The 142,223-nt window shown below is 50.7% G+C and overlaps 1 protein-coding gene across 2 annotated transcripts; it reads left to right on the forward strand.

Moving 5' to 3' along the window:
- Positions 1 to 7,522: 7,522 nt before the first annotated feature.
- EPHX2 (epoxide hydrolase 2) lies at positions 7,523 to 107,115 on the forward strand. 2 transcript variants are annotated; one of them, XM_075923324.2, is made up of 19 exons: positions 7,523 to 7,689; positions 27,212 to 27,296; positions 27,846 to 28,005; positions 33,648 to 33,838; positions 34,647 to 34,769; positions 39,650 to 39,724; positions 40,246 to 40,341; positions 42,558 to 42,636; positions 47,270 to 47,304; positions 48,243 to 48,269; positions 73,869 to 73,954; positions 74,689 to 74,800; positions 88,592 to 88,666; positions 92,536 to 92,581; positions 94,723 to 94,825; positions 97,670 to 97,739; positions 98,765 to 98,845; positions 99,304 to 99,362; positions 106,661 to 107,115. In XM_075923324.2, exons 1-19 carry the CDS (start codon positions 7,589 to 7,591, stop codon positions 106,743 to 106,745), a joined length of 1,689 nt encoding a protein of 562 aa, XP_075779439.2. In that variant the 5' UTR covers positions 7,523 to 7,588; the 3' UTR covers positions 106,746 to 107,115. The 2 variants fall into 2 exon arrangements, with proteins under 2 accessions (XP_075779439.2, XP_075779440.2); XM_075923325.2 differs by lacking the exons at positions 73,869 to 73,954; positions 74,689 to 74,800.
- The last annotated feature ends 35,108 nt before the right edge of the window (positions 107,116 to 142,223 follow it).

Here is a 142,223-nt window from a genome sequence, read left to right on the forward strand (position 1 = left end):
GTATCCTCTCTCTCCTGCAGGATGTGTTCCAGACAGGGCAGCTGCTTTGGGCTACTGGATTTATGTCTGTGTGGCAGCAAAAGGCACCAGGGCCTCGTCGCTGTCTTTCCGCTAGAGGCCACAGAATAGAATGAGGCTCTGGGACTGCACAAGGAGCTGTCACTGTGCATGACGTGGCAGAGAGGCAGCCCTTGTTTTGGTTTGCAGAGAAAGTGGCTTGGACAGGACCCCGGAGGGAAGCGCCGGATGGGGAGGTATGGCCCCTGTCAAGGACCGCTCTCAGGCGGAGCCGTCGTCATTATAAGCTGCCTGCCTACTGCCCTCCAGCTCAGCTGAATCGATCTCAAAGGAACGGTTCCACCTTTCAAAGCAATGTGCCGGACTCTGGTCTGAATGACACCTGTGTAAATCTGGATTAACCCCACTGATTTCCACGGGCTTTGTCTGAATTTGCACCAGCATAGCTAAGCTCAAACAACAGCTTCTGGAGAGCATCTGGGAGGGGAGTCAGCATGATCGGTGTGTGACTCCCCCATTTGGGGAAACTGGGTGTGCCCAGATCTTGGTCCTGCCCCGAGGCCTGTCCCTATTTGGTCTGCGGCTCCTGAAGCCCCACCCATGTTCCATTAGGGTTGCCAGATGGTTTAACCAAAAATACCAAACACCCCCCACTTCCCCAAAAAACCACTGGGGAAAAAATTCTGTTGAGGTAAAACAGGAGGAGACCAAAGTTGTTGAGCAGCAGACCAGGGGCACCGGGCGGGTTCCCGCGCTTCTGAGGCTTTGCCAGAGCAAAGCCTCAGAAGCGCGGGAACCGCCGCTGCTGCCGCTTGAGACCCGGTGCCTGTGGTCTGCTGGGGACGGTCCCCAGCAGACCACAGGCACCGGGACTGAAGCCGCAGCCGCGGGGGAGAGAGGGGGTCCCGCGCCTCTGAGACTTTGCCAGAGCAAAGCCTCAGAGGCGCGGCACCCCGCTGCCGCTGCTGCTCTGCTCCCCGTGTCCCTGGTCTGCTGGGGGGGGGTGCGGATAGTGTGCCCCCCCCCAGCAGACCAGGCTTTTGTTTTGGACCCTGGAGCAGAGCAGCTGGGGCGCTGCGGATTGGTCCTGCAGCACCCGCTATGGGCACTACTGGACCAACCCGGCAGCACCCCAGCTGCTCTGCCCCAGGTCCTGATTCAGCCGCTGCTGGTCAGTTTTAGCAGTGGCTGAATCAGGACGCCTGGGGCAGAGCAGCTGGGGTGCTGCTGGGTTGGTCCAGTAGCGCCCAGGAGCGGTGCTACTGGAGCAACCCAGCAGCACCCCAGCTGCTCTGCCCCAGGCGTCCCCAAGTCAGCCGCTGCTGAAACTGACCAGCGCTGACTACAGGAAGCCCGAGGCAGAGTTGCTCTGCCCCAGGCTTCCTGGAATCAGCGCTCATCAGTTTCAGCAGCAGCTGACTTGGGGAAGCTTGGGGTTCTTAAGTTGAATCTGTATGTAAGTCAGAACTGGCGGTCAGTTTCAGCAGCGGCTGAATCTGGACGCCAGTTCCGACTTACATACAGATTCAACTTAAGAACAAACCTACAGTCCCTATCTTGTACGTAACCCGGGGACTGCCTGTACCCGACATTTAAGTGTCCGGTATTTTCTGAAATTGTTTACCGGACAGGAGGCAAAAGTACTGGACTGTCTGGTTCAATACTGGACTCCTGGCAACCCTATGCTTTACCCCTGGCCCTACTTGGCCGTCTCCTTTCAGCTCCCCGCTCACTGCTTATCCTTTTTGCCCCTTTCCCCACTCGCTTGCCTACTGTTTGCCCCTCCTCAGCCAATCCCCTAAGCCCCATCATGGTTTCTGTGTGCCTTTTCACACCTCCCATGAGGTCCCCACGGGCATGTTCCATTTTTATTGCCCTTCTCTGAACATAAGGTTTTAATATGTAATAAGACAAATTGTCTAAATCGCCAGTATATGAGAATAGAGCCCGGAGCAGGGCCAAATAAAGTGCGAGGCTATGTGCAGAGGAACCAACTGCTCATGCTTCCTGCCGGCTTTGGTCCTAGAGAGTTTTGCCTGAGGGAAGGGCTGACAATGCCTGCAAGATCCGGTCCTTTAAACCGGTGACGTTGCTGGCACCGTGTTGAATATCTGATGTTTTCCAGGCCAGATCCTGTGCCTATCGCCTTGATTTGCTTCTCCATTAGTTGGGGTCACGTGTACAGGCTAGAATTTACCCAAGCAGGTCAGTTTCCTGTATTAGTCCACATTCTCTGTGTTGGCAGAGCTCCATCCACCTCGACAGAGCTGAGCTAATTTACACCCGCGAGGAATTTGTCTTATCACCTGCTATTTAGGGGTAGATGCTAATCTCAGTGGTGCTATGTCTAGACCAGTGTTTCTTAAACTTTTTGAGACCATGCAACACCAAACAATGATATTTTTTTATGCGGAATACCTATGAAAATTGTATTTTTTTTTTAAAATGTTGTCAGACAAAGAAAAAAAAAGACAAAAACAAAGAAGTAACAAAACCAAAGAAGAGGTTGCGGAACACCTGTGAGTTGTTGATGGAACACAGAGCCAGCCCAAGGTACAGGCTGACCGGGCTACCGTCCGGCGCGCCCCGTTGTAGGGGGCGCCATGCGGGGCTGCCGGGCTGGGCAAGGGTGTCACCGCGCATGCTCCGCGTGCCTCGGGCAGTGCCACGCATGTGCCAGGCACCTGGGGGCGGGGCCGCACATATGCTGGCACCCAGGGGCGCTGCACACCTGAGGGCAGGGCCACGCATGCGTCACACTTCTGGGGGCGACACCGCACTCCCGGGGCCCGGGGTGCACAAATGGCTCGGGCCGGCCCTGATGGAACACCAGTTTTGCGGAACATAGTTTAAGAAACACTGATCTAGACTGCAGGCTTCTTTCAGAAGAACCTTTTTTCGAAAGAGAGCGTCCACACACAAAAGCGCATTGAAACAGCGATCTGCTTTTCCGAAAGAGAGCATCCACACTGAACGGACGCTCTCTCGCATTTAAGCTGTGATTACTAAGGACGGAATGGCCATTAGGGCACCTGTGCTTTTTCTGCTTCTTTCAAAAGAACTCCCTCTTCCCCATCCACATGTGCCTTTTTTGGAAAGAGCTCTTTTGGAAAAATTCCTCTTTCTCATAGAAAGAGGATTACCAACGCCGGAAAAACGGAAAAGTAATTCGATTTACTTTTGGAAGAATGCGATTGCAGTGTGGACTCAGGTTTTGTTGGGAAAATGCCTGTTTTGCTGACAAAACTCTGTAGTGTAGACATACACTGGGTGTCAATCCAGATGATCTCCTCTGTCTTCCTCTGTATTGATACCAGTGCAACTAATCCAAATGGGGCCCCTCCCTCTTTGCCAGACTGGCCCAATTTTCCTGAAAACGGGAAGGTTCCAGGGTTTACTGTGAGTCACTCAAATGGAAGCAGAGATGGGAAATAACCAGGGTTTTCTGGAGGGAATTCTTTGTTTAATGGAAGGGGATAAATCTGTTCCAGGTGACCTTGCCACTACTTTGGTTGATGTTAGGTGAGGAAGTACAATGTTTAGGATGGCAGAACAGAATTTTCCAGGTTTTGAATCATGAAAGCAAAATGAACAGCCAGGAAGGGATGGCTGCCAGCATGTAAGGTCACTGATCCCACTGTGGTGTCGCCACGCTGGCAAGTTTTTGTGGGAAAAACTTGCCAGCTGTCTACACTGGCCGCTTCAATTTCTGCAAGAACACTGACGATCTCATGTAAGATTGTCAGTGTTCTTGCGGAAATGCTATGCTGCTCCCGTTCGGGCAAAAGCCCTCTTGCACAAATGCTTTTGCGCAAGAGGGCCAGTGTAGACAACGCGGTATTGTTTTGCACAAAAAAGCACCGATGGCTAAAATGGCGATCGGGGCTTTCTTGCGCAAAACCGCGTCTAGATTGGCACGGACGCTTTTCCACAAAAAGTGCTTTTGCGGAAAAGCATCCGTGCCAATCTAGACGCTCTTTTCCGCAAATGCTTTTAACGAAAAACTTTTCCGTTAAAAGCATTTGCGGAAAATCATGCCAGTCCAGACGTAGCCAAATAGGTTTTTATAGCACACTCATCCCCATAGCGTCCGCACACCTTCCACTAGTGCCTTAAACAACAGAGTGATACAGCATTCCCCTCCCCACACTGTTTCTGCGAGGGAGAAGGTGTCTCCAACCGGCAGGGTAGCTTACACCGTGTGCCGGGACGAGCGCGTCTGGAGCTCCTAGAGCTGCCAGCGTCGTTCCCGGCTTGACAGCAATGACAGTGTGATCCAGCCAGCACCAGTCCTCGCTTTGTATCTGACAGTGACCGACAGTCTGGGCGCCGGAGGTGAGGGCCTCAGACTGTTCGTAGCACCGCAGCTGTGGAAAGCGTGAGGCGCAGACAATCGGTAACCCAGACAATGGACCCTTTCAAGCCCAGATTAAAAATAACTTGGTGCAGACATGAGTGGGGAAAGAACAGCACAGCTTGTGCCACGGGCAAAGGACAGGACAAGCCCACTTAAAGGGGGCACGGTCCTGTGAAATTTGGCCCCTCATTTCCATTAATAAAAAACTGATACAAAACCTGGACCCCCAGCTGGACCCTTGGACCTCCGGCCAGCATTGCCTCATGGCATCCCTATATCCACATTATTGCTCACATTATTCTGCGAGTGCAAACACTTAGAGGCTGCTTGTTCAGGTTGGACCTCTCTAATCCGGAATTTTCTGGTCCAGAAACATCCGTGGTCCGGTAGGATTTTAGTTAGCTGGTTGTCCACTTATCCTGGGTGTGGCCAAGTTTCCCATGGGACAGAGAGTTTGTTTACAGCCCCCAGTCCTGGCTGTCAGTGTTCTGTGCTGTTATTTAGCTCTAGTTTACCCCTAAATGACGTCTAAGAGCCCAATAAGCAGTGGACGTGTTGGCGATGTTGCTAGACAATATTGACCGCCTGTGGTTCAGCAATTCTCCGGTTCGGCCCCAGTCAGGTCCAGAGGGTGCCAGACGAGAGAGGTTCAACCTGTACAGCCCATAGGTGGTGATGCAATAAAATACAAGTCCTGGCCTAATACCCTCAGGACCTGACTGGTCCACGAAGCTTGTTGGACCATGGTAGGGCAATGCCGGCCTCTCAGCTGCGGGTCTCCCAGCTAGCCGCCTCTGGACCCCTGACCTGGCCTCCAGGCCCCAGCCTCCCACCCCAGCCAATGAGCTCAGATGCCCACCTAGGCCACTGGCCGCCGGCTCCCTGCTGAGCTCTGCCCCCAGCCTCCAGTTCTGGCCACCAGTTACCAACTCCTTGTTGTACATGGAGTGCCCCAGGGGTGGGTCCTGGAGCCAGTTTGGTTCAACATTTTTATGAATGATCTGAATGAGGGGATGGATGGCACCCTCAGCAAGTTGGCAGATGACACTAAGCTGGGGAGAGAGGTAGATACGCTGGAGGGCAGGGATAAGGTCCAGGGTGATCTCAGCAAATTAGAGGATTGGGCCAAAAATAAATTGCATGAGGTTCAACAAGGACAAGTGCAGAGTCTCACACTTAGGACGCAAGAGTCCGAAGCATTGCTCCAGGCTGGGGATCGACTGGCTAAGCAGCAGGTGTGCAGGAAAGGACGTGGGGATTACACTGGATGAGAAGCTGGATATGAGTCAACAGTGTGCCCTTATAGCCAAGAAGGCTGATGGCATATTTGGCTGGATTTGGAGGCGCGTTGCCAGCAGATTGAGGGAAGTGATGATTTCCTGTCTATTCTGCATGGGTGAGGCCACATCTGGGCTACGTCTACACTGGCATGATTTTCCGGAAATGCTTTTAACGGAAAAGTTTTCCATTAAAAGCATTTTCGGAAAAGCGCGTCTAGATGGGCAGGACACTTTTCTGCAAAAGCACTTTTTGCGGAAAAGCGTCTGTGGCCAATCTAGACGCGCTTTTCCACGCGCCATTTTCGCAATTGGGGCATTTTTGCAGAAAAGAAATCTCTGCTGTCTACACTGGCCCTTGTGCGCAAAAGTCTTTCGGAAAAAGACTTTTGCCCAAATGGGAGCAGCATAGTATTTCTGCAAAAAGCACTGATTTCTTACAGAAGGAAGTCAGTGATTTTGTGGAAATTCAAGCGGACAGCTGGCAAGTTTTTCCGGAAAAGCGGCTGATTTTCCAGAAAAACTGGCCAGTCTAGACACAGCCCTGGAGTATTGCAGCCAGTTCTGGGCCCCGCATTACAGAATGAATATGGACACAATGGAGAAAGTCCAGCGGAGGGCAACAAAAATGATGAGGCAGCTGGAACACATGACCTATGAGAAGAGGCTGAGGGATTTGAGCTTTAATCCACAGAAGAGAAAAGTGAGGGGGGATTTGATAGCAGCCTTCAACTCCCTGAAGGGGGTTCTAAAGAAGATGAAGCCAGGGTATTTTCAGTGGTGGCAGATGATAGAACCAGGAGCCATGGTCTCAAGTTGCAGGGGGGAAATCTAGGTGGGATATTAGGAAAAACTAATTCACTAAGGCTATGTCTAAACTGCAAGCCTCTTTCGAAAGATCGCGTCTAGACTGCACGTTGAACTTTCGAAAAAGCGGCTTGCTTTTTCGAAAGAAAGCATCCAGTGAGTCTGGATGCTCTCTTTCGAAGAAGCCCTAGTTACATTGAAGAACGCCTTCTTTCGAAAGAGGAACTTTCGAAAGAAGGCATTCTTCCTCGTGAAATGAGGTTTACCGCCATCGAAAGAAAAGCCGCGTTCTTTCGATTTAATTTTGAAAGAACGCGGCTTGAGTCTGGATGCAGGTGAGGTTTTTTCGAAAAAAGGCTACTTTTTTCGAAAAAAACCCTGAGTCTGGACACAGCCTAAGGCTGCGTCTAGACTGGCAAGTTTTTCCGCAAAAGCAGCTGCTTTTGAAGAAAAACTTGCCAGCTGTCTACACTGGCCACTTGAATTTCTGCAAGAACACTGACGATCTCATATAAGATTGTTAGTGTTCTTGAGGAAATACTATGCTGCTCCTGTTCGGGCAAAAGCCCTCTTGCGCAAGAGGGCCAGTGTAGACAGCACAGTACTGTTTTGTGCAAAAAAGCCCCGATCGCAACAATGGCGATCGGGGCTTTCTTGCGCAAAACCACGTCTAGATTGACACGGACGCTTTTTTGCAAAAAGTGCTTTTGCGGAAAAGCATCCGTGCCAATCTAGACGCGCTTTTCCGCAAATAACGGAAAAACGTTTCCGTTAAAAGCATTTGCGGAAAATCATGCCAGTGTAGACGCAGCCTAGGAGGGTGGTGAAGCACTGGCGTGGTTTAACGAGGGAGGGGGTGGAATCTCCATCCTTCATGGTCTGGAGTGTGTGTGTGTGTGTGTGTGTGTGTGTGGGGGGGGGGGTTGTTCTTGGCCTTAACACCCCCCAGGTCCCAATGACAGGGGCACAGCGATCCTCACTCGCTCTAGGACCCAGCGGAGCCCGGCTCTCGGGGCAGGACCGGAGGGGCGTGGCCCGGCGGACCGGGGGGCGTGGCCCGGCGAGGGGGCGGGGCGGCGGCGCTCTAAATGAGGGGCTGCGAGGCTCGCGGCTCCCCAGAGCGGCGGCCATGGCGCGGCGGGTGGTGCTGTTCGATGTGGGCGGGGTGCTCTTCACCCCCGGCCTGCAGAGCTGGTGCGGCCGCTACGAGGCCTCGCTGGCCCTGCCCAGGTAGGCGCCGACCCCGCCCGCCCGAGCGGAATTCTCCCGCTGCCGGCGGGGCGAGAACCGTAGAAATGAACGATTTAATTTTGTGTGTGACGGGGCCACCCGCACCGCGGCTCCGCGGGGGAGGGGGATGTCTGTGTGTTCTGGAGGGGGGGAAGGGAGGGTTGCAGGGTATTGGGGCGAAGTTCAGCCCCCCCATACCCTAAGATGCAGGGTAACGTGGGGTGCAGGGGGTGCAAGCCAGGTGTGTGTGGGGAGGTTCAGCCTCACCCCCCCTGTACCCTAAGGTGCAGGGCACGTGGGGGAGGGAAGGTCAGTCCCTGCCACCCTAAGGTGCAGAGGTTGCAAGGTATATGGGGGGGGGAGTTACAGCTACAGCCCTTGGTACCTCATGGTCTAGGGGTTGCAGGGGGTGTGTGTGTGTGTGGGGGGGGGTTCAGGCCCCTCTGTACCCAGAGTTGTGGGGATTGCAGGGTGTTGGTGGGGGAAGGTCAGGCTCCCTATGTACTGTGGGGTGGAAGTTGGGGGCATGTAGCCGAAGGGTCAGGCTCCTAGTGCATCCTAAGGTGTGGGCTAAGGTGTGGGTGTTGGGGACGTTTGAGGGGGGACATTCAGGGCCCCATACACAGAGACAGAGTGGGGAAGAACTGGCTTGGCAGCAGCATTGCTGAGGAGGGTCTGGGGGTTGGGTTGGGTTGGGCCACAACCTCAGCCCTCAGCCCGGGACAGCAATGGGATGCTGCTACAATGTAAAAGGAGTGCAATTTTAGTGCAATCTTAGGTGGCATTAGCCAAGGCCTAGTGTGCAAGTCCCGGGAGGTGATTGTGCGGCTCTACTCGCCTACTTGCCACTGCCTAGGCCTCAGCAGGAGCAGCATGTCCAGTTGTGGTCAATGCTGTATGGAAAGGATGCAGAGCAGGGATGGACAATACTTTTTGATGGGGGCCACGCCAAGATTTTGGTAAAGGGTCAAGTGCCGCACTTCTCTATGGAGAGAGTGTGGGATCTGGGATGGAGGTTGGGTGCAGAGGGGAGCTCGGGGTGGGGGACTGGGGTGAAGGTGAGGGTGTGGGGTCTGAGAGGGAGTTTGGGTGAAGAAGGGGGATGTGATCATGGGCAAGGAATTGGGGTGAAGGCTCGCGATCTACCGGTTGGTGAGCTCCCGGTCGATAGCAGGGGCTCTGAGTTGATCTTTAGCGCCATCTGCTCTGAGCATGGTGCAGCTGGGATGGGGCAAAGAGGAGCGGCTGCCCGGCTAGCTAGCCATGGTATTCAGCCCAGGTGCACCACGCTCTACCTGGGCTGGAGCACAGGGGAAGCTGCCTGGTCAGCTGGCCGCGGTGTTCAGCAGAAGCAGAGGCTGTGCCGCTCTCCTGCTGGCTGGGAAGCCTTTCCTCTTTGCTTCAGCCCAGCTGGAGCAAGGCGCAGCCTCCCCGGGGCTGAGCACGGTGCAGCTGGGGTGGAGCAAAGAGGAGCGACTGCCCAGTCAGCTGGCCATGGTTTCCAGCCCAGGTGCACCACGCTCCACATGGAGCAGAGGGGAAGCCGCCTGGTCAGCTGGCCGTGGTGTTCAGCGGACTGTGTGCAGGGGACTCCCTGCTCCCACTGGCACCCTGTCCCCTCCTGCAGAACTCTGGCACCATGCCCCCACCCCAGAACCCTGTCCCTTGTCCCCACTGCCACCCTGTCCCCAGCACCCACTAATACCCTTTCCCAGTACCACGTCCCCTGCTCCAACAAGCAGAGTTGGGACCACATTAGTGAGGGTTGGGGGTTTGTGCTAATTCCTGCTCAGCTTGACCCTTCTTCGTGGAGAACTTGCTGCGGAAGGTAGAGACGCTGCTGGTCGGGCTGGAAGGATTCCTCCCAGTAATGATGGCTTTGGTTCTTAATTAGAAAACTGCTGCTTAGCTGCCATTGAGGCTCCAGGTTGTGTACGAGCAGCTGACCACAGGGTTCACCCCAAGCCCTGTGGTTTATTGGGATGCCGGCTGCACTCCCTTAGCAGTTAAGTTCCTCACTGACATTGAACAGGATTACACTGGGTGGCGAGTAGATTACAAGCCCGCACAGCGCGGTCAGCGCATGCACAGCGCGCCAAACCACGCGGCTGGCGAGCGGGGCTCCCCGCCGCTTGCCAAGCCCTGCAGATCTGTATAGAATGAGCAGCATCTGCACGTGCTTCCAGCTCTATTTGTCATGAGACAAATGGCCTGGTGTCTCTCTTGATCTACTGTGATGCTAGGAATTGTCCAAGGGATATTCAAGAGACTCATTCCTTCAAGAAGAGACCTGTTGCTCTCCTGGCTGAAAGCCCTGTTTGCCACACGGTTGTATGTGCCTTCTGGTGTAAGCAGAGCGGTGCATGATGGTTCTCTTGCAGGGTGTTAGACACAATAAGTAAACTGTGTTAATAAGTGAAGCTAGGTGTTGATTTTAATAGTATGCTAATCTAACGCTGCCACGGGACATGGTCTTCCACCAGCTGCCTTAGAGACCACTAGCATTGTTCCCGGGAAAAGGGTGATATTTTGCTATTCGGGTATTTAAATGTTCCTTGCCCCACAGTGGTGCTGACTGTATTTACTTTGTGTCCATTGCATCTACTCCCAAAGGCACTTTATTTGCCAAGCTCTAGAACTCCTTCTGCATTCTCAAAGTCAGGACCTTGACTGCTCTCGTTCCACCTGCCTGCTGCAGTGGGGTTAGCTCTGTTATAACTTTCACTGCAGGGCTCTGGTCTTCTAGAGGGGAGTCATTTGTTTCCTTGCTCCATGGTGAAATTGAGTGCATCATGCCCACCCCGAAGGCAGGGGTGGGAAAAAGGGCCTTTGTGGGCTGGATCCAGGCCAATTGGGGCGGGGGAGCGTGTGAAGCCTCTTCCTGCCCCGCCAGGAGCACGTAATGCTTTGAAGAGCCGTGTGCTGCTCGCAGGGTGGAGGGGGGAGAGGAGAGCAGAGGAGGCTCCTTGCATAAATTGCTAGTTTCGTCCCCTGGAGGCTAGTTCAATTGGCCTCAAGAAGAGTCACACTTTCAGGCTGGGTCCAACTCTATTTAATTGTTTGCAAACAAGTTCGGCCGAGGAGCTCAGTGCTCAAAGCAAGGTCGACCTTGAGCATCTCCTGAGCTGAAACGTTTATGGATTCTACATTCCTTCTGGCCAGCGTGTCACAACGTGATTGGTCGCTGCAAGTTTACTCAGTTCCCTGGCAGAAAGTTTAGCAGCTTCTAAGTGATATGTGCTGTTTCGAGCTTAAGCAATGGAGGGGAAGAAGCACAATTAGTTTTTACTACACTCCCCCACCCCCAGGCCTTGATTGCTTGGGGGTGGGGGAGTGTGCCAAGACTCTTCCAAGGCATGGGTGCTTAGTGGGAAGGGGGGCAAAGGGGCTCCTCCACTCCAAGACCAGTCATGGTCTGGGGGTGGGGTAGCCCTGCCCCTTCCCATTTAGGCCCCACCCTTCCCGTTTAGGCCCTGCCCCTCTCGGGGTGGCCTGGGACTACCCTCTAACAGTTTCTAGCCTTGGGCAGGTGGAATTTTCTTTTGGGCAGGTGGAATTTTCTTATGTGCAACACCGACATTGAGGTAGCGTGTGGATGTGCACCGCTAATACACACACACACACTTTATATCTATACAGGGCTCGACAATTAATGTAATCTCCTTGCCCGTGGTGAGTAGATTACAAGCCCGCACAGTCAGCTCATGTACAGTGTGCGCTTCCGCACGGCCGCTGAGCGGGGCTCGCCGCGGTGGCAACCTCCGCTTACCAGCTGTGCGGAAGCACACGCTGCGCATGCGCAGACTGCGCTGCATGGCCCCACCGGCCTAAAATCTACTCGCCATGGGCGAGTAGATTGGCTAATTTGTTGAGCCCTGTGTGTGTGTGTGTGTGTGTATCTATATATATCTATATACAGGGCTTGACAAACTGCGGTGAGAGCTATTCACCAGCCCCGCACCGAGCATGTGCCAGACTGGCACTGAGCATGCATGCAGCACCAGTGAATGGGGCGCAGGGAGCGACCGGATGAAATCGCATGGGCGAGTAGAAACAGCGGTTTATCAAGCCCTGTCTATATATCTATATCTGTATAACACACACACATATACATAGGTGCTATGTCTAGACTGGCATGATTTTCCAGTAATGCTTTTAGCGGAAAAGTTTTCCGTTAAAAGCATTCTCAGAAAAGAGCGTCTAGATTGGCACGGATGTTTTTCCGCAAAAGCACTTTTTGCGGAAAAGTGTCTCTGGCTGATCTAGACGCGCTTTTGCACAAAAAAGCCCCGATCGCCATTTTCGCGATTGGGGCTTTTTTGCGGAAAACAAATCTCAGCTGTCTACACTGGCCCTTTTGCGCAAAAGGGACTTTTGCCCGAACGGGAGCAGCATAGTATTTCCGCAAAAAGCACTGATTTCTTACAGTAGGAAGTCAGTGCTTTTGCGGAAATTCAAGCGGCCAGTGTAGACAGCTGGCAAGATTTTCCGGAAAAGCGGCTGATTTTCCAGAAAAACTGGCCAGTCTAGACACAGCCATATATTTTAAGCAGTCCATACTTGTGGAAGAAAATATATTAAAACAAGACACCTGTGTCTAGTTGTTGTGAGTAGGGTTGCCAGATGGTTTAACCAAAAATATCGACCCCTCCTCCCCCCAAAAAAAACCAGGAAAAAAAATTCTGTTGGGGGGAGTGGAGGGAGGGGTGAGACCAAAATTGTTGAGCAAAAAAAAAAAAAAATAAAACAGGGTGGTGGCCATCTTGTTTTTCTGCTCCAGCCACAGGATAGCTCCCTTGCAGAACCAGATAAGCAGCGGGGGAGGGCTCGGGGGCTGGGCCCGGTTGCTGAATGTGTGGTAGGGTTGCCTGGTGTCCAGTATTTTTGCCTCATGGCAGGGAAGAAAATCAGAAAATACCGGACATTTTAGGTGTCTGTATTTTCTGAATTTTTTTTACTGGACAGGAGGTGAAAATACTGGACTGTCCGTGTCAATACGGGACACCTGGCAACCCTAGCTGTGAGGTACCTTTACTGACTATAAAGGTGCTGTACAAAGGTGGGGAATTTGCCTTCTTCCACGTGAGGAAGAGTAGAAGCCCTAGAACAAATTTACACGTGGCTACAGGGTTTGTAGACAGATGGGCTGGGTCTAGATTGGCATGATTTTCCAGAAATGCTTTTAACGGAAAAGTTTTCCCTTTAAATCATTTTCGGAATAGAGCATCTAGATTGGCACGGACACTTTTCCGCAAAAGCCATTTTTGCGATCGGGGCTTTTTTGCGGAAAACAAATCTGAGCTGTCTACACTGGCCCTTTTGCGCAAAAGCTTTGCGCAAAAGAGACTTTTGCCTGAACGGGAGCAGCATAGTATTTCCGCAAGAAGCACAGATTTCTTACAGCAGGAAGTCAGTGCTTTTGCGGAAATTCAAGCGGCCAGTGTAGACAGCTGGCAAGTTTTTCCGTAAAAGCGGCTGATTTTCCAGAAAAACTGGCCAGTCTAGACACACATGCATGCTTCAAAGAGCTTGCAAAGAAGATTTCATCCTACACAAGTAGCATCGCACCTAGTGCTTACTACTTTTGACTCATAAGAGCCAGAACTCTACCACATAGAAAAGATCTGGCCTTAATGCAATACAGGTCAGAGTTTATAGATATCTGCAACACTCCAAAAAATAATCTTTTTCTTTAAGTCATTAATACCTATGTAAACTTTGTTTGAAATGCAATCATGCAAATGTTCTCCTACAGCCCCCGCTCACATGCAGCCTCCCTCCGACTCAACCTAACAGCGAGTCAGGTCACCCCAAAAAAACTGCCCCTTGCCTCCGCCTCATTGCACAGATGCCAGCACCTACCTACCTCCCTTCCCCTCCACCTACCTCATGCAATTAGCCTCTTACCTCCCCCTTCCCAGCCCAGGCGGATGAAGAGACTGCTGGGTTTCTGCCTTGGTCCGTGTCTCTCTCTCCTTCAGCAGATGGGACTCCAAATTCCCCACCCCATCTGACTTCCCCCACGCCAATTCATTAATTACTCCCTCCTCACAGCCACCTATTGCCTCCTTACCTCATCTGCTTTTCTGCTCTGGGAGCTCTTCAATTCAGCAGGCATCAGCCTGTAGCTGCTGTTTACAGATGCCTGGGCCCCTGCTTGTCAGCTTACTTCCCTGCCTGAGCCTCTGAGCTGGGCTCAGAAAATAGCTGCGCGGTCACAGCTTAGATGAAACTTCGACCTCAACCCTTTTCTAGAAGTTTAATTCTGTCTTCGCAGCCTCATCTGGCCAGGGGGTTAATTGCCTCTGGCTGGTTCTGCAGCAGAACTGGGATGCTGTTTTGTCCCATGAAAACCGGGATGCCATCTCCGTCCCATGCTCCTTGCTGTTGACTTGCAAACGTGTGCGTGTGAGTTCCTCTCATGGCTTGTCTAGGGGAGCATTGGGAGCAAGTGTTGATCTGCTGTACCCCATCCCCTAAAATTCCTGTTCTAGTTGGATGGATCCTATAAAATCTCTTAGTCCATCCACCATTACTCCCGGTGTCTGAGGTGAACGTTGGCTTCTTTGGGGTAGCTAATAGTAAGGTCAACACATACGGCTTACCCATGAATGGCGCATAGCTCCAGTGGGGGAGAGAGCTCAGAGCACTGTGCCTAGTGCAAGACTCAAGGCCTGAACCATAGCAACATCTCAGGCCATGTATTTGTGGATAAATCTCTCTAACATTTTCATATCACCAGGGCTTGACGAACGGTGGCGAAAGCCGCTCGCCAGCCCCGCACTGTGCATGTGCAAGACCCGTATTGTGCATGCGTGTGTCGCAAATGAACGGGGTGCCCGGCTGAAATTCAATGCTTTGTCGAGTTCTGCATATAACCATGTATCATTCTAATATAACTTTGTATTAAGAGAAATTTTGTAAGTCCTTTTATATCTATATCTAAATCTATAATCTTGTCCTTTTAGATGTATCTTTGTTACGCTTTCTTATAGAATCCCTTGTATTAAGAGAAACCTTTTATGTTATAGGTCTTAGGAACAGTTAAGGTTAAAAAAAAAGTCTTTTTAGGATAGAATAGATCTCCCCTTTCGTGGACTGTCCTGTTGGAATGAATGAGTTGTGAATGGAGAAGGCTTGAAAGGTGAGCACCTCCAGTAGCAGTTGCAAGGGTGGAGAAGGGGCTCTGTGCCAGATCGAAAGACAATAAGACTTGTGAAGCAAGCTCATTGAAAAGAGGATTGGACATATAGATGGCCTTGGGAGTCACAGCAAGTGCCTGAAGGACCCTCTTTGAAGCAACATTAAAAAAGGTGTCACAGGTATCTCCGTGCATATGTAAATGATGACTAATTGGCTGCATGAGAGGGATAAATAGGAGGCATCTTGCATAGGGAGCCCGGATTTTTGTCTTGTCAACATCGGAGCATCGATCCAGATGGGCAGAAGCCCGGCTCCATCCCTCCCCCATCTAACTCACCTGGCCAGTGTAGTTAGGGGGAGCAACTATTGGTAACAACAAGATGGAGTGTGCTTATGATATCATATGCATATGATAAAGTATTGATTGACCTATGTGGCGTGTTGCCTTATCCCCCTGAAAAAGATTCCAGGTGCTTCTTTTAAGCACAGCATACTAAAGCAGACGCTTACAAGTTTTCTGTCCGATACATGGCCTTGGCAAGAGTCCTGCCAGCATTGCTAAAACACAGGCACTCCTAAAAAGCAACAGATACTAGAATGCATGTGAACACAGTTCAAAAAATTGTCTCCTGGCCTAACCCAAGAAAACAGTTGACAGATGAATTGAGATGTTTGCTCAAGGCTACTGAAGCAGGTAACAAGCAGATGCCAAGGAACAAGGAAGGTTGTGTCTCAATCTGTAGATGTCAGTATTTTGCTGTAACCCTTTGTGTAGCGGTGGGGACAGCAGCATTGCTTGTTGCTGACTGAGCCCCTCTTTGCCCTAAAGCACTCATGTGAGTGTACCTGTAGCTCCTGAGGGAAGCTAGGATTGTGCCTTGAAGACCGTAATCCCAGCCGAGCACCTTTGTCACCAAAGGTCTTCCTGGGTAGTGCTACTGAGGTTTGTCGGGTCAGCTTATCAGTGCAGGGCTGGGACACACACCACCAGCTGACAGCAAAAGGCATGAAATGTGAGATTTGAACATCTCCCTTCCGACTGAAGTTCCTCTGGGAGAACTGGTGAGCAAGCAGCAATCTGTCTGTTCTCCTGTCACCTCCCCAACTTTATATCCTTTCTGTTGCTGACAGCTCACTGGTGATAGGCAGCGTATTACAAGTAAGGTTGAGCTGTCTACAGCCGGGGAGTTATCACGTTCTCCGTGTGACTTTCCTCCAGAGAAGGGTGCTTTGGCTATTGCAGCATCAGCCTAAAATGTTGACGATCCAGGTTCAATCCCCTTTATAAATGCTGTAGTTTGTAGCCTAGCGACTATATCCTATTAGGGTGAACAGATGTGGCTCATTTTCAAAAGATTGTTTCCTGTCACACAGACTGGAACCCTATAACCCCCCCCTTGAAAATGGAGCCGGTTGTCGGTTGGCATGCGTGCTCTGGTCATATGTTGTCCCAGCACGCATGCCTGGCGAGCAAACCTTCAGAACACTATCTCGGGAGGTGACCGGTGTGGATTGGTAACATTTGGCCTGGTTTTTGCCTGCCAGATGCTCATCTTGCACCCTTGCTCTGTGGCTACAAGTATGCTAGCACATGAGAACCCAGTGGTGAGGAGCGACTCGCTCAGGAACAGAGTCTCTGCCATTCCCTCGGCGGCACAAAGGGTTAAGAGGAGGTACTCTGATTTGTGAGTTTCATGACATCTGCCAGTTACCTCCCTTTGTATCTGGTTCCAGGAGCCTCAGGGAGAGGATCCATCTTCACGCTCCTGTCAAACCCTCGTTTCTTGGCTTAGGTGAAGATGTTCCTGTGCTGCTCTTTGAGTATTCACATGCAGGCCCCGTGCTTCTTAGGAATGCTGGGGTTTTCGCAACTCTACCAGCACCATTGCTAATGTTGTGAATCACATGGTGACCTTACAAGTCTTTACCCTAATACCTGTACTGACTTTGCTGACTGTGGTTCAGACCTCAGGTCTTTCATGAGACCAAGTGCTTCAGGCTTGATTGCCCTGCTGCGTTCCCCTTCTTTTTGCTGGCAGGGTGTGGACCCATCACTTCAGAAAAGCATCATGCATGGATCGAAGGTAGCCTTGTGGGCTAAACACTGCTGTGTGGGCCATCTTCCGTTATCATCCACACTGATGCTCTGTCGCGTGGTCTGCACGTTTCCACCTATGACCCACGGACAGATTTTAGTTTCCAGTTGTTCTTCGTCCCCCATATTGCACCTGGGAACTAGAGATGTGACTGGTTAACTGGTAAGCATCACCCTTACTGGGAGTGGTTAACCAATGGGGGGTGGAGCAGCCACCCCACTCACTGTGGGAAGGGGGCTGTTCCAGCCCCTGTGTGGCCCACCAGAGGTGGGACCCCTCCAGCCTAGCTGGAGCAGTCCAGCCCTCCTGCAGAGGGGGGGAATCACCTAGCCTGGTCGTGGTGGGCAAATGGAGGCTGCTGCAGCCCAACAGGCAGGCGTGGCCCCCCTGCCTGCTCCTGTTGAATTAGTTTAACATCCCTCCTGGGAATGTTGGACCAAAGCAGGGGTGGGGAATCTTTTTTGGGTCGGGGCAAATGACCCACAGGAAGGTCAGTTGGGATCAGACACAGGTGAAAAGCAAAAATCCTTCACAACCTTCCCAGATGTCGCCCCCAACTGAGAAGTTGGAAAAAATACACTCCCCTTAAGCTTCAGCCCCACTAGGGTTGCTAGGTGCCCAGTATTGACCTGGACAGTCCGGTATTTTCACCTCCTGCACAGTAAAAAAAAATAAAAAATCAGACATTTTAGATGTCCGGTATTTTCTGGGTTTTTTTTCCTCTGCCAGGAGGAGAAAATACCGGACAACCCTGAGACACACTCAGCAACTGGGCCCAGCCCCCAGACCTCTCCCCCCACCTCCTCCCGGACCGCTGCCCCCGGATCTGCTGTTTACCTGGTTCCACAAGGAAGCTGCCTTCTGGCTTGACCAAGAAAACAAGATGGCCACCAGCAAAACGCTTAAAGATCTGATGCAAGGGGAAGCAATGCCTTCCCTGGGTCTTAGTGCTGAGCCTCTCCCTCTTCCTATCTCTGTTCTGACTCTGCACGCACTTAGAGACCATGCTGTTTTAATGCGGTTTTACTTTTTTAATGTTTTTTGTTTTTGCGTAACTCTCTGGGTCCTTGGTGTTTTTTTTTTGCTCAACAACTTTGGTCTCCCCCCTCTTTTTTCCCCCCCTCAACAGATTTTTTCCCCCAGTGTGTGTGGTTTTTTTTTTGGGTGGGGGTGTTCAGTATTTTTGGTTAAACCATCTGGCAACCCTAAGCCCCGCAGTGTGGAGTGGGGAGGAGCCAAAGCTGGATTAACTCTTCTGGGGGCCTGGAGTTAGTGGATTTTGTGAGGCCTCTTAGGCTCTGGGGTGGGGCCAAAATGAGGCCCCAGTGTGTGTGGGGTGGGGGCTGTGAGGGAGCTGGCAGGAGTGGGGGTGTATGATCTGGGTGAGATGTAGGGCATGGGGAGGGGAGTCTGGAAGGAAGGGAATGTGCAGGAGTGGGCTGGAGGTGCAAGGTCTGGGTGGGCGTGGGGTGCAGATGGGGCGACTACTTGGTGCCACTCGTGGTGGTGGGGGGACAGGTGTCTGTGCACCCTGCAGGCACCGCCTCCCCATTGCTTCCATTGGCTGAGATTCCCAGCCAATGGGAGCATTGGGGTTGGTGCCTGCAAGGAGCGATTCCCGGCAGTGTGCTGAGTTGCTTCCTCCCCCTGCTATGCAGAGCCAGTGGGCTGGAGCCAGCTCACGACTTGCTTTGTTCTGGCTCATGAGACTTGGGGTTCCTCCCTCCACCCTGCGCTGGGGAGTCAGCATTGGTGCTTCAGCCACAGCTTGTGCCACTGCAAGGGTAGGGGAAAGCCCCAAGTCTCATGAGCCAGAACGAGGCAAGCTGAGAGCAGGATCTGGATCCTGACTCCTGGATTAATACTTTACTTAGTATGTAAGTAGTATGTGTGTGATATAAATGATACGCCATACACAAGTGTAACCCACATACCTGGTGTGGTTTCTGAGCAGTACAAGTGGCACCTAGACCCCAGCAACAGCTAAGATCAAGAGACCTCTACAGCATGGGTTGGGAGCCAGCTGGCTTTTAGCTCAGAGGGTAGAGGCTCCTATAGTCAGCTCCTGAGGTCCCAGGTTAAAACCCACCCGGTGGTGGTTACACAAGCATAACGTAGAAAAGCACTTTCAATAACAAAATGATGTAATAAGCTGCAACAATTGTGTAAATGCAAATATCTAAATCTTGTCTGACTACAATTTTATTCATAGCCATATATCAGCATTTTCCAATCTGTTGCTGTAATTTTTGCCTTAGTTGATAACACCTACAATAAATAGCATAGTCCAAGTAGGAAAATTGTTGCTAACGCCTGCACCCTCAGAAGATTTAGGGTTAATGTTCTGAAACACTCCGTTGGCCATTACTACAGTAACAACGAAAAGTTCTGACACACCTTATTTTCTCGTTGTTTATGAAGATTCAGACTAACACAGCTACCCCTTTGATATTCATTACTACGGTGTGTTCCTCAAGGCTCTGTTTCTGAGGAGGAACGCAACATTTTGGATTAATGACCACACATATGAGGCAGTCATATACACATTTCTTGTCATTAATTATACAGTTTAATCCATCAATATTATACGTTACCCTTACTGCTGAGTGTAACCCTGTGGTAAGATTCGCTGAGTAGGAGATAGGCATGGCTAGCTTCTTCTACAAACAACTTACGCACCACCTTGCCTGTTTCTTAATCTCTGCTAGTTACCTCCCCTCCCCTTTGTGTTTTGCTGCAGGAGCCATGAGCAAAACATCCCTATTTGTGATTTGTCAGATTATCCTTTCTTGGGTTATGGCAGGATGCATCTGTGCTAATCTTTCAGTGTGTTCACCCGCATCCCAGTATCTGTTGGTTCTTAGGAGTGCCTCCGTTTTAGCAACGCTAGCAGCGTCCTTTCTAAGGTTATGTATCGGATGCTAAATGTCTCAGCATCTGCTTTCATACATAGCCTGACTTTGGTGCATGAGGTGGCTTGACTTTGCTGATTAGGGTTAGAGCCTCAAGTCTTAAACTAGGCTTAGTGCTCCAAAGTCTTTTTCTTCCTCCCTACTTGCTTTCTGCCAAAGCTTCCAGCTGCATGTGTATGCACGTACATCCAGTGAATACTTCTTCACTAAAATGTAGGCAGCTCTTGAGATGGATTTAACAGCTGATTTACAGCGTGCCAACAATCAGTACAGAAAGACTATTGTATCCAGATGCAACTTCAGGGGGATTCATGTTGTATGAAATTATATCTGGGTTGTGGTAACCAAGCATCTTTTGCTGTAAAATTATCTGTCAGAGGGGCAAGGTAATGATCTTATCTTGGGTTTCTAAATAAAAAGATCACACTTATCTGATTTTGATCACCATTTCTTAGTCAGACTAAATTGGAAAACAGCAATTGCCCTGGAAATAGTGCATTTCATCGTGTTTCAAGATTGCCTGCAAGTTTGAATTTTTCTTCATTCAAGATAGCAAAGATCTATCAGTCATTTAAATCTTTTTTGTGTGTGTGGAAGAGCTAAGAACTCTTAAAATAACATGGTACTTCAAGAATCCTTTTCCCTGGCAAAACATTGTGCTTTATGCTAGGGATGTTAAATATCGGTTAATTGAATAGTCGAGTAACCTCATGAATTCTAATCAGTCAGCTATTTCTGTAGTTCCCGGGCATGGGGCTGGTACCTCCAATACCTACAGTTTTCAGACACACACAATTTTTTTTCTACCGTTGCAACACATTTGTTTAAACAACTTAATTGTAGCCAGGTGGGGGATGAGTTTTTTGAGTGTAAAACATTAAAAAAAAATGCTGTAAAATGTAAAACAAAAATTCAGTTTTCTCCAAATTTCAGTTGTTTACGTATCCCCCCAGACTTCTCTCGAGTTCCTCTAAGGGTGTTTGTACCACTGGTTGAGAAACACTGGTCTGTAGCATTAACCTATAAGCTTTTGCTTATTGGATAATCGGTTAATCGACTACACAATTACATCCCTACTTTATGCATATTAAGATACTTCCTTAAAAATAAGTGTGAGATGCCCTTATGAAATAAGTGAAGGGAACCTAATCACAGGTTAATATTGATGGATTCCAAAGTGTGTGTTAACATTAAGTTGTCCTCATGCGCTGCTATGGTTCAATAATCATCACGTGGGAGCTCTAATTGGGAATGGGAGGCAGAACTTGCTAACATTTTGTGACGTGTTTTTTATTTATTTTATTTTTCATATTCCAGTCGGTCCCAGACAGCCCAGCGCTGTTCAGATCCCTGTTGTGTCCCTCGCTATAAGTTCAAGATACATTCCAAAACACGTGGACTTCTGGCGAAACAACTTAAAGCAGGGAATTGTTTCCCTGTGGCTGACTTTCATTTGCGCTATTTTTTTTTTGCATGACTTAAGAGCAGGGAACGGGAGAATTTATAACACATCTGTTCCTACAAGTGTCAGTGACTTTTGTGAGGGGTGGATGTATGCCAGAGCAAGTTATAGCAGGGACATCTTGTACACATAGCAAGCTCTTACCTTGATGAGTTTGCAAGCTTAGTAAATGAGACAAAGGGTGGAAGATACACAGTGTATCCTTTTCACAAATGGCCCTTGGGTCCTTGGCAGAACCAGGAATTAAATCTGGTTCTCCTGAGTCCCACTCCAGTTTCTAAGCTACAGGGCAAAGCCATTTTGCTACGTCAAGCCTGTCTTTCCTTTCACGGCTTGGCTATGATGCATGCCACCTTGCATTCTCCTGCCCTGTCTCCTTCTGTTGCCCCATCCTCGGGGAAACGAACCAAGTTGGACACGTTCTAACGTGGCTTCAGCCGTTACTGTGTTTTAAGTCTAATCCCTGCTTGGATACCCCTGATCCTGGTAATGTGCCCTCCCCTCTGCTGGAAAAGCATGTGCCCAGGAAATCCTTGTCCCGGCACGTCTGCCAGGACTGATGCAAGATGGAGCCGCTGCTGTAGCCTCCGAAATTCCAGAGAGCTAGCTGGCTTCTTAGCAGAGTAGGCATCTGAAAATTGAGAATTTTGAGGGGTCATGGCTCTAAACCTACTGCCTATCGGGTCAAGCTGTAGGCAGCCCGAGCCCCCCTCCTCTGCCGTTAATCTTTACTTGCAAGTCAAGGGCTTGAATGTGCCAAAGGCGGCACAATGACCTCGCAGTTGTTTGGAGGGTCCACGCGCCAGGCTAAGGCTGTGCTGAACCGCGTGTTCCCCACACAGGTTGTGTGCACAGTCGCTCCCTGGGAAAACCCCCTCAGAGCCAGGGCTGGTGTCCCATGATATTGGTGGGCAGCCATGGGTTTGCTCTTGGTATGGTCCCTTGCACTGGGCAGCTTGTGAACGCGTCCTTCCACAAAGTGTCGCCGTGCCTGTGCACCAGGAGGCATTTTGTCCTCCGTAGGGACAGAGTGTCCAAGTGCTCTGGTCCTGCTCCGGCATTGCAGCATTAAAGCCGTCGTCATATGCTGGGCAGAATTTGCCACCTTTATTTCACGTTGACTGATAATGTGGTTTCTTTTTAAGCTTTTTTTTTTTTTCAATTTAGATTTTCCCAGTTGCAAGGAGCTGCAAGCGGCTCAAACCGTCAGGGTGGGGGATCAGACATTTATTTAAGGATGGAATCATAGGACAGGAAGGGACCTCGAGAGGTCGTCGAGTCCAGTCCCTTGCCCTCATGGCAGGACCAAGCACCGTCTAGATCATCCCTGACAGGATAGACACACTGTTAACAGTGTCAACATCGCAGCTCATCAAAATATATAAAGTAAATACCCTAAAATCTGACTGTAAAATCTCCTGGATTAAGATGGGCACTATTCCTCTCTCTGAATTTGAGTTAGTGTCAGTGGAAATATTTTCCCTTTTTTTGTGAGGTGTGTGACGTAGTGGGGGGGAACTTGCTGGTTTCTATGGGTCTTTGGTAACCCCACTGGCTGCCGCCGGTATCACAGCCCAGAAGGACAGGGATGGGTCATTATGCAAAGGAATCTCTCAACCAGTCTGACCAGCTAACCCCCATGGAGAGGAATAAAGGAAGGTGAATGCTGCCCTGGCTGGGGGGCAGGGCTGGAGGAGAGTGAGTTTAGTTTCTGTCTGGGAGCATGGAGGAAGCAGCCTCAGCAACAGGCTGGGGGGTTTAGAAGCCGAGACCCCTGCCCCATATCAAGGGGGGCTGAGGCATCCTAGGCCTGCCCTGTAACCTGATGACATCTGTGCTGTGCTGTATACTGGAGAAGCAATAAACCACCTCTATTCTACTGGCTGGCGGAGTCTGTTCGTGCCATTTCGGGGGTGCAGGAGACGGGGGACCCCAATGCGTCGTCACATGGTGCAATTGACATTTACCAATTTTTTAAAAACAATCAAATCCTTCTAAGTGTAGCCCCTTTGACTTGCTGGGCCCGGGAGCAACTGCCCCTTTTGCAGGGACCTTTCAACTGAAGATCCGTGAAGGAAACATCTCAACAGGGAGGTGACTTAGGAGATCATTGGATCCTATGTTCGGCATGCTGGCAATTAGGGATGCCATAGTGTAAACGTGGCAGCCGGCTTAAAGCCAGCTCGTCCCATGGAGCCATCTCCCCTCGCCCCTGCATGTAAATGTGTACCTGCTGAAAATTGTACGTGTTTACCAAAATAAGCACATTAATATTCCTACTGGCAGCCAGAGTAGACTGTACATTAGAAAATGCGCTGGGGAGGAAGGTTTATGTTGTGTTGGCAAGGAGATGGGCTGTCCGGGATCAGATTATTTAGACCGTTTTAACATTGGCAAGTAACTGGAGTGGCCCTGCTTGATCAATGATGCAACTTTACATTCAAAAGGCCTTTGTTCTTTTAACTTGTCCTGTCACTTCCGATTTTTCTGATGTCTGTCTTTCACCACCTGCTGCATCCTGGGAAGACGGGAGCCAGGTATCGGTTGTTCAAATCCTTGGTAGAACAAAGTCCTTCAAAATGGCTTCAGGGGCTGGAAAGGATTAAGCTAACGAGGGAAGATGAAAAGAAAACCCCTACTGTAATTTAACTGCTGCTAAAGTGGATGGGGATTGTGACACTTCCTTGAGCGGTTTGAAGGGCATAATTTGTGGGAGAGAGGAAAGGATTAGTTTGGGGTGGCCCCAAACTATTGAGTTTAGGTAGCAGAGCTGTCCAGCTGCACATCTATTCTGCAGTGCATGGCAAGACGTTGATGCTGGTGGGCAGGCAATGGGAGTTGAGGGCATCCAGTGTGCCGCATTGGTTCCTAACCTTTTGTATAGCACGGACTGGCAAACTCATTGGCAAACTTTTGGTGGACCGGTCACATTCTATTTACACATTTGCATATTCATTATGCAAATAATGAATATGGAAATATGCAAATATAGACCGAACAACCGGCTTCAACTCTGGCAGCCGCCACTGCCCGGCACTGGTCCATGCCCTGGCGGTTGGGAACTGCTGCATCATAGGATTGTGGGTGCTGGCTTAGTCATTGTGGGTGCCCTCTCTGAGGTCCTGCTGCTGGAGCGCCCCCTAGAGGAAGGGGAAGAGCAGCAGCACTGCCCTCTAGAGGGCAAAAGTGCTGCCCCGAGTGGTGCATAGAGCTGGAAGAGGAAGAATGGTCAGAGCAGAGAGGGGCAAATTAGCGCCCACACGCCCCATGTGGCCTGCCGCCATTTTAATCCTGCCCTCAAGTTTTGTCCCTGCAGCTGTCATTGGATGGGCACCTCAGCCAATGGGAGCTGGAGGGGCGGTGCCTGTGGGCCAAGAGGGAGCCAGCGCGCACATCTGCCTGGCCACGCCTCTGTCGGAGCTGGCTGGGGGCGGGGGGACATGTTATGGATGCTTATGAAAATTTGGTATCCGCGGAGGCTTTGGGGAGCCGCTTGAGAAGGTAAGCACAGTCAGGATCCTGCACTCCGGAGTCCCCCCTCATTCCCTAATTCCCTTCCTTAGCCTTTGCCCTCCTCCCACTCTCTGAACCCTTTGCTCCTAGCCCAAAGCACCCTCTTGCCCTCCAAACCCCTTATCCTCATCCCCAGCCCCGAGGCCCCTCCTGCTCCCTGAATTCTTAATTTTTCCCCACTCCAGAGTCCCTTCCCCCAGCTGCTGCCCTCATCCCCTTCTGCACCCTAAACCCAATGTTGTGAAAATTCATGGCCCTTCATACAATTTCCAGACCCTGATGTAGCCCTTGGACCAAAAAGTTTGCCCACCCCTAGTCTACTGGATAGATTACCAGCCTGGGCTGTAGCAGACCAAGAATTGATTCCTGCTCTGCCACAGAGCCCTTGTGGGACATTGGCCAAGTCACTTAGTTTTTTTCCATTCCCCCACTTTTTATGGGACAGTAGTGCCTGGGGAGGTGCTCAGATACTAGGATAATGGGACCACAGAAGTGCAGGTTTGACCTCTGTCGCCTGGATGTCTGTAGTTTGGCAACATCTGTGGTCCGGCATCTCCATGGGTGGCCCTGGGCTGGAGCATGTCTGGGGAAAAGCAGGAGAGTGGGGTATGCTCACAACTGCCCTCCTAGGGCTTCCAGAGCACCGCAAATAGCTCACTTGTGACACTTACTCAAGGTCAGGGAGTGAGGGGGCGGAGCGGGGTCAGGGGAATGCTTGGGGGAAGAGGCAGGGTGGCTGCAGACCTCCCCTGGTCCATCAGATTCCCTGTTTTGACACTGGTCAGGACCCAAGGATGTCGGACTAAGGAGGTACAACATGTACTAAGATAGTCACAGTGAATAGAGCCCCCAGATCTGTGACTCTCTGGTCTATATCCCTAGTTGTTTGAGGATTGGATGCTTATGAAAATTTGGTATCCGCGGAGGACTCTAATGATGAGGCCCCAATCCTGAAACACCTACAGTTAATGTCTATCTCAAGGCACTTTACTTAGGAGGTCACCACCATCCCTTTTAAGCATATGGGGAAACTGAGGCATAGGGAGGTGACGTGAATTTTCCAAGATTGCCCAGCAGTCTCTGTTTAATGCTCTGTCCACTAGGCCACGTGCTCCCAGTACAAATCCATGATGAGATAAAATGAAGCAAAGGAAAAATCTGAGATGAACATCACAAAAGTGATCCCGGCATAAAGTTTTTCAACTTTTTTTTATAAAGTACCCTTTTTTCGAAATAAATTATAAGTACCCCCACTACCTACAGTTTTCAAACACACAACATTTTTTTTGTACCGTTGCAACCCATTTGTTTAAACAACTTAATCGTAGCTGGGTGGGGGGTGAAATTTTTGGGTGTAAAACGTAGAAAAATAATAAAACGCTGTAAAAGTTAAAACAAAAATTCAGTTTTCTCAGAACTTCAGTTGTGTTGATGTAACCCGAGACTTCTCTCAAGTATCCCTAAAGGTTCTCGTACCACTGTACTAGACAACCTAGGAGAAGTGATAGGTGATTTGGGGACTTGAGGTCCGCAGAGCAGGGTGAGTATCGTGAGCCACACTGCCGTGGGAAGGGGATAGACTAGACTTATTCTTTGACGTGACTGGAATTGCACCAGAAGTTAATTTGCCCCATAATTGAAATGGTCACTTTCATCCATACCAATGTTTACCAACATAATTCAAAATGGCTGCCCTTAGAGGGGCAGGTGACCTTTTTTTTTTTGCGCCCAACAAAAAAAATCCTCTGTGTTCCCCATAAAAAAATGTTTGGTGTTCCTCAGTCTTAAAAAGTTTAAGAAACACTCATCTGCACTGTTTGACATTGAGGCTGTGTGCTCTCAAGTAAGATGACTTCTTTTCCATAAATAGCTTTCCCTCCCATCCTACTGGCTTTTATTCCCTGTCTCGTGTAAGGAGACTAAAATCCAGCTTCCTCAGCAATCAGCAGTGTCAACGGGAGACAAAGGAATACATGTTTTCCCCAGTGGAAACGAGGAGTTCTGTGGCATCCTACAGACTAACAGATTGGTTTGGGCAAAAGCTTTTATGGGTAAAAACCACTTTGTCCGATGCATCTGATGACATGGTCTTTACCCACGAAAGCCAAATAAATCTGTTAGTCTGTAAGGTGCCACAGGACTCCGCATTGTTTTGGCAGACAGATAAAATGGCTACCCTTCTGAGACCTTTCCCCAGTAGATCACTCAGATCCGTGAGGACTTGGAAACTCTCTCTTGTCCATCCCTCTTCAGAGTAGAACTAAATTACTGAATGGCTCCCAGCGCATTGACTATGGCCAGTTCTTGTCTTGCGGAAAGTTGTAATTGGACAGCAGCATTCTGGAGCCAGTTGCTGCTTGTTGGTTCCTTATGGTAACTTGTTCATTAATTTTTAGGAACTTTTTGCAAAATGTCATCCTTGGAGCGGGCCCCAGCGGTCCCTATGCCAGAGCGATGAGAGGGGAAATCACCTTATCTCAGGTAAGCGATTATCTCCGCTGAGCCTTGCGAGTGTGGGAATGGAGCAGATGGGTAGGGCATGGTGTGGGTTGAACACAAGCTGTGCACATGCCGTGCCGAGCTGGGTGGGAGAGAGTTTCTTCTTGACTCATTGGGTGACGCTATTGCCATCGGGCAAAGACGTGGCTAGGTTTGAATTTTGCGTACTGGGTAGGTTCACAGTTGGTCTGGCCTCAGGATGGGCTTAAGTCTTCTATAGCTTGGCACTTTCACCATGAGAAATAGCCTCCGCCAATGGAAGGTTAATTCGTTGGCTTGTGGCCAATGGTATTGCATTAGCTCTAAAACACAATGCACCTACTTTGTTCCTTCTGGGCAAGTCCTTTCATTCCTGCTTTCTGGCAGAAGAGGGGGCTTAATAGTCACTTATTGGTAAACCTTAGCAGTCATTAGGCAATAGTTAATGCTGTGTGTGTGTATTGGTGGGAATGGGAGTTTGAGTGACTTTTCCTCGTTCTGCGTTGAGAGGTAACTTGCTCTTTTGGGTGATGGGAACGCTGTGTGTTTCAGCTGGTTTCTGAGCTGGAAGAGGATTGCAAGAAGTTTGCTGCCTCCTTGGGGATGTCTCTCCCAGAAAAGTTCTCCGTAGCACACGTCTTTAAGGATACCATGGAAGGCGGAAAGCTCAATACTGCTCTTTTGCAAGCAGCCATCACTCTCAGGAACAACGGTAAGCGTGGCTACTTGCATTTCTGCCCACCCAGCTTGGCTACACGAGTAAACACGTCCACACGTGACCTTGGCCCATCTTTGTTACAGCTAGTTTCTCTCTGCCTGTGTGAACAGAAAAAATGCATTCATAGAGACACGTCTCAAGCGTGGACTGTCCTGAGGTTAAAACATGGAGAGGAAATAGGTTTACTTCTTGCCACAGTGGACCGAAGGCATTGCCTGGATTGAAACCATGTTTAAACGTGGCTAATATTTGTAGTGAAGACTGGACGCAGTCTTCTTCCTTCTGTAGACGCCCTGTTCTGTGTGTGATTGCCAATAACTCTCCGAGGACTCTGCCTAGTGTGGTTAGTCTTTGACTTGCAGCTTGAATGCAGTGCAGGCAGGATCTGTGGCTTGCCCGTCATTTGTTGGGTGTCCCTCCCAGCTGGTGGGACAGCCAGGCTCTGAAACTGTGCTGCAGGGTAACTGGTGGTCCCTCCTTTGGAGGGTTTGGACCAGCACAATCCCTCCTGGGTCTTGGGTATTGCCTGACTACAATAGAAAACACCTATGTTGGAAAATGGTCTTCTCAACCTTGGTCCCAGCTGGATCTCTGCTCTCATCCCTCGCCCCCCTCATACTGTACCCCATCCTGTTCCTTGTGCGTCTCCCATTCCCCTCACTGACTTCTTTCATTTCCTCCCGGGTTTTCTGCCATGCTGCCCTCCCCTGCCATCACACAGGTGGTTCTCCTCTGCATCCCTCCTGAACACTTGCTGCTTCCGGCAGTCCACCCTCTGTCTCGTAATGAATAACCCTACCTCTGTGCTCTGTGTCTTGTCTGTCTCAGCTTCCCTCCTCTATGTAGTGCTCTGTGCCCTACCAATGGAGAACTGTGCTTGAGACATGCCTGATCACAGCTGTGTGAAAACATTCTGTTCTGGCCCCCCGGCGTACCCTTCCCAAAGCATGGATTGCCCTTGGTCTCTGGCAGTAGCAAACAGCTTTCACTCATCACTAACCCATTCCTAATCCTCTAACCAATAAAATCCTAGGGCGTAGATGGGACTATTTATCTTCTAGTGCGCTTCCCTGATATTTACTTACCAACTCTTGACTAATGACAGTGTGTCTCAGAGCGTTAATACTGAATACATCAGGCATGCTGTCACCAAGCCAACAAGGATTATTAACTAAATGAACAACGAAATGCCATCAAGTGAACAACACAGGAAACTACAGACCAGTTAGTTTAACTTCTGTGCCAGGGAAGATAATGGGGCAAGTAATTAAGGAAATCATCTGTAAACACTTGGAAAGTGGCAAGGTGATAGGTAACAGCCAGCATGGATTTGTAAAGAACAAATCATGTCAAACCAATCTGATAGCTTTCTTTAATAGGATAACGAGTCTTGTGGATAAGGGAGAAGTGGTGGATGTGGTATACCTAGACTTTAGTAAGGCGTTTGATACGGTCTCACATGATGTTCTTATCAATAAACTAGGTAAATACAACTTAGATGGGGCTACTATAAGGTGGGTGCATAACTGGCTGGATAATCGTACTCAGAGAGTAGTTATTAATGGTTCACAATCCTGCTGGAAAGTCATAACAAGTGGGGTTCCGCAGGGGTCTGTTTTGGGACCGGCTCTGTTCAATATCTTCATCAACGATTCAGATATTGCCATAGAAAGTACGCTTATTAAGTTTGCAGATGATAGCAAGCTGGGAGGGGTTGCGACTAATCTGGAGGATAGGGTCATAATTCAAAATGACCTGGACAAATAGGAGAAATGGTCTGAGATAAATAGGATGAAGTTTATTAAAGACAAATGCAAAGTGGTCCACTTAGGAAGGAACAATCAGTTTCACACATACAGAATGGGAAGTGACTGTCTAGGAAGGAGTATGGCAGAAAGGGATCTAGGGGTTATAGTGGACCACAAGCTGAATATGAGTCAGCAGTGTGATGCTGTTGCAAAGAAAGCAAACATGATTCTGGGATGTATTAATAGGTGTGTTGTGAGCAAGACACGAGAAGTCATTGTTCCGCTCTACTCTGCGCTGGTTAGGCCTCAATTGGAGTATTGTCTCCAGTTCTGGGCACCGCATTTCAAGAAAGATGTGGAAAAATTGGAGAGGGTCCAGAGAAGAGCAACGAGAATGATTAAAGGTCTAGAGAACATGACCTATGAGGGAAGGCTGAAGGAATTGGGTTTGTTTAGTTTAGAAAAGAGAAGACTGAGGGGGAACATGATAGCAGTTTTCAGGTATCTAAAAGGGTGTCATAAGGAGGAGGGAGAAAACTTGTTCATCTTGGCCTCTGAGGATAGAACAAGAAGCAATGGGCTTAAACTGCAGCAAGGGAGGTTTAGGTTGGACATTAGGAAAAAGTTCCTAACTGTCAGGGTGGTCAAACACTGGAATAAATTGCCCAGGGAGGTTGTGGAATCCCCATCTCTGGAAATATTTAAGAGTAGGTTAGAGAAATGTCTATCATGGATGGTCTAGACAGTATTTGGTCCTGCCATGAGGGCAGGGGACTGGATTTGATGACCTCTCGAGGTCCCTTCCAGTCCTAGTATTCTATGATTCCAAGTGCCAACAATGCCCCTCTGCCATATATTTTGGCCAAACTGGACAGCCTCTACGACGGGTCAGCAAACTTTCCGAAGTGACGTGCCAAAATTTATCCCTCCTATGTTGGGTCATGCCATTGTCAGGGTGGAGGTTCTCTCCACCATGTGCTCCGTGGACCATCTGGGTCAATGCAGACCTTTCCATGGACTACCACTTGCTAATGGAAACTCACCATTAATTACATAATTACATCCGGGCCATTTTGCTCATGCTGAAGCTGGGAAGAATGGTTTAATTTAAATGATTAAACAGATTAAGCATGTTAACTTACTCATGTTAGTTTATCAAACTTGTATATGTTTTTTTAGTTTATTTTAAATAAAGTAAAGTTAAGGTAAAATATTAGGTCCAACACGAAAGGTTTCAATGTTTTCTTTATTTGTGGCAGGGGTGGGAAACCTTTTTTTGGACTGGGGGGTCATTGACCTACAGAAAAATCAGTTGGGGACCACACAAGTGAGAAGCAAAAAAACTCTCCTCCAAACCCCCCCCAACACTCACTGATGTGGCCCCCAACTGAGACACCTCACTCCTGTGGCTCTCCAGCTCCCATGGGGTGAGGGGAAGGGACAGGGAGGACTGAGGTTCAGGACTTCCCATAGTCCAGATTTACTTTTCTGGGGTTCCAGAGTTAGTGGATTTTGTGGATCCCCTTTGGCTTTGGGGTGAGAACAAAAATTAGGGATTAAATCTGTGGGTCAGGGCTGCCAGTGAGTGGGATAGGGATGCAGGATCTGGCCGGGAGGTGGGGTGAAGGACGGGGCGAGAAGGGAAGGGTCTGGAAGGGAGTTGGGTGACAGGAGAGGGTGTGAGGTAGGAGTATGAGAGGGAGTTTGGGGGTGGGAGGAGGTTGGGGAAGGAACACAGAAAAGGTGAGAGGGTGGGAATGCAGCCAAATAGCAAGTTGGGGAGGGAGGCAAAGAAGTGGGGAGTAAAGGAAAGTGCAGCTTCTGTGAAGTAAAATTGTATCCCCCCCGCACATCTTCCCTCTGCTCCAGCCTTGTTCCCCTCAGCCCCATGATCCACCCCCAGCCTCATCCCCTGCATCATCCCATCCCCCCTCAATGCAACCACTTCCCCCTCCCATCCTGTCCCAGCATCCTCCTTCACCTCCCCTTCTGCCCCCATGTCCCTGCCACCACAGACTGCCCGCGGGGAGCAGTGCAGGGCGGTCTGGGCCCCGGCACACCACATGTGCCTCCTGCTCAGCCCCAGCTCTGTGGAGCAGCCCAGCTCTGTCCCCACCTAAAGCAGGAAGCAGAGTCTATAGCCAGGAGAGGGCGGTTAACCCCTTAGTTCATGGGAGCTGCATGCCCAGGCAGGGCAGGGGCAGCCCCAGGGACATGCATGCATGTGCCTCTCACGCCCCCCCCCCCCGTCCCAGCAGGAAGCTGCAGCTCGTGCTCCAGCCTGCAGCTGAGTCTGGGAGGGGCAAGGCTGAGCTCCTGCCCTGTGTGCCAGTAAAAATTGGCTCGCGTGCTGCTTCTGGCATGTGTGCCGGGTTTGCTGACCCCTGTTCTACGACAAAGGTTAAATGGACATAAGTTGGCTATCAGAAGTGGCAATACAGAAAACGGCAGGAGCACATTTTAACCTACCTGAGCACTCATGCATGGGTTTAAAAGTGGCCATTCTTCTACAAAGGCATTTCAGAAACCAACCATGGAGAGAAGTTGCAGAACGGGCCTTCATATGCAAATTTGACACTCTCTCTCATGGCCTGAACAAAGACATGAACTAGAGAGGCCATTATATTCAACATCCAATTGACATCAAAAGCTAAGTCTGGGACACTTCCAGCCCACTCTGATAGCCTCATTAGCACTGGTACTACTATTGACAGATATTTTTCTCCCCCTCCCTTTTTTCTGTTGTACATTGTGAGGTTCCCCCTTTTTTCCCTCCACTCTTATCTATTTCCCTAGGAGGGTGGGGAAGCACTGGGATGGGTTCCTTAGGGAGGTGGTGGTATCTCCATCCCTAGAGTTTTTTTTAAGTCCTGGCTTGACAGAGCCGTGGCTGGGTTGATTTAGTTGGGATTGTCCTGCCTTGGGCAGGGGGTTGGACTTGATGACTCTTGAGGTCTTTTCCACCCCTAAGATTCTATGATTCTAAGAAGTGGGTTTTGCTCATGTTATATATTTTAAAGTTACAGATTAACATGGCTATCCCTCTGAGATTATTAAGTAAATGATCTAGCAAGTTCCTTAAAATGGTCCGCTAGCAAGGTATTAACTGAGACAACTCCAGAAGAGGGGGAAATTATGTTTACAATGAGTCTCACCCAAAGCTTGCTGTGGATTCAGGGGAAAGAGTTCCATTGACTGGCTTTGAGTCCGACCTGGTTTGCATGTATACTGGGAGCAGCTGGATTTCCTGGAAACAAAAACATGAAAAAAAACCCAAAAACCCTGAACTGGGACTAGGCCAAACAGACCCGAGAGACTGATCAACCATCCTATAGAGAGACTGCAAATCCACAAGGAGTGACTGCCTTGGATAATGACTGTGTCTCAAAACGAAGTCCTGCCAGTTTCTTCAACCCAGTGGCTAGAAACGGAAACCGCTGCTCGGGGCCAGGTTCCGTTCTGCCTGCCTCAATTCCATCTCAGTGGGACATGGGGTTCTTCTTCACTTCCTGTCCCAAACCGTTGTATGACAGAAGCGGTGTGCACTTAATCTAACAAACCGACCCAAGTTTGATGGAGCTTGAAAAGTTTCTAAATGGAATTACGTGACAGGGTGGTGTTAAAAGATCTCGATTGTGGTAAGCTTTGCTCAACAAGGAGCCCTCACTTAACTTCAGGAGGAAAGACAACTTGCATGAGGAGAGCCCCGCAAAGCTGAGCCTTTTGTTTGTAAAGCCCCTTGAGGTTGTCCGTGGTTAAAGTGGACATATAGCTATAAGAGGTGTAATTACTGCTGGGCCAGCCGGGTTATGGAAGGGGAAGGATTTTCCTTAACTGTTCCCCGTCTGGGTAGCCCCTTGACCCATTTAGTGATCTGTCCTGTTCCAGGGTTCAAGACGTGTGTGCTCACGAATAACTGGATCGATGATGGCCCTCAGAAACACATCATGGCTCTGGCGCTCTCTCTGCTGAGACGGCATTTCGACGAGGTCATCGAGTCTTGCCGCATCGGTCTGAAGAAGCCGGACCCTCAAATTTACGAGTACACGCTGGGCCTGCTGAAGGCGAAACCGCAGGAGGTGCAGGAACAATTGACTTCTAGCTAAGGGCACGTGGCTTGGGCGGCACGTGACGCCTGCTTTGGGGGGAGGCCGGGTGCGAGCGCCAGAAGCTCATTAGACAGGGGTATGTGTGGGTTGGGGAGGGGTGCTGGTGTCTGGACTGTGATCCTACCCTCATGCTTGGCTCCTGTTCAGCCACTTCCCACCGTGAGTTCCTGCCCTCGTGTTCAGCCACTTCTCCCGAGGCCACACCCACTGCTGGTCACGACTCTCCGCCCCTTCCCCCGAGGCACTCCGCCCATTGGCCGGTCTGGTCTCTCCGCCCCTTCCACCGAGGCACTCCGCCCATTGGCGGGTCTGGTCTCTCCGCCCCTTCCACCGAGGCACTCCGCCCATTGGCCAGTCTGGTCTCTCCGCCCCTCCCCTACCTGCTGCTCATGCTTCTCCATCCCTTCCCCCATCGCTCACTCACTCTTGAGGCGGGGCATAGCCTCATAGGGTCATGAATAAGCGTGGCAGCCCCAATGGCAGAGAGGTGCCAGAAGGGCTGGCAAAAGTCACGAGAGGGGATGGAGCCTGGGGAGGGAAGTTGATGAGTGGGGGCGAAGCACAGGTAGGGCCATGGGTGCGCTTTTAGCGGCAGCGCTCCAAAGGCCGTGCTGGGCTGTTTGGAGAGGCTCAGCCTCCCCTTACACCCTCTGCCCGTGGCAAATGGCAAAGCTTGCCAAAAGCGACACGTGGCGTTTGGGTGCCCAGCTAGCCACACACAACTCCCCAACTCTCTTTCCCCTGACTGCCCTGAGTTCTGACTCTCTCCTGAACCCAGGTTATTTTTCTGGATGACATCGGTGCGAACTTAAAGCCTGCCCGAGAAATGGGAATAGCCACCATCCTTGTCCGGGACACTAATGCTGCCCTGAAGGAGCTGCAGGATCTGAGCGGCGTTCAGGTATCCAGTGGCAAAGCACTATAGGAATCTGCATTTACCATCCCCTCCCTCTGGAGAAAGACTTCAGCCTTGGGATTCCACACAGCTGGGTCCTGTAGAAATACAAGATTGGGACTTCTGCTCTTGCCTAGCATACCGTAAAATACAGTGAAATTTCCACAGATTCTCTTTTGATCATAAACCAGGACTATGCAGCACTTTAAAGACTAACAAGATGGTTTATTCGATGATGAGCTTTCGTGAGCCAGACCCACTTCCTCAGATCAAATAGTGGAAGTGAATTTTCTTCCGCTATTTGATCTGAGGAAGTGGGTCTGGCCCACGAAAGCTCATCATCTAATAAACCATCTTGTTAGTCTTTAAAGTGTGACATAGTCCTGTTTTTTGTTTCAGGCTAGACCAGACTAACATGGTTACATCTCTATTACTATTCTTTTGATCATGACCTTTAGAGCGTCTTTGAGTGCTGCTCTAGGTGTGGCTGTGATGGTAGTTTTATTTAAAATCCCTCTCAAATTACATCCTTGGGCTAAAATTTTACTGCTTGACATTTAAGCGTGCAGGTCAAATACAGCTCCAGTTCAGATTGCTCCTGGCTTTGCTAAATGAAACCCAGAAAAATAAGGCTGCCTAAGCGAAAAGTGTCCATCTTGCTGATGGAGGGCCAAATGGGGCTGGCAGTTTCACTGCTGTCCTTCCAAAATAATTCAGTAGTAGTGATTTAGTTGCTCTGGATTAACAGTGGGATACATGAATGTAGAACTTGGTTCCGGTACAAAGCACAGTGGCGAGTGTAATACAATGGGAACAAAGCAGCTCAGCCCACAAGGGTAAACCCTGCCTTGCTCATCTGTTAGAGTTCTGTAGAAGAGGTAGCAAAATAAAGTTGGATGTGGAAAGATTGGGCAGATAAAATTCATTTAAAAAATCCTGTATGTGGAGCTGAGAAGGAGGCAAAGTCCGGTAATGAATTAGTAACTGTCAGGAACGGGAATAAGGCTTTAACGAGCATGGAACAAGGTTAATAGTGTGGTGCCCTGAGAATCTGAAGGAAGCATTTCTCACCTTTGCCACGATTGATTGACTCATGTTGATTTATTTAATCACAAGCGCATCGTGTTACCATCTGAAGAGTCCAAGTTTCCCTTGCTCATCCGTTAATATCTTGCCTCTTGCCTGCTGTCTGCCAGCACTCCTTTCTCTTCACCCTCCCGTCTGGTTTCCTTATAGCTACTACCCTTTCTCTCTGTTCTCTATTGGGATTAATGGTTCACCCAGCTATGTTAACAATTACTGGACTTTGCTATGCAGAAGTGCACTTTGTGATCCTGACCTTTAATATATGAGACAGATAAGGGGAGGCGAGGTCATATTGGGCCAGCTTGTGTGGGTGAAAGAGACAAGCGTTTTGAGCGCAAAAGCTTGTTTCTTGCACCCACAGAAGTTGGTCCGGTCAAGATATTGCCTCACCCACCTTGTGTTTCTCTCATATATTGTAACCAACACAGCTACAATGCTGCACACGTTATTTTTAAGGCTGTTCTTGATGTGTGAAAGTACTTATCACTCATAAGATGCTTTGAGATCTCTGGAAGAAAAAAAATCACATACGTGATCGTTTAGCTTAAATCCATGTTGATACAAAAATCCATATTGGGAATGCAAATTCTTTGATGAAAACTGGCATATTTTAAATGCCAAAAGTTAAGGTATAGGTGTGCTTGTCAAACAGTGGTCAGTATCATCTCGTTTTTTCCTGGTTCTCTCCACTACATCTTTGCTGTGTCTGCCTGTTGTCTCATCTTAAATTTGATCCCTACCCCAGAGAACAATCTTGTTAGTCTTTAAAGTGCTACATAGTCCTGTATTTTGTTTCAGTGGGCTGTGTCTACACTGGGCCACTTATTCTGGAAAATCAGCCGCTTTTCCGGAATAAGCTGCAAGCTGTCTACACTGGCCCTTGAATTTCCGGAAAAGCAACGATGCTCTACTATACAAAATCAGCCGCTATTCCGGAAAAACTATTCTGCTCCCGCTCGGGCATAAGTCCTTATTCCAGAACACTGTTCCGGAAAAGGGCCAGTGTAGACAGCCCAGTAGTCTTTTCCGGAAAAAAGCCCCGATCGCGAAAATGGCGATCGGAGCTCTTTTCTGGAAAAGCGTGTCTACATTGGCCACAGACGCTTTTCCGGAAAAAGGGCTTTTCCGGAAAAGCAGCCTGCCAATGTAGATGCTCCTTTTCCGGAAAAACTGAAAACGGAATAGTATTCCGTTTTAAGCATTTCCGGAAATTCATGCCAGTGTAGACACAGCCAGTATGTATATGTGTTTGTACCACACCTAATGCAGGAGGGGGGTGGTCTATGCTTAGGGATTCCAGGCACTGCAATTAATGCCAAGCAGTGATTACAGTTTAAACCAGTAGCTATACCTGGCATTGCTCAGGTCTTTAACTCAATTAAGGTTTCTCTTCCTTTGGAAAAGGAAAATGTACATGCTTGATTTAAATGCTTGTATTTTTCAAGAATATAGTCTTTTTATGAAGTTCCTTTTTAAAAGAAATCTGAACAAAAAATTTCCTGTTGAATTTTTAGTAAATTTAAAAAAAATGGGGATTCCAGCCAGTTTTTTCTGCATCTCTGTAAACTCTCATCATTTGCTGTGTTTTAACAAGAAAGGCTACAGTTAATTTGTTTTCCAATAACATTTTCTTCTAGCTTCCAAACTTTAAGCATTGATTTAGCTGTGCCAAAACAGAGCACTACTCCACATTTCTCTGTTTTATTGAGAAGCAATCTTGTTCCAAGCTCATCCTATTTTTCTGGCTCATCATGGTTCAGTTTCTTTCCACCTTTGCTCAGTTATGTCACTTTTGAGGACTGTACTTGATTTGGTGATTCTGTCTCTCTTTTTCTGTTTGGTTTTATGAGCAGCAACCCCATTCTAGGCACTTCCCATTATCCTGGCACGATCAAACTCTGATTTTGATTTAAGTTATGATAAGAGGAAGCTGGTGGTCCGCGCTCCTACCATTTAGGAGGAGTTCTTGATCAAAAAGACAAACCCTCTAAAATAAATAGTAGATGATTTTTAGTCTGTGTAATGTGGCTGAAAGCTATAGGAGTGCCTGGTATTGGGGTGGTAGAGGTAAGATGTTAGCAGCATCCCAGTGACATAGAAGTATTCTGCTGACAGTCATGGGACTTGGCCTGCTAAAGAAGTAATGGATCTTTGGAAAATCCCAACCCTGCTGCCTAAATATGGCTCTAGGTGCCCAAATTCTTCATGCGTATGTGCTTGAGTGGAAATGACTAGTTCAAAGGATTGGTGGTTGAGCATGAAGCCTTTTGCTGTTAGTTCACCACTTCCAAACCACCTGGCTGGTGGTTACCAGCACTGGGCTAGGTCTACACTTGCGGCTTCTTGCGTGAGTAATATGCTAATGAGGCTAAGCGTGGAATATTGCCGAGCCTCATTTGCATACCTAATGAGCCATCATTTTTTTCAGAAGAGGCTCTTGTGCAAGAAGGAGCGTCTACACTTCCCCTTCTTGCGCAATGCCGTTCTTCCTGAAAAGTAAGAGGTATAACGGCATTGCAGAAGAGGGTTTTTCTTATGCAAGAAGGGGCAGTGTAGACAGCTTCTTCTTGCGCAAGAGCCTCTTCTGAAAAAAAATGGTGGCTCATTAGGTATGCAAATGAGGCTCAGTGATAGTCCACGCTTAGCCTCATTTGCATATTTCTCACGCAAGAAGCCGCGAGTGTAGACATAGCCTTGGATTTCTATACAAACCAAAAGGTGTATCATTTGGTTTTCTGCATGGCATGTGCCCGTGTCATGCAAATCACCATCACAGTGAATGCTAATTTGGCTCTCTTCATGATGGTGTCCCAAGCAGTATTCTTGGTGTACTAGAATGGCATGGGAATCCTGTTTTGTTGCTTCCTTGACTGATTTCACCACACCAGTCTCAGGGAATCCTCACCTTGACAGAGGTTTGGGTGCTCTAACACATGCATCTTGCGTTCTTCAAGGTGCACGTTACACCTAGAGATACATGCAGTCTTCCTTCCCACACTTTCCCCTTAGTGCGAGTATTTACCTTTAGTCGTGAAGACATTTAATACCCTTAATCAGAGAGGAACTGAAACTCTCTCCTGTCTAAACAACGAGAAGTCCTGTGGCACCTTATAGACTAACAGATGTATTGGAGCATAAGCTTTCGTGGGCAAAGATCCACTTTGCCAGATGGATGACATGCATTTGACAAAGTGGGTCTTTGCCTGCGAAAGCTTATACTCCAATACATCTGTTAGTCTATAAGGTGCCACAGGTCTTCTCGTTGTTCATGCAGATTCAGACTAACACGGCTACCCCTCTGATACTCACCTCCTGGATTGCCCCTGTGGTTAGTGATCGGGTTCTAGGAGTGTCTTCTACCAGCTGCTGTCCAAGGGTGGATGAAAACCACTTTGGCACGTTTCTATGCAGAACTGTGAAGGAATAATGGGGAGAGAGGCCTATTCCTCTTTCCTCAGCTGTGAGAGAGCACGCCGGTGCTGCTAGCCTGATCCTGGACTCTGTCATGCAGCCTCACCGATGGTTGTCTGAGCCAACCTGGGTTCTCTCTGCTGCACATTTTGCCAGTCTTGCTAAATCACACGGGGTTTCCAGAATGTGGGCAAACAGCTGGGCTCTCCGAGCTAAAGGCCTAATGAGCCATGGCCATTCTGAGTGGAGGAAGCTTTCCCAAGGGGAGGGGGGGGGGACTGGTTTAGAAGGCTGGCTGAGCAGTAGAAAGTTCGTCTGGTGCTGACGGTGGCCAGCTGGGCCGCGGGAGGCTGTTGAAGAACTGAGAACTTTCTTTCTTTGCCACGTAGCTGCTTGACCATGAAGACGCTCTGCCAGTTGCGTGTGACCCCGTGAACGTGACCCATGGCTATGTGCCAATCAAGGTAGGTTATAGCTAACGGTGTGCGAGGAAAGCGATCTGGATAGCGCAGTATCCCCGTTCTGTGGTGGCAAGGGCCCTGCGTAGCCAGTGATGGCTCTCTCCGTGCATCTGTGAGGAAGAGGAGCGGTATGAAGGGTGGGGGTACAGTGTACAGTGCTTCACGGGAATGGGCTGAACATCAAGCCAATGAAGACTTTACTGCGGAGGGGAGGTTTTCTGACTGCGTGAGGCTGTTTCCTGAAGGCTGGGCCAGAAGCTGAATCATTTCAAACAGGGCCAGAGACAGCACTGGTCTGGTCTGTACCACAGAGTGAGCCAGGCTACAGGAAGGTGTGTGGAGTAGGGGGGGAGGGATGTTTGCAGCCAGGGTTTCAGGTGCTGGAAGGCTGACGACCCAAGCGTCGTAGTGGCAGGCCCTGTGGCTGACCGCCATACGCCAGTGCACCGCAAGGGGTGGGTGTTACTGCTAAGGAGAGGAAGGACTGGGAGTCGGGAAATAAACTTGCAGTGTCTTCTCTCTAGCCTGGAACCCAGCTGCATTTTGTCGAGATGGGGAACGGCCCCGTCGTGTGCCTCTGCCATGGTTTCCCCGAATCCTGGTTCTCCTGGCGGTACCAGGTAATGCAAAGCCAGGCCAGATGCTGGCAGAGTGCTCTCGGGTATGGTCACCCCTCTCTGTGTAGTCTGTTGTGCAGTAGTGTGGGGGGAAGTGGGGGTGCGGGGACTCTGAGGTGTGTGACTATATGGGGGGTGCCACCTGTGACTCCACCTTGTTCCCGGTACATCTACCATCTTCATACTTGAGTTTCGCCCTCCAGCTTTCTGCCACCATCTTCCTTCCTCCCTTCTGTCTCCTGCTTTGCTCCTCTCCCAGCCCCCTCTGCTCTGCTGTAACAGCCGACATGGCCGGGGCCTCTGGCTGGGCTGCGATGGCAGCTGCAGCCCCCCCTTCGTCTCTTCAGAGGAGCGAGGAAGCTGCCCTCGCAGACTCGGCGCCGTAGCAGACTGCCCTGGCAGGTGGTAATCGCCGGGTGTTGAGGGGAGGTCCCTTGAGTGGCTGACGCCCTGAGGGGGTCAGCGAAGTGAGTCTTGTAACAGCATCCGGTGTTGGGCGAGGTGCCCGCTTCCCACGAAGTCGGCTGTGAGGTGTAGCGGTAGGTGCTCGCCACACCCTTTATCCTCACCGCAGTTGGCACCTCGCTCCTGCCTGCCTCCCCTCACTGCTCTTCCAGCCTGGTAGCAAGGTGGGTGGCAGAGCTGCTCCAGGGGACCCTCAGGCAGAAGAGGGGGGCTGGGGTTGGGCTGCCCTTCTTCCCCCCCAAGGCAGCCCTTGGAGCTGCCCGGAGCGGGCAGTGTAGTGCTTCAGCAGCAGCGTCAAGGGCCCAGGGCTCTGACTGCTGCCGCAGTAGCAGCCACCAGGAACTCAGGGCCCTTCTGTATCGCTGGGCCTTGGGGCAGTTGTCCCCTTTTGCCCCTCTCTGCAGGCCTGCAGCCCGGGCCCTGCACACAGCTCCGCGGGGCCACCTGTAGCAGCCCCTGGTGACCAGCAGTGGCGTTGCAGGCACCCTCTGTGAGCCCCCTAGAACTCCACCCGCCCTCCCATGTGGCTGCCAGTGCCCCGCCGGGGCTGGCTTAATCCAAGTGATTCGCACAGTCCTCGGGGACCATTAACCATCATAACCCATGAGGTCAGACTTCGCCCTTGTTCGTCAGCCACGCAGGGAGCAACCTCTGTCTCTGGCTGTTGCACCTGAACCCATCAGTCCCAGACCTCTGCAGCTGGAGCTCAGCCTGGGGCTTGGCTTTCTTCACTCAGCCACACCTATCCTGCCTGCCTGCTTGGGCCCCCCTTGCTTTGGCAGGCCACTGCCAGAAGCCTCGAGTTTTTGGCCCTGGTTTCCAAACCACTTGATACTGGGGTCTTCCCTGCTGGGGCCTCTGTTACTTCCTGCTGTTTGCCCTTCACTGCAGCTACCTGCTGCCTTGCACAGGGAGTTATCCGGTCCGACCCAGCACGGCCGTGAGTGAGCAGGGTTGGCTGGCACCAGGCCTCCAGCCCTGAAGGGCCGAACCAACTTGTAGCTGCACCTCAGTCCTGTTGTGGCCTGTGACTGAGCTCCACCCCTCGAAGAAGATCTCCCCCGGCCCTTGTGACCTGCAAGGCATCCAGCGAATCCACTCCCCTCACGCCGAACTAAGGCCAGGCTGTCCGTTTTTGAACCCGCGTCCACGAGAGGATTGCGCACGACCGAGCTCTGCGCTCCATCCCTGTGGCCCCCTCGCTGATTGAATGTCTAGCATGAAGTTCATGTGCCCTTTCCAGCGCCCAAGGAATCTCTGCACTGATACAAGGTTTATTCTTTCAGTCTGGCCTCTGGAATTTGCCCCAGCCGCAGTCTAAATGCCAGTGTGTTCATTAGTAGTTGACTCGCTTCTTGTTGTCTTGTCCCGAGACATCTATCAGGGATTTTCTAGGCAGTCCCTGGTCCTGCTGCGAGGGCAGGGGACTGGACTCGATGACCTCTTGAGGTCCCTTCCAGTTGTAGTGTTCTGTGATTCTATGTTCTCATCTGGTTTGGACTGCCTGGCCGAGTGTTTGGCTGGCTACAGTAATTTGCTGGAACGGTGCCTCTTCTAGTTCTTGTGTGCCTTCTGGTCTGGCATGTGGAATTGATGTGGCATCTTAGCTTTCATGACTGACGTGCCGTATGACATGACAGATGCTCAAAGGGGACAGTTCCAGTCAATGTAAGTCCGCTTCCCAGCTGTGGGCTGAGCTACAGTGAACACAGATCTAGTTCACAAGGTCACGTGTTTCTTTGTTTCTGTTCTAGATCCCTGCATTGGCTGAGGCTGGCTTCCGGGTCCTTGCTTTGGATATGAAAGGCTATGGAGATTCCACCAGCCCCCCAGGTCAGTTGGGTTTCCCTTCCTCTCCTCCTGTCCCCTCAGAAGGGGTACACAGCAGAGGGCAGAGCTAAATTGCTGGTGGTGCAAGGCACTTCTGGCGTGTCTGTGTCTCCGGGTTGGTGCTGGGTTGTACTATGGTGAAGTTGAGCCAGGAGAAGTTGAGGCTGAATATCGGGCAGAATTCATTCTTGGTGAGAACTGTCCAAGCTGTGCAGGAGTCTCCCAGGGGAGTTGGTGAAAGTCCTGATTCTTGGGAGAATGTCCCATCCTTTACTAAAGTCCCTGGGAATATAGGGACCGTAGGGAAGAATTGTACCCTTGCGGGGAGATGACCCGGATGGTCTGGCATGGCTCTTCCATTGCACCAGCGTCTAAGTCTGTGACGTGGCACAAACAACAGCAGACTTGGCACACGCTTGGGGTCTGCATGGGTTCTGAGAGTCTCCCGGTGTGATGTGTGCTCAGGCTGTGAGGCTGTTCCTTCTAGTGTGTCTGAGTGGATCTGAAACCCACCTGAAGCAGGGCAAGTAAATACAAAGTCTCCTGGTGTTTTACATGGTGTCAGTGGAAACCGCCTGGTGCATACATTTTACTGGTTCTGCTCCCAACACGAGCCATCAGCTTCTCCATTTAATTTCCCATCTCTTTCCGCTCCGGCCACAATCTTCCCATGAACTTGCCTGCAGGATGCCTGGGGACAGTAGCTTGGAGAGGTGACTTGGCTGGAGATAGCCAAGTGTCTTTAGCTTCTAAGCTGGGCAGGCTTGGCCAGTACTTGAATGGGAGACCTTCCAAAAAGATTCAACGTGGTGATCCAGCCGCCGATGTTCTTCCTTGACCCGTTCCACCTTTGGCTTCTGCTGCCAACAAGTGGTGATGTTCCTGATAGCTCTAAGGCCAGAAGGGATAGTACCGACCCTCTTGCCTCTCCCCGGTGCCAGCTGGAGATTCTTGCTAGCTGACTGGTTCCCTCATCAAGAGAACACTCTGGCTACTGGCAGCTAACACCCTACAAGGTGCTTGGCATGGGCTACCAAACAGCTGCTGGATCTCAGTGACTTTCAGTCGCTATGTGTCCGGGTTGGATTTGAACTAGCAAATTGGGAGCGAGAGGCTCGGTTACTGATTCCCTGAGCCAGCTGGAAGCCTGGGGGAGGAGCAGTCCTTGCTGCGATTCATGCTCCAGTAGCGAGGGTGACCAGCGGTCCCATTTTTAAAGGGACCTGTCCCATATTGAAGCCCTCCTGCAGGTGTCCTGACTTCTTCAAAATGGGCAGATTGCCCCATATTTTCTGTCTCCCCCTCATCAGGACTGGTGGGTCCTGCTATTGGCTGGATCCTTGCTTGCTAGCCCATCGGCACGGAGTGGGCTGGAGGGGTTCAGTGGCCGATGTGCGTGGCTGATGGTGGGGAAAGACGCAGGGCACACGGTCGGCTGCTGGTCCATCACTGCAGCCCGCACTGTGTGCCGGCTTTCAGACAGCAGGGCCCCCTCCCCATCCTGTTTCTAGCTGGCCCTGGCTGTGGGAAGCATGCTCACCCTATGGATAGCAGTAGCAGTGTAGCACATGCCTGCATCCCGAGGCAGCAGGAGCCGAGTGGCATCCTCGCTGGTAGAGGGCATTGGTTACTCACCCCATGCCCACCCTGCTGCCCCGGGTCTTCTCCCCGGGTGGCTCTAGTGCAGAGGTTGCTCGTTCTAGCCGGGCTCGGAGGGAGGCTGCAACTGCATCGTTATGCAAGAGCTGTGCCAAGCCAAATAGCTTTCTCTTGTACCGTGCATCTTCCTTTCTGCTTCAGCGCACTTGCTCCTGACTCTGAGCATGAAGCGGGGCTGGAGAGTGGGTGGTGCCAGGCCTTGTGAAATGCCAGTGGTAATCGTGAGGGCTGATCAGAGCGGCAGCCCTTGCTGCTGAGCACGTTGTTCATGCGACACCGTTTCGTTATGAACGTTGCCGTGGCGCCCACCATGGCGCAGAGGCCAGATTGAGGCCGGTGTTTAGGTACCTAAAGATGAGGGGGCATGTAAGTCACGTAGGCAATTTTGGAAGTCCTGCTTGGCCCCTCTTTGTATCATCAGGCTCCTCGCTCCAGCCCTGGGTGCTCTTTAGATCTAACAAAATACAGACGGACGTCAGCCCAGGGAACTTGCAGGCTAGAGAGAGAAGGAAGAAAAGGGGTAATAGCTACACGTGATCGGCGTGTGCAGTGTCAATTCCCTTTTGTATAAACTTTGCCGGTGCCTTTACCTAAGTACTCTGTGCCCCTTGTCCTTTCTAACGATTACCCTGAGCCCATTTCTAGGGATCACAGTGGACCACAAGCTAAATATGAGTCAACGGTGTGACACTGTTGCAGAAAAAACAAACGTGATTCTAGGATGCATTAACAGGAGTGTTGTGAGCAAGGCACGAGGAATCATTCGCTGATTAGGCCTCGGTTGGAGTATTGTGTCCAGGTCTGGGCACCACATTTCAGGAACAATGTGGAGAAATTGGAGAAGATCCAGAGAAGAGCAACAAAAATGATTGAAGGTCTGGAATCATAGAATACTAGGACTGGAAGGGACCTCGAGAGGTCATCGAGTCCAGTCCCCTGTCCCCATGGCAGGACCAAATACTGTCTAGACCATCCCTGATAGACATTTAGAAAATAGGAGCGATGAGGGAAGACTGCAATAATTTGGGCTTGTTTAGTTTAGAAAAGAGAAGACTGAGAGGGAGCATATTTGAAAACTGCTATCTCAAAGGATGTGATGAGGAAGGAGAAAACTTGTTCTTCTTGGCCTTTGAGGATAGGACAAGAAGCAATTGGCTTAAACTGCAGCAAGGGAGGTTTAGGTTGGACATTAGGAAAAATTTCCTGCCTGCCAGGGTGGTTAAGCACGGGAATAAATTGCCTAGGGAAGTTGTGGAATCTCCATCTCTGGAGATATTTAAGCGCAGGCTGGATAGACATCTGTCAGGGATGATCTAGACGGTGCTTGGTCCTGCTGTGAGGGCAGGGGACTGGACTTGATGACCTTTCAAGGTCCCTTCCAGTTCCAATATTCTATGATTTCCTTCAATTTGTGTCCTGGTCCCCTTTCATCTGCTCCTTGAGTTACACCCACTGCCATGTTCATTGATGCACTGGTAGCTCTAAGGCCAGACGGGACGGTGTTGATCTTCTAACCTCTCCCCGGTACCAGCTGTAGACTCTCGCCAGTTGGCTGGTTCCCTCCTCAAGCCCGAGAACAGGTGGTTGTTCCTCGTGAATACAGTTGAAAATACTCATTTACTTCCTGTGGTAAAGTGTCCCGGCGCTCCCGACGTTATTTAAACCGGGCCAGCCCATCTGAGCTGCTGGCTTGGGAACGGGTTGAGCACAACAGGGGCACTTTTTCAAAGGGGCTTTGCCCAGACAGCATGAGTGTGAGGGAACCAACCCCTGCTGTAAGGCCACTGCAGTTCATTTCTTTCCGGTAGTGAGTACAAAGGCCTCGGTTTGCCTAGGATCGCAGGCCGGGGCTGGGGACCAGAGGATGCTGTTGATACGTCTTGGTGCACGGATGTGAGCTCTGCTCTTGATGAGCTAGCTCAGTGTTTCTCAACCAGTGGTACAATACCCTTAGAGGTACTCGAGAAATGTCTGGGGGGTACGTCAACACCACTGAAATTTGGAGAAAACTGAATTTTTGTTCTAAGTTTTACAGTATTTTATTATTTTTGTACTTTTTACACCCAAAAATGTCATCGCTTGCCCGGCTACAATTAAGTTGTTTAAACAAATGTGTGGCAATAGTAGCAAAAAATGTTGTGTCTGAAAACTGAAGGTACTGGGGGTATTTACAATTTTTTTTAAAGGGATACTTTATTTTTTTTAAAAATTGAGAAACACTGGGCTAGATTAGCCCTGAGCCACTTGTCATGAAAGCTCCTGGGGGCTTTTTTTGCAAGACTTTCTAATCTTTTTCATCTACCTAGTTCCTAGCAGCACCGTCCATCGCTCTAGGGGCCGAGTGGCTCTGACTGTTGGTGTCCTGGCCACGTTCCACCTTGGGAAGCTACAGCGCTTGCTGTCACCTTAAATTCCCCGGTGGTTCTTCCTGCTTCTCCGCAGCAGGGCTTCTAGCAGGATGATTCCGAACACTTGCCGGGAGGGCAAATTTAATGAAGAACCTGAACCCCAAAGCACTTGACCTCCTGCCATGGAAGGATCATTCCCCTCCTCACCTGCTCTCCCACCACTAACATGCACCCACCTCTGGGGTTAAACCCAGCCAGAGCTGGCCCAAGCTACTGGCTGACCGGGCTACCGCCTGGGGCGCCCTATTGTAGGGGGCGCCGTGCGGGGCTGCCGAACCGGGCGGGGGTGGGGCCACGCATGCGCCGGGCATACGAATGGCTCGGGCCGGCCCTGGTCCCAGCCACCACACTTCATCAATGTTCCAGAGCAGGCCTATCGCAATCCTAGGGAAAATCCTGCCCCACCACTGCTTGGCTGATGAAATGAATCGTGGTGTGTATTGAACTTTTGCAGAGCTGCTGGGAGCCGGGGGTTTGCAGCCTGGTAGACGGCAGATTTAAAGTGTTAAAAAATTAAATGGAAGGACATTTAAGTGACCTAAATAATTAATTGTTGTTGTTGTTTGCAGACATAGAAGAATATTCCCAGCAAGCAATATGCAAGGTAGGAGACTCCTCGTTCTGGGTGTGACCTAGGTCTGGGTGTATTATGGAACCATGGTCCGAGCTCCCGTGATAAGATTCTAACCCGTGTGTCCCTGCCGGTGGCAGAAGCGGTTATGAGACTGGGTGGGAGCAGAGCGGCTGTCCCAGGGCTGGTCTTTGCTGCTTGAGTGACAGCTTAGGCAAGGGGTGCTGTGTAAATCCGACTGTGCAGTTAGCGGTTTGCAGTCCAGGAAACCCTCACCATTCGCGGTGGATGTACTTCCTGGCGCCACCGTGAATGGTGAAATTTGTGAGTACTGGGAGCCGTGGCTCCTGAACTCCCTGCGGGGGCTGGGAGCTGTTCTCCCCCCTTCCTCCTCCTACAGGCCAGGGGACCTCCCCCCGTCCCTGGTGGATACATGGGAGCATAAATGGTGTTTCCGTGAATCACCAGGCTCTTCTGTATGGAACGGTGAAGCGTGCTTCTTGTCTGAGGCTACCTGCAAGATCGCAGTTCCCACCCAGGAGAATAATGCAGGAAGAGGTCTCCTTGTTACATGAACTTCATTAGTAGTCACAGTAGCACCCAGGGACAAAGATTAGGGCTCCATATCGACACTCCATATAAACCTCCTTGCAGGAGGAATAACGGTAGTTTGAATTGGAGCTTTAATTCAAACTACCTGGTCCGTGCCGTGTGTAGCGGCAGGTAGTTCGAACTACGGGCATTTAAAAATGGCGTCCACCTGGCAACATGCAAATGAAGCCTGGGATATTTAAATCCTGGGCTTCATTTGCAAGTTCGAATGTCTACATTAGCCACCCTAGTTCGAACTAGGGTGGCAGTATAGACATACCCTTAGAGAGGGCAAACAGCCTTCAGTAACCTGCTGGCACTTAAGATAGTGGCATGTTCATGGCTAAGAAATTTGATTGTTTCTTTTTCTCCCCTCACAGGATCTTGTGGTTTTCCTGGACAAGCTGGTGAGAGATCCCTCATGACTTTACGTTTTTCCTTTGTGTGCAGAGATGTACGAATCCAAGTGGTGAGATTGGTTTGGGCCACAGGAGAACGGCACACCCGGAGATCCTGGGGGCCGGGGGAGGGGAAGCATTCTAAGCTGTAAGCATTCGCGAGCTACAGTTCACTTCCTCAGATGCTGAAGGGGGGGAAGGGGATACAGAGATGGGAGTGTGACATCAGCGCTAATGAAATCCAAGTGGGTGTGGTTTATTGCCAACAGTGATGAGAACGAAACTGCTGAGCTGGAATTCACAGGCAAATTTGGCCCCTTAAGCCAAGGTTTCAGTGGACACATGGAGTGATTCTTGCATTACGGAAGAGGTAAAGGTTCCCAATCCGGCACACTCACCTTCTCCTTGCTGTTGGTGAGCCACATGCAATCTGATGTAATTAGCACTGGTGTGTCACTTCCATCTCTGTATTCCCCTTCTTTTTCTCTTCAGTGTCTGAGGAAGTGAGCTGTAGTTAATGAGTGATGCTTACCAGGGAATGGTTAACACAGTACCTGGGAGCAAGGGCAGCTGCAGCAGCCCCAGTGGGGGGTGCTGCGAGCACCTGGGTTGGACTAGCCCCTGCCTGCAGTGGGAGCCACTCTAGCCTGACCCCAGTGGGCGGGGAGGCTGCTCCAGCCTCACTGAAGCAACCTCCTATGCCCACCCCTCTTTAATAGGTTAAATGTAGTGTGTGCATTACGTGTAGCCATTTAATCAATTACATGGAATTTTCCATCCCTAGTTGTAGCTCACAAGAGCTTATGCCCTAACAGTGTAATAGATTTGTTCGTCTTAGTGCCATTGGGTTCCTTGTTTTTGCTGAAACCGACTAACACGGCTACCTCTCTGAAGCCTGTCTTTAAAAGACGTGTAATTTAGAGCTACCTGCCAATGTTTCTTTTCATCTTTCCCATCCATGTGCGGAATAAATATCTGTGCGCCAAGAGATGTGCAAATGCGCACCACCAGTAGAAACAAAAACCTAGCTGTGCGCACTGTGCTACTCAGCGGGGCGACGTTTGAATCCCTCCTGAGCGGCTGTACAAATGCTCAGCTTACGGGGGCCACCCATGCCTCTTTGCACAATGCTACCTCGGACTTGCTGGGAACAGCAGTTGCAGGCGGGAGCGGGAAATGTCTTGCAGAGCTTTAGCCTGCGTGCTCATGAATTAAGCGAGGGAGAGAAGACGAAAGGCAGATCCCTGGTGACTCACTGAGCAGCTGGAGTGGATGGTTTAATGAATTCTGCCTTTTTGCTAAGATCGGATCTGGTATTGGCAGAGGGATGAGACTGCTGGGCTTCATCTAAGAGATGAAATCAGTCATTGCAGTCTCTTCTCTTTGTATAGCAATTAACCCGTATAATTGTTGCCTTCGTCTAGCTCAGCACAAGTCCTTGGGCTTAGCTTTTTACTAACTGTGGGGATATACAATTCCCTGCACCGAAGGAGAGAGGAGGGAGGTGCGTTCATCTATCACGGGCAGTATCTATGAAGGGAAGGATGTTCCTGTGTTGTAGAGGACATGCAAAGATTTGCAGGTGGGTTCATCTGGGGGGGGAGGGATTCCCAGCTTAAGTAGGCAGACACACTAGCTTTGTTCTGTCAAAACAGTGGTACAGCTGGGTGTGTCGTGGCTGGTGGGTTGAACTAGCCAGCTAAGTATGTACCCAGGGGTTCTGGGCTGGTTTGCCCTCGGCTTGCACCACTGCTTGGATGAAGGCTGCTCAATACCCTTGTGCCATTTGGAAGAGTTCATTGTAATTTGGCGGCGTTCCTCTCTAGAACAAGGACGGGCAAATACCGGCCTGTGGGCCGGATTCCATCTGCGGGCCCCCATGCTGCTGTGCCTCCACAGGTACGAGGGCTCACCGCTCCCATTGGCTGCAGATCGCCTGTTCCTGGCCAATGGGAGCTGTGCTGGCCCGTACCTGCAGAGGTGCAGGTAACTATGGCAGCAGCGGCCTACCAGGGGCTAACCCGGGTGAACTGCTACCGTTTTATTGCCCACCTCTTCTCTAGAACCTAGAATAACGTCCTGTTTCAGATCACTAGGGAGAGGATGCCAGAGAGTGGAGGCATGAGAAGGGTACTGCATGGAGAAAAATGGACAAGACGGGGGTCGATTCATCTATAGCAGTGTTTCCCAACTGGTGCTCCGTGGAAGCCCAGGGTTCCGCAAAGCGAAAGTAAGGGTTCCGCGAGAACGCAGCATTGCTCCACCCCCTCTTAAAGAGACAGAGTATTTTGCAGTTTTTTGTTTTTTTTGCTTGCCAAATTTTACTCTGGGAACCCTAAGGGTTCCTTGAAATTATTTTAAGCTGAAAAGGGTCCCGTGGCCCAATAAAATCAGGAAACACTGATCTATAGAGGAAATTGAATAAGAGGGGAACATGATGGTGGTTAACCAAACAGTGAATGAGTGCTCCTGTTTTTCCTCCCCTTGAGAAAGGGGCAAAGAAACTCGAGGCAAACATTTAAAACTTGATGAAAGGAAATGCCTTTTCACACAATTACCTGGCAGAACTTGCTGTAACTAGGCATCAGTTAAAACCAAACATGGAATCGCATTTGGAAGAGACATCACAAGTCAGGATGGATAATGTGAAAAGAAGAAGGGATATAAATTGTCAGGCCTTGTCAAGCCACCCGCTTGCTGCCATGAGATAAGAAACATGAAGGGGCCCTTGCACATTTTTCCTGAAACATTTGTTACTGGACACTAAGGACAGGACAGATGGGCCCAATCGGAGTGTGGGCATTCCTATGTCTTCAGCCAGTAGATTGATTCATCTTCTCTTTTTGAGCAAACCCACTCTTGCTAAACCTTCGGAGATAGAGAACATTTTCCTTTGGCACCTGGGTGGGTACGCAGCAAATCAGCAAATGACAAGGTCCGCAGCTTGTCACCTCCTGCATGAAATAATAGACCCTCCTTCAACCTCTGGGGCTCTTCATCTGCCATGACAATATAATTAAGACAGTGCTCAGTGGCTTCCATTGCATTGAAAGAATAGGATCAGTCTCTACTCCTTTAAATGAGATGAACAGTGTGTGAGTTGGGGCAGAGTTGGGGGTGAGGGGCGAGGTGAGACAGGCAAATATCTGTATCTGTACAGTTTTTTCCCCTATATCCTAAAACCTCTTCCAAGAGAACTGGCCCAGCTTGAAGCTCTGTCCTGCTCTTTGAAGCGACTGTCCAAAAGGCCCCTCTTCAGCATCTCTGCGCCCTGCATATGTTGGTATTAGCACCATAGCTGACCCGAAGGACGGTGCTTCTTGCTTTGCTCTTTCATATTCTTGCCAGCAAGTTAAGGGAGTATGGGTTGGATAAATGGACTGCGAGATGGATAGAAAGTTGTCTACATTGTCAGGCCCTACGGGTAGTGATCAACGGCTCGATGTCAGGTTGTCGGTCGGTTTCTAGCGGAGTGCCCCAAGGTTCGGTTCTAGGGCCGGTTTTGTTCAACAGTTTTATTAATGACCTGGATGAGGGGATGGATTGCACCCTCAGCAAGTTCGTGGATGACACTAAGCTAGGGGGAGAGGCAGATACACTGGAGGGCAGGGAGAGGGTCCAGAGTGACTTAGACTGACTAGAGGTTTGGGCCAAAAGAAATCTGATGAGGTTCAACAAGGACAAGTGTAGAGTCCTGCACGTGGGACGGAAGAATCCCAAGCATTGCTGCAGGCTGGGGACTGAATCATTAAGTAGCAGTTCTGCAGAAAAGGACCTGGGGATTAGAGGATGAGAAGCTGGATATGAGTAACAGGGTGCCCTTGTAGCCAAGAAGGCTAATGGCATATTAGGTTGCATTAGGGGGACCATTGCCAGCAGATCTAGAGAAGAGATTATTCCCCTTTATTTGGCTCTGGTGAGGCCATGACCTGGAGTTTTGTGTCCAGTTCTGGGCCCCCCACTACAGAAAGGATGTGGATGCATTGGAGAGGGTCTAGCAGAGGGCAACCAAAATGATTAGAGGGCTGGAGCGCATGATGTATGAGGAGAGACTGAGGGACTTGGGTTTGTTTAGTCTGCAGAAGAGAAGAGTGAGGGGGGATTTGAGAGCAGCCTTCACCTTCCTGAAGGGGGGTTCCAAAGAGGCTGGAGAGAGGCTATTCTCAGTAGTGATGGATGGCAGAACAAGGAGCAATGGTCTCAAGTTACAGTGGGGGAGGTCCAGGTTGGACTTTAGGAAAAACGATATCCCTAGGAGGGTGGTGCAGGACTGGAATGGTTCCCTAGGGAGGTGATGGAATCTCCATCCCTGGAGGTTTTTAAGTCTCGGCTTGACAGGGCCCTGGCTGGGTTGATTGAGTTGGGGTTGGTCCTGCCTTTGGCAGGGGGCTGGACTTGATGACCTCCTGAGGTCTTTTCCAGCCCTAGTATTCTATGATTCCCTTCCCCTCTGCTTGGGCAGCCTTTTAATAAATGGGAAGACACCTGGATTTGACGTCAGATGGGCAAAAGTCCAGTCAGTCTTTAGTGGCATGGCTCCCATCTTCTGCTATGGGCCTGGTTCCGAATAGAATGAGTTGACCACGCCCAAAGCAGGAGCTAAAGAAAAGGAGAGGAAAACACAGCTGCTGCTTGCAGTTGACTTGCTGAGAGAACATGGGCACATGGTCCCGTCAGCCGTGGCAGGACGCTGGCATCACTCAGCAGGCTCCAGGAGATGTCTGGCTGGAGTGCTGTGAATGCCCTGACCGGGTCCCCTTCACATCTTGTGCCGTGTTGTATGCACCCAGGATCAGAGCCCTACGGAGTCAATCAGCAGAGCTTCAGTACAGGAAGTAGAGTTCTACTAATTCACCACAGTGGAGAATCTGACTCCAGGGGCTCAGTAAATAGCAAGACTCAAAGACTTTAAGGTCAGAAGGGACCATTATGATCATCTAGTCTGACCCCCTGCACAGTGCAGACTACAGAATCTCACCCACCCCTCTTAGAATAATCCTCTCACCTATGTCTCAGATATTGAAGCCTTCAAATACTTTGAAGGCCCCAAGATGCAGAGAATCCTCCAGCTGTGATCTGTGCCCCATGCTACAGAGGAAGGCGAAAAACCTCCAGGGTCTCTGCCAATCTACCCTGGAGGAAAATTCCTTCCTGACCCCAAATATGGCGATCAGCTAAACCCTGAGCATGTGGGCAAGACTCACCAGCCAGACACCCAGAAAGTTCTCTATAGTAACTCCTATCATCCCTCCATTGACCTATTTCCCACTGATAATGAATAGTCAATTAGTTACCAAGATCATGTTATCTCATCAAACCATCCTCTTCATAAACCCATCTAGTTTAATCTTGAAGCCAGATAGATCTTTTGCCCCCACTACTTCCCTTGGAAGGCCGTTCCAGAACCTCACTCCTCTAATGGTTAGAAACCTTCATCTAATCTCAAATCTAAACTTCCTACTAGCCAGCTTATATACTCTGGTACCAATGCCCATCAGAGCTTCAGAACCCATATGTGGGATGCAGACCACTGAGTTGGTGGAAAAGGTGGAACCCAAGCTGGGCCCTCTGGAGCTTAGTGCATGTGTCTCTACAGCATGTGCTAAAAGCCAGCTGCCTCTCCGCTAAGGCTGTAGAGCAAACCTGTTCTTTCTCTTGTGGTCTCAGTGTCAGAAGGTGTGTGGGTAACAGGAAGCCGTCTCTAAGCCTCCACACCCTCATCTACACTAGGAAATTATTTCAAAATAACCCCTCTTTTTTTCAAAATAATAAGTGGATCGTCCACACTACCACACCTATTATTCTGAAATAACAGGCTGGTTCTTTTGAAATCTGTACTCCTCCTTTCCTTGGGGAATAAGATTATTTCAGAATAGTTATTTTGGGAGTTAGTTATTTTGAAATAACTTCCTAGTGTCGAAATGCCCATAGAATAGCATCTCCCAGTGCAGGATAGGGCGTGTGAGCCCAACACTAAGCCGGACGGGATATAGCCACCTGTGGAATGGAGCTGTTTCCTTCCGGCTTCCCATCAGGGTACCGGCCCAGCCTCCCTGCTTGTTTTGTGAGAGGCGCTATGATGGTATCACTCCAATCGGCTGGCTCTTAAAAGCTCTTGGCTTCCTCCAAACACTTCCATTATCTCCCAAGTGCCTACGAGGCGCTGGCGTCTCATGCTGCTAGAGCAGTGTTTCTTAAACTGTGTTCTGTGTACTGCAAGACAATCAGAGGTGTGCCATACAGAACAGAGTTCAAAATTTCCTTGCAGCGCGATGAGTTCTGACGGTTCGTTTGAACCGGCGGGTGTCGTGTGGTTCGATTTATTTTAGATCCAAGGGAAACCAGGGCTACTTAACCACTTTCTTATTTATTGCAAGCTTTAAGCAGTTAATACAGTTGTTTAAGTTTTACAAGCCTTAAGAACAATGACTCTACAATTTAAACCTTAAATACTATACATTCTAAAGCAATTCATACAGCACAAGGCAATGCAAAAGCAATTACTAAAAGATTTACGATTTACAATAATGAAGCCTACTTCACTTACACTTTACCCGTATGCTACCTACAGTGCCAGGCAGGAGGTTGTGGTTCCATTTCTTCCCATGCATAGGAACGCCATGCACTGGGCCGCCGGTGTGAAGGGCCTAATTACTTCTAGTTACATTGAGCGGATGTGTGGGGCAATCCTGTCTATTGATTGTTCTTACTAAGCCCAATTTATAGCGAAGCGAGACTTGGTCATTCTAATAATATTTACAAATTGATTACATATCAGCTACGTCTAGACTGGCATGATTTTCCGGAAATGCTTTTAATGGAAAAGTTTTCCGTTAAAAGCATTTTCGGAAAAGCGTGTCTAGATTAGCAGCACGCTTTTCCGCGAAAGCACTTTTTGCGGAAAAGCGTCCGTGGCCAATCTAGACGCGCTTTTCCGCAAAAAAGCCCCGATCGCCATTTTCGCAATCGGGGCTTTTTTTGCGGAAAACAAATCTCAGCTGTCTACACTGGCCCTTTTGCGCAAAAGCTTTTCGGAAAAAGACTTTTGCCTGAATGGGAGCAGCATAGTATTTCCACAAAAACACTGACAATCTTACATGACATCGTCAGTGCTTTTGTAGAAATTCAAGCGGCCAGTGTAGACAGCTGGCAAGTTTTTCTGGAAAAGTGGCTGATTTTCTGGAAAAACTAGCCAGTCTAGACACAGCCATCATGTATGATACATAAAATGTCCCTATTTGGGGTACATCCTGCTGCTCAGGATGTTGCTGCTGTGTGCATAGTTGAGAGTTTCATGGCTGCATCTGTACTTTTTGCTGATCAGAAACAGAAATACCAGTACCAGGCTGCTTGTCTTGTGTTTTTGATGTGGTCTCGCGTACCATGCTTAATCTGCATTATGATGCAAAACAATTCCTGACTCTCGGGCCCTGCCTGCGTGCTTTGGCGTACCAGACTTGAAACAGGCCAGAAATCCACTTTGGACAAGCCAGATCACCATTTATTGCCAAGGCATGGTAGTCCAGGCTCCCCCACAGCGGGGGATTGCACATTGCCCAATCACAGAGCTGCTTTATTGGCTTCTTATTTCTCAATGGGGGAGAGCTAGGAATGCAGGGAAAGGTCTCTGAGAAACCTACCCGCATTTTGGAATGCTCAGCATTCAAGGTGGTCAGCCCCTGCCTTGGGGGGGGGGGGTTAAATATGGGATCGGAAGAAACCTGCGAAGGTCTGAACTCGGCAGGCATGAAGGTTTATTTAATCTTTGATCAGGAATCTCATTAACGCTGGGGAAGAAATTGCTGACTTGGTTTCCCCACTGTGAGTGTAGCATTCCAGAAGTGCTATACCTTCACTGCAGGGTTCCCAGCAACCTATATTTTTCCTTCCACTGGAAAACAAAAAATATAACTGAGTGGAAAAGGTCGGCTCTTAAAAGCTGGCCTGAGATGCAGGCAGCCATGGCTGGATGTGTAGCACTTTCCACATAGTTGCGGGGAACAATCACAGTTTGTGATTGTTGAGTTTAAAGAGACGCTAGATAATGTCATGGAGGTTAGGACCATAAAAGGCTATTAGCCAGGAGATGGCGGTAATGGTGTCCCTGGCCTCTGTTTGTCAGAGACTGGAGAGGGATGGCAGGAGACAAATCGCTTGATCATTGTCTTCGGTCCACCCTCTCTGGGGCACCTGGTGCTGGCCACTGTCGGCAGACAGGCTACTGGGCTAGATGGACCTTTGGTCTGACCCAGTACGGCCGTTCTTATGTTCTTATGAAATTTCTTGCTGGCGAACTGGAAATGGACGCTGAAGGGCTGATCGAGGGGTTGGCAGTAAAAAGTGACAGTCACTCGTTCAGACCTGCCCGTGATCCTCCGGGGATGAGCGTTGTTTGTTTGAAGCCCAACGGGTTGTTGATCGGTGTGCACTCCTGGCTGGACAAGTAGCTGCCTTGCTTGGCGTCTTCAAAGTTCTTTGTACAGGAGGCCCCCGAGATGCAGCCACCTGAGTTCCGACCCCCCCTCACTTACAATCATTTTTGTAAGTGCGGAGGGGGCTGGAAACCCCCGACGTACGTCCTCCACCCGCATTTACGACGGCGCGTGACGCCTACCAGAAATGCGGGTTCGAGTTACAACGACCCCGACTTGTGGCGCTTCCTCCGGAATCAATCACATCGCAAGTTGGGGGCCTTCTATATCCCCTTCAAATGGGCCAGGCGGTTTCAAAGGCTGCCCTGAAGACAAAGGCTGATTGCTTCCCATGGCTTAAATAGACTTTCCTCCAGGGCGGGAATCCTTTTGGCACCCCTGTCCCCAGGGGAAAATACCAGGTTCAAGATGGATTCCACGATCAGGTGGTATGGTCATGTCTTGCTAGAGCCAACCACAGTTCAGGCGTACAGGACAGACAGGACCATTCACAAGTCAGTTGTTGGTTTGAGTACTGAGCCATTAATTACCTGAAGTATCACTAATGGCCCTCGTTAACACACTGAGAACTATAAACAGATTCACACTTCACATGTCTAACTTCACATACAAGAATGATCCATGCACAAAATTAGGATACATACATTGAGCAGCTTGTAACATTAAAATTGATAGGTTACATGAGATATTTTGTCTAAAGTATCTTCGAGATATGCTTATTCATATTCATAAGCCAATTTCCATAAAGCGGGATGGCGGGGGGCATGACCACTTGATTACAGTGTAAGTACCGCCTTGGGGAGAAAATATCAGGTCCTGAAAGGATGTTTAATCTAGCTGAGAGAGGCAGAGCTGGTTGTTGAAACCAGACCTTTTCCAGTTGGAAATGAGGCAGATTTTTTACCACTGCAAGTGGTACAAACTAGGGATGTAATAGTGTAGTCGATTAATCAATAAGCAAAAGCTTATATGTTAATGCTATAGATCGGATGAATTTCCCTCCCCACCGCCAGTAAATTTTTTGGCAGGCTGGCCAGTATCCTGGCTCACGCTGGATCTGGGACCTACCCCGGTGGTGGCTCTGCATTTAAAGTATATTAGGATCCGGGTGAGCAGGCAGCTTGGCTCAGTTCCAGCCTACACCGGGTCCAGGAGCTCAGACACCTCCCCTAGAGAAGAGCTGCTGTCTCTTTATCAGAGGTAGCAGTGTGGGGCGACAGGCAGCCAGTCTGCGAGGAGAGCTGGTTTTTAAACTGGATCCCCTTGCGGACCAGCTCCCACCTGCCACCTTGTGCTGCTGCTTCTGTATCAGAGGCAGCAGCACAGAGTGGCAGGGGGCTGCTCAGGAGTAAGGCTGGAGCACGCTGGCTGCTGGCCCCACCTCCGGGGACTATAGAATAGTCGGCTAACCGATAAGAATCCATGAGGTTACTCGACTATTCAATTACCCGATATTTAACATCCCTAGTACAAACTACCAACGGACATGGTGGGGTCCCTGTTTCTTGAACTATTCTTATCAAGACTCTGCTGCCTTTCTGAGAGATTTGCTTTAACCAAAAACAATATTATTCGATGTAATTCTTGTATAGCATTTATTTCACCGGCAGATTTCTAAGTGCTTGACAAAGCAAGAACCATTATCTTCACTTGACAAGTGATTGGGTTCAATACAGGGTTGTCTGGGTGAAATGGGGTGGCCTGTGCCAGACAGGTGGACAGACTAGATGAGCGCATGCTCTCCCTTGGCCATCAGCTCTGTGAATCTTACCAGTCCTAAAGGTGGAAATGAATCGGTTCCTCCAGCTCTTTGAGATACAGCAGATCTAGATTCAAATTCTTCCTAGGTGAAAGTCTTAAGTTTGTGGGAGATTTGGTGTAGTTCAAAAAGCAAAGCGCTGGGATGGCAATTGTTTGGGGGAGGGGAAAGAAGGGGTCAGAGTTAAGGTGTTTCTTTGATATTTATCTTTTATGTCCCCCTATTATCATAGTAGCAAGTGCTTCACAATCTTAATGTATTCATCCTCACAGCACCCATGTGAGATAAGGCAGGCTGTTATCCTTCTATTATCCTTCTAATATAGTTAGGAAAGTAAGCATATGACTACACAGCAACTACACACTTGCAGTTTGTGCCAGCCTGCTCACTTTACATTGCCATTTCATTGCTGTATAGACTTCCAGGCATGAGTTGGCATCTGGACAGGCCCATGCAAGGTGAAAAGGTCTGAGAGCTTGGACTCCAGTTGGAGCCCAGAAGTCTTACCAGCAATGGAACAGCTCCATCAGCTGACACAAACCAGCTACAAGTGTCTTGTTGGTCTGTAGTCATACCCTCAGCTATGGAGACACTTGACCCAAAGAATTGGCGGAACAAGGAATTGAACCTTGGTTCTCTTAATTCCTAAGTTAGTGCCCTCACTACTGGACTATTCCTCTCGCTATGAGCTGCTTAGACTTTTTAAGCTAACGTTTTAAGCTAACTCAGATAAATCCCTACTCGTTGGACTGCTCGTAGCTGCTGTATTTTAATGCTGATGCTTACCACTCTGGGGGTCTGATTTCTTTGTTTGTTGGCAGCCTTAACTTGGAGAGTTTTTTGGTCCCGCACAAGTGCTTATCGGGCTGAGCTGTCACTTCCTCTGTTGGGCCAATTGATCAGAATTTCCTTCTCCAAACATAAAAGCTCTAGGCGGGCTTTGGACTTGATCCCCCTCATTCCCATGGTCTGACTGTCTGGCTGCTGAGCTGTTCTGTTTGTTTCCCTTGGCCTGATTGAAACAGCAAAGGGACTAACGGTGCCATTACCACAGAGGGGTAAGGAACGGGACTAAACCCCTTTGGTCCCGGTGATCCAAAAATGTAAGGGAGAGGAGAAATCCGGGGTCAGTCTGTCTTGATCCCTGGAGTGCCCGCTCTCTCGCAGAATGCCAAAAGATGGCCAGAAGGAGGTGATTGTAGCTGAAAAGGGGACTGCAGGGAGACCTGTTAGGACCCCAAGCCCCTTCTGTGTTCTGGTGGTGGTGATGTACACATGAATCAAGAGCCCAAATGTCACTGAACAAAGCTCCCAATGAAAGGGAGGAACAGGGGCAGCTGATTCTGTCCTGCAGGAGCCACGCACCCCCCGGATGTAACCGAGTGTGGGGGAAGGGGAAGGAAAATCTTCAATCAACCCAGTGCTGTCTGGAGGAGCTGCGTGGCTTGTGGCAGGGTAGGAGAGGCGGAGAGGCAGGTGGGTCTGGGGAGCAGAGCTGCCTCTGTGCGCGTACTTGAGAATTCTGTCCGGCCGAACGCTTTGTCCGACTGAAATACCAGGTGCTTCGTGGCTTCTCTTAGTGAATGCAAGGCGGGTGAAGCCTCCCATGCTGGGAAGATGGTCCTGGAGGTGGAGGGTCCCTGTAGCACAGGGACAGCATGGGCTGGAGTGGTGCCGGTTTGGCAGGAAGTGGTGTGGTCCAGTGACTCAGGCCTGTGCCTCTTTCCTGGTAAGATCTCAGGGGGAGGGACTCAGATTAGGCAGCACAAGGTGGCGCTATGTTTAATGTTCATTAACACATCACTCTCGAGCAGGGGTCACTCACCGGTAGATCGGGATCGACTGGTAGATCTTGGAGCCTCTGACAGGTGATCCTGACCAGTTTGGCCAAGAGGCTATTATCATGTGCAGCACTTCAGCTGCCCCTCCCACCACTGCTGTGCAGATCCTGCCCTTTGCCTTAGAGCTGTCCCCTCCGGAGCCGCCTCCTTGCAGTGCAGGGAAGGGAGAGGCGGGTGCTGATGTCCAGATGCCCCCTCTACCACTCTGTAGCCTATCTCCACGCAGCGGGGTTGGTGGTCACAACAGGGCTTGGGATGGAGTTTGCTGGCCGCTTTTGGGAGCAGTGCAGGGCCAGGTCAGGGGGAGCCTGCACCCCCACACTGAGGTGAGCAGTGTCCAGTTGGAGCCCACACCCCGAAACCTTACCCCAGTCATGAACCCCCCCTCTTGTACCCCAAACCCCTGTCCTCGCTCCGAGCACCCCTGAATCCAAACCCCCTCCCAGAGCTTGCACCTAGAACCCCTCCTGCACCCCAACTGCCTGCCCCAAGCTCAGCTCAGAGTCCCCCTCACACTCCAAATCCCTTAATGCAAGACCAGAGCCTGCACCCCAACCTGCTGCCTCTGCCTGGTGAAAGTGAGGGAGGCTGGAGTGAGCAGGGGTGGGACCTCAGAGAAGGGGGCACAAAGGAGGTGGGGCCAGGGTGTTTGGGATGGAGGTAGATCTTAGATTGCTCTTAAATTCAAAGAATGATCTTGTGCTTAAAAAGGTTGGAGATCCCTGGGCTAGAGACCTTTGACGCTCACCGGGAGGGGCCACTTCTCTGGCCACGAGACTGATTCATTCGCCCTGGCCTAGTCCATCCCAGACACCTTCCTCAGGCCACCCACCAAAGGCATCAAGAGCAGCGATGGTTTTGTTGAGGCAGACAACCTGCCTGCTTGGTGGGTCTGGGCTGAGCACCCTCAAACTTCTTAGAGGCGCATTGCACCCCTATCCCTTGGTGCGAACGGGGCATTGGTATTCACAACTGAAGCCTTTTTACTTGGATTGTAAAATCTTTGGGGGCAGGGAGCGTCTTTCTGTTCTGAATTTGTCCTGTGCCAGACACAGTGGGGTCCTGCATGGTTCCTAAGCAGGACTCCGCAGTGTTCTCTGCCCAACATGCTATGTGGGGACCACGGCTTTTCCGTATATTCATACCGGATCTGGGAAAAGGAGCTGACCACGGAGGTGGCAAAGTGCGCAGATGCTGCAAAATTATTCAAGATAGTTATGTCCTAGCCTGACGGCAAAGAGTTACAAAGGGATTTCTCTAAACAGAGTGACTAGGCAAGAGAATAGCAGATGAAATTCAGTAGTGAGCAATGCCAAACAATGCACGTTGGGGGGGAAAAAAGAATCCTCACTCTGTATACAAAACAATTGGATCGGCATTAGCTGTTACCACTTGAGATCCGGGTGCCATTGTGCATTGACATGGCATGGCCGTACAAGCTGTTGAAACCCTAAAACTTGTCCCGCCGAATGCCAGACAGGCCAGGGCTGAGTCTTAATCTGATATGGTGGCGGAAAGGGGTAGAAAAGAGGCAAAGCCCAAACCGAAGGGGGAGCGATTTCATTTCCCATCCCCATTAGATGTGTGATTACGGGCGACGTGGGTTGTTCTGTTTTACTTTTCATGCCTCCGACGCATTAGGACTCTGCTTGTCCTGACGTGCGCTGTGATACAAATCTTGCTCTCTCTGCATATGCCTCACCAATGTCAAATCTGAGATGGAACCTGGTACCCGTCACGCAAGCATTTTGCACCATAAGTACTGGCAGAGTTGGGCTTGACCTGTATCCTGACTGATGCCACCAGTCTGGAGAAGGCCTGGAAGGGAAGCCGCATCTGCTGATACATACCCACAGTCTGAAGCATGCTGCATTGTGTGGTGCTCTTCCCCACGCCCTAAAGCCCTTGAGTCATGGAGATTGACTCCTGTACGCTTGGGGGTTGGGACATGCCCAATTGGCTATGCGTCTGCTGGTTGAGGCTCCACTCCTGTCCGCTTCCCCTCTCTATGTGCAGCCAGACACGGGTACCGTACAGCATTATATGCAGCGACAGCCTGACACAGGCTCCGTATTTCTAATTGCTCTGGCCCGCGGTGGTGGTCTCTGCTGGCGGACTTAGCTGTCCGGAATTCCACAGTGGCCCAAAGGAGAGTAGCCGCCAGCTGGCCACCTCTGCTCCTTGCTCTCATTCTTTGTGCACCCGCCAGCTTCCCTCCCAGGAAACGGGCGCTGCTGCAAACGATCCCAGCGCAAAGCACCAGGCAGGATTAAAACCACGTTGCTGTCAGCAGGCTCTTTCCAGGGCCGCGATGGCTTTTTTGCCTTGCTGCTTGAAGGGGAACTTTAATTGCATCTTAAATACCAGCTGGCTAATTGGGAGCCTTCTGCTACAACATTTTTAAACAATGCCTGAGCCGCTTTGTAAAGAGATGGGAAACGCATCTGTGGAATCAGAGATCTCTAACCTCACTACAGCGACACCCCCCCCCTCCTCTCCTGTTTTGGACCCTTCTAAGCAGGCTTCCCAGTGGCAGTTAGGTTACGTGGTTAACCCTTTACCTCCCAAGAACTCAGCAGCTAGGCCGGATCATCAGTTTTTAAGCCCCCCCTTCCCCCCCCCCCCCCCCGCTGTGTGCTGCAGGAAGAGGTGTCGTTATCAAGCACTTTTTCCTTTAATTCAGGGGTGGGGAACCTCAGGCCCTCAGCTTTCCTGGATCCGGTCCTCAGACTTAAGGCCCCCTCCCAGCATTGGGGAGCCCTCCAGCCCTCCCCCCGACTAGCCTGTCTCTGATGTGGGGAGCGTCTTTCTCTCCTTCGCAGTTGGATACCATGGCAGTGAGGGGTTTTTTGGCTTCTCACTTGTGTGCGGCCCCTGGCTGATTTTTCTGTGGGACCCACAAACGGTTCCCCAGCTTTAATTGGCGTAGAAGCAGCCCCGTGTAGCTGGCTCCCAGCCTGTGTGGGCCGGGACTCAGCAGCCCAGGTCAGGGCTAGAAGCAGCCAAACTGGAGCAGCCCCTGCCTGTGGCACGGGGAGGAGGCCACTCCAGCCCTCCCTTATTTAATCAGTTAATTGATTAAACTTAACATTTAACCAATTAACTAATTAAATGGGATTTTTACTTCCCTCCCAGGCCTTCTCCCGACTGGTCGCTCTGTAGTCCCGACAGCACGGATGAGCCAAACTGTTCAGAGCGGCCTACTCTAAAGGCCCTTTCTCAGCCGCCCCTTTGTCACGATCCAGCGGCTGCAGCAGCGAGCGCCTGAAATGGAATTAAACATGCATGCGCTAGAGAGCCGCTCCCTGCCAAATCTCTGCCGCTGACCCAGTTGCGGAGGGGCACGCTTTGCGATTCACTTAATTCGCTCACCGAGGAAACGTTCTCCGCGCCATCTGCTGCTCAGCTGAGAAGTGTGTTGGGGCTGGGGTGTAAGAGCTCGGCTGCCGATCCCAGGAGAGAAGTAAATCTAAAGAACGTTTGCAGGAGATAGAATCAATCTGCCTTGCTTGAGTGTGGCCCCCGGTACTTAAAGCAATTAACTTCGCTTGATCACCGGGTAACATTCGCTTTTTGAAAAAACAAGCAGCCATGTGCTCTTTGGTGAGAACCGTCCCCAAAAGCCAACTCTTTTTTCCTCCTTAATCGCTGTGACTGATGGGGATGCAGTTTGTGTGCTTAGTTCCTCCAGCTGGCTGCCTAGATCCCAGCGGCCTGGCCTGGCATTCTCTGCCACATTAGCAGTGGCTGGAAAAGCATTGAGCAGGTTTAATTAATTGCGCATTGTGTGTCTAGGGAGCTCTTGGCTGCTTTTTTTTAAAGTATGAGTGACTGCTTGTGAAAGCACAGCTTTGAGAGGTGTGTGTGTGTGTGTTGGCTGCTTTTTTTTAAGTATGAGTGACTGCTCGTGAAAGCACAGCTTTGAGAGGGGTGTGTGTGTGTGTGTGTGTGTGTGTGTCTTGGCTGCTTTTTTTAAAGTATGAGTGACTGCTCGTAAAAGCACAGCATTCAGAAGTGTGTGTGTGTGTGTGTGTGTGTGTGTGTGTGTGTGTGTGTTTAAAAAAAAAAAAAAAGTAGGAGCCCTGTAAGAATGGCATGATTCGGGAAATGGAGGAGGCAGACTGGGTCTCTCTTCTCCAGTTAACACAGGATTGTTCCCTACTGTATGATTTTTAAGACTTGTGTCAGCCTGTTATACATGATCAAACGCTTCAGAGGGGTAGCCGGGTTAGTCTGTAACTGGAAATTAAAAAAACAAATAGTCTTGCAGCACCTCAAAGACTAACAAAACATGTAGTGTGGAGATTCTAATTTACTATTTCCTTTTTTTCCTCTCCCCCCACTCCACACTCCCTATTTATTTAGAAACGGGACCTTGAATAACTCCATTCATTTGACGAAGTGGGCTGTGCCCACGAGAGCTTATGATAACCATCTACATGTTTTGTTAGTCTCTAAGGCTGTCTGCACACAATTTTTATTTCGGGAGAAGGATGCAAACAGCGCTATGCATTTGCATACTTCCTCCGGGTTTTTTTCGGAAGACGCTCCGGTATTTACCTGCGTCTACACACGGCCGAATTTCAAAATAAACCCCTTTTTCGAAAGATCCCTTATTCCTACAACAATGAGATTTACAGGGGCCTTTTGAAATAAGGGTATAGATGCATGTAGACCCATGTAGACGCGGGTAAATACCAGAAGAGCATCTTCAGGGAAAAAAACCTGGAGGAAGTATGCAAATGCTATTTGTATCCTTCTCCCGAAATAAAAATTATGTGTAGACCTACCCTAAGGTGCTGCAAGACTATTTGTGGTTTGCATACATAGCATCTCAATCTCATTTGGGCCCATGGGCCCATGGTGTTAGGTGCAGTGTGTATAATAGCCCCTAGCTCTAAGAGCTTATAGTCTACATTATATGTGCCAAGGCTTTCTTAGTTGCGCCATGACAGAGGTGGGATTAGAACCCAGGTCAGCGGTTTCCTTTCCATGTAACTGTGCGGCCTCTCTTACATGTCCTAAGTCACAGAGGCCCCTAACCATCCCTAGTTCAGCAGAACTACACCTTGGGAGGAGGCTAGGGCACAGACCTAAAAGGCCAATGGCATTGTGTGAATCTGCCACAGAGTCATTTCTGCCACCCTCTTTGCTGGGGTCTCTTTACAGGCGGTACAATGGAGGGGCATGACACCCACACACTGGTTATTACTTCCCAGGCTTGCTATTTACCCCCCAAATATTTGACTTGCCTGGCTCCTGCCACAGGTGCCGCCAGGACCAAGCAATAGCTACTTACTGCTCAATGTTCCTTCCTAATTCAACCCCTCCCGCCTGCTGTTAGCTTCCTTGGCTCTTCGCTCTACTGCCTGCGTTGGCTCCTTTTTGGGTTCTGGCTTTTGGGAGCTGAGTGCAAGGTGCGAGGTACCGTGTTGCTGTCAGGTATGGGGGGGCGTGGAGGAAGGAGCGGGCAGCAGGATTGCTGTGGTGCTTTCGTATCGCCCGTCCCCGCTGCGTGCAGGTAGCTGCAAGCTACACTCCGGTGTCATTGATCCAGTTTCTGATGAGCTCCCAGCCACTGTGTAACCTGTGGGGCTGCCACGTGGTTCAAGTTCAGAAAGAGCAGCCAGGAATGCCACAAATTGACTTCCAGCTTGAATGACTCACTCCTGGCAAGCCTGCCTCAGTTTCCCCCAGTCTGGGGATGCCTCCTAAAGGTGTTAGTGGGGTTACCATTTGCTCCTGTGACCCGTGGGTTGGCTTGCTGCAATGTAGTGTACCTAGAAAGGTAAGCCCAGCAAGGAAAGTTTCCACTGGTCCAGGGTGATTCAGCCTGCCTAGTGAATGTGGTCTCTGACTCCTCTGTGCTCCATATGTGACCCCTCCTGTTCACTACCCCGGGGTGAGGTTATTCAGCGTAGGGAAGCCTGCTGACCTTTCACACAACTGTGGGAGGCTAGGCCTGAGGCTGCTTGGGGTGCTCTGCGTTGTGTTTTGTGTGTGAGCACCTCAGACCAGACCCCCTCAGGCAAACCACCAGGAACAGGCTCTATTCTGTAAAAAAAACAAAAAACAGGACAGGCTCACAGGTCATCAGCCCCTCCTCTCTGCATGCAGCCTGTGTGCAGCCTCCAGCTTGGTCCCTGCGGGGGGCAGAGGGCACATCCTGGCGGAAACCAGGGTGTTCTCCCAACATGCTGCAGTGTGTAGTCCATGTCTTGTAGTTCCCAGGGCTGCTGTTGAAGCCCACTGGACCTTGGGCTACACATAGGGCTGGAAGAGACCTCAGAATGTCATCGAATCCAGCCCCCTGCCCAAAGCAGGACCAATCCCAACTCAATCAACCCAGCCAGGGCTCTGTCAAGCTGGGACTTAAAAACCTCTAGGGATGGAGATTCCACCACCTCCCTAGGGAACCCATCCCAGTGCTTCCCCACCCGCCTAGGGAAATAGTTTTTCCTAATATCCAACCTAGACCTCCCCCACTGTAACTTGAGACCGTTGCTCGTCGTTCTGTCATCCGTCACTACTGAGAACAGCCTCTCTCCATCCTCTTTGGAACCCCCTTCTAGTCACACTGTTGGCTTTCCCTGTGAAAGCTCTAGGTATTACGATCTGAGCTTTGCAGGTCGGGTGTGGGTCCTGTCCAGCATCCTTCTCTTTCCAAGGTTCGGACTGTTAGGGGGGGCCTGCTACCAGTCCTGAGGTTTGAAGGCAAAGCTTGCCTGGCATCTGGCTGGCTGATAAGCAAGACTTGTTACCAGGGGCGGCCCATGAACCTAGGCAAACTAGGCAGTTACCTAGGGCGCCGCTGGCCCGGGCGCCTGATGATGATGTCACAGGGTGCCGGGGTGCCCCATGGTTACATCATGGCCATTGACGGCCGTGCAGGCAGGAGCGCTGATCGCGCTTTCCGCCTAGGGTGCCAGCTGCCGCAGCCGACCTCGGGCCGCTCCTGCTTTTACCTCTACATTGCACTGTTATTTTGAGATAACTAGCGTTATTTTGAAATAACAACATGAGCGTCTACACAGCCATTCTGTTATTTTGAAATAATTTCAAAATAACGGGAAGCTCATTCCAAAATCTGTAAACCTCATTCTATGAGAAATAACACCTATTTCAAAATAAGGTGTGTGTGTGTAGACGCTCCACTGCTGCTATTTCGAAATAGCCCCTCACCAGGGCCAATCTAAGTTATCCCTCCCCAGTGCCTCCTGGGGCTGTAAATCAAGATAGGATGTCTACATTAGGGAAGCCTGCCTCAGACTCATTTTGAGGCTTCCTTGCAGTGTAGACGTGCTATTTTTGAAATAAGCTATTTCGGAATAACTATTTTGGAATAGCTTATTTCAAAATAAGCGTGCCGTGTAGATGTAGCCTAAGAGATCAGAGCTACCTCACTGCTAATAGGAGGAAGTTCAAAGCCTAGCTAAGCCCATGAAAATCCTCTAAACATCAAGGACAAAGTTGTGACCTACACATAAACTTTTCAACCTTCAGTTCCTATAAGCCTGGAAGTTTGGCTCCGTCTGTTCCCCAGCTTTGTAAGTGTCCATGATGACCCATTTAATGCATTTGTCTGGGGCAGTGAAAAAGGACAGGGTGAAAGAAAAATAATTAGGAAGATAAGACGGAGGAATTGAGTTCGTCCTATTGATGCGCCGCCTAAACTGCGGCATTAAGGTTGCTGGGCTGATAAGTCAGATCTTACATTTCAGCCCTTCTCTGACAGGGCCGCAGCCCGTGAGAAATCCAATTAACATTTCCTTTCAGTGGCGGCGTGCACAAAGCACCGCGAAGGGTTTTTGTAAATGAAATGTCACATGGAGCCAACCTCTCTTGCTTAGCCTTGACGAGCCTGTTGTGGCAGGCCCGGGTGCTGTCTGCGGAGTCGATCGGCTTCTCCGCGCAGGGTGGCCTCTTCTTGGTTGGTGGCTGGTCTGGACTGGGACAGATGAACATCGTTCCATCTGGCGCTTTACAGAAGGGGACGTGTTCTTTATGGCATGGGGTTCCCATGGCAAGCGGAGGCCAGAAAGAGATGGGTGAATCACCTCAGGATGGAATGTTCTCCATCTTTGGAGTGACCGGTATTTCTGGCAGCTGATCGTGTGCCCGTGTGATGTTGAAACGCCACTGTGCTTAAAACTGCGGACCCCTGAACCTTCGCCGCAATGCAAGCTGTTTTGTCATTAACCCCTGTACCTTGTCCTACACTTGCTCTGTTAGGAGGTATATGAGACGGTGCATGGAGTATCGAGCCTTGCTGAGGGCAGGTCAGAATCATAGGCCATGTCTTCACTCTGGGGAAAATCGATGCTGCCGCAATTGATCTTCCGGGGTTTGATTTAGCTGGTCTATTAAAGACCTGTTAAATTGAACCCAGAGTGTGCCCCCCTTGTGGCCGGAATTTCTGCTCCTGTGAGGAATAAGGGATGCTTATGAGTGTTTGGTCCCATTGGCCTCCTGCTGTGGGGAACCTCAAATCAAAGTACATCTACTCCAGCTATGTAATTAAGGGCACGTCTACACTGCACATTTATTTAGGAATAAGCTATTCCGGAAGAAATACTCTGAAATAGCTTATTTTGAAATAGCACATTTACACTACAGTGAAGCCTTGACATTAGTCTGAGGCAGGCTCCCCTAATGTGGACTCACTACCTTGATTTAGAGCCCCAGGAAACACTAGGGAGTAATTACTTTGAATGGCCCTGGGAAGGAGCTATTTTGAAATAGCAGCGGTGGAGCATTCACACCCCAGCTATTTTGAAATAGCTATTTTGGGACAGGCGTTATAACTCATGGAATGAGGTTTACAGAGGTTGGAATAAGCCATCCATTATTTCGAAATCACGGAATGACTGTGTAGACACTCGCATTGTTATTTCGGAATAATGGCCGTTATTCCGAAGTAACGCTGCTGTGTAGACGCCCCCTACGAGTGCATTTCTAAGTTCTCCAGGGGACTGGAAGTCCTCCTCTTCCATTGGGCCCTGTCTTGTTCCAAGGCTGGGAATGGCTAGGGGGCTCTTCGGACGGCCCTGTCACACCGCAGTCTAACGCGTTTCCTGTTTATAACTGCTCAGATGTTAATCTCCCCGTCCCATCCGCTGCCTGCTGATTTCAGAGGCTCTTCATCTCTGTCCAAGGACATTATTCACGTCCACTTCGTTATTCAAACGTGGGCGAGCATACAAGGTTTGTTACAGACTTGAGTGCTCCCTAATTCAATTCATTTGATTTGAACAAGGGACAGGCAATTGTTATGACCACACCTTACTCTGCTCTTTTGTAGCCCGGTGGGGGAGGGGAGAGAGCTGCATCTGGGTGCTGTAACGAGGCTCTTTCTCTTTGTTGTGCATGCCCAGATGAGCAAGTGGACTTGCTTGCAATTTGTGGTAGGTTCGTACATGATCGCAGAGCCGCCTGCGGGTTTGGTTTGTTCGGGAGGGGCTGCATGTGAGAGAGATGCCCGCGGCTGGCTTGGTATTGGTCGGATTGCTGATGCTGTTCACCATCTGGTAGCCAAGTCCAAGGACCGATTTCAGTAACCTGCAACCTCCCTGGTGCACCTGGGGGAATTCTGGCCTAAACATTCTGCCGAATTCTCCATATTTTAGTCAAAACAACACAACATCCCCACGCCAGCTTCAGTTAGCTTGGTCATTTACTTCAAAATACCTGTCAGCAGGTAAGTCCACAGCCAGCCAGACACACAAGATTCAGGGAGTGTGTTTTGAGAAACTGGTTGCTGACTAGACCTGTTAATACAGAACGTGGGTGATAATTAATTCAAACTACAGCACAGAGCTGAATCTCCTATGCCCTCAAAAAGGGGTGTGTGGGGGGGGGGAACTGGGTGATGGAGGAGCTGAGGGAGAGGGAAGCAATTGCTGGGAAGGAGCCTGCGAGAGAAGCTGGAGAGGCAGGAGAAGTATGGAATGTTTTGGGACGGGGAGGGATTATTAGAGAGCTGGGCAGCCTCCCCCATGCAGACCCAGGCTACGTCCTGGCTTCTCCTTGTCTGCCAGGCACATCTGTCCCTGTCCCCATGTGTCCCTGCATCCCCATTACCATTCAGCTCTCTGCCCCTCCATTAGCCCTTCTGATCCCCAGGCTGTGAGACCCTTCAGCAACCTTGCTCTGTCTGTCCCCCTCCATATCTCATACCTCCTCCCTTGGCCCCACCGGCAGGGGCTGTGAGTAATGCACATAGTGCTGGGCGGTACCTTGTATTCCAGCTTGGCTGCCTGCCCCCTGCAGGATGCCCTGGGAACGGAAGGGGTTCCCTGAGCTGCCTCCCTGCCTGCCCGGCGTGGCGATCTCTCTATGCACGTACCACGCTGCAGTAGGGACTGGATATCGGCCCCCTAAGCCCTTCTCTCCAGCTCCTGTCCTATGGGATGGGGGACTGGGCCTTACTCTGCAATGTCAATTGTGTGCGACTGATACGCAGGCCTGGGCCGCCGCGAGCCAGCGGTTCCAGATGGAGCAGCTCTGCTCTGAACCTTCTCGGGAGCTACTTGCTCCTCTCTGGTTAGGGAACACTAAGGAGCCTTTGCCCAGAAGCCCTGCTGTTTCCCGATCGATTTTTTTTTCCCCTTTCTGCAGCCCCAACCTGGTACGTTTTCATGGACCCCGGTGGCCACTGCGGGTTACAAAACCTTTCGACGAGCCCTCGATCTTTCTTTATTGCTGCGGCAGCAGCTGACGCCTGAGCAGCTGCCCAGCTTGGAAAAAATTGCTGAGCCAGGGAGCCTGGTTTTAAATCAAAAGCTGTTCCCTACCTGTCTGCTGGATTCAGCGTCCTGCTGTAGCCACATAGCTCTGTGGTCTTCCCTGCCTGGAGGGGGCCAAGCTAGCACTAGAAACCATTCAAATGGTCACCCGGGAGGTCCTAAGCATCTCTGACCTGTGGGTCCCCCCCTTAGCGGTGAGAGGGGAAGCCTGTCTCTGTGACACCCCCCCCCTCCCCAGTTTGTAAACTCACAGCTGTGTACTCGCCAGGTGCCACTGGGGAACTCTGGTGTGTCTGTTCTCCAGGGAACTAGAATGAGACCCACCAATTCATTTCACATCCACCCCTACCCCCCAGCAGACATAAAGGTGGGTGGTTAAGGCACAGTCTGGGGAGACCGGGTTTCAAGTCCTGGCTCTGCCACAGATGTCCGGCATATCCTTGGGCAAGTCACTTAAGTGCCTATATACTTCTGAGACGCTGGGCCTAACTCCTGTTGATTCAATCAGAGTGAAGCACCGAAATACCATGGGGCCTTTGTGCCTGTTTCCCTTCTGTACTATGGGGCTAATGGCTCTGCCCTGCCATGTGGGGCAGGGAGAGGGGAGGGGGAAGAGTTGGGAGGATCAAGGCATAGATTGAGATACTTCAGTGTGATGGAGGTCATGTAAGTATGTTAAACTAGCAGAGATGGGGCAGGAGGCACACCAGCTGCCTGGCTTCATGCCCGGGGCTTCATGCACTTCCCACCTCTGCCACTGATTGACTGTGTGACCTTGAGTGAATCACTTCCCCTCTTTCCCGTCTGGAGGTAACAGTGCTCTAATGAAACACAAGTGGAAGTATTTGTGAAATCCGGCTCTGCTCTCCCCGTCCCTGCTAGGGGGCTCAGTTCTCTAAGTGGGTGCTGTGCTAGCTGGACATGCAAAGGAGGAGAGAGATTCTGACCAGACCCAGCTGCTATCAGGACACACAAATAACTTCTAATCAGGGAGCGCCAGGGATTGAGCCATATCTTGTTAAAACAGAAGCTGCTTCAAGGCCGGCAGACGGCAGTGATCCTTTTACGGTAATGCAGGGCCTGGCCAATCAGAACTGGAGCTAATGACTTTCCTCTTCTTGCTGCAGTTTTTCAGTTCATTTAGTGGCGTCTCCATGGAGCCAGGTCCCCTTCCCTCTGACCTTCTGCCAAGGCATTACTTGGCATGGTTGTGCCTGCTATGACAAGGGGCTGCTGATCCCCTCTTTTGGGATGTGGTGGATCACAGCCATGCTTAGCTCTCATGTAGCACTGTCCTGCTGTAGCTCTTCAAAGAAAGGCAAGTAGCTATATCCCCATTATATAGATGGGCAAACTGAGGGACATGGCAGGGAAGTGCATTGCCAAGATCAGTAGCAGCGCTGGGAATAGAATCCAGGCTCTCTCTGACTTGTTCTAGTGCCTTGTGCTAAGTCTGTTAGGGATCTGTTTGGCCCAACCTGCAGTAACCCCTTTCCGACCACGGTGTCCCTTGTACTCCTTTGAACTGCTTGAACTAAATTGGTTTAAATTCACCCTCTGCTTAGACCGTGCTGCTCTGTGTATAAACCAGGCCTTACTGAGCTAAGCTTAAGGGAGGCTGAAATTGGTTTGTGTGTGGTTACACTCAGGGTTCACCCTCTTTACATCGATTATTTATGCTGCTGCAAATTTTCTTGCCTGGCCGTCGATTTGTATCCGCTCACCTCTATAACTGCTCCTTATCCCCGCTTCAAACTTGGTGCCGGATGTAAATGTAAAGAAGGCTAAATTCCTGTACGCTCGGTGCCAAGAGTCCCAAGAAACACAGCTCTCAGGCGGTGTAAGGAGGCTTGAGTTAAAGCAGCTACTGCGCTACTCGAAGAAACCCTGTCCCCAGCTCCTTCGTAAGTTACGTCAGTGGCTGCTCCTTCACACACTGGCAGGGCAGTGTCAAGGGGGGGAGGAGGGAACGGCTCAGAGTCCAGCTGACACCACATTCTGTGTCCCCTTGGAATCCCGCCTTTGGCCTTAATTTTCCCAGCCAGCGGGAATCAGGAGAGCAACCGACGAAAAGACCCAGCAAAACTCCAGCCAACGGCTCATTGAATTGCAGTTGGCAGCCTGCGTGTCAGCTGTGGGAGGATAGGGAGCCAGGCTCTGTGCGGAGTCCGGGGCACGGCGAATGGAAATTTATCCTTGGCCAGAACAGACGGATGTGCTGGATCGAGTGCTCAGGGGTTTACGAGCTCACTAGACCGGTTTCGCTCTGAGTGGGCTACTCAGTCTGCTGGACAAGGAGCCAAGTGGAAGCAAAGAGCTCGGCGTCCTGGCTCCGCTAGGCGGGGACGGGAGACCGAACTCTCCCTCGCTTTGCGGCCCCGTTGGAGCCACTGCCAGCGTATTTGCGGGTAGAGTGTTCCTGCCCCAGAAAGGGGGCTGTGAAAATACAGCTCCTCTGGCTGCCTCGCCCCCCCATCCTCCCAGGGCTGGGGATCCATGCACGTTGCCCTGGCTCGCCCCTCCCTGATGGACAGCCCCCTGGACTGGTGTAGCACCTTCTGAATAGCTGGGGAAGCAGAGGTGGGGGAGAAGAGGCCTTGCTATGCTTGTAAGCTGGGAGGCCCTCTCGCGTTGCCTGGTGGAGAGCTTCCAAATGTCTCCTTGTCTCCGTGCCTTCTGGGGAGTGCTGGATCACCCCCTACCCACGAGCCGTGTTCTTAGCCAGAGCATCGTGTGTTCCTTCTATCCCGAAAACTGCCTGTGTTCCCAGGAATCACTAGCCTGTTGCCACACTTGCAATGACACGTTCTTTTTTTCCCATGCTCCTCTAGGGCATTTCCCAGGCAACGTTCATTGGTCATGACTGGGGCGGCGTGGTGGTGTGGAACATGTCCCTCTTCTACCCAGAGCGAGTCAGGTACGTCTCCCCAAAAGTGGGGAGAGGTTAGCATGGACTGAGCTTTCTGACTTAGTTGGCTTTTATTCTGCCCTGAAATGAGAACTTTTTAGGGAGAAAAAGTGCTGAGAAAATGCTCCCGAGTCCCACTAATGTGACCAGAAAACTTTTTTTTTTGCCACATAAACAATCAGCACAATCGCCAGCTTGGCGCTTGAAAATATTTAATTGCTCAAAACGTCCCTAGAAGTGAGGCGCTACTCTGAAAAGTGACCCTGGGCAAAGTGGACTCCGCTGACTCGCCTGTTGTGAGTGTCAGTCAGAGCGGCTTGTTGTAAGGGCAAACGATTGTTTTCCTTACCACTTTTTATTCCTGGAGAGTCATGCTGCTCCTGGCCCTGGAGTGTAAGAGGAGTGAGTGTCTCTATTATCCCTCTGCCCTGCTCCAGTTCACCATGTACAGCTCCCGCTACCCAACCATCCCAGAAACAATGGCTCTGTTTCCCCCCGGCTCCTTCCAGGTGGTGTTAAAGCTGCATGCGCTTGAGGCTTAGAGGGAGCACCTGGAACTCTCATTTTGGTCTCAAGCCTGCTCATGGGCACTTACCCGTCCCATGTAAATGCTCCCACGTGTTCGCCACCCAAAGCCAGCCTGCGAGTTCAGAGTGGGCTGTTTAAATCAGAGCGTATCATTCATGGTTGTAAACCGGGTCTTCTGCTTTCTTCCTCTCCGAATCCTGCCGCGGGTGTCCCAGAGCGGTGGCTGGCCTGAACACGCCCTACAAACCCGCGAACCCCAAAATGGATGTCATGGAGATGCTCAAAGCCCGTCCGGTGTTTGACTATCAGCTCTATTTCCAGGAGCCGGTGAGTGCGAGCCGGAGATGTTCTGTTCCCACTGGGCTGAGTGCACACAGTCCAGGGGCTCTGTCCTCCTGCCTGCCAGGCTCGTGATGTTAATGCATCGATAGGCAGCGCTGCCTGAGGAAATGGAAAAGGTGGCTCTGGTGAACGGGTCAGATTCGGAGCCACTGAAAATCTATGGAACTAGACTGATCTCCGTCCAGCTCTGGTGGTTTGCACTGGAAGATCTAGCTCCATAGTGCCGTAAGTGGGATTGAGCAGAGGGAGTGTGCACATGGTAATGAATCAGCAGGGGTAGAGTGACCCCACGGGTATGCGCTGTGCACCCGACGAGACGTTAAACTGCCTGTATTTCTTACCGGCGAAGGCAGGGGCTTAAAGATCCCCTAGCTCCCCTCCTGGGACGTCTCAACCTCTGGAGAATCCCGTTGGGGTGTCTTAGGGTACGTCTACACTAGCTCAGTAGTTTGAGCTAGGTAGGCAAATGAGGGCAACCGGAGTTGCAAATGAAGCCCGGGATTTAAATACCCCGGGCTTCATTTGCATCTTCCCGGGCGCCGCCATTTTTAAATCCCCCTTAGTCCAAACTCCGTGCCCTCGGCTACACGCGGCACGGAGTAGGTAGTTCGAATTAGGATCTCTAATTCAAACTACCGGTACTCCTCGTTCCACGGGAGATCCTAATTCGAACTACCTACTCCGTGCCACGTGTAGCTGAGGGCACGGAGTTCGGACTAAGGGGGATTTAAAAATGGCGGCACCTGGGAAGATGCAAATGAAGCCCGGGATATTTAAATCCCGGGCTTCATTTGCAACTCCGGTTGCCCTCATTTGCCTACCTAGCTCGAACTACTGAGCTAGTGTAGACGTACCCTTAGTGTCTAGAAAGGTCGGTGGACTCAGAAGATGCTGCAGGATTCATGCACCCTGCATAACAGTCCTGCGCCTGCCTCCTCAGCGGTGGCATGTGAAGAGGCTTGTTCCCGGCGCTCCAGGCACTGGGTGTGGACGGAGTCAGGTTAAGGCGGGTAGACGCATGCAGCAGTAATGGGCGTGTGCTGTGGTCACGAGCAAAGGCCGCTGGCCCTGGCAAGACAGGACTCCAATTGGCCTTCTCAAGCACAACCAAAGCCTGGGAAGTTTCACAAGCTGCCATGGAGCAAATCCGGAGCGGGATCTGCCAAGGGCAAGGCGGGATTGTCTCCCTCTGGCTGTGCGCCGGAGTGCCTGGCTGTTCTGGCTGACAGCTGCACCCTCCTGCCTCCCAGGGCACGGGCAGCGAGTCCCCATCTGGGAACGGCACCCAGCATGGAGCTCACTGTGCTGCTGCACCAGTGGGGGGCTTCCCGGTGGCCTTTGCCACACGGCTGGGTGCGCGCAGCTCATCCTCCAATCAGAGGGAGCTGAGCTCTCACTTGCCACGTGCCCCCTGCTAGGGGCCGTGTGAACATGCCGTTGGCAGCTGCTGAGCCAGGAGTGGGCAGGGGGCTTGCCCCTCCCCAAGCCCATGCGTGCTGCTGGGGTGACACCCACTCCTCCATGACCCGAAAGGCCCTGGCATGGCCGTGGCTGTCGAACGGGCATCTGCTCCATTATTATGACTCCTGTGTCCTGGAAAGATCCCCTGTCCCCCAGTTTTTCCACAGTCTCTACCAGTGGCATGGACTTCCTGAGCTCCTGGGTGATGTTCCACCCCTTTTCCCTCTTTCCCCATGTTCCCACCTGCCCTGCCTCTCTCTGCCCCAGTACCTCCTGCACACCTGATTGGGGCGGGCAGCAGGCACTGGGAGGGAGCGGGAGGCTCTGATTGGTGGGAGGGCTGGAGGGGGAGGAGCTGATGGGTCGGGGAGGAGCTGATGGGTCGGGCAGTAGGCGCTGGGAGAGAGCGGGAAGCTCAGATTGGTGGGAGGGCTGGAGGGGGAGGAGCTGATGGGGCGGGCAGTAGGCATTGGGGGAGAGTGGGAGGCTCTGATTGGTGGGAGGACTGGAGGGGGAGGAGCTGATGGGGCGGGCAGTAGGCATTGGGGGAGAGTGGGAGGCTCTGATTGGTGGGAGAGCTGGAGGGGGTGGAGTCAATTGCTGGCAAGTGGGTCTTAATAGCTAGCCCCAGGGTGAAAGGGGTTTGGTACCTCTTGGGGGCTGGGAGAAGGACGGGCTGGGAGCAGAAGTCCTGCCGGGACAGTCAAAGAGCAGCTCCCTTTGATGGGAGTTACAACCCCCAGGGAGGGGGAGAGCGGTTTGGCTCTACTCTGGGCAGGTCGGCATTAGAAGCGGTACATTGGCGCAGCGCGTCCTGTGAGGACACTGGATACCAACCGGCGAGCGTCTCCTGCCGATAGAGCGCCAGCCAGGACAGCGCCCAGGTCTCTGGGACTTGCGTCGCGTTCTCACATCCCTGAGCCGACGTCAGTTAGAGTGACTTGAGCAGCCGTGTAGACCTGCCCTCTGTTTGGAGCAGGGGAGATGGCCGCTAGCTTCGTCCGGCCTCGGCGCATCCCTAGGGTGCAGCCTCTCTCGACAGCGGCTAAAAACCCATTCGCACACGCCTCTCGTCGCTAGGGGCCCGGCGTCTGGGCTGGGCGGAGACTGGCGTGTGTGTCTCCGCTGGCGGAGGCAGAAAGCCAAGCCACGCATCGTTGAGAGCATGGAGGAAATCCAATTAACTGACTTAAACTGCTGGTGCGTGGCAAGTTTTCCAGCCTGAATGCCATCCCGGCCAAGCCTATTCCCTTCTCACTTTGCCTTTTAAATGATAATTAGGCAGATGGCTCCTGGCTGGGTTTTCCGCCCAAGTTGCCGCGCTGGGCTTTGCTCGCCACGCTCGGCAGGCAGGCGAGGAGACAAAGGAAGAACAGGCCGGCTGTCTGGTGCTGTCAAGATACGAAGCCACTCCTGCCCTGAGCCAAGAGGCCTTGGCGGAGGGGCTGAAAGGGGATGTTCTGAGCCATCGGGAGTGGCTCAGCTGCATGGGCCTTGCCGATGAGATTACAGAGTTGGATCTCTCGCAAGGGACCCGGGATGGAATTTGAGGAGGGGGAGGCTATGGCTATGGTGTTGAGTCCCGCAGCAATGGGAGGTGATGGTACAGGGAGGCTGGAGCAATGTCTAAAGTGAGGGTGCTGAGAGCCATTGACTCAAACTGGAAACCCTGTATACAGCTCCTCCCACCCCCCTAGTGCCAGGACCAGTGACTGTGGGGAGGTTATAAAGCTGCCTCATTTCCCTGGAGGATTAAGGAAATCTTCCAGGGTGCTCTGGGTCAGAAGCGGAGGGAACGACCATTTCAGGACATGACTGACCTGTGATTAGTTGGGAGCTACTTTGCGGAATGGGGTTTTAAACGGTGTCTTTCTAGCGTGCGCCAGTGGGATCTGCACAGAGCAGCAGCTGGGCTGCATAGGCCCCCGGTTTGAAACCCCTGAGTCCCCTGAAGCTCTGAGTCGTCTTTCTGAGCCAGGCAGATGAAGCCGTGCGCTGTCCCCAGTGGGTTTCCCGTGAGCTCCTCTTCGCTGGGCTTGAGTGGTGGAGACGGGGTGCACAAGTGGAGTGCGGACGCCGCGTCCCGGCTGCTTCCGCACATGCAAGTGGGATGCCTGCGTAGGTAACGAAGCATCTGACTCTGCATTTGCACCTGGCCTGCAGAGTGCTCCCTTTTCCATTCATACAAACGAAGGCCGTTCTCCCGACCGGAATTGTGAACAGCAGCGAGCGCCATGTTCCCCAAAATCCCAGGATGTCCACATGGCTTAATGAATAGTCGTTAGCCACGTGATCAGTCCACGCCTGGCGCGAGGAGCCCCATCTGGCATCCTCCGGTGTTACAATTCAAGACCAACCGTCCTCTTTCAAGCTTGGATGTCTGGCAGGGAGCAGCTCACCAAGCCAGCTAGCACGGTGTAACCTTCCTCTGCCGTAAGTGGCTGCAAGCGGGCCGAGTTCTAGTCCAGCAAATCTCAGGTTTGAGCGGAAATCGCAGCCTGGCCTTTGTAATAAACTCCGCCCGCGTGCGGTCTGCCTCCCGGAGTTCAGTCTCCGTATCGAGCTGGTGCCGATGTGTGGGCCCCGCTCCTATTTCAGCCCTTCTGCGGGCGTGACACCAAACGAGCCAGGGTGGAGCAGGTCCAGACAGAGCAGTAGTTGGCTGCTTTTTTTAAAAAGTGGGGGGCCTCGCTGTGAGGCCTCGCTGCAGTGGGCAGGGATGGAAATTGAGCTGAGTGTTCGCTTTAGCAGAGCGATGAGCAAATCCTTGGCATGAGGCATGAGCAGAGTGCACAGCTCTGAGGGAGCACCCCTCCCTTTGGGCCTGCAGCACCCCCCCTTTCGGGCCTGCAGCACCCCCTTGTTGTGGCAGTCTTGGCAGAACCAGGCCTCCCAGCTCTGCCAATGCAGCTCAGTCCTGCAGCCGATAAGATTCCAACCCGCCCCCCGCATTTCTGCCGACCTTCTGATATTCGGATGGGGGTTCCCTGCACAGGTGACAGCTCATGGCCCTTGATGCACAACCCCCCTGCTATTCTAGCCCTGGCCTGCCCCTCCTCTCCCTGTACACCAAAGCTGGACCCGCACAGGCACCGACTCCACGGGATCTGGAGCTGGAACACCTCTGGAAAAAATAGTGGATGCTCAGCACCCATCAGCAACTCCACAGAATTAGCTCCTCCTCCAACCCAGCCTCACAGCCCTCCCACCCACTGGTGGGTCCTGCAGATGAGCTACTTACCCTCCCTCCCAGTGCCTCCTGCCCACTGCAATCAGCTGTTCAGCAGCACGGCGAAGGCATGGGGGGGAAGAGTTGGAGTGGGAGAATGGGGGAAGGAGTGGAGGGGAGTGGGATGTGGGGCAGAGTGCGAGGATCAAGCTTCCCCCTGGGAATGGGGGAAATCGGTGTGTCCGTGTCCCAGTGACCCTGGGTGCTGTATGGTCTACGGGCACAAGGCTGGGAGTCGGACAATCTGGCAAATTGCTCATGGCTCCCAAGTTAAGCTGCAGTTTTTGAAAGAGCCCCCGGGCAAGTCAGGCTGGGATTTTCACAGGAGTTATGCACCGGCCTGCAGGTCAGATGAGGGCTGTGTGAGATCACAGGCTGCAGGGTTCCCCGGCTGAGGGGCAAGGGGGGGGCTTTCCTTTTCCCACCCCATCGTGCAAGGGGTCCATGGGTAGAGGGAAGCTGAGGGCCGGCAAGGCAGCAGGCCGGGGGCAGGACCATGAGGTTAGCACGAGATCTGCAGTCGGGACAGGCTGACCGCTGGCTGCTCATCGCAGAGCGCCGGGTGGGGGGAGCAGCCGCTCTGGGCAGAGCATGTCGTGAGCGCCAGCTGATGGTCACCGGCTGCGGGGAATTGCATTGCCGCTGCGGCCTCCGCGTGCGCCTTCCGGGTGGGTGGCTCCGGGCAGCCGTTCCTTCTGAAGGCAGCTTGCAATCTGGAGGGGCAGAGAACGCGCTTTGAAGTCGGGTCCCGCCAGGCAGTGACCGGAACGAGGAGCGCGGCAGAGCGGCTGGCGAGCCAACGCGCTCCCTTTGAGGTGGCTGGGAGTGAATTTGTTTTATCGGGGCTCATGAAAGGGACAGATGGATGGTGCTGGCAGGACGCATGCGGCGCCAACCTTTCACAGAGCTCGCTTCGCGCTCGCTAATCCTTCTCCCTGCTTCCCTCCCCCACCCCCCGCTCCGGTCCCGAGCCTGGCCCTGCGTTTGCTAGGCAGGCTCAGTACTCCTGTGCGGGCACATGGGCCTAGCTGGCGCCTAGCAGGAGCGCCCCCAAATGTGTAGCTGCCTGCTGTGCTGGGAAGGGTGCCCCGATTGCAGCTGGAGCTGCCGGGGGGACGTGGTCGGTGCTGGCTCCCTTCTGAGGGTGAGAAATGGGGGGGGGGGGTTCTAGGGCTTGTGGGTCTAGCACAGGAGTCTCAAACTCATGGCCCACGGGCCATCTACAGCCCGAGCGGTCTCAGTCTGGGTTGGGAGTCCCTGTGGCCTGGTGTGTGTGTCCGTCCCTGTCTCCCAACCTCTGCTGCCTTCCTGTGCCAGACCCTCCCCCCCCCCGATAATCCCTGAGGCCACATTCCTTGGGGAGGGTGTTCAGAAGAAGGGGGATGGGCAGACAGGGGTGGAGTTTGGGGTACAGGACAGGGACACACACTCCAGGCCACAGGGACTCCCGAGCTGGATTGTGAAACTGTTCGGGCCGTCGATGGCCCGTGCACTGTGAGTTTGAGATCCCTGGTTTGACACGTCTCACCCCCAGCAAAACTCTGGTAACAAAGCGAGGAGGTAACACATCTTCAGTACAGATAGCCCAAGCTCTTTGTTGGGGGTCACCCCAAACTACCCTCGTGCCCCCACACAAATCCCTTCCCTATGAATGCCAGGGTTGTTTCTGCTCGGGATAGTGGTCCCCCTCGCAGGTGTTGGTCGGAACTTGTGTAGGGTTGCCAGATACTTTCACAAAAAAATCCCAAACATGGCGGAGAAAACATTTAATTGAGCCAAAAAAAAAAAATTCGCTGTGCCTTTAAATTCCCATACTTCCTGCTCCCTGCACCCCCGCCAAACATGGCAGGGGAGAAATGTCCAGTATTTTCTGGGTTTTCTTTACTGCTCAGAAGGTGCAATTACGGTACTGTCTGCGCAAAAACTGGACACCTGGCAATCCTAAACCTGCACCTGACTTTTGCTTGGCCTGGTAGCCCAGGGTAGGATGTAGGCTAAACCGCTCAATGCTGATAGCCTTCCAGTGCCTTCCCACAATTCCCCTTGTGTGTGCCCAGAGGGCCAGGCAAGCTCTCCCACAATTCACTGGGAAAGACTCCTCAGTTTAGGGCAGCACAGAAAGCACATGGAAAACACCCCTCCCTCCACGTCCGAGCAGCACACACGTGGAGGGACACAGCAGCAGCGGATCGCAGGAGCGTGGGTCCGGCTTTGTGGTGTGGCTGCCACCCCTAGGCGAGGCTGAGGTTCGATCCCTCAGGCAAACTTAGCAACAGAAGGAGGGAGCATTTAACAAGAAAGCAAAACCTCAAAAGGGGCAGGATACAGTCTCAGGAAATGCAGCACCAGCATCTCCGCTTCAAATGAATATGCACATATGTTACTTGCTCCCCTCTGATAGGCTCCTGCCAGTCCTGCAGTACAGGACACATTGCAAAGTCATTGTGGAGCGAGGTTCTCTCTAGCTTCCTTCTTATTTGGAGCAAGGCCTGAAGGGGCATTTGTGACCGTCCCGTCTACTCCCAGCAATCCCAGAGCTCTCTGGCCTGTGTCAGCCAGGAGAGCAGACTGGACATCTACATATTACAGGGCTGGGTAGCGCTATAAAACCCTAGACCAGTCCAGAGGCTACAGGGTCACTGAGATCCTGTATAAATAGGATTTCTGGATGCAGGTGACATAGTCCCAGGGCTAGCTGCACCTCTGTCCCATCTGTGCTCTCTTCTAATGCACCCAATCTGGCATCAGGCCATGGGTTTTTACCTCTCTTTGGGTGGGATCCTACAGTTTTCCAGACCTCAGGGTGCAGCATCCTGGGATGCCCTGTGCTTATGCAGCAGGTCCGGCCCCTGCTCTTCTTCCCTGTGGGCGCCTGTGACCAGTGATGAATAGACTGGCCAGACAAGCAAAATGTAATGGAAGGCTCGCAGGATTTTAAAACACACCCCAAGGAAGGCCTGACATCTTCAGACCCCCATCAAGGCTCTGTCTGTTCCCCCAAACAGAACCATCCCCCTCCTTACAGAAAGTCAGTGTTAGTCAGCCAGAAATCCTTAGTCTTCTCCTCCAGGGCTCTTTTGACCTGCTCTCCAAAAGCGGTTTGGTGAGCCCTGCAGGAGGTCGGCCGTAGAACATCAAAGCAAGTGGTTCTTGTGTTGTTCCTTGTTAGTAGGTGGATGCTTTGCGTTTCCCTGCCTTTGTGCAGCCACCTTCCTCTTGAATTAGTGCCATAAATTCACACAGTCACTTCGCTTACAACAATCGGGCAGATGTACTCAGCGTGTCATCTTTCATACATTAGTACAAAGCAGCTCCACTGTCGTCATACAGTTTAGTTTTTCTAATTTTTCAGCTGATTTCAGCCTCTTATCTAAGTGTCTGAAAGACTGGCACTTAGCCGTCTCTTTTGTTATATGTGAAACAGCATGTTGTCCACACAACTTGAGTTCCAGCCTTGTTGACCAGGATCCATGCACTGGCTGCACTCTCTGTAACACACAGCCATATGGTGCTCGAATACTAGACCACAAGTGCGCACCTTTAGAATATCTCAACACATTTATCTCTTATAAACTTTCTTTCTAAATAGCCTCTTGTGTGACTATTTCCTGGGCTAATAGGTTTCACAGTAGGCATTGTTTTCTGATCATAAGCCTCTAGTTTAGTTTTATCCCTTACTCGTAGGTATAGACTCCACAGTAATGGGTCACTCAAGCCACTTTCTCTCCTGCATTTGTTTCAGATTTTGGCAGGTGGCTGCTCTGTTTTCCCCACAGTAGTTAGTGAGCTGCCAGACTTTCACCTTGTAGTAGTCCAGGTCTGTCCTCATAACCATCTTGGTTGCTCTTCTCTGATCTCCCTCTTCTATCCTCGTGCCTGAGTTCTGATCATGCCAATAACTGTGGGAATCCAGTGAAGAGCAACAGAAATGAGGCTGTGTCTTCACGGGAGAAGGAAAGATGGCCTGGTGGTTAAGGCAGGGTGCTGTGATCATGGTTGAATTCCTGGCTCTATCACTGATTCCCTGGGTGACCTTGGACATGGTCTTTCTCCTGTAAAATGGACATAAGAACTTTTTCTACCAGCGTCTGTCTATCCTGCCTGTTTAGATTGGAAGTAGTTTGGAGCGTGATGTCTCTTGTGCATATGTACAGTAGGGATGTGAAAGTGTAACTGTTTACACGGTTAACTGATAAGCCTGGGCTCATTGGTTAATGTGCATGGTTATACACAGCTCCCTGCCCTGCTACTGCTTCTGTATCTAGTGATCTAGTGGCTAGCATGTGGGCCTGGGAGCCAGAGTTTTCCATCGAGTTCTTGGCGCTGTCGCTGAGTCACTTGGCCTGTGCCTCAGTTTCCCCTGCTGTGAAGTGAGGGTAGCAAGACCCAGCTCACAGGCTGAGTCCCTGGTGCTCTTCAGCGCGATACATGCCAAGCTTCCTCTGAGGCTCAGCTGAGCCTTGAAAGAATTAAGGACTTGCCTTGCCAGCCGTCCTTCACCAAAGCCAGCTGTGCACTTTGCCCCCTGCAGGAGGCACAGCCGCGCCAGTGTCAGTAAACACCCCACCCACATGCCAAATATCCCTGCACCCGTTGCTTGCTAAAATAACACCTCCAGCCTGAAACAAATGCAAATAGGGCTGTGACAGGCGGGATTGATTGTTCCTTGCCGGGCGAGGCTGCGTCAGCCAGACCGTTTACATTCTGGCTTGCTGCCAAGCAGCTGGAGGGCGAGGGCCTGTCGCTGATTATTTATTTCTCCTCGAAGAATGATTCCAAAGCTAAATTAAATTACTGCGCCTTCCCTGGAAAGCCTGCATCAGCGCTCAGCTCCGCATGCACCCCGCTGCGGCTGCCGGCGCAGCTTCTCTGGGGAGCAGATACGCTGTGGGGAGTTGGGATTCGGATGCTGATCGCGCTCAGGACTGCCTGATGGGTCCAGCTTTCCATAAGCAGCATCGGGAGGAGCTTAGGCACTGGAGTCGTGCTGCTGAATCCCGGACGTGCAGGGACAGAGGTACATGTGCTTGTAGCATCAGGCCCTGAGGCTATAAGCCTTTGGCCCGTGTCTGAGCCACTCAGGGCCACCCGAGCGCACACACGAATGTGTCCCCAAAGCGGAGCTTCTCCTGGGAGTGGCTGATCAGGCTTGTTTGATGGCTCCCATTCCGGATTGGAGGCTCCAGGTTTCCGAGGGCACATCTACATTGCATCGGCGCCGCTGCACTGCCGACACAGGAAAGCATCTCGGCCAGCTTAGCCCCAGTGTGGCCAGCGCTTAGATCAATGTCTGTCGCTCAGGGATGTGTCTTTCCCTCTCCCCTGAGCAAATGACGTGACAGCGGCTTAAGTAATAGCGTAAAGCAGCTCCGAATTAGGGACGTTACATTTTGTTTAATCAGCAAATCAACTAGTCAATGGAGCTAACCCCGCTGTGGCTCTGCCTTTTAAATGTATTTAGAGCCTGCTGGCTCTGAATGCATTTAAAAGGCTGACGCACAGCAGGGGGAAACCCTGTGCGAGCTGGAACAGCTGATTCCCGACTTCCACCGGGTCCCCCCACTGCACACCAGCCTTAAATGCAAAAAGGCTGGGGTACAGTAGGATGACCCAGCGTGAACTGGGAATCAGCTGTCCGGCTCGTGCTGGGTCTCCTTACTCCCCCCCCCCCCCACTGCACTTCCATCGGTAGCGACCACTCTGAGAAGAGGGTGCCGACGGCTTTCTCGCAGGTGGGAGCAGATAGCTCAGGGTTGCCGTGCGTGTCAACGGCAGCATGATCCAGCTCAGATGAGACGGAAACCCACGGCAGTTGTGGTGATCAAAGTGCTCGCTGGGCTTTTCCCAACAGCTGAGCAGTTACCCCCTTTGCCCTGGGCAACCTCCATGCTAGGGAATTGCGTTCTGCCTCCTGGCATTGACCCCCTTACAGGATTCTCCATGTCCTACCGTGATTCTGGTGCATCGGCGCGGCGTGCTGCCTCTTTCCATCCCAGCCCTGGCTACATTTCAGAGCGGGCCAAAATGATTGCTTTGGAAACGGCTTCTACAGGCCGTAAAGTTCTTCTCCTGGGAATTCAGTGCAATAAACAGCCTAGTACAGAGGATCCTCCAGACCCCCCCCCCCCCAATCTCACTAGAGAGAAGCACATGCATCTTTCCCTCTCTGGTTGAAAAGTGGGTTTCTTTTTTAATATGAAGAGTAACGTTCCAGTGTTGTCCCTGGCATTGCTCGCAACTACAGCCTCTTCCTCCTCCATTGCAGGCTGGCTCTTGTAGCCTGTCGTATGTAAAGTGATTTCCGTAATGTTGCATGACCCCACTGTGGGTTTGGCTCTGGTGTGTCCAGTTCCACACTGATCAGAATGGAAGTCACCTCTGCTGCTTGCCTCAGATGCACACACTTGTCCCTGGGAGCACACACAGACCAAAGGTCGTGACCACACGAGCAGTCACATACCTAAGGTTTAGTCGGCTTTACAAGTTTGATGACTGTTACGATTGCCCAAGCATATGGAAATGCGGTACAGACCTTTGCACAAGTTACAAACATACTCACGTCCTTGGCACTACTAAGGTCTGGTGGTCTCTCATGGCTTGAGCATTTGTAGAGGGATGGTTCCCTTTGGAGCAGTGTTTCTTAAACTGTGTTCCGCAGCACACCAGTGAGCCACGAAGCAGTCGGAGGTGTGCCGTGGAGAAAAACAGTTCAAAATGGCCTTCCTTAAAGGGGCAGGCGACCTTTTTTTTTCCTCCGTAACTTTCCCCCGATCTTTTCGGTCAATAAATTTTCCTCGGTCCCCTTCCCTTCTCTTCTCTCCCCCCCTCCCAGCAACACACACTTTTTTGGGGGGGGGACCTCAACAAAAAATCCTTGGTATACCTCATTAAAAAAAATTGTTTGGTGTTCCTTGGTCTTAAAAAGTTTAAGAAACACTGCTTTGGAGTGTCCCATGGGAAGCTAAGTGTCCCCATTCTGGGCATCACCTTAAATGATTCTGTTCATACCTTCATTCTGCGTGCGATCATAAAAGGGTCAACCCTCTTTTCTCTCATTGGTCTGAGTCCCCTGGACACTTAAGGGGCTCCCCATTTTCTATAGGCTGGGTAAATTCCCTTTGTTCTCATTAGCACTGCTCCACAACCTGTATCCTGTGGTGAAAAACGAGTATTTTTATGATTTAATAATCATCTGGGAATTTTGCACAGTAATGCCATTTGGTACCTCTTTCCCATGGGATTGGGGCATTTGTGTCATCATTTCGTGTCTCCAACGCTAAAATAGTTAAACTAAAAGCAGGCAGGCCTCAGCCTTACAGACCTTGTGTTCCAGTTTTTCTTCCTTACATCTTATACAAGAGTTTTCTACATACAGAGCATCTGATGCTTTAATAATCCTACAACTTTATTCTAATTAACATACAAGGAATATATGTACTGTTGATTAATCATAATGTCACACAGTAATGGATAAACTCAAGTCATTCACTGCACGCTGCAGGACAGATCCTCTCATTGCTTTTAACCCTCTTTCCTCCTTTTTGCAGTACATGTTGAGTCACAGCGGCTACGTCTACACTGGCATGATTTTCCGGAAATGCTTTTAACGGAAAAGTTTTCCGTTAAAAGCATTTTCGGAAAAGCGCGTCTAGATTGGCAGGACGCTTTTCTGCAAAAGCATTTTTTGCGGAAAAGCATCCGTGGCCAATCTACATGCGCTTTTCCGCAAAAAAGCTCCGATCACCATTTTCACGATTGGGGCTTTTGCAGAAAACAAATCTCTGCTGTCTACATTGGCCCTTTTGCGCAAAAGTTTTTCAGAAAAAGACTTTTGCCCGAACGGGAGCAGCATAGTATTTCCGGAAAAGCACTGACAATCTTACATGAGATCGTCAATGCTTTTGCGGAAATTCAAGCGGCCAGTGTAGACAGCTGGCAAGTTTTTCCGCAAAAGCAGATGATTTTGCGGAAAAACTTGCCAGTCTAGACACAGCCAGCAAGTGTGACTTTCCTTACTGGACTAGGTAGGCAACCCTTGCCTGACGGCCCTACGAGTTGTCGGCACTGATGAAGCTGTGGAGAACTGGTAAAAAATCACCCAGCTCCAAAGCTGATTGATCTGTTCCTAAGAGCATCTGGCTTTCACCCCAATGAATTCTTTTTTAAATAGGTGCTTCATTTTAATCGACAGCTTGAGAGAGTGAAAACAGAACTGAAATAAAAGCAGGGCCATTCAAGTAGTCCCAGCCGACAGCTCGGGCTAGTCAGCAAATAACCAGTCCAAAAAGCTGGTGTCCTGAACTACTGGCAGGCTTCTGCAGGGTCTTAAAGCATCTTTAAATGTCACAGTCCCTCCTCTCTTTAGGGTGTTGGTTCAGATCCTGCCTGTGTTGGTGGCAGGAAGGGGATTGCTAATGTGTTATTGGAGCCTTTCATCTTTTAGGTAACCAGCTGGAGTGCAGCTCATTTGGATGGTGACCAGAAGTTTTCACAACTGATGTCTGTTCAGTAGTCCCAACATTAAATAAGTGTTGTTTTTTTGGGGGGGGGGGGTGTCTTAATCTAGCCCATAGCAGCTTGGTGTGTATTACAAAACCACTTGTCCTGTCTGGTAGCGGGGATGGCATTCTTGTTGGCCGCTTGGGTGCTGATTTCTGCTCTGCCCCGGATTTAACGTCGCTCCTCATGGGTTCTCAGTGTTAACGCCTTACAAAGCGGGTGTGTCAGCTGTTTTGCCAGGCCTGGGCGAGACCATCTGCAGGGAGGGGTGGAGGGCCTGGACCAGGGGCACTAGGAAAGCCTGGGGATGTTGTGCTGCTTCTGCCTCATGCTCCGTTTCACGTACAGCCCTCTGGGCTGCGTTCTGCTCTGGGTGACTAGAGATAAAAGGGCTCGTGGCCCCTGATCTCTCCGGTGCCCTGATCATAGGAGGAATGTCCCCCTCCTTGCAGGGCTGGTGAGGACCGAAACACCCCCTTCCTGGGAAACCGGCATCATGCTGCCCTGCAGGCCTCTGTGCCCGAGCCGCCCGCCAGGTCCTCTTGGGAGAAAGCGCGTGAAAATGGCTGTTGCTGTTTCTCTTTCAGGGCGTGGCTGAGGCCGAGCTGGAGAAGGACCTGAGCAGGACATTCAGGATCATGATCCGATCCATCCGGAAGGAGGTAGGGGCGGGGCATGTGGCTCGGCCGGTGACTGTGTGTGATCTTTGCACCATAGCTGGGGTCCTCAGGAGGAGACAGAGGCTGGTGATATGGCCCCTGCCTGTACCCAGCACTGAACCCAAACAGCTGTGGTGTTTGTGGCCAGGGAGTTGTAAAACCCTGAAGAGGTGGCCTTATAACCCTGAACACGAAGGTACACAAGCTTAACTCTCTGCTCCCATCTCTCTTACCTGGAGAAGCCAGGCTGAAAATTTGGGGCTGGGGGAAAGGTTTGGCAGCCAGACTCAGATGGAAGTTTGGTACCTATCCTCATTACTTAGCATCCCACTTTGCTCTTCCCTCTGGCTCCTCACCTCACAGGACAGGGACTTGAAATGTTAATGCAGGGCTTGAGTTCTCCATTGCCCATTGTAGTAGCCCTCTGCCCTGATATTTGCTCTTCCATCCAATGATGCTAGGCTTGCTGGATGTTTGGAGAACACTGCTGGCATTTACATCGTCAGTAGGTTTCAGAGTTAACGTGACACTTTGAGATGAACACGGTGTTAGTTCACACCTCCTTTAAACCCAGTATTCTGGGCTGTCTGCAGATTCAGGCAGAGCCTTGGTTTACACCCATTTCAAGTTCGAAAGACTGTGTACTCGTTTGTAAGTGCTTGGGATGTACTTTAAAGAAACATAGTCCAATTCTGCCCCATGCCATGGGGCTGAGAATGAGTGGCGGTCCCAGGGCCTTGATCGTATGAACACTCGACAGGGGTTACAGCATGACTTCCTCTCCTTCACTGAGCACAATACAAAGAACTTCATTAACCTAGAATGAAGGCAGTAAATATTTATCAGCCGCTGCAGGGCAAAAACCCCTTATAGAGTTTTATCATTTCAACCATATCCAAGTCTGGGCAGCAGAAGATTCATAGTTAAGGGTTTTTAATTCCGGCTCGGCTATTCACTCACTGTGCAGCCTGGGGCGGTTTGCCTGACTGCAGTTTGTCCATCGTCATTCATAATGCAGGGATACTGGTATTTACCTAGCATACAGCGTAAATCCGGGGGGATGCCGGGGAGCCACATGCTTCAAGCAGGGACAAGCGGCTGATCACGGCTGTTCCTTGGCTTGGCTTGGCTTCCAGGCCTTTGCAGTGCCAGTGGAATAATACTCCATCCCTGATAGCTCTGGGCTTGACCGAAACTCTCCCACGGGAGTGTGGGGGTCTGAGGAGCCCAGTGGGGCGTTTTCCATCCTAGAGGAGAGCGAGGGTGGTCCAGCAGCAGTGTGGGATGATGGGGGCCAGCTCATGAGTCACTGGGATCCCCCTTTGCCCCAAACAGTGTTGTGCTCAGGGCCAGATTCACACAAGTGGGGGCCCTAAGTGACGCCAAGTTTGAGGCTCCAGAGCATTACCACAAACACGAAATTTCGTGATTTTTTTTAATTGAGGCCCCTCAGAATCCAAGGCCCTAAGCTGCCGCTTTCTTAGTTTGTGCGTGAATCCGGCACTGATCACGCACGGCTTGGGCTGGCTGGCTTCGAGATCGCTGTCATGCCTGTTCTGAGCCAGGCGGGTGAGCGAAGTCCTGGGTAGGACTGGGCCAGCTCCTAAAATCCAAGCAGCCTCATTACAGCGCCTGGGTGCTCAGAGCGAATCCTGCTGCTTTGGTCTGCCGGTCCCTGGCCCCTTGCGCCAGAGCGGGGGCAGCTGTTTGGTAGCAGAGCTCAGTGAGGACTCAGGGCGTCACAAACACCCCTGCTATGAAGCTTTGGAGAACGGTTCTACAGAGTGTCCCACGGGTTCCCTGCAGCCGTCCCACCACGCCGAGTCAGCGGGATGAGCCACTCCCTGCGTGGCTGGGCAATTAACCAATGACAGGAGCCAGAGGGGTAGCCGTGTTAGTCTGAATCTGCATAAACAACGAGAAGTCCTGTGGCACCTTATAGACTAACACAGTGGTCCCCAATCTTTTGGGGCTGCCGGGCGCCCGGGGGCGGGGCCACTCACGTGCCTGGGGGCGGGGCTACACACGCACCCGGGGGCGGGGTCACCCATACACTGCATGCCTGGTGCCAGCGCCACCCATGCGCTGCACTCCCTGGGCCAGTGCCTCTCCGGTGCCGAACACCCAGGGGTGGAGCTGCCCATACGCTGGAACAGCCCATGCACTGCATGCTCAGGGGCAGGGCCACCCATGTGCTGCACACCCGGGGCTGGCGCCATCCCTGTACTGCGTGCCCGGGGGCAGGGCTGGCCCAGATCACTCGGCGGGCGCACAGAATTGGCCTGATGGGTGCCGTGGCGCCTGCAGGCACCACGTTGGGGACCACTGAACTAACAGATGTATTGGAGCATGAGCTTTCATGGACAAAGACCCACTTTGTCAGATGCATGTCAGGTCCTGGCCACATAGGGAACTGCTGCCAGAGGGATGTGCCAGTCGGGAGCTCCACAAAGTGGCTCTTTGCCCACGAAAGCTTATGGTCAGAGGTAAACAGGATGAGGTTTAATAAAGAGAAATGCAAAGTGCTCCACTTAGGAAGGAACAATCAGTTCCATACATACAAGATGGGAAGCGACTGTCTAGGAAGGAGCATGGCGGAAAGGGATCTAGGGGTCATAGTGGACCACAAATTGAATATGAGTCAACAGTGTGATGCTGTTGCAAAAAAAGCAAATATGATTCTAGGTTGTATCAACAGGTGTGTTGTAAGCAAAACTCGTGAAGTCATTCTGCCGCTCTACTCTGCACTAGTTAGGCCTCAGCTGGAGTACTGTGTCCAGTTCTGGGCGCCACATTTCAAGAAAGATGTGGAGAAATTGGAAAGGGTACAGAGAAGAGCGACAAGAATGATTAAAGGTCTAGAGAACATGACCTATGAAGCCAGGCTTCATGAACTGGGCTTGTTTAGTTTGGAAAAAAGAAGATTAAGGGGGGACATGATAGCAGTTTTCAAATATCTAAAAGGGTGTCACAAGGAGGAAGGAGAAAATTTGTTCCTCTTGGTTTCTGAGGACAGGACAAGGAGTAATCGGCTTAAAGTGCAGCAGGGGAGGTTTAGATTGGACATTAGGAAAAAATTCCTAACTGTCAGGGTGGTCAAATATTGGAATAAATTGCCAAGGGAGGTGGTGGAATCTCCCTCTCTGGAGATATTTAAGAACAGGTTAGATAGACATCTGTCAGGGATGGTGTAGACGGAGCTTGGTCCTGCCTTGAGGGCGGGGGGGCTGGACTCGATGACCTCTTGAGGTCCCTTCCAGTCCTATTATTCTATGATTCTATGATTCTATGCACCAGTAAATGTCAGCCTATAAGGTGCCACAGGACTTCTCGTTGTTTAACCAATGACCGCGCGTTTCAAGCCTCGTTAGCTTCCTGTCCTGGTGCAGCCTTCACCGGAAATGGAGGCAACGGCTTTCACAGGGAGCCTGCGAAGTAACCCAACCCCCGCACGGGGCAGATACAGAGGTGGAATCACTCGGAAAAGGAAATGTGGGGATTTGTCCACCTAGTAAATTTCATGCCGGTGAAAGGTGCCGGCTGGTGTTTGATCCACTGATGAGCCAGGCCCTATATTTAATATCAGCCTGTCAGGGGACAGACCGGACCTGCATCCTCCCTATGGCCCCACCCACTCTCAGCATGCCTTTTGGATCACTTGAGCTGTCTGACTTGCTCTCATGCCCTCACACCCCCTCCCCAGACCCTTGCCCCTTAATTACTGCTCAGCCAAGCTATATGCATGCAGCTCTTTGACTGCACCAGTCCGTGGAGCTGTGTCATTGTTCCCATGGGTTTCCTCTGCGCTCCCCTCTGGCCAGCTGCCCTGGGAGTTAATCATGTCCCGTTAATTAGAGCCACTTCTCTTTCAGGACCACATGCCTGTTCCACTCAATGTCACCAATGTCCGAGAGCGAGGTAAGAATATGAAACTGGGCAGATGGGACGGGATTTGTTACCAGTTCCCATCATCCCCCAGCCTTGTCGTTAGTGGCTCCGGTGACTCTTTCTTTAGTGATGCTTCAGATACTTGCCAGAGGGGGGGAGCTGCTGAGCAATTCTGGGGGCTCCCTTTCCCCTGCTGCAACCTCACGAGCAGCCCTACAATAACAAAGGGTTGGGCTGCTTGTGAGGGTTGGGCTGTGTGAGCTGTCCTGTTGTAGGGCTGTTCAGTGGATGAAAGGAAGCCCAGGAAAAGAGAAGCAGGAGAGACTAAGGGTGTACAGAGAGGGAGGTGGACAGAAAGAAGCGTTGAATTGTCCTACAATAATGCAACCCTACAATAACACCAGCATGGAGGAGACCCTGCAATGACAAACTGCCCAGCGTGGGGGCAGGGAGGAGAGAGATAAGCCTCAAGGCAGAAACAGCTTTTCTTTGCAGGCAGCGCTGGGTAGATCATACACTAGGCGAGGGTGGGTGTGGTGAAATATATTAGCCATTCCGAGAGTCACTCTGGATGCTGTCTCTTTAATTAAAAGCCGGGCAGCAGGAGGGAGGCCCGAGCCAGCGGGATGGAGAGAAGCGGCTGGATCTTCACTAGAGCTCCTGAGGCCATCTCTTTGAAACTCCAATCTTCTTCCTTGGGTGTCTGCCCTTTCTTAAAAATCCACTTAGGCAGCGCTTTGTAATCAACTCACCCACCGACGCGCACTGGAGACGGATGCTATGAATAGCAGGCGTGCTAAGCATTCGTTCCACTGCTTCAGCTGGAGCTGCATCCTCGAAAAGGGGAGGCAGATGCCTGCAGCAACCCCCAGGAGAACTGGAGGGGCATAGGGCCATCTAAAGGAGACCGATGCCTCGGTCGGACTTACAGTTGGCTTAGAAACCAGCCTGGAGCAAACCTGTGTGGATTTCAAGTGAGCAGCTTAGCTGGGTTCAGCTGAAACCTGTTCTCGAGCCCCGACGCTGAAATACAGGCATTTGACACTGAAAGAAAGCAGACACGCAGGGAAATGGGACTGTCGGACCCTCCTTTGGGATCAGTTTGACTGTCTCGGTGTAAATTCCACTCTGTGTTCTACCAGTGTCGTGTTAGACCTGCCTGGGCTGCATGTGACCCTGGGCAGGGATAAGTACCAGGACAGCAGGCTGGAAGGTGTAGTGAGTTTGTCAGGCCCAGTAGGCATTGCTGTTACAGACCAGAAACCCCCTGGCCAGCTGGCACCAGTGGGCCTCTGTCACACGGACGGTCACAAGCTCCTGTGTGTGAGGTGGAAGTGCCTAAATAAGCAGTGATGCTGTCACAAGCACTGAGCACCCGCAGGTCTCAATGGTGCTTCCACAGAGGAGGATGCTCTTTTAGCTGCTTAAGTTTGGGGTTAAGAGCCTGTACTCCTGGGCTGGTATGAAACACCCGCTGCCACAGGGCTCATAGCGTTATAGGGCTGGAAGAGACCTCGGGAGGTCATTGAGTCTAACCTCCTGCCCGTAGCAGGACCACCCCCAACTAAATCATCCCAGCCAGGGCTTTGTCAAGCCGGGACTTAAAAACCTCTAGGGATGGAGATTCCACCACTTCCCTAGGAAACCCATCTCTCCCACCACAACTTGAGACCGTTGCTCCTTGTTCTGCCATCTGTCACCACTGAGAACAGCCTCTCTCCGTCCTCTTAGGAAGCCCCCTTCAGGTAGTTGAAGGCTGCTATCAAATCCCCCCTCACTCTTCTGCAGACTAAATAAGCCCAAATCCCTCAGCGTCTCCTCATAAATCACATGTGCCAGCCCTCTAATTGTTTTTGTTCCCCTCTGCTGGACTCTCTCCAATGTGTCCACACCCTTTCTGTAATAGTGGGCCCAGAACTGGATGCAATACTCCAGATGTGGCCTCACCAGTGTGGAATAAAAAGGGCTAATCACTTCCCTAGCTCTGGTTCCCCTATCTCGGCCTAAATCCCATTAATCAAGCGTCACCTGGTTTTGAAACTCAGCACGGCATCTGCAGAGGCGCTTTGCAAACCATAAGGCCTTTGGAGCCACAGATGCGGGGTCATTGGCAGCCGGTTCTGCCCATGAGGTTGCGTAGTCGATGTTCTCACCCTCCTCTCTCTCTGCAGGAGGGCTTCTGGCTGGCTTGCCAGAAGACCCAGCTCCAAGCCAGATCCTAGCGGAAGCAGATCTCCAGTACTTCATCCAGCAGTATAAAAAGTGTGGCTTCAGGTAAGCTAAGCTGAAGAAGGAAGTAAGAGTCTGGTGCCGGAGAGAGGGATTGCCTCGGATGTTCCCATGGAGGCTGTGATAAGGCCATTGGCTGTTTATTTGTGTCAGGCCTGTTCCCCACTCTGGCACTCCAAGTGCAGAAAGTGAGGGCCTGCTAGAGGGTTTCAAAACCTCGCCTCTACAGGCACGGGCTACAAAACCTTCCCCCCAGAATCATAATCCACAGATTCTGGGAAATCACTGGCACCATGAAGTGCTTTTTATCCCTAAAAACCAGGGGTGAACGCTTGAAATCTCCCCCAGGGTACCCCAAGCTCTTTTGCTCCAAAAGAGCTTGAAAAAGGAAAAGAGAAAAACAATCTGCAGTCTCTGGTAGCTGACCCCTCAGTGGGAGGCATGCACATACACAGACACATCTTCCAGGACACAAGAATCAACTCATCCCTGTCAAAAAAGTGATTTTATTACAACACAAAAGATAAACTTGAGGAAGCAGACTTGGTTGCAAGATGTTACAAATAAAAACAAATGAAAAAAAACAACAGAGAAAAGTCTGTGGGTACGATGCAAGATAGTCAGTGTGGAGGAGAGGCATAGATTCACACAGAGCAATTCAAACCAAACCACAAAATAAAATAAATTACCCTGAACGTGACTGGATTCACTTTTTCCTTTTACTTCTCATTTTCTTTGTTCAGTCCTCTCCCATGCCCTGAATTCCTTGGAGGCATGGTAGTCCTGCCTGGGTTTAAATCTTTCAGTGTCTCTCAACCTCTAGAATAGTAATAGAAATGTAGCCGTGTTAGTCTGGTGTAGCTGAAGCAAAATGCAGGACTCTGTAGCACTTTAAAGACTAACAAGATGGTTTATTAGATGATGAGCTTTCGTGGGCCAGACCCACTTCCTCAGATCAAATAGTGGAAGAAAATAGTCACAACCATATATACCAAAGGATACAATTTAAAAAAATGAACACATATGAAAAGGACAAATCACATTTCAGAACAGAAGGGGGATGCGGGGGGGGCGAGGGGGGGAAGGAAGGTAAGTGTCTGTGAGCTAATGGTATTAGAGGTGATAACTGGGGAAGCTATCTTTGTAATGGGTAAGGTAGTTGGGGTCTTTGTTCAATCCCCCCCCCCGGAGAGTGTCGAATTTTAGCATGAATGACAGTTCAGAGGATTCCCTTTCAAGTGCAGATGTAAAAGGTCTTTGTAGCAGACTGCAGGTGGTTAAGTCGTTGAGAGAGTGTCCTTTCTGGTTAAAATGCCAAGAAATTGTTTCTTCTTTGTGATCCTGTCTGATATCTGTTTTGTGAGCATTAATCCTTTGGCAAAGTGTCTGAGACGTTTGTCCAGTGTACATAGCAGATGGACACTTTCGGCACATGATAGCATAAATTATATTTCTGGTAGTTGAGGTAGGAGTGCCAGGCTGGTGCATAGCCCATATTTACGTGTGGATCCTGAGATGAGCAATGGTCTCAAGTTACAGCGGGGGAGGTCTAGGTTGGATATTAGGAAAACTATTTCACTAGGAGGGTGGGGAAGCACTGGGATGGGTTACCCAGAGAAGTGATGGAATCTCCATCCCTACAGGTTTTTAATTCTCGTCTGGGATGATTTAGTTGGTCTTGCTTTTAGCAAGGAGTTGGACTTGATCATAGACTCCTTGAGCTGGAAGAGACCTCAGGAGGTATCAAGCCCAGCCCCCTGCCCAAGGCAGGACCAATCCCAACTCAATCAACCCAGCCAGGGCCATGTTAAGCTGAGACTTAAAAACCTCCAGGATTGGAGATTCCACCACCTCCCTAGAGAACCCATCCCAGTGCTTCACCACCCTCCTAGGGAAATAGTTTTTCCTAATATCCAGCCTAGACCTCCCCCACTGTAACTTGAGACCGTTGCTCCTTGTTCTGCCATCCATCACTACTGAGAACAGCCTCTCTCCATCCTCTTTGGAACCTCCCTTCAGGGAGTTGAAGGCTGCTATCAAACCCCCCCTCACTCTTCTCTACTGCAGACTAAACAAACTCAAATCCCTCAGTCTCTCCTCATAGGTCATGCGCTCCAGCCCCCTCAGCATTTTGGTCACCCTCCAGTGGACCCTCTCCAATGCGGCCACATCCTTTCTATAGTGGGGGGCTCAGAGCTGGACACAATACTCCAGATGTGGCCTCACCAGAACCGAATAACGGGGAATAATCACTTCTCTGGATCTGCTGGCAATGCTCCTCCTAATGCACCCTAATATGCCATTAGCCTTCTTGGCTACAAGGACACACTGTTGACTCATATCCAGCTTCTCATCCACTGGAATCCCCAGGTCTTTCTCTACAGAACTGCTGCTTAGCCAGTCGATCCCCAGCCTGTAACAGTGGTTGGGATTCTTCTGTCCCACGTGCAGGACTCTACACTTGTCCTTGTAGAAATCTGATGAGGTTCATTTGGCCCGATCCTCTAATCTGTCTAGGTCACCCTGGACCCTATCCCTGCCCTCCAACGTATCTACCTCTCCGCCTAGCTTAGTGTCATCCGCCAACTTGCTGATGGTGCCATCCATCCCTTCATCCAGCTCAGTCATAAAGATGTTGAACAAAACCAGATGACCTCCTGAGGTCTCTTCCAACCCACTGATTCCATGAGCTGCTATAGAAAGCCCATCTTAGAGGGCTTGGGCGTGGGGGGTGGAGAAGTGCCTGCCCTGGCATCGCAAGGAAATACCAGTTCTGGCAAAATATTCCGCCCGCGGTTTTGGCTGCAGCTCCCTGGGGAATGCAGCAGCAGAGAACTTCCAGGATCCCTACGAATGAAGTAAGTGCCTCTCCCTTTGTCTCACCCGTAGGGCGCCACTGAACTGGTACCGGAACATGCAAGCCAACTGGCTGTGGAGCCTCTCTGCAAAAGACAGGAAGGTGAGCGCGCATCCTGGCACCGCAGCTGTCTCTGCGCTGAGCCAGGGAAGGAGCTAGGTTAGAGTTCTCCATCCCAATTCCTGGGCCGAGGGAACTTGCCTAGCGCAGCCTGTGGTGCCTTCCTTCCCGGGAGCAGGATTAAGAGTCGCTAGGTAGCAGGTGCTAGGCTCAGCTGTCGGCCCTGTCTTATCTGGCGGGCGCGGGCGCCGGCGTCAGGAAGCCTGGTAGCCCCTTGATTCTCCGCCAGGAAGTGTTGGCAGAGGGCCGGGTGGTCTTTGTGGTACCCTCATTGAGGAAGCCTGGCTGTGGTTGTCCTGTACTTGGGATTGAGACTGACAGGGGCTCCCCCAATCAGTACAACCCCCCCCCCCCCAGAGTGAGCTGACAATGGTTCCTACCCAGCTCCCAGGCTATCCTTTTCGTAGAAGAAAGGGGAAGCTTCCCGGGATGGAGGAGGGGCTGTAATCCCCTGCCACCTGCACAGAACATCTGGACTCCACCGTCTGCCACTGGCCAGGAGTGATCCAATAGCTCTGTCCTGGGAGGTAGAACGACACCATTGGCAAGCTATGGGCTCAGGGCTGGGTTTTTAAGGTATTGCGATGTTTGCTTTAGGGACCCAGGTAGCTTTCAGCATCTGCTTCCCTTCACCTTCATAGTCCTAGAACTTGCTTTCGGCACTTGCCAGCCTGCCCTGCTGCAGTGCCTGGTGGTGTCCTGCTCCTTCGTGCCTTCCCCTGATCCACCTCGCCGGATTGGCGGTGCTTGGGAATCAGCACTTAGGCAACCCTCTTTTCCTGGCCCTGTTCCTAGGCCTGCAGACGTGGGCTCCTGAGGTGGTGAAGCCGCTAGGTAGCCACCATTCTAGTCTACACAGCCCCTGCCGACCCGCTCCCCTGGATCCTCCATGAATCGGCTCCGGGCAGGGTGACCACTGTGATCGCTGGGGAAGGAGCGTGTTTACAGAGTGGAAGATTTGATCCAGGGGTAGCTCATTTCGTGCCCGCGTCTCTCTCCCCCTGCAGATCCTGGTGCCAGCTCTGATGGTCACTGCTGGGAAGGACCTTGTTCTCCACCCGAATATGAGCAAGGGCATGGAGGAGTGGGTAAGTGATCGCATTGTCCAGCAGGATGAGACCCTGCCCAGAGGCATCCTGGTGATGCCTTCCTGTGTCCTTGGGCTGCCGCCCGTTCCCCGATACTCCATCCCAGCTGAGTGCAGCCCTCGTAAGGGGCTCGTGGGAAGTGAGTGCCAGGAGTTCCCTGTAGCAGGAGGCCCTTGAGTCAAAGCCAGCGGTTGCCTGGATCCCACAAGCTATGTCTGCTGAGAAGTCGATACGAGCAATCAAACCTCATGCTTCCAGCCCCGTGCATGGGCCAGGCTGGCATGCTATCCTGCAGGAAGCACCACACCTGGCTAAGTCCACGAGGGTCGGGGAGTTGCCTGTCCTCTCCGGCATCAAGAATTGGCCACTGCTGGGTTCCTGGGGCCTGGCCGGATGGGGCGGATCTGTACCCAGAGGCTCAGCAGCATCTTGGGAGTGTCTTGGGCATTTCTTTCCAGATTCCTCAGCTGACCCGGGCCCACATCGAAGAGTGCGGACACTGGACACAGATGGACAGGTACTGCATGCGCAGCTGGGGTGGGTCTGCAGCTTTTAAAGACCTGTCTTCAGCAACCACAAGGGGCCTGAGTATAAGCCCTGCCTGGAAGCCAGCTCTTGCTCCAGGGCCCCGATGCGCAGAGCGCGTTTGACAAGCCTGAGTACGTGTCGCAAGGGCAAGGTCCGGGGCTGGTGTTTGCTGGCAGGTGGGTTTGATGGCCGGGAACGCCTGCAGCATTGCGAGTGAAGCTGGTAAGGGCGGTCAGCTGTCGTGCTCTGGTCTGTAACCTGATCTGCCTGCAGGGATCACTCCGGATTATTCCCCACTGATGATGAAGCCTTGTGCAATTAGCCAAAGGGATTAGTGATTTCTAACATGTCCTCTGCAACCACAAGCACTGGCCTGTGCTTAGATGGGCCAGAAAATACTGGCTGCCAATTACAGGCTGAACATTGACCCCAGACCTGCCAATGGGCCCTTTAGACTCACCGCCAGAACATGGAGTGGCACACTCCAGAGCCCCACGTCACCTGCTCTGGCCAGCTTTGAGGGTCTTTTGGGGAGGTGCCACATTGAGTGGGGGATGGCTGTCCTAGCCCCGCCCCTTGCACCTTGGCCCCGCCCCTTCTGGGAGCAAGGAGCTGCTCTGCCCCTCTCCCCACTCCCTTGCCCAAGGGCCCAGCATTTCCGTCAGCTCCCCTGTTTGACTCCAAAATGCCTTTTTGGCTAAATAGAATGTTAATTATTTGAGTGTTCTATTTTTTCAATCAAACCAGGGTGCCAAGTCCAGTGCCCTACAGAAGTCGAAGTCTGTTGCATCAATGCAAGTTGTTTATTTGATCCCATAACATAAGAACTAGGGCTCACCAAATGAAATTAATAGGCAGCAAGTTTAAAACAAACAAAAGGAAGTTTTTCTTCCTGCAGCGCACAGTCAACCTGTGGAACTCCTTGCCAGAGGATGTGGTAAAGGCTAGGACTTTCACTGACTTCAGAGGGTGCTGAGTTCTGCCAGATTAGGCTGCTGTTTGCATAACCCAGCCTGCTTCGATGGCAGCATCACTGCCTGGGGACACAACCTGGTGCCCGACTTGTCCACAAGCCTGCATCTCCATACCAAAGCCCAACACGTGAGTTCGGAGAGGTGGCATTCGCTCAGCCAGCGCAATGGGGACTGTTGAATTTGACCCCGAATACATGTCCCTCCCACCAGCCATGGCGAGTGCTGACAAGGGAGTTCATTACAGCCCGAGCCCTAGACGATCCCCTGGGTACATGGGAAGGCCTCAGTGGCATCATCCCAGCTGCGATCCTCAGCACGCGTGTGTAACCTGAATTACTCTGCCGGCTGCGTGGAGTTGTGTAAAGCAGTGTTTCTCAACCTATTTTTTAAATAAAGTATCCCTTTAAATTTTTTTAAAGTACCCCTTTAAAGAAAAATTATAAGTACCCCCAGTACCTACTGTTTTCAGACACACGCACAATTTTTTTCTACCGTTGCAACACATTTGCTTAAACAACTTCATAGAATCATAGAACTGGAAGAGACCTCAGAAGGTCATCAAGTCCAGCCCCCTGCTCTAGGCAGGACCAATCCCAACTAAATCAATCCGGCCAGGGCTTTGTCAAGCTGAGACTTAAACACCTCTAGGGATGGAGACTCCACTACTTCCCTAGGTAACCTGTTCCAGTGCTTCACCATCCTCCTAGTGAAATAGTTTTTCCTAATATCCAACCTGGACCTCTCCCACCACAACTTGAGACCATTGCTCCTTGTTCTGCCATCTGTCACCACTTGAGAACAGCCTCTCTCCATCCTCTTTGGAACCCCCCTTCAGGATGTTGAAGGCTGCTCTCAAATCCCCCCTCGCTCTTTGCTTCTGCAGGCTAAAGAGACCCAACTCCCTCAGCCTCTCCTCATAAGTCATATGCTCCAGCCGGGCAGGCGATGAAATTTTTGGGTGTAAAAAATACAAAAATAATAGTTTTCTCCAAATTTCAGTTGTGTTGACGTACCCCTTAGACTTCTCTCGAGTACCTCTCAGGGTACTCAGACCACTGGCTGAGAAACCTGGGTGTAAAGAACCGTCTGACCCAGCCCATTGGGTGCTTTTATAATTCGCTCTAGTAAAGCAGTCTCGTGAGCTTAGCCCACGTCATCCCCGGCTGGCTGGCATTTCGCCCCGAGGAATTATCAGCGAAAGAGCCAGAGAGGAGTCAGGCTGGGAGGGGCCGTCTCACGAGAGTCGATTAGCGTAGTTAAGTGAGTGGAGCTGAGAGGCGAGTACCAGCAGCATCTCCGAGGGGAAGGCGGGAGAGGAACTGGTCCAGGGAGGCAAGTGGGCAGGAGCTGGTGTAATGGGGGTTGGGGGGCGGGTACTTCGTGCTGTACCTTCTAAGGGCAGAATACGGCCCCTTTTCCTGGCATGTCGGAGTACTTCAGTCACGAGCATTATAAGCTGCTGGCTGGCCCCAGGGAGTGCAAAGTGGGCATTAATGGACTAATCCTTATCCACCAGCTGCTTCTACACCCAAGGCCTCTAATTCTCTTACCTCTGTGGCAAGGCCTCAGTTTCCAGGGGAGGCAGCCCCTAGCCTGCGCCCAGCGCGCCCCAAACCCAGGAGGTTTTCCCCAGCAGATGTGGGTCTCTTCTGCCCCTTTCGGGCCCTGGTTTTCCCTAAGTACTTCCTCATAGTGGATCCTTCCTCATCCAGCTGCATCCTTCTCCCCTCTTGCAAAGAGCTGGGTCTGATTTATGTAGGCCCAGACACCTCCTGCCCCTCCCCCCCCTGCCCCACATGTCCAGCAGTCTGAGGGGACAGGATACTTGGATAATTTTCTTTTTTCTTCTCTCTCCCCCTCCATGAGACAGTTCACTTTGTTGCAAACATATTTATCCTCACACGCCCATGGGAGGGAGGGCAGGACTAGTATCTCAATTTTACTGCCAGGGAAACTGAGGCACGGCTAAGTGACTTACCTAGGCAGTCAGTAGCAGAGGAGGGAGTGGAATTCAAGTACCTTCTGAGACTTGTGACTGCTGCTGGCCCATCTTTCCTCCCAAGGAGGTCAAGAAGCCATTTGCCCAGGGCAGTGGGGGAACATCCTCACTTGGGAAGTGTAGGAACGTGCTAACCACATTCCCAATTCTCTCCCATGCGAACAGCGAGTTCCTTCTTCCCCCAGGCTGGCTGTGACTTTGAGCAGGATGTTTCAGGTACCTGGGAAGGGCCAGCAGTGTGTGTGGGGAGGGGGGGAGGGGGGATGAGGAATAAATTAAAGAAGGTTCCACCCTTTCTTTAAATTAAACCTTCATATTATTGGAAAGGAAAATACACCACTGACGTTCCTTTACCTTTGCCCATCAGCCAGTGGGTAAACCCCCTCCCCCTCCATAAGTTCCTAGCTCTGTTCCATTTTCCTCCTGTTCTCAGCCCACAAAGTATTCGTCCTCTCTGTCTCCTTCGTGCCACAAAACGTCTGCGCCTCTGAGAGCGCGTACTTCATCTTCTCCATGGAGGCTTCTGGCGAAATAACTCCCCACTGCCTGCTCATCCGTGACTCCTTGAACTAAATCACTCGGGCCGGGCCCGAGTGTCAGAGCAACTGCAGAAAAAATAAAAGCAACCAGGCTGCCAGGCAGCGAAGTCAGCCAGCAGGAGCAATTGGATTTCTGCAAAGTGCATGTGTAATACGATAAGTCCAAATGGCTGAGAGATGCCTCTCTCTCTCTGCACCCCGGCTTGGAATCCAACTCGCTTTCTGCTCTTCTACAACGTCATCTCAAATCTCGCCAGCTACATTGCGAGGCGGAGTACTCGCCTGGCTTTAGAGGATGCGAATGAGAGTGCCAGGAGTGACTAGTGCAGTAAAGGACAGAGCCATCAGACAGGCCATCGACTAGGGAGAGATCGTTGCTGAATAACGTTACACGTGCTCATGGAAAGGAACCGAACATCCGGCTCACATCTCTCTCTGCGGGGACGGGCCGCCGACATTGCGGGTTTGTAATGGACACGACTCCTCAGCCAGAGCTGAGGCGGTGCTAGAGGGTAGCGTTTTGCATTAAATCATGTAGTAATTGGTCTGGGAGATGATTCAAAGCTATATCGGGTGCCGCCCATTGACAGGCCCAGAGAGCTGTGATGTTGCAGAGGAAGCCTATTAAGTAGCGATCACCTTCAAAAGAAACAGCAGAGGGTTTGTAATTTGCCTACCAGACTGTTGGAATGGCTTAAGAGCCTTTCCCTCTCCTTACAAGTGGTTTAAATTACTCTGCTGTCGGATCTAAATGCTCCCTGCATTTTGGGAGGCTTTGGGTCCCATCTGAGTGTCCCAACTGATCTCCCTGGGCCTTATTTGTCTTTTCAGCCCTGTTTGGGTCATTCAAGTCAAGGCAGCTCTGCTCAGCTATAGGAGAGGAGCACTGGGCCCATAAGCATTATGCGAGAGTGCCATTCACCCAGCGTTTCTTCTCTTTCAAGGACTAATTAGTCTCTCCTCCCAACACCCTCTGTGATATACACCCGCATCTTCATTCCACAGACACGGCAGCGGAAGCAGAGAGATTAATTGGCTTGTGTGGAGCCCGACACAGGTTACTTATCATGTTAGAACCTCAGGTTTCCTGGCAGAATTCTCTGCTCAGACCAATGGATTTCACTTCTGTATGTTTACATGCACCCATGTGGCATATTGCGCCTCAGTATCATGATATGCGATGCGATTGGCTGACGCAGAGAAAACTAGTGATTTTCTGAGCCAATCAGCACGCAGCCTTTTGATCATGGGCCAGAGAGTAACTCTAACATATTTGCATCTGTCAAAGGGCTGTCATTGTAGTTCACTTATTCTCTAACTCTGCAAAGGGATGTCTGTGAGCATCAGAGTCTTTCACTGGAAATGAATATTTGGGGCTCGCTCCAGCCGGAGGTGACGCTCTGTCACGTAACCAGTGATGTAGTCTCTTGGAGGCTGTTTTCACTGACGGCTGTCAAGATGCACCCAGAGTGTGGATGATCGTTTGTGTCCCAGCTTAAAATAAGAGCTGCTTGCTGAATTGTGGGTGAAGCAAATAAACAGACACGTAAGAACGGCCAGACTGGGTCAGGCCAATGGTCCATCCAGCCCAGTATCCTGTCTGCCAACAGTGGCCAATACCAGATGCCCCAGAGGGAGCGAGAGGAAGAACACAACATGTGATCCCTCCCCTGTTACCCACCTGCAGACAAACAGAGGCTAGGGACACTATTCCTACCCATCCTGGCTAATAGCCATTGATGGACCTAACCTCCATGAATCTATCTAGCTCTTTTTTGAACCCTGTTAAAGTCCTAGCCTTCACCACATCCTGTGGCAAGGAGTTCCACAAGTTGACACTGCAGTGAGTGAAGAAAAACTTCCTTTTGTTTATTTTAAACTTGCTGCCTATTAATTTCATTTGGTGATCCCCAGTTCTTATATTGTGGGAATCAGTAAATAACTTTTATTCTTGTTTACACCATCCTGGTTTCCCTTAATCCTGCTACTGAACTTGGCCCTCTTCACTCAAAGATCTCCATGTGCTTTACAGATGCTGGCTTGTCCACTCTCACTCCCACCCTCTTCACCATCCTCTGATGGTCACCCCGCCCTGAGGCAACGTGGGTTACTGTAGCTGCCGGTAGCATTGGGAGGGGATGAAGAATTCCGTATCCAAATGCCCCGGCAGGAGCATCCCAGGGAAGCAGAAGGGAATCACCCAAGCTGGAATTTGTTGCTTTCCTCTGATGTTAGCCCCCGCCGGACAAGGCAGGCTGATTTGATCCATCTCAGGTGTATCCACGGCACCTCTCACCGTGGTATCTGGGCACCAACCCAGTCATGCAAATATTTTCCTTCTCTGAGCGTGAATCATGGGTGTCTCTAAAAGGGGGAGTTAAAGGAGCCTTCAACACACAGTCCATGGAACTGTTTTAACAGCCAGCAGGGAGGCGACCATCTTCCCAGCCTCACCGTTCAATCCGTGGAGAAAAGTTTCAGGGCAAGCTTTCTCCCCGTGCCAGCTGAGCTCACCTGGTTGCCAGGAATCACTGGAGCCAAGCAGACACAACCTACCACCCTCTTGTCCATCACATGCATGACTCCCGTTCCCACCGTTGGATAAAACATCAAGTATCTGCACGGACAGGAGCAGAACTACATCGGCTGGTAATGCACAGGAGGAGAACGTAACACTGGCACTTAAGCATTCCCCTTTGAAGATTTCTATCAGGGTTGTAGCTGGAGCATTGGGACAGACCCCCTCCCATGCGTATGCCCCCTTGGATGAGTGGAAACAAAGGTCAATGAGTGCTGGCCCGTATTTTCTGTTCTAGGAAAGAGCCACATAATGGATTCATATCCCAGCTTTCTAGTCCCGCAGTAACTCAGGAGGGTGATAAACAGAGGCCCCTAACATTAGACACATTCCATTATCAGCGTCAGATTATTTGCATCCAAGAGTTGTAGAAGAGCTGGCCAAGGAGCAGTGGGGTGTGAGAACAGGGATATATGTGGTTTTGCTTGGTAGGTAGGACCAAGAGACAGGCCTAGTGGTTGAAGCAGTTTCAGACCTATGAGCCTGATGTCAATCTGGGGCAAAACAAAGGAATGGCTGATTTAGGACTGGAAAGGCAAAGAGTTAAAGGAGGGTGACAATGAATGTCGGCAGACATGGATTGATGGAAACGAGATGTTGTCAGACTTGAGTTTTGGACTAGATTACAAGTTTTGTTTATAAAAGTAGGAGTGTTGATGCAATAGACTTCAGCTTCTGTAGGGCATTGGACTTGGCACCATGCTTTGACTGAAAAATTAGAACAATCAAATAATTAACATTCTATTTAGCCAAAAAGGCATTTTGGAGTCAAACAGGGGCGCTGGCAGGAAGGCCGGGCACCTGGACAATGTGGGGGACTCCTTGCTCCCAGAAAGGGTGGGACCTGGGGCGGGACTAGGGCAGCCAGTCCCACGTCAGCATGGCACCTCCCCCACAGACCTTCAAAGCCGGCCGGAGCAGGTGGCGGTGATTCTAACGGGCCCGTTGGTGGGCCTGGAGTTAAATGTTCAGCTTGTAACGGGCAGCCTCTATTTTCCCTAGGTTAATACCACATCGTTTAATCAAAACATGGATCATTTTCTTCTAAACTTTTCATGGGACATGAAATACATTTCATAGAAGTGGTACGCAGCTGGGAAATGGACAGAAGCCGAATTTTCCTTGGGGTGTAAAAGCGAGGCAGGCAGGAGCCATCTCAGCTTAATGAAGCGTGTGGCTTTGTTTTGTTCTTTACAGGCCGGCTGCTCTGAATCACATCCTCATCGAGTGGCTGGAGAAAGTTCACGACAATTCTTTGCTGCAGAAGATTTCGAAACTCTGAGTTTCCCCTCGACTTCCTGCTTCATTGGACGCTCTTGCTGCTGGGGCGTGGGGGTGGCTCTGCCAGTTTTGCCCGACGGGGTGCAGCTGCACACTGGAGGGGCTAGGTTTTGCCTCTGGGGTTTGGTTTTCCAGGTGGCCAGTGGGAAAGTTAGGGTAAGCTGGGCTCCGCTAGCCACATCAAGCTGCATAACGGCCCGCCTTTGTCCTTACATCGCTGTGAGGGATTTTAGCATCTAACTCAGACTCGGGGCAGTTTTCCTGTGTGTGTTGTGATGCAGAGGACACCAGTGTATCCTGGCAAATGCAGAGGCCGGGTCCAAATCTCAAAGCTGCAGGGGGCGGTAAAGCGAGTGTTGTCATAGCCTTAGCATGTAATGGAAGCTGCAAAGAAAAAAAAATTCCCTGGGTAGCAAGAGACTCAGGGGCAGCGGGTATCATAGCTGGAGGAAGAGATTGTCTTCCCAAACGGCCAGCCTGGCCCCGCCCACTCTCTGCCCACAGAACACCTACTGTAGGAGCACTGGGGATGGAGTATTGCTGCCCCCGAGCGCCAGCCCGCTCTGGGGTCGGGGAGTCTGGGGCCGCACACTCTCCTCCCTCCCCATGGAGCAGGGGTGGGCAGCTTGGCGTCTGTGGGGGCAGGCCTGGGCAAAAGGGCAGGGCTGGGGGCGGGGCTGAGGGCTTGCTCTACCCTCACCCACTGCCCATGGAGTGACTGAACATTTCAAACGGGGATGCAAGTCCGAGGGGAAGCGTGACGCCCCAAGTGTCGCCTGCATCCGCAGCTGACGAGTTATGCAACCAAACGGCCCAGCTAACGCCCTGTAAATAGTTTGTGGTGGTAACTTTCCTCCTCTAGCAAACGCCTTCCTCAGGGTTTGGTTCCACTTGGCCCCCAAACCAGACCGGCCCGTTTTCTAGCTCACACACCTCTGCAAGAAGCGACAAGGGAGGGAGCTTTTGTCCCCTGAAATCGCCTGAAAGCAGCGAGTCATCTTTGATTTCCGCCATTCAGACTAGAGAGTGGTGATGTCCATTCTGACATAGCCTCCCGCCCAAGCCTTGGCCCCTGGCAAATGCCTATGCCCGTGGGCCAGAGCTGGCCTGCCACGCCTGTGGATCCTGCCCACGGCCTCCATGACCCTCAGGTGGTCATGTGACTCTAGCTACCATGTGTCTCTTGCGGGGGGGGGGGAGGGAGGGGCTTTGCACAATGGCCCCGCCCCCAGCACAGTCATCGAAATCGGCCAAAGGGAGCTGTGGTTGTGCTGTGGTTGGGGGCAGCGTGTGACGTCTCTCGTGTGAAGAGGCAGCTGGCCACTTTGAGTGGCCTGTGATTGTGGCAGGCAGGGAGCCTGCTTAAGGGACCTGCTGGGCTGCTGGCTGGCAGCCACCTAGGTAAGCGCCTCCTGGCCAGGACCTCCACCTGGCACCCCACCCCCTCCTGCATCCTAATTGCCTGCCTCAGCTCACCACCCAGACCCTCTGCAATTAGATTTTGTTGAGTCAAACACCTGAGTTAACTGTGATGAATCCGCTTCCCTACTGGGTACTAATAACTTTTTTTTTTAACTGCTTGGGGATCTAGCTTCTGCTTTTATCATTTCAAGAGTCTTTTGTAAATCAAGAATGGAAATAAATCATAGAAGCGATGTTACAACACCCAGCAATGTTCCCTCTAATTTTTTCAATTCATGTGCAGAATAAATTGTGCTATGTACACTGAGGCTGTGCAGATGTGCACCACCAGCAGAAAGACATAGTGACAGCTGTGGGCTGCGATGTTAATCAGCCGGGTGGCATTTGGGTCTTTCCTGGGGAGCTGCCCAAGCACTTAGCTTACAATGTATTTCCAGGCAGCAGCTGGATATGGTCAGGTTGCATTCATCCTGGTAGAGACTCTTTGTAAGGTGTGTTTGCAGTGCATTGTCACCCGAGTGCTTGTGGAAGACACTCAATGTGGTTAACAGTGAAAGCAGACAGAGAACCCCTTCCCCCGCCCCCCAGATCCTGAGATATCCTTCTTAGAAGGAAGCCTCACTGCAAGCCAAAAATGCGGAGAGCTGTTCTCCCAAGGTAAGTGTGCTCTGAAAATGAGGGACTATACAAGATTTTGACTAGAATCTAGATCTGGAATCTAGAGCTCCTTCCTAGCAACCAGACTGGGTCAGACCAAAGGTCCATCTAGCCTTGTGTCCTGTCTGCCAAAGGAGGCTAATTCCAGGTACCCCAGAGAGAATGAACAAAACTGGGAATCACTAAGGCTGTGTCCAGACTCAGGGTTTTTTTCAGGAAAAGTAGCCTTTTCCCGAAAAAACTTCCCCTGCGTCCAGACTCAAGCCGCGTTCTTTCGAAATTATTTCGAAAGAACGCGGCTTTTCTTTCGATGGCGGTAAACCTCGTTTCACGAGGAAGAATGCCTTCTTTCGAAAGTTCCTCTTTCGAAAGAAGGCGTTCTTCAATGTAAATAGGGCTTCCTCGAAAGAGAGCATCCAGACTCACTGGGTGCTCTCTTTCGAAAAAGCGGATTGCTCTTTCGAAAGATCCGCCTGCAGTCTAGACGTGATCTTTCGAAAGAAGCCTGCAGTCTAGACATAGCCCATGTGATCCATCTTGACACCCATTCCCAGCTTCCAAAAAACAGAGATAAGGGACACCAAACCTGCCCATCCTGGATAATAGCCATTCATTAGACCTGTTTTCCATGAACTTATCGATTTCTTTTTTTTAACCCTGTTATAGTCTTGACCTTCCCAACATCCTCTGGCAAGGAGTTCCACAGGTTGTGAGGAAAAAGCTGTGCTTTTGTTTGTTTTAAACCTGCTGCCTGTCCTGTAATCACACCACCTCCTCTGGTCATCTGCGGCACACTCACAGCTACGTACCCCTGCTGTTCCTGCGAGTGTGTGCACCACACAACTGCAGAGGGGGGGTGTTTACACTGAAGCTGCAAGCAAGCCTCGCAGTATGGTAGAGAGACTTGCGCTAGTGTGCTAAACATACACGTGCTCTGCCTCTCTGGCATAGACTCGGGTTAGCCAGCCAAGCTCAGACCAAGGGGGTGGGTGGGGTGGGTTTTGGGCTTGGGATGGGTGCTAGCATGAACCTCTGCCAGAGCCACTACGTCCATTCTGCCATTTTTAGCCCATTTGCTTGAGCAAAACTAATGCAAGTCTCTTGCTGTGCTTTTAGGCATGGCCAATTGCAGTGGAGAAATATCCAGAGCCCTCTGTTTTCACTAGGGCGCAAGAGTAAAAGAAATCCACTACCCAGCTCTCGCCAGCATGACTGGTTACTAGCTCTGCCCCTGTTCACCGGGTCTGTTCCACCAGGTGGAGAGATGCCTCTCTTCTGCCCGTTTCTACCCACTCTAGGCACCCCCTGTCTCTTGAACGCCTTCGCCCCCAAGACCTGTGCTGTGCCTCGCAACATCTGCAGGCTTCGTTCGTCTGCTGTTCACTTCTATGTACAGCTCGTTAGCAAAGGCAGACCCAGGGCTCACTGAGCCTGCGTTTCGTTAGCATCAGTGCAGGGGGATGGTGGGCAGGCGACAGGATGGGCTGTTCATGGTAAGCTGCAGACAAGTGACCCGTTCTGTAGAGTCGGAGCCGGGGGCGGCGTGGGCTGATGGCCTCCCATCGCGGGGAAGTAATTTTTTTCCATTGCATGATGCCAACTCGTACAGGGTCCCTGGAGTTCGAGCTCAGTTCTTTGTCTCTTCCCTTCCCCCTCCCTTATCTTTTCCAACCCACTTGCTGTTGAATGCCACATGTTTAATAACTGACTGCAAAACCATTTCCCACATGCTTTCTCCTCTCCTCCTCGTCTACGCTCCTCATCGTTAGGGTATTGAAGCACCTGCCAGAAATACATTACACGTCGTGATTGGCAGCCCTGGTCTCTGATCCAGGTGGAGACCTGACTCGAAGTAGTCTGGAGGGGAAAAACCTCTTCGGCAGACCGGGTCACTGCAGGGTGACTTCAGATGTCAAGGTTCAATTCCTCCAAGACATTTAGGGTGCGTTTACACTGCACCCTTAGCTTGAAATAAGATACATCATTGGCATAGTGCAAATGATGTATCTTATTTCTACTTTATATTGAAATAGGTTGGTGTGTCTACATGACACCAAATTTTGAAATTTAATTTATTAATGGAGATTGCCTATCTCCTAGAACTGGAAGGGACCTTGAAAGGTCATCAAGTCCAGTCCCCTGCCTACACAGCAGGACCAAGTACCATCCCTGATGAATTTTTGCCCCAAATTCCTAAATGGCCTCCATAAGGATTGAACTTACAACGCTGGGTTTAACAGGCTAATGCTCAAACCACTGAGCTATCCCTCCCCCCTGCACTATTTTGAGCCATCCCTTAATCCTCCTGCAACAAGGTTTACTTGGTCGTGTCTGTTATTTTGAAGAATATTTTGAAATAACGGGCACGTTCCTTGGACGCAGAGTTGCTATTTCAATGTACCCCCGGTATCCCGGAACAGCCTTGCAGTGTAGACATAATGCTTAAGCCCCTCATTGCTACTGATTTCGCTGGAAGTAGGGAACCTAAATTTGCTTGAGGCTGTAGGCCCCAAGCACCTGCCCAAAGAAAGACAAGATACAGCAGTGCCAAAGGGGTGGAGAGGCGAGAGAAGGGCTTCTTTCTGACATTCCTGGGCTGCCGCAAAGCTCTATAGTGTGTCGTGCTCATGGAGAAGGCCAGCACCGTGACTGCCACATTGTAAGTGAAAGAAGCCTTAATTTGAAGGGGATTTTTCCTGCTCAATCCATACTTCCCGGGTTCCCCATCTGGCAAGGGCCTGCCCAGCTTTAATTCAAACCAGTGAGTGGGGCTGGATGTTCAGAAGACCTGGAGGAATTGCTCCATGCTGGCGTGCCCAGGAGAGAGTCCTGCACCTCTTCCCCCAAAAGGGAGAATAACTTTGGAGTTGAGCTCCCTTTCCATGGCTTCTGCTGTGATGGCCGCTCAGTGCTAGCTGGGTTCTGTGGGTTTTTTGACAACCCCTTGCTAGATCCAAAGCTGCCAGCCAATGTCAGAGAAGCCACTGGATGCAGTTGAGTTTGTCATTTCCAACCTAGCTTGGATTTGGGGCTGAGGTGAAAACCAAGAGCTGCACCATTAGAACTACCAGGACCAGGTACCGGTTTGGCGTCACTGCCCGAAGGAGAGCACAGGCTCTCCTTTGATATACCTTGACTTTAGCAAGGCTTTTGATACGGTCTCCCACGATATTCTTGCCAGCAAGTTAAGCGAATGTGGATTGGATAAATGGACTGTAAGATGGATAGAAGGCCGGGCCCAGCGGGTAGTGATCAACGGCTCGATGTCAGGATGGCGGTCAAGGTTCGGTTCTAGGACCGGTTTTGTTCAATATCTTTATTAATGACCTGGATGAGGGGATAGATTGCACCCTCAGCAAGGTTGCGGATGACACTAAGCTAGGGGGAGAGGTAGATAGACTTGAGGGCAGAGAGAGGGTCCAGAGTGACTTAGACTAATTGGAGGATTGGGCCACAAGAAATCTGATGAGGTTCAACAAGGACAAGTGCAGAGTCCTGCACTTGGGACGGAAGAATCCCAAGCATACTTACAAGCTGGGGACCAACCAGTTAAGTAGGAGTTCTGCAGAAAAGGTCCTGGGGGTTACAGTGGATGAGAAGCTGGATATGAGTCAACAGTGTGCCCTTGTAGCCAAGAAGGCTAATAGCATATTAGGTTGCATTAAGAGGAGCATTGCCAGCAGATCCAGAGATGTCATTAGTCCCCTTTATTCGGTTCTGGTGAGGCCACATCTGGAGTATTGTGTCCAGTTCTGGGCCCCCCACTACAAAAAGTTTGTGGATGCATTGGAGAGGGTCCAGCGGAGGGCAACCAAAATGATTAGGGGGCTGGAACATATGACTTATGAGGAGAGGCTGAGGGACTTGGGTCTGTTGAGTCTGCAGAAGTGAAGAGAGGGGGGATTTGATAGTAGCCATCGACTTCCTGAAAGGGGGTTCCAAAGAGGATGGAGAAAGGGTGTTCTCAGTAGTGACGGATGGCAGAACAAGGAGCAATGGTCTCAAGTTGTGGTGGGAGAGGTCCAGGTTGGATATTAGGAAAAACGATTTCCCTAGGAGGGTGGTGAAGCACTGGAATGGGTTACCTAGGGAGTAGTGGAGTCTCTATCCCTAGAGGTGTTTAAGTCTCGGCTTGACAGAGCCCTGGCTGGGTTGATTTAGTTGGAATTGGTCCTGCCTAGAGCAGGAGGCTGGACTTGATGACCTTCTGAGGTCTCTTCTAGCTCTATGGTTCTATGATTCTATGACAGGCGCCCATCTCCAAAGTCTCCCAAGACTCCCCAAGCCCAAGTTCTGTGGCCTGGAGTTGATTCCTCAGAGGAGCAGATCCTGAGGGTGAATCTCTCCTGGACACTCGACAGCAACTCCTGTGCTGCAGCATCCAAACTAGGAAGGGCAGCCAAGGAGCTGGAGCTAGACAGATGAATCCTGTTCATACATCCCTCCCCCGCTGCAAAGCATTTATCCCTAGTGCATATGTCAATAGCTACCCAGCCTGATACTTGTAGGATGGATTAGCTTGGCTCAGTGACCAGGGAAAGAGCCGTTAGGGCTTCATTTACACACACACTCGGTTCCTAGCTGCAGCGAAGACTCTTCTTATGGCATTAGCATTATAGGGCCTGTCCCGTAGCAACACGGCCACCAGTACGTTATTCTGCTGCCTCTGATTTGTCCCAATTTGAGGGCAAGTCCATAGTAGCCCATGTGACGCCATTATGCCTGGCAGAAATCTGACAAGGATGGTTAAGTCTTAGCCTTGTGGTCCCCTTGGATCTGGGCCAGGAATATTCAGGAATGAGCCAGGAATTGCTAATCTCTTGTAACATGGCAGGGTTCTGGAGGCACCACCGAGAGGATCAAATCAGGGCAAATTGTGTAAAGACAGGGCTATGTACAGCCCAGGACTGGGGCTCCTCCACCGTAAAGCACCAAACCTGCTACAGAGAGCTCTTCTGTTTGCCACATTGGCCAGCAAGAAGTCACCCAAGCAATCCGCTTAGACACTCCCGCTTCTCCTGTGCCAAGTTCAGCATCGCTCTACACAGATGGGAGGTTCTGAAAACCAATCTCATCAACTCCAAACAGGTTCTCCCACTCCCAAAGGAGCAGCCACAGTCCCGGATCAGCTTATACCTCAGATCTTACCCAAAAGAGCCCGCTGTGCCAGTCCTTTAGAATCTAACATCTAAAAGTTTATTAAGAAAGCAAAAGAAAGAGGGAGACAGAAAAAGAGAGAGAAGATGACAGTAAAATTATTAAAGGAATTAAGTGACATACACCGGGATGGCCAACCCATTAAAAGAAGAGAGCTGGAACAGTGTCGGAAAAAATGCGAAGCGACGCAGCAGAATTGTTGGGTTTAAACAAAAAAACAAACAAACAAAAAAGCTGCCCCTTTAAAAAGACTCCATTTTGCCACACCATTTGTAGGGGGTGCATGGGGCAGCTTCGCGAGCCACACTTCCAGGGGTGAAGAGCCGCATGCTGGTTGGCCACCCCTAACATACACCAATGCAAAATCCTTGCTGCAGGTTTGTAGCAGAGATGGATTAGTCTCCTGTTTTATAAGTCTTTGCACTACTTTGTCCATTAGGATGGGTCATCAGTCCTCTTAGGTGCAGGTCATAGCAAAGTTGCCCTGAAGTGATGAGCTGGAATGAAAACAAAGATGGCGGAACCTTCAGGGCCCTCTTTATACCGTTGCCCAAGTGGAGGGAATCCCGTTGCTCTCCTTGTGTGACAGTCAGCCCCAGATGGAGTTTGTCACATGAGCAAGTCACCTGTCCAGGCCTGACTCAGTCCTTAGCAGCCATCACTTACATGCTGGTGTGAACGCTCACAGCAAAGCTCCTCAGACATGGAGTGGCACTACTGGAGGTACATTGTCAGTCAAATGCGGCTATTCACTTTAAATACAATAATCATACAGGCATACAAGCAACATCAACCGAATCAGCAAATTATAAGCTTTCTGTAGACATCTCACTTGGCCCATATTGCCCAAGATTTGGTGTCAACATATAACAGTGGTTGCAACAATGTTTTTGCATGTTCATATCAGAATCCAGTAACATGACACCTTTTATAGCTCAATTAATCCAGGAACTTATCTGAGCCTGTGAGCTAGAGGTTGTTGAGCACAATCTAGGTACTCCGTGTCGTTGGGAGCCCTCTTTTCAGGTCAGACTCTCTTCTGTTCACAGCATGCTCACAATATCCTTGCTGGAAGGTTGCACAATCTTATTTCTTAGACTTGAGAATGATAATGCGCAGGCACCCCAAACCAGAGGGAGAGAAAGCAGGCTGCTCTGTAAAAGAGGGAGGCCCAACTCACTTTGCCTTACTCTAGGCTGGCAAGTTGCAGACTGATTCTGATCACATGCTTTCCTAGAGAGACCCTTGTTTGTAATCAAGCCCAGGAACTTCAGCCCTGTAACTAGGACATCAACAGGGGTCTTGCCTTCAGAAATGCATGTACTTCCTTAGTCAGAAGCTTTTAAACTTTATTTTTATGAAACGAGAAGAACGACAGTACCAATGCCTGCAATTGTTCAGTAGAACAACTATTCAAGCATTCCAAAAATTCAGAGCTTCAGAACCATTGGAGTCAAGTTTTGTGAGCAGTCTTTGATACACGGCCCTTTCATGGTAAGATCTAAAACTGAAATCGTCTTGGATGATGGCCCCCTGAACTCCTCCACAAAGGCGACATCCCGGTTCCGTTTTGAAGCTAAATCGCTTTCATGCGACAGGAGAACACAGTTTCCCTTTCTCTCCTGGGTCATGATCACTCGGTGGCGTGATAATATTCTTTCCAAACAGGAAAAGGAGAGCTCACAAGCTGAAGTTGGTGCTCCAAAGATCAAGACCACCATAGACATAAAGTAAAAAATGCAGAGAGGAAAGCCTCTTTTGATTCCTTGGATGCATCTAGAATGTCTTCTGAGTCTTTCCCATTTCTCTTATCTGCCAATGGTTTAAATACAGCTATTTCAACTTTCATCCTCTTAATATGGAACCTAAGCAAACCAATCCAAGCACCCAGTGATTCCAGTTTCAAGACTTTCAGGGTACGTCTAGACTACGTTCTTTTTTCAAAGAAGATATGAAAATTATGCAAATTTGCATATCTTCTTCCCATCGCTTTTTTGCAAGTGTTTTTTTTTTCAAAAAAGAAAGCAATTTAGACATGGTTCTTTCGAAAAACCCCTTTTTCGAAAGAACCCTTCTTCCTCGAAATATGAGGTGTGCAGGGTTCGTTCGAAAAAGGTTGTTTTTCCCCGAAAGAACTCCATCTAAACTGCTTTCTTTTTCGAAAAAAAAAAATGCTTTTGAAAAAGCGATCGGAAGAAGATATGCAAATTAGCGCTGAATTTGTATATCTCCTTTTGAAAGAAGAACATAATCTAGATGTATTCTCAGAGGGCTGGTGGAATAGATTGCTTGGAGTTCTCAGAGGAAAAAAACCCAATCACCCTCTTTTATAATAATAATAATGGAGATTGCCTATCTCCTAGAACTAGAAGGGACCTTGAAAGGTCATCAAGTCCAGTCCCCTGCCTTCACAGCAGGACCAAATACCATCCCTGACAAATATTTGCCCCAAATCCCTAAAGAGACTCTGCAAGGGTTGAATTCATAATCCTGGGGTTAGAAAGCCAATGCTCAAACCACTGAGCTATCCTTTCCCCCCTGGTTTTGTCCATCACTGGTTTCTTCCATCAAGTCATGTTAAGTCTGGAACTACTGCAGCTCATGTACACTTTTGTACGTGCTCAATGACCATGGAATTTGAAATTTTGAGAACTGAACTTTAGTTCTTTTGATTGGCGCATCTGAATATTGATACGTCATCACATGCATTTTTCAAATCAAGTGGCGAGATGACACCTCAGAGGGGGAAGGCAACTGTTCACAGGAACACAATGACTTTGAAACTCATTCTCCTAACAGCCAGGAAGAACAAGAATGTGGGTGATTCTGTAACTTCCAACAGCTCCTTGCTTCTGAACAGGTCGCCAGAGGCCTGCCCGAAGTGACACAAGGCCGTGAACTTCTTTCAAATGATTGAAGGTTATTTCCAAGGTTTCCATCTTGTGTCTGTGAGTCTTTGCAGGTCCTGACCTTTGCTTGCTGCAAGCCATTGCATGCAAGTGGACTAAGCTCTTTTCATGTTTGTTTTAAACCTTTCCCTTACGAGGGTGGATTTTGCCTAATTGCAAAATCCAGCTTAGATGAATAGCCTATCAGCCCCCATTCAGCGATGGCGCCATGGGGTGCGTACAGCCAACGAGACAAAGCTGGACAAGGCCTTCTGGCTTACAGACGTGGTACTCCTCACCCTGTCACCTGTCCAGAGAGGTGTTGCCCTTGTCTTTGTAGTGTCACTGTCGCCCCTCCGGGCAGTCCAACTCAGGCATCCTCTGAGCTGTAGCTGGAGCATTCCAGTTGTAGACAACCCCGCCACACTCTCCCCTGTGCCCCTAAAGAGTGCCTCGCCTCCTCTCCGTTCGAAAGGAGCTCTCGCTTCTCTCCCCTCCTAACAGGCAGGCAGGAGAGGGGCCGCACAGAGCTTTCTGTGTCCCTGCTCTGTGTGTTTTGCCCACTTCCCTGCCCAGGCAGTCTCCGGTAGCTGCCATCTGCTGCCACAACCTCCCTGCAGACTTCTCAAGGAGCCACAGGGTCCCCAGGGGTGGGTTTGAGCCTATAGGAGCCAATGTGAAACAGAGCCCAAGACTCGGGGAGTAGGATCTTTGTGGTGTTCACTCAGCTTTGCCAGGTGTCTAGGGCTGTGGCATGGCATCTCAGCGCTGTCCCTCGGTGATGCCCTGCAAATGCCCCCCCAGGGTTCAGAACCAAGCTAGGTTCTTTGCTTGTCATGCCTGATTCAGAAGAATTAACGTGGCGGGGGTGAAATTATGCCCCCTGAAATTCCTGCAGTTGGAGATTCTTGGAGCTCTGCAGGTGTAACCAAGTGCATCCGTTGGAGGTAATAGTGTGGCCAGTTTTAGGGGTTAAAGCAGGGCTACTCAACTGTGGAAGCCTCCGGGGCCTAGGGTGGGAAGAGACCTCAGGAGGTCACCGACTCCAACCCCCTGCCCAAAGCAGGACCAACCCCAACTCAATCATCCCAGCCAGGGCTTTGTCAAGCCGGGACTTAAAAACCTCTAGGGATGGAGATTCCACCACCTCCGTAGGGAGCCCATTCCAGTGCTTAACACCTGCGGAAGGCTGCAGCTGAAGTGTGGTTGCATATATATGCAAATATATGCAAATAGCGTCTTTCACACTGATGGCATGCATACAAAGATAAAGGCAAGACTATATAACACACAGGCCCCATTTAAGTCAGTTCTGCTGATATTAATAAAATGCAATATTTACCCAATTTCCACCCATATGACAGCACTTTTAATGAGCAACGATAGTCCAGGAATTTAACTACTAAAACGCATACCAACAGAAGACCATCCTATCGCCTACTTTTTTGTTGAGCCCCACGTAAAGCCAAACCAAACTAAACAGCACCACGGGCCACATACTCATGGGCCACAGGCCAAGTAAGTCTAGGTTACAGGCTGGATTGTCAGAGGTGCGGATGGTCCCCAACTGATGTCAGTGGAGCCTGGGGTTCTTTAGCCTTTCTGAGAATCAGCCCCTAGCATCCTGAGTTTGCAAAGGAGCTGAGCTCCCAAAGTGCCACACGCTGGGAAAATCTGGAAACTTCTTGCCGTGCGGAACTCTTCTGAAGCTTCTGGCCCTGGGTGTGAAGTTGGGCACCAAGACACGGAGGAGTTGAAAAGCCAAGTTTGCTTTTGAAAATGACAGTGCTAGTGAGTTGGCAAAGGGTATCCAGGCAACCTGTAGCACTGCCAGGAGTAGCCCCCCCTAGAGTCCTGGTTCTCCACCCTACGTGCTCATGGCACAATTATCCTTCCCATGCATGCTTGTGCTGAGAGGGAGGCTGGGAGGGGGCCACGAGGAAGCGATTCAAAAGCACCGAAGAGCTTCACTGAAACAATTGCAGATACCAAATTACTACCCTTTTCCGCCTGGGCCAGATCTGAATGCAGAAGCCAAAGGCTCTGTGATCCAGTTCCCTCGCTCGTCCATCATCCCTCTGGTTTCCACCTTCTTTGACACCGTACATCAGCTGCCATGCCCCAGTGCTCTTCTTCGGACGTTTCTCTTTGAAATGTCAAGTGTGTGCCCCAATAGTATCCCCCAGCGTTGATCGTTCTAGGAGCAGACAGTGGCGAACTGCGCTGGTATTTCTGATTTGTTTGCTGCTCCTTCCAGTCCTGTCTTCTTCCATTGCCCAGGGCTCCTTCCTGCCCACTCAGCTGGAAAATTGTTGCCAGATTTGTTACACTAGTTGGTGACATTATTCATAGGAGATGTTGCTTGCCAGCTATAATAGTAACAATAACTCATGTCTCGCCTCCCAAAGGAACCCAAACCAGTCTGCCTCAAGCAAGTCATTTACCCTCACTGTTCCTAATACACTGGCTATAAGCGTGTCACACAGCTGGCTCATATGAAGGGCAACAGCCTACTACTGCTACCACCTAATGGAGTCACTCCTTTAGCTCAAGTGGTGGAGGATTGTGCTTTTAGTGCCACCCAGGGCCGGATTAAGGGGGGGGGGGTTGCCAGACAACTGCCTGGGGTGCCAACCTATGGGAGGGATGCCTGATTGAAGTGGTAAGGGGTGCCGCATCAGGTGCCACTCATAGGTTGCTGCCTGGGGGCAGGGCCATGCATGTGCCATGTGTCCAGGGGCGTGGCGCCCTGTACACGTCAATCAGGTGCCATGCAATGGCTCTGGCTGGCCCTGGTGACACCACCCTCAGTTTTATCTCTGCTGATGCTCCATGATGGAGGTGGTGATCTGTGCCTCAGTTTCCCCAGCTATGAAATAGCGAAGAATTATTATCCCCATCTAACGAGTGGGGGAACATCACTTTATTAAGGAGTAAGAGTTGTTCAGATAACATCCTGATTAATTGGGGAAGGTAAAGTGAGGCATAATGCACATTGAGGCTGCAAGCTCCCTTCTGGAAGGGTCTCGTCACTTCCCTAGTCCTGGGCAGCAGGTGGGGTCATGTTCCTCACCATTGTGAGGATGGGCCTACCCTCCAGGAATGTATCTAATTATAGTTTGAACCCTGCTACAGTTTTGATCTCCGCATCAGTCTCTGACAGTGACTTCTGCTGGCTGGCTGCGTGTGGTATGAAGAGATGCTTCCTTTTGTTTGCTTTGAGCCTGTGTCCTATGAATGTCATTGGTTCGTGCGCTGTGTGGAGGGATTGGCAAAACACTGCCTTGTGCCCTTTCTCCACACCAGTCAGCATTGTATAGATCTCGATGATATCCCCTCTTCTTCATCTCCTTTCCAAGCTGAAAAGCTCCAGGCTTTTCATCTCTCTTCATACAAAGCCGTTCCACACTCCTAGTAATTTTTGTTGCCCTTCTCTGTACCTTTTCCAATTCTAATGTATCTTTTCTCTAGAAATAACTGTTAAATCTCATTGTATGAGGAATAAGGGTTATTTTGAGAGAAGAGTTTTCTCTCGAAATAACCGCATCTTAACAGCGTCTGTTATTTCGAAATAGCGCCATAACGTGAATATGCAAATGAAGCACCGGGTATTTAAATCCCAGCTTCATGTGCAATTTTGAATGTCTTCTTTTGCATCCCTCTCTTGAAAGAGAGTGCAAGTGTAGACATCCCCATGCTTCCTAACATTTAGCTAGCTTTTGTTTTATTGCTGCTGCACACAGAGCTGATGTTTTCAAAGGGCTATTGTGATGGGGGAGTAGATCCAGAGCGCCCCCCAGCTGGAGTCTTGAGGGTCCTGCCACACCTGTCCCAGGAAGAGAGCAGCTGAGCTAAGTGAGCCAATCATGCTTAGAGCCATGATTTTCAAACTAAGGGTTGCAATGAGGATCCGGGTGGCGGAATGCCAGGTACTGGGTCACCTGGCTGTAGGGGGAGCAGGTGACCCGCAGGGTGCTACAGCAGCTTCCTCCATGTCCTGGCACTGTAGACCCTACTGCACCCCAGATGCTGGTCCAGCTCCTAGGCGAAGCTGGATGGGGCTTCCTGCATGGCCTTCATTGGCTCTGAGGACCAGAGCCTGTGGGAAAAGGCAGTGTGCAGAGCCACTGGTGTACCTCTGCCTATAAACCAGGCCTGAGGCTGGCCGCTGCTGGGTGCACTGCAGTCTTTAGTGCCTGGACAGGCAGGAAATGGCCTTAGCATCCCTGCTGAGCTGCTACCTGGGAACTGGCAGGGGGCAACCCCTATCCAAAATCTGAGCACCAACCCCCGGCCCCAACCCTGAGCATCTCCAAATTCAGAGTCCCCTCTTACACTCCAACCACCTCGTTTCCATCCCACTCCAGAACCTGCACAACCTGGTGGGGCCTGCACCCATCCTGAAACCCACCCCAGCCCAGTGCTTCCTCACATCCTGAACCCTCTGCCCTGCCTCCCAGCCTGGAACCTCCCATTATGCTCCAAAACCCTTGTCCTACCCCACCCTAGAACCTGTGCACCCAGATGGAACCCTCTCCCTTCCCCACCCAAAACTAACCCGTCTCCCTCTGGGGTGTCTGGCATTGGCCACTGTCGGCAGACAGGACACTGGGCTAGATGGATCTTTGGTTTGACCTAGCATGGCCATTCTTATGGCCCACCTAAGTCAAAAGATATAATTACACTGGGGCAAGGGCATCAACAGTTTTCGTCAACTGGGTCGTGAGGGAAAACGTTTGAAAAACCACTGGCCTAGAGCAAATGTACAGGAAGCCAACACTCACTGGGAGGCTGCAAGGGAATAGCCAATCAGAGGGTTGCAGGCTGTTGCTGTGAGGCCTACAGTCAGTTGTTGCTAGGAGGCTAAGGAGTGAAGACAATGCTCCTTGTGGGCGGAAGGGCAGCAGCACCATGGACAGCTCCAGTGATAAGGAATCACTTTGTGTTGACACTGAACAAGGAACTTTTGTTCTGGTAAAGAAAGCAGCAGAATCCCTTGAGCTGCTCTGTCTTTCACTAAGGAGCTTCTGCCTGGGCCCTTCCCCTCTTGCCTGTCCTCCCACTACAGCTGGAAAGAAATGTCACTCCTGCCCTCAAAGCAGTTTCATAGGCTATGTCTACTCTGCAATGCTATTTCGGGATGCCGGAGTATCCCGAAATAACTATCCAGTGTCTTCACCGCAAGCCTGTTATTTTAGGCTCGCTATTGCGACATCCCTGTAAAACCTCATTCCACGAGGAGTACAGGACGTTTTGGAATAGTGCTTTATTTCAAAATAAGTGCTTTGTAAGCAGCGCTAAATGATGAAATAAGCTATTTTGAAAGAGCATTGAAAGAAGATACGCAATTTGAGTAGCCCATATGGTGTATCTTATTTCGAGTTATGGTGCAGTGTAGACACACCCGTAGATTCGAAGGGGTCAGAGGGATCTTCTAAGCTCACCTTGGCTACGGCTACACTGGCAGCTTCTTGCGCAAGAACTCTTTTGTGGAAGAGTTCTTGTGCAAAAACTCTTCCACAAGAGAGCGTCTACACTGGCACGTACTTTTGTGCAAGAGATGGGCTTTTGCACAAGAGCATCCATGCCAGTGTAGATGCTCTCCTGAGCAAGAGAGCTCTGATGGCCATTTTGACCATATGGCTTTCTTGCGCAAGAAATGCATGTTTGCCTGTCTACACTGGCTTTTTCTGGAAGAGCTCTTGCATAAAAGGGCTTCTTCCTAAGCGGGAGCATCAGAGTTCTGACGCAAGAAGCCCTGATTTTATACATTAGAACATCAGTTTACTTGCGCAAGAACACGTGGCCAGTGTAGACAGGCAGCAAGTTTTTGCGCAAGAGCGGCCGCTTTTGCGCGAGATTGCGCCAGTGTAGACACAGCAGCTGCATCTAGACTGGCAAGTTTTTCCACAAAAGCAGCTGCTTTTGTGGAAAAACTTGCCAGCTGTCTACACTGGCCGCTTGAATTTCCGCAAGAAACCTGACGATCTCATGTAAGATTGTGAGTGTTCTTGCGGAAATGCTATGCTGCTCCCGTTCGGGCAAAAGCCCTCTTGCGCAAATGCTTTTGTTTTGTGCAAAAAAGCCTCAATCATGAAAATGGCGATCAGGGCTTTCTTGCGCAAAACTGTGTCTAGATTGGCACGGATGCTTTTCCGCAAAAAGTGCTTTTGCGGAAAAGCATCCGTGCCAAACTAGATGCTCTTTTCCGCAAATGATTTTAACGGAAAAACTTTTCCGTTAAAAGCATTTGTGGAAAATCATGCCAGTCTAGACATAGCCAGCCTGTATAATCCTGTCAAAGAACTTCCCCACAGTAACTCCCAGAGTTCTTAGACACACCTCCAATCTTGAGTTAAAAAATCGCCCAGTGCTGGAGAATCCACCCGGGGTGAATTGTTCCAGTGGTTCATTACCTTCACTGTTCAAAATGTACATAGCTGAGAGTAGAAAAAATGCAGTCCTGGGAAGAGAACCCAGGGGATGCGACTCTCAGGCTGCTGCTCTAACCACTCCACAACACTGCCTCACTAAGTGCTGCTCTTGCAGCCTTCTCTGAGGCTAGAGATAGGGGGCTGTGAAGCAAAACTCCGGCTTACTGGCCAGCAGAGTGGGAACTTCAAATGGCTTCCCTGAAACTCCTTGCTGGGGGTCTGTGCATGCTGGAGGACAAGATGGTGCTTTGCTGTGTATGTGTCTGTCCCTGCATTTTATTACATAAATAGAATAATGCCCATTGATCTGTGCCTGCGGCCCCAGAGATAAGCAGCAGGGGGTAATTAGCAGATAAACTTGGGTAGAAAAAAACCCAACTATGGTGACCTGCAGGGCATTCTGCAATTAGCTAATTATTTCCATTAACTTCAATCAAAGCCACACTCCTGCCTGCTTTCCTCAGAGCAGAACTCCCTCCCTGGCAGGATCCCACTGGGAAATCCTCTCTGTGAACCAGGCACGTTCTCAGCCCACCAGCCTGAGCTGCCAGCTACAGCAGGGGGAGGAGGGGACATGGGCAGTCTCTATGGAGGAAAGTCTGGCAAAGACAAATTCCTTCCAAAGACAGAGGCCTGTTTCCCAGGATGCTGCAGGGCTGACGCAGATACCAGGGCTGCCTGAGGGTGGGCAGTGGATTTAAGAGGCTTATTAATGAGGGGAAAGACGGCCCAGTGGTTACAGCACTAGCCCAGGAGTTTTAAGGTTCAGGTCTCTGTTCTACCAGGCACCCTGGGCAATTTTGGGCAGGTCGTGAAGCCTGATCCACAGTAGGGCTACATCTACACCGGCATGAGTTTCCGGAAATTCTTTTAACGGAAAAGTTTTCCGTTAAAAGCATTTTTGGAAAAGAGCATCTAGATTGGCACGGACGCTTTTCCGCAAAAGCACCATTTTAGCCATCGGGGCTTTTTTGCACAAAACAGCACTGTGCTGTCTACACTGGCCCTCTTACACAAATGATTTGCGCAAGAGGGCGTTTGCCCGAACGGGAGCAGCACAGTATTTCCGTAAGAACACTGATTTCTTACATGATATCGTCAGTGTTCTTGCGGAAATTCAAGTGGCCAGTGTAGACAGCTGGCAAGTTTTTCCGCAAAACGCAGATGATTTTGTGGAAAAACTTGCCAGTCTAGACACAGCCTAGGAGAGTAGGGGAGCCTAACAGGAAAATCTGCTTCTCCAGTGACAATGTTAAGCCAACCTAAGTCCCTGTGTAGACAGTATTAGGTCAATGGCAGAGAGATTCTGTCAGCCTAGCTGCCACCACACAGACAGGTCAGTTACACTCGCCAAAAGGAGAACCCCTCTTGGTGGTGTAGTTGATGCTTTGGGGTAGACACTATGGTGCTGTTGTGTTATAGGGGTAGACAAATTCTTTGCTTCGCTGGGCATTCCCATTCCTCCATTTGCTGAGGGCCCTGATTGGCTCTCTTTAAAAGGGCCTAATTTTTCAAGGTGGGGAGGCAATCGAGGTCTCGAGTCAAACATCCAGTGCCCCTTCTCTCTTCTGACCTGTGGCTGAACTACAAGAAAGGCATCATCTGACCGCTCCCTTGGCAGGGGCAGACTAGGAATTCTAGGGGCTCAGCCCCTCTGTGAAGCAGGCTGGTAGCTCATCAGCCCTGTATGTCCCACACAAGCTCCCTCTTTGTGGGCATCCCTGTTTCTGGGCATCCAGCCTGAGGCGTCTTTGGCCTAGTGGCGGAGGTGCTGGTCACACGTAAGCCACAGCGCCACATGGCCCCGACAGCAGCCGCTGCCTGCTGGAATCTCAGCTGGGTGGAGAAAGGAGAAGCCCCCCAACCGGTGGCCACTGTGGAGCCAAGATGCTCTTCCCTGCCAGGCGAATGTGGATCAGAACCAGCAACTGCCCAGCCAGCTAAGAATGGACCGGATCCTCAGCTGGGGTAAATCCACCCACTTGCAGTCACACTGATGGAACTCGGCTGCTTTTACCCCCAGAGAGTCCAGCTCCGTACACTCACAATGCTGCTCTGCAGCCTCTTTCCATAGCAAGAGCCCGTGCGGCCCAGGCCTGCCTAGGAAGCTACCGCAAAGGGCCCGGAGAGGTGAGAGTCACCACGTAAAGTGACCGCTCCAAGGGAGCTGCTAGTCTGCACCTCTGGCAGCGCTGGAGCTCAGGCAGCAGCTTCCCCGTCATGCCAGAGAACGACAGCGCAGAAGGGATGTGCTGGGTTCATTCGCTCCTTGGCACGGCCTGATCCGCAGACGTGGTGATCAGCACAAGCCCTGTCTCCCGCTGAGGCCTATCTCTCTGCCTGGCCCTGGGCAGCAAGGACGTCTCCTTTGTCCAATTTAGCTCCATCTCTTGTTTTCCTTTCCTGCGAGCTGCGTGCGTCAAGTGTGCTGTGCCCGGAGAAGCATGAGCATGGGGGAAGGGTGGAACGTGGGAAAGGTCGTTATGTCAGGCAGCGGCTAATGAGCACAGAGCAGGGATCGGTTACGGAAGCTTTGCCCAGAGATACGGAAAATTCCTGTTTGGGGGAAGGCATCTCTGTGTTCTCTCGCTCTCGCTGGTCCTGACAGGGCCCCATTTTTCAGCTCCTCACAACCTTGGATGTATTTCTCCACACAGCACCCCTGCATGGGGTGATGCTGTAATCCCTACTGTAGAGATGGGGAAACTGAGGCCCAGCACGACTAAGAGCTACACCCACAAGGAATATAGGTACCGTGATGCTGACTGCATGGCAAGGTTTCAATGGCTATGTCCACACTCGCGGCTTCTTGCGCGAGTAATATGCAAATGAGGCTAAGCGTGGAATATCGCTGAGCCTCATTTGCATACCTAATGAGCCACCATTTTTTCAGAAGAAGCTCTTGTGCAAGAAGGAGCATCTACACTGCCCCTTCTTGCACAAGAAAAACCCTCTTGTGCAATGCTGTTCTTCCTGAAAAGTAATAGGTGTAACGGCATTGCACAAGAGGGTTTTTCTTGCGCAAGACGGGGCAGTGTAGATGCTCCTTCTTGTGCAAGAGCCTCTTCTGAAAGAAATGGTGGCTCATTAGGCATGCAAATGAAGCTCAGCGATATGCCACGCTTAGCCTCATTTGCATATTACTCACGCAAGAAGCTGCGAGTATAGACATAGCAATATGTGGGCTCCAGCCAGAGCTGGAAAGGCTCCACTGCAATTAAACAGCCTAGCAAGCTTGTCAGCTGGCACACGCTAGTCACAGGTTTTAATTAAAATGTTGACATGCCGACCGTTCAACCAGGAGGGTCAGGGGTGTTGATTGCCTTCTCATGGCTGCTTAGTACCCTGTGTGACATGAGGGGGTGGTCTCAGTCATGTTTCAGTCTACCCAGGGCTGAGAGAACATAAACTCTGACCCATTGTCTCTCCCCATGAGTCCCTCTGGGTGATGGCTGAAGGACATTGATAAGGGATGATAGTCCACATGGAACTATCCCGCTGCTGCCATGTGCCCTCTGTGAGTAAAAGATATTGGTCACCAGCCTTCACCTTGTTTAGTAAGTTCACTTCTAGGAATGCCAAGGGGTCTGATGCATAGCTGAGAATTTGCATCAGCTGAGTCTCCTGAAAGGCCTTTGACAATTTGGGAAGAAGCCATGCAAGAGTTAACTCACTGGGGCTTTGCAATCTACCAACCAGCCTCTCTTAACCGGCGATTTCAGTTGGTCGCACTTTGCCCTCAGCCTGGTGATCACGTGGCAGGATATGGGCACGTTTTGTAGTTTCTCGTGACCTTTGCTCCTGCCAGCTGGTGCTTTGAACCCAAGCTGACGAGTTGTTAGAGAGGCCAATGTTGCAATGATTGACCCAGGCTCTCTGAAGGGATTCAAAAAGAAAGGAGCAAGAAACGATCCCAGTTGCAGTCCAATTCCTGGGAGGCAGGTTTCTAGCTCAGAAAAGCCACCGTCACATTGGACGCCGGTTTAATCCACTGGTCAGCTTCAGAGACTGACTGCCCTTCTCATCCCTAATACAGGAAAGAGACGCGGGACTGTTAGGGTATGTCTAGGCAGTGGTGCTATTTAGAGGTATCCCGAAATAGCATTTTCTGCATCTTAACAGCACGCCCGTTATTTTGAAATGCAATTGAAATATCAGGCATGCTGTTCCGACATCCTGGCGAACCTCATTCCATGAGGATTAAGGGACTTGTCGGCACAGCGCTCTGTTTCGAAATGTAGCGCTGTGTAGCTTACCTCGAGCTACGCCTGTAGTGTAGACACACCCTTAGCTACCAACAAACTGGTCTGGCTCAGCACAAGCTGGCAGCTCCTGGGACGCAGAAATTTCTGAGCAGGCTGCGAAGCAGACAGCAGGAGATGCCTGTGCCGGAGCTGAGTCGTCTCTTAGGTAGGATCTGGGCTGTGTGGCTGGCCTGTGATACACTAGATGACCTGCTGGCCCCTTCTGCCCTGTGACACACATACATCCCAGACTAGAGTTAAAAGCAATTCCCTTGTCCCCGACCCACTCTTTCAGAGGTTAATGACAGAGCTGTGAGCAGCCAGACCCCTTTCAACACCTGCCATTTATTTTGCCATAGATCAGTCATTTATCAGCCCCCCGCCCCCTCCCCACTTCCTAACAATGACCTGGCCCAGATTTATCGCCCCTCCTGCGGTCAGCGCTCAGTGCTCCCTGGGGGTATGATGGAGAGTTATAGCTTGTCCTTTAATGAGCTTTGTGTAGGGCGGCGGGGGGGAGGGGGTTCCTTTATCACTGCCTCACAGCGGCAGTCTGCTGCTCCAAGAGACCGCTCCTGGTTGGTCCTTTAGATGAGCTGGGAACCCCGCTGGGTATCTTGGCCAGAATCTTCAAATGTGGGTGCCCAGCTTTGGGGACCGAGAGCTAGATTTAGGTACCTACTAGGTACCTGTACGGCTTCCACTATCAGTTTATCTGAACGCTGTTTTGATTGCATTTCTCCATCCAGTACGCCATTCAGGCAGGGCAGGGCTGTTTACGGAGACTGACAGGGAAATCTGTCCCATGGGAATGCTTTGCCGTGTGCCTCTTGTGTAGCACGGGCCAGGCACACCCTTGATGACAGTAGTAGAAGCTCTGACCTGCATTGGGAACACTGGGGCTATGTCTAGACTGCAGGCTTCTTTGGGAAGAACCTTTTTTCGGAAGAGATCTTCCAAAAAAACTTCTTCTGAAAGAGAGTGTCCATACTGCCAGGCTATGTCTAGACTGGCCAGTTTTTCCGGAAAATCAGCCGCTTTTCCGGAAAAACTTGCCAGCTGTCTACACTGGCCGCTTGAATTTCCGCAAAAGCACTGACTTCCTACTGTAAGAAATCAGTGCTTCTTGCGGAAATACTATTCTGCTCCCGTTCAGGCAAAACTCCCTTTTGCGCAAAGCTTTTGCGCAAAAGGGCCAGTGTAGACAGCTCAGATTTGTTTTCCGCAAAAAAGCCCCGATCGCGAAAATGGTAATTGGGGCTTTTTTGCACAAAAGCGCGTCTAGATTGGCACGGACGCTTTTCCGCAAAAAGTGCTTTTGTGGAAAAGCGTCCTGCCAATCTAGATGCGCCATTCCGAAAATGCTTTTAACGGAAAACTTTTCTGTTAAAAGCATTTCCAGAAAATCATGCCAGTCTAGACACAGCCCCAAAGTGCACTGAAAAAGCAATCTGCTTTTTCGAAAGATAGCGTCCACACTGAATGGACCCGCTCTCGCATTTAAGCTGTGATTGCTGTGGACGGAGTGGCCACCAGGGCACTTGTGCTTTTTCCTCTTTCCTCTTCTTTAGAAAGATCTCCCTCTTGCCCATCCACACACGCCTTTTCCAGAAAGAGCTCTTTCATAAGAAGGCTTCTTCCTCGCAGAAAAAGGATTACCAATGCCGGAATAACCCCTCTGTTCTTTTGATTTACTTGAGGAAGAATGCAATTGCAGTGTGGATGTAACTCAGGTTTTGTCGGAAAAACGGCTATTTTTCTGACAACACTCTCTAGTGTAGGCATACCCTGTGTGAGGAAGGTTGCACTGCCCAGCGCCCCCTGCTAGAGGTTGCAAAAAGTAGATTTCTCAGTTTGCCGGCAATTGCTGCCGAAAGCCCAGTTTGGCTCAAAACGAAAACCGACATTTTCCGCATTTTTGACAACTGGATGTAAAAAAAAAAAAAAATTTTGTCAAAGTAAAATGTTTCCTTTGACCTGAACTGTGACATTTTTGTTTCAGGTTTGAACTTTTTTTAGTGCTTTAAATTTTTTAAACTAAAATTGGAGGAAATGTTGAAACAAAACTCATTTTGCCATGAAAAATCAAAAGGCTGAGTGAAATGCAGGCCAGGCCAGTGGCAAGAAGGAGGCATTACTAGTTGCTCCCTGTCTGATGGATAAGTTCTTGAACTCTGGGCCCAGATCTCCGGAGATCTAGCTTGTTTGCTGTTGTGAGCTTAAATCATAGATGTCTCCTGTTGATGGCTGGATAGAGACTGAGGCTGCGGGGGCCAAGCAGGAGCAGGAGATACCTCACACTCATGTTCCAGGAGACTGTGATTTACCTTAGTCAACAACCAATGAGCCCCACTTTGAACTCCTTCTTTCCTGTCGCCTTGGCCCAAGCTTTACTCATATCAAAGGCAGTTTTGCTCCTTTAAGGAACCAGAGAGAAGACCTTCAGGATCCGGCCAGAGAAATGCACACTGCTCCCTTGGAAAGATAGCGTCCACACTAATTGGATACTCTCTCCCATGTAAGCTGGGATTACTATGGATGGAGAGGCCACCAGGGCACCTGCGCTTTTTCCTCTTTCCTCTTCTTTCGAAAGAACTCCCTCTTCCCCAACCACACACACCTTTTTCCCAGAGAGCTCTTTCATAAAAAGGCTTCTTCCTCTCAGAAAGAGGATTACCCCTTATCTCCCTTGGGATGTAGTTCTGAGCAGAGAACTGACTGCGGGAATGTCCCCTTCTGAGGCTCACGTCCGCAGCTCCTGGATTCTGCACTGCAGAGGAGGAATCCCGCTCGGCCTGGGTGTCATTAGCAATATTGACAGCTGGCTTTGGCCTGTGGATCTTAATTACAGGTCCGAGTGCGGAACAAGTGAGCCCCGGCGGCCTTCAGGGCTTGGTGCTGCTCTTTAATTGTCTGCTATACAACTACCACTTGGTACTGATTTCCAGTAACCCTGGGCTAAAATCCATGAGACGTAAAGGACTCACAAACCCGTCCCATCCCAGCTTGTCGGAGGCTGGGCTTTGCCCTGTGTGACGGGGCGGGACGCCTCTGCCCAGCCGAGGTGAACCCGCCCCGCACTGAGCCAGGGCAGCACGCCGCTGAGCGCAGGGGCAGGTCTGGCGTAGTGATGTCGGGGGGATGACGTCAGGGGCGTGCCAAGGGCGGGTAGTTTAAAAGGGAAGGAGAAAAGCCCTGGGGGGGGGGGGGGGGAGAGGAGAGCAGGGAGAGACAGAGGGAGAGGCAGAGGCAGAGGAACGGAGCAGGTAGGGAGAAGGAAGCAGCCCAGGGCAGGGGCTGGAGTTGGCCCGGCGAGCCAGAGGGTTTCGGGGTTAGATTCCCCTGCCGGCTGAGTGGGTCTGGTGGGACCTACTCCTAGGGCCCTGGGCTGGGGCCCGTGAGTGAGGGCGGGCGTGGGCCCCCCTACTCCCTCCCTCGGCTGAGAACCCACCGCCGAGCACCGAGGGCGTGGCTGCTGCGAAAGCGAGCGCGTGACGCTCCCAAGCGGCGGTATCCGCCATCCAAGACCCTGACGTACCGGGCGAGGGGGTGAATCGTCGCCGTCGCAGACTGGATTGTAGGAGGGGTTGCACGAGATGTACAGCTAGTTCAGAATAGGAAGCCTAGTCTGAACTAGCTAGTTCGTGCCGCGTGTAGCCGCGGGCACGGAGTCCGCACTAGCGGACAGTTAAAAATGGCGGCAGCCGGCAACATGCAAATGAAGCCCGGGAAATTCAAATCCCGGGTGTCATTTGCAAGTTCGTATGACTACATTAACCACCCTAGTTCGAACTAGGGTGGTAGTGTAGACATACCCTATGAGTCTATGAGATGCAATAACGCCTTCTGTCGACAGAACTCTGTCGATATAAGGCGTTATTCCTTGTAGAATGAGGTTTACCGCCATTGACAAAACTGCCGAGTTCTGTCGACATTATGTCTACAGAACTCAGTGGCAGTGTAGACGCAGGTCTAGTTTTGTCGACAAAAGTCCACTTCTGTTGACAAAACCCAGTTGTCTAGACACACCCCCAGTGTCCTGTCTGCCGACTAGTCAGCACTAAGAGCCACAGAGGCAGTGAACGGAACAAGTGATCCATTCCCTGTTGCTCATTCCCAGCTTCTGACAAACAGCAGCCTAGGGATACCATCTCTGCCCATCCTAGCTAATAGCCCTTGATGGACCCATCCTTAGGGTTGCCAGGTGTCCGGTTTTCACCCAGACAGTCCATTATTTCTGGTCCCTGTCCAGTAAAAAAAACAAAACAGAAAATACCGGACATGTAACATGTCAACAACTCAACAACTTTGGCTCCCTCCCCCCCTTTTTTTTTGCTCAACCAATTTTTTTTCCTGCCATGTTTGGGATTTTTTGTGAGAGTATCTGGCAACTCTACCCGTCCTTCCTGATTTTTTCGAAGTCTTTTTCGAACTCCATTATAATCTTGGCCTTCACAGCCTCCTCTGGCTAGAAAGAAAGTGCACGCATTTCAAAACTTACCAAGGGCTGTGGAGGATCCTCCTTCATTGGAAATCAAGCCTGGATGCCTTTATCAAAGAGCGGCACTAGTTCAAACAGTAATAAATTCAGGGACGTCTTACACAGCCTGTGCTACGCAGGGCCAATGAGATGATCACAGTGGTCCCTTTTGGCTTGATCAGTGACTATGGGGTTTATGGACAGTAGGCCTTGCCAAATTAAGGAAGCATTTTTTAAGACGCTCCCAAGTTTGCTCTATAACTGTTGGTGCATGAGGGGCACATTTGCTCTCTTGGTCACAGCATCGCACTGGGGAATTGGGACATCAGCATCCTGTTAGGTGACTTTTCCAGCTCTGCAGCAGCATGGTCGTATTTGGGAGTCAAGGCAGGTGACAAAACCCACAGCAACGGGAGACATAAAGGAGATTTGTCGTCACACCCTGGCAACATACAAAAATCAGGGGGAGAAGAAAGGAGCCGATTGATTTCTGTTTAGTAATACACATTCCCCGCTCTCTCGCTCGTCTGCTCAGATCTTCTGAGCCGCTCTCATCGCTCTTGGTGACACACAGGATGTGGTATCGATTTCATTTTTCAAAGCACCCTGTCAATTCTGTCCGCTCGCCTCAGCAGCTCTTCCTGCTCCAAATGACCAGAGCTGTCAAAACCGATCGGCCAACGGAAGGGCCAGTCCCTTACATTTTCTTGCTGGTTTATTAGTGCCTTTGAGTGCTCCTTGTTAACATTGGTGTTACCACTAGCCTCTCTCCCTAGCCTCTGTTTGCCAGAAGTTGGGAATGGGCCAACAGGGGTTGGATCACCCGATCTGTTCACTTTCTTTGACCATCAAACCACCTGGCATTGGCCACTGTCAGAAGACAGGACACTAGGCTAGATGGACATTTGGCCTGGCCCAGTCTGGCTGTGTTTTTAGTGGAGGTGTTGAGAGCCATGGAACCTTGGTGTTGAGAGCTTTGGAACTCCTTGCCAGAGGAGGCTGTGACGGATAGGACTATAACAGAGTTAAAAGAGAAGCTAGATAATTTCATGGAGGTTAGGTCCATAAAAGGCTATTAGCCAGGGGATAGAAATGGTGTCCCTGGCCTCTGTTTGTCGGAGGCTGGAGAAGGATGGCAAGAGACTAATCGCTTGATCATTGTCTTCGGTCCACCCTCTCTGGGGCACCTGGTGCTGGCCACTGTCAGCAGACAGGCTCCTGGGTTAGATGAACCTTTGGTCTGACCCAGTACGGCCGTTCTTATGTTAAATTGTAAACCTTGCGCATGAAGGAAGCCTCCAGCACCCCTAGTACCAGCAGCCTTCTCATTTAAGCAATTTCCGAAGAGTTTGTCCGGATTCTTGGTCTGGAAGGGAGGGAGGGTCTCGAGAAAGCACACAACACTTTAGCAGAAGTTTGAAATAGGGCTCTGCTTGCTTAGCCTTTGCTAGGCTTGGCACAATGCTTTTTTTTAAAATAATTGATGGATAATATCCGTGTTTATTTTAAGCATTTTCCTTCACATTTGTATCCATTTTTAATGTTCCCAGTTTAGAACATCCTGGGTGAGGGATCAAACAGTAATTTAATGGCAGGAGATGCGGAGATTCAAAAAGTTACAGCTTTCTAAATTGTTAACATGTGACCTGTCAACATCACGTGTCCAAATATACCAAGTAAATCACCTTACGTCCAATGCAAAAATGCTCACACAGCATCTGTTGCCTAGTCATAAATTGTAGTTCTTACCGATGTTTGTCATCAGTTTGTGTGGGAGCCGTAAAATCGAGGTGTCAACATTTACTGAGCTCACCCTGCTGAGCCTCGTTAGCGCCACCTGGCTGCTGTTCAGGTCAAGATGGAAGGGAAAATGGGCTTCTGCCTTTTTCCTAATGAGCAGGTTTTCATATTTCCTTAAAACTTTCTTGCAACTGAACCTCCTCTTAGGTGACTCCTCAAACACAGCCCAAGACTGGAGAGTCATCTACTGTTTAGAGACTTGAGGCTACACCCCTATGCGCCTTTCGCTATATTATCTGAGCCACTTACTATCATTAAAAGATTTATTTTCCCCTAGCCGCACGCACACATCCCAGGAAGGTGGTGGTATCATCTCTGTTTTAGGCTGGGGACTGATGCACACAGAGACTAAGAAACTTGCCCAAGGCTGTACTGGGAAACTGTGGCAGAACCAGGAATTCAACCCAAATCTTTAGAGCCCCACTCCAGTGCTCTAACTACTAGTCCATCCGTCCCACCTTGCTGGGAGAAGCTCACGTGAGAGGCAAGTAAAAGATTCAGGCTGTTGATCAGGCCCCGTTCATCAAGGCTAAACTCACATACAGAGCAATCTGGGTGAGAAGCCAGAAGTCCGGGTAGGACTGGCTTTCCGCTCAGCTGTGCGTGGGTGATGAGGGCAGGGCATGGATGTTGACAGAGGAACAACTCTGCCTGTCAGCTCTCAGTGCCTCGCTGATGGAGGATGGGTCCCAGATGTGAGGGGCAGCGAGAGGGCCTTGGAGAACCCTTGTTCAAGAGCTTGCTGGGCAAAGGGAAGCTAGTCCTCCAAACTGCAGATTCCACGTGAGCCAAAGGAAATTCGCTTAGCACTGCAGTATGTGGCCTATGACACACAGTGAAAGAGGTCTGATTGTACAAGGCCGGAGGGGCTAGAGCTAAGTTGTGGCACTCCCTGACACTTTTCCTAAACCTGGCTCAAAGGAACCTCTTTGACACGCCTGGGCAGAAGCAGCAGAAAGTGGCTTTCCCTGCCCAGGACGCCAGTCTTAGCGAGGCAAAGGTTAGGAGCAGCCGATCACTTTCTATGGATACGCACAACTGGAATTGCTTCCTCTGCTGAGGCCAGACCTGGCATGGGGAAACAGCGCCTCCTGCTGGCCACTTTACCTCGGAGCACAAATGTAGCACTCGTTAATAGGAAGGATTTGTAAAGCTGACGAGAGACGGATTTTGTGCTAGTTGCAGCTAGCCACTCTTCACAGGGCTCAGGCTCATTTTACATCCCTCTGCTGTAAATGCAGGGAAATGTGTGTGTGAGGGCAGCCAGAGGCTCCTTGACACTCTGCCAGATGAAAGGTCTCACAGGGGCAGCCAGGTTAACCAAGGAGAAGTCCGGTGGCATCTTAGGGCCTGTCAACACTACACTTCTGAGGTCCATCTAGCCCAGTATCCTGTCTGCTGACAGTGGCCAATACCAGATCCCACAGAGGGAGGAAACACAACAGGGAATCCTCATGTGATCCCTCCCCTGTCACCCACTCCAGACAAACAGAGACTAGGGACACCATTCCGACCTATCTTGGCTAATAGTCATTGATGGGCCTAACCTCCATGAATCTATCTAGCTCTTTTTTGAGCCCTGTTAAAGTCCTAGCCTTCACCACATCCTCTGGCAAGGAGTTCCACAGGTTAACTGTGCACCGAGTGAAGAAAAACTTCCTTTTGTTTGTTTCAAACCTGCTGCCTATTCATTTCGTTCGGTGACCCCTCTTCTCCTCAGCCCCACCCTGGAGCCCACACTCCAGTCAAATGATGTTGAGTCACGGGCAACAATTATTTTCAATTGGCCCATGAGAAAAAGTTTGAAAACAGCTGCTCTAAGGTGCCACAGGGCTCCTCCTCGCCTCCGCCAGCTGTGTGCATACACGCGCCGTTCCTGGTACGTGGCCCCCCTCTGCTGGCTACAAACCCTCAAGGCAGGCTAAGTTGTTTGCCTGCAATCAGTCTCTGCTTAGGCTCGGTTTGCACAGTGCTCCTGGCAGCAACTGCATGGCCCGGACCTGCCAGTGGGTCTTGAGTCCCCTGTTCCTCTCTCTCCAGCTAGCTAGTACAGGAGCCACGCCTGTGACTTTAGGGTGGGGGTGGGGAATCGTTTCTGGGTCGGCAGCTGCTGACTCACACAAAAAACTCAGACAGGGGCCACACACAAGGGAGAAGCAAAGAAAAAAACAACAAACAACCACCCCCCTGACTGACTGAGAAGGAGAAAAACACTCTCCTCATTCCCTTCACACAGGGGGGCCAGGCTAGTAGATCAGATGTGCTCCAGCCCCATGGGGGGATGGCGGGGGAGCTGGGGCACCAACATGGGTTCCCCAATGCTGGAGGGAGCCCTGAGCCTCAGGGGCCGGATCCAGACAAGCCAGGGGCCACATTCGGCCCCCAGGCCTGTAGTTCTCCACCCCTGCTCTAGGTGAAGTGAAACCTCATGCTGATTGGTTCATTTTCAAGTTCAGGCAATGGGAGCGCTGGACACGGGTGGGATATAAATTCCTTGTCATCGAACGTTATATTTCTGGCGCCTGCCAGAGAGACAGATGGAAAAATCCCTCAGCGGAGGGAAGAAGAGTTTGAACTGGGCTCTGCCACCGCTAAGAGGAGCACTCTGACCGCTGGGCTTTGGGACACCTGATAGGGCCTCCCTCAATCTCTGCCACTGATGCTGTGGGGAACATTATTAAAACATTGTCACGTTGCTGGAGCTTGAGGGGAGCAGCCAGATCCCTGATGCACCCATAGGTGGGGGGGTTGGCCCCAAAAATGGTATAGAAGGGGGCCATGTGAGGTATTGAATAGAAGCTTATTATTTGATAATCCTATGTATGCTGTTCTGGTGTTTGTATAATGTCTGTGTGTGCAATTATGAGCATGTACTTGTATGGACACTGAAGATTTCCCTGCATGTGGTTAAGCATTGGGCAGGGCCGAGCCTGTGGACATGCTAATCACCGAGGCCCTGTGGAACAATGGCTCTCAATGGGCTATGGACACACCCAAAGAATGGGTGCTGTCACCTGAGAGCAGCCAGCAGGGAACACAGAGAGGCTGAGGACCAGGTGACCTGCTGCATACCAGAAGAGGCTAGGAAGGAGGTATAAAGAGGCCATGAGGTCGATGCCATTTTGTTCTCAGCTCAGCACTTCATCCCAGAGGCAGCATTGCAGGGATCGAAGAGCCCGGAAGACCTGTGAACCCATCCTGATCCTAGGATGTGCAATAAGAACTTTTAAACCAGCAGCTGCAACATCTCTGCTAGAGCCTGCATCGAGAACTGGGAGATTCGGTGCATGTAACGTACTGTACTTTAATAACCTTACTCTCATGCTTTTCTTTCTTATGTTAATAAACCTTTAGTTGTTAGATGCTAAAGGATTGGCCCAGCGTGATTTGTGGGCAAGGTCCAGAGGATAAATTGGCCAGAGATCTGTGGCTGGTTTCTTGGAACCGGAAAGAACTTGTTCGGGGTAGGTGGGATTGGGTGCTAGGACCCCCCACCTGTGTATAGGCCCGGGGCCATCTGGGGCACGGATATTGCTGGGGTGTCGGAGGGGTTTTGCTCATGAGGCTTCAGGCAGGCTGCTGAAGCGCTCTGTGGGACTGGTTTGTGGCCGGTTTGGAAAGGTCACCATTCTGGGGGCTGTAAGGAGCCCCGGATTTGAGCAATTCGCCCTGAGCGGACGCCCTCAGCTGTGCCCAGACACGGCCCGGTCCATCACAAACATCACTAGTGCCTGGGACTGGTTCTGGGTTCCCCCCTCCTTCGCCCCATTTTTGTGAGCTCAGTCTGGGTGTGGGGGCCGCAACGCGGCTTACATGGGGATGGCCTAAGCGTGGACATGCTCCCGTAAGTGGAACACGTAGTTGAATATCTTGTAACTGGGGTTGACTTTCTCCACCTTGCCCATGAAGAGGAGACAGAAGAAGAAGTGACTGACCCGGCGCACCAGGCTGGAAGTAGGCCACAGCAACTGCTGACCCCAAGCGGGGCTGTTAGTGTCAGCCTCTTTGGGGGAGTGACCACCATTTTGAGTGGAGCGGTGCTTCTTTTATGGATGATTTGGCCTCAGTCATTCTCTAAGCTGTGGAACTGCCTGGACGAGGGTAGCCGGCCATAAGTCACATTGTGCTGAGAGCTGCAGTTTTAAATTGGTGGTGGAGCTGCACTGACCGCTTAGATTTTGGTCCTAGTCTACTCCCACCCGACTGGCACTCTCTGGATCAGCCGTCTCTGTCTCACCAACTGTGCTTCCTACTCTTCCTTCTCTCATACAAAGGCCTTTTCCGTTTCTTTTGAAGATGTGAGGTAAGCAGTTCTTAGGCAGGTATGCAGGGCCAGCCTTAGGCCGACTCATCCAATTCCCCCGAATCAGGCCCCGTGCCTGAAGGGGCCCCACGCCCTGAACCCAGAAATGTGCTGGGAGTGCCGTGGAGGGAGCGTTGGCCCTGGAGGAGGAGTGCGGCATCTGCCTGCATCGCAGGAGGTGTGAGTTGAGCGCAGGGTTTTTCTGCGCTGTGGGAGGTGGAGGGTGTTAGCTACCTCCGGGGCTTTTTGCGGGGTTTTTTTTGGGGGGGGGGGTCAACCAAAATTGCTGCGGGGACCTGTCGATGTTGTTCGAATTGGGCCCCGCACTTCCTAAAGCCAGCCCTGCAGGTATGGACACGGACCAAGTTCAACCTGCATGGATGGGAGAACCAGTATAATAAACACACCATGGACAAGTGGCTCAAAGTATTCAGCAAAGTCCAGACACCCAGGACACAAGTGTCTATGTTAGAGGTAGACTCTCTGAATAAATTTAATAACTTATAGGAGTGATATTCTATCAGTAAGCTTTCCTCAAAGAAAAGTGACCAGCAAAGTGCCTTCCTTTATGGGTTAGCAATGACAAGCAGGGAATTAAACCAGCATGTCTCCTTACTAGAAATACAAAATCATCAGGTCCAAGAAGTGAAAAGCCAGTTAACTGCTGCTGAGAACCCTGCTCTAACAGACCTGCCGGCAGAGAAGTCAAGAGTGACATCCTGCCTCATTTGGAAGCTTTGGAGCCACCGCATCACCAGCCAGTCCCACCAGTCGGAACTGGTGTCCAATCTCTAGATGAGTTGCTCCACTGTGGGGTGTGGTCACAAAGGCCTTGCTCCCTCTTAATGATGAGTAGGGTTGCCAGATGGTTTAACCAAAAATACCGACCCCCCCCAAAAACACCGGGGAAAAAATTATGTTGAGGGGGGAAAAAGGGAGAGACAAAAACAAGGACCCCACGAATTAAGCAAAAAAAAAAAAAAGAAGAAGAAAATAAATAAAAAATAAAACAGCATGGCCCCTTTATGTGTGTGCAGAGTCAAAATAGGGATAGGGAGAGGTTGAGCACTAAGACCCAGGGAAGGCATTGCTTCCCCTTGCTTGGGATCTTTAGGCTTTTTGCTGGCAGCCATCTTGTTTTCTTGGTCAAGCCAGAAAGCAGCTTCCTTGTGGAAATAGGTAAGCAGAGGGATCCGAGGGCAGGGGCCCAGGGTGGGGGAGGGGAGAGGTCTGGGAGCTGGGTGAGTGTGTCGTAGGGTTGTCCGGTATTTTTGCCTTCTGGCAGGGAAAAAATCCCAAAAAATCACCATTTTAGGTGTCCGGTATTTTCTGAATTTTTTTTACCGGACAGGAGGTGAAAACACTGGACTGTCCTGGTCAATACCGGACACCTGGCAACCCTAATGATGAGCTCAGAGTCGAGCTCATGCAGGGCCATGAAGGCAGCTTGCACAAACTGCCTCAGAACCTGCAAGGCAGTCAGGGGCCATCGCATGCCCATGGCAGGGAGTACTGAGGTGTCCTGAAACAGGGCAACCAAAGCACACAGAGGAAAGGCTTTGCTGTCCCTCAGTGAGGTAGGCAAGCACGCAGAAGGACCTGAGAAATGGCTGTCCAGGGAGGTCCCTTTAAGCACCCTAATACCCTGCCTGAACTGGTTCTGGGTGGCTTTAAATGTGAGCACGCATCCAGCCAGTGTGGACGCTCTCTTCTGAAACAGCAAATCGCTATTTCATTGCGCTTTTTGGGTGTAGATGCGCTATTTAGAAAAACTTGCAGTGTAGACGTACCCTTTAAGTCTTCAGTTCCTTATGGTATCACAACCTCTCATCTCTCACTGAGACCCTTGCGATACCAACAAAGTAGACTGGTCTTCTAACTCCTCAAGGTCATCAGGAGGGTGTGAGTGGGGTAGTCTATTAAGTAATCACAATTCTATACTTAGGGGCTGTGCCTAGACTGGCCAGTTTTTCCGGAAAATCAGCCGCTTTTCTGGAAAAACTTGCCAGCTGTCTACACTGGCAGCTTGAATTTCCACAAAAGTACTGACTTCCTACTGTAAGAAATCAGTGCTTTTTGCAGAAATACTATGCTGCTCCCATTTGGGCAAAAGTCCCTTTTTTGCGCAAAAGTGCGTCTAGATTGGCACGGACGCTTTTGCGGAAAAGCATCCGTGCCAATCTAGATGCTGTGTTCCGAAAATGCTTTTAACGGAAAACTTTTCCATTAAAAGCATTTCCGGAAAATCATGCCAGTCTAGACGTAGCCAGGCTGTATTCCTGGTACTACCTGGGCTGATCGCATCAATGCATGTAGTTATTACCTTAAGCATTTTACTGTGTGTATTTGTAATACTTATTGCAACTAAGGCTGGTTTACGTTTGTACCAGACACCTTTTGAGCATGGCTGTTGTGGGTCCCGAAACTCCCCGACTGATGTAGAACTCGGTAGCTCTTAACTTTGTGACCGGGATGGGGGACAAACCTAGTAAACTTTCTGGGGTCAGATTAAGTGAGCCTAAAATCCAAATTATATCCCCCAAACTCCCCAGTTTGCATACACAAAAGGTGGAAACTCAGCAAGCCTTCCCACTTTCACTGCTGGTTACCTCAGTCACATGCTACAAGGAGGTAAAGCAACAAGACAACAATAAAACATGAAAACAAGACTCTGAGGCCTGATCAGGCTCAAACACTTGGGAAGTGTTGTAAAGCAGGCTTTTTCTGTCCACGGCCTTCGCATATAGCCCATCCTGCCACACAAGGCCCCTCCCACAAAACCCAGATACTCAGAGGAGCATGGGCAGCACAATGCAGTTTTTGTGAATGGAATTTGACCTTATAGGCATCCTGGAACTCAAAGGCACCAAGAAAATAGGAAGGTAAGCATAACTAGATAACGCCTAGCTGAATTTACAGATAAGCCTCATTTGACCGTAGCTTGACCAGTCTTAGGGGCAAGGGGAAAAAGTAAACATAGGGTAATAAAACACAGTTGTCTTACACTAACTATGCCCCATCTGGTCCTCTCCACGAGGGGATCACGCATACATCACGAATATTCCTATAGGGCAGTATTGTCATACTACCTCATCACTAGCCTATCAGGCCCTGCCAAATGCAGACCCTAGCATGGCATCAGACACCGAATTTTTGTATAAAAGACCCTCTACCCCTTTCTTCGATGGAGGTTCCGTGTATTGAGGGCACGTGTCTATTTTTTGCCCGGCTAAAGGATTGATCACCCTGAGTCTGCCTCCCCACCCTTCGAGTCAAATATAGGGGTGCACAAGTCCTGAGCATGCTCCGAGTTCTAGTGTGTCTTTCTGTTGTTATTGTTTCTGGATTTGTAAGTATTGCTTAAATGTATTAGTTATTGGTTTAATTAATAGTTAAATTGTGTTAATTTCACTGTGTAATTCTGTAAAATGTATCTAAGTTCTGTTAACCACATTGTATAAATTGTATAATCTTGTGTTGTATAGTAGTGTTGTATTTAGGCTAAGTATAAGTGTTAGAAATAGAAGCCCAGGAGTCGTTAAGTTGTAAAAGTAGATTTATGACTAACTCCACCAGCTGCCCTAAAATAACCATAGAGGGTTTGGCTTTGGACAAAGTTTTTATTATCATTATATTGTATTTGTTTTTGTATTTTTTGTTAAGCAAATCAGAGACAGTGATTTGGTATAGTTAATTGTAATCAAAGAAGTTTGTAATTAGTTAAATACAGCTAAGTTTAGGGTTTTCTACCCTGTAAAAGCATTGGGCAATTGCTAGTTTAAAAAAAACCCATTTGCTAATTGTTAGTTTTGATTTAAAAAAAAAATCATTCCACTTAATAAAAATAATTTGTTTCACCATCATCCAGTAGTTTTCACTGGGTAGTCAGCTTGAACCCTTGAGGCTCCCATCACATCACAGAACCAAAGTGTAACAGGAAGCAGTTTGGGGAATGCGATAAGGATAATTGTACTCAATTGATTAACAGAAGCCTCAATAACTCCTGGGATGACTCATGATGATTTCGTAACCTTACTAAGCGAACGCATGACTTCAGAAGATTTCTCTAATGTGCCATATGAACTGTTAGCTGA

Source organism: Pelodiscus sinensis, chromosome 3, assembly GCF_052426305.1.
Source record: "Pelodiscus sinensis isolate ZL-2025 chromosome 3, ASM5242630v1, whole genome shotgun sequence".
In the NCBI taxonomy this organism is placed as follows: Eukaryota; Metazoa; Chordata; order Testudines; family Trionychidae; genus Pelodiscus; species Pelodiscus sinensis.

Coding starts and splice junctions, on each gene's coding strand:
- EPHX2 (XM_075923324.2), top strand. CDS start 7,589: ATGGCGCGGCGGGTGGTGCTGTTCGATGTGGGCGGGGTGCTCTTCACC. Junction 34,770..39,649: donor AGGATCTGAGCGGCGTTCAG/GTATCCAGTGGC, acceptor TTTGCCACGTAG/CTGCTTGACCATGAAGACGC. Junction 42,637..47,269: donor AGATTCCACCAGCCCCCCAG/GTCAGTTGGGTT, acceptor TGTTGTTTGCAG/ACATAGAAGAATATTCCCAG.